We start from the raw sequence: 116,392 nt of genomic DNA on the forward strand, positions 1-116,392 counted from the left end.
AAAAAAAAAGTTCCTTTCTCTGATGTTTGATAGGTCCAAATTTTCACAGGTATTTCTTTTAGTCGTCTGGAATAACTCCTGTGTTTTAATACTTAACCCAAAATTTCAGGAATTTATATAGTTAGAATTGAAATCAGTGGGGAAATATGCATATATTTTTGAAAATGATGCAAACCATCGTTTTGGCAGGGAGAGAGATTCCTATCTCGCTCTAGTTATGAAAGTGGATCCCAAAAGAATATACTTAAAGTAGGAAAATATTTAGTTAATTAATTAATTTGAGGCGGGGGGGAGAGAATGAGTCATGGGGAGAAGCAGGGGGAGAAAGTGGGGGAGAAAGAGACAGACAGACTCCCCGGTGAGCAGAGAGCTGGATGTGGGACTCCATCCCAGGACCCTGGGATCATGATCTGAGCTGAAAGCTGACACTTCACCAAGGGAGCCACCTAGTCGCCCCAAGAAAATATTTTTATCAAGAAAATCTTGATTGAGTCTACAAATCTAGCCCTCTGGATAAATAGAAGGCAGAGATAGATAAATATCTATCCATGGAGAGTCGGCTAGTGTTAAAGTGAAATAAATATGATAAAATATCCTTCATCACATCAATACCATACCTATATACTATTGCTCCATCTTAGATTGTCATCAGTAGCATACAATTACCTAACTTTTTTACTCTTCATAAAAGTTTCACAAAGTTTTTGGCTATATTTGATTTTCTTTACTGGGACTCAGGTATAACTCAAAGGAAGATTTTTATCTGAATAAAAAGGGCCCATTGTTGAAGTAAATAAGAGTATAATCTAGAGATTTATAAACACCGATCATTGCCAATATAAATACTAATTTATATTACATGTGGGCATCACAGAAGACAATAAAAAGAGAAGTGTAACGGAGATACGGAGAAAATACAAAAGCAAATAATGAGGGATTCAGGTCTCTTTTTCCCAACATAAAATCAGGTGCTCCATCTACTATATGTAAGTAGCTGTAAAATCTCTTTATAAACCAAACATCCACAGGGCTCCCTCTGGCCCTCGTGCATCACCGGATATGGTACTCCCTGAAGCACTTGGCGTGGACACCCTTCTGGCATTTTTCACAGCGCGTGTTGGTCTGTGAGTGGCAGAGGGCACACCGGGTCCTCTTGTCCTGGTGGACGATCCAGTGCCCAATCATGTCAAAGCGGCTCTCAGTTTCTAGCCGCCTGCTTCGCCTCCCTTGGGAGGACACGTTAGCATTGCTCTCTAGGTACACACAGGCCACATATCTCCGGAAGGCCAGGAGGTCCACCTGGGCATCATGGCTGCAGATCCTGTGCAGCTGCCAGGCATTATTCAGGGCGGCATCGATGACATAGCCAATGAAGCTTGAATACCACTTCATGCCCCGGATCTTCACCTTGTACTTGGCAATGTTCTGGTCCATCCGACTGACACCGCCCCCCTTCTCCTGGTACAGCTTCACCAAAGAGGGCTGATGGACCTGGGTCCGTGTTTTGGCTGCTCCTGAAGGATGGCTGGTCAGCCCTACCGGCTCTATGCCCACAGCATTGGAGCAGAAGTTGACTACACTGCCATCATGCCAGCGGCACACGATAATCTCCTCGCTCTCATCGACTTTATAATCAAATGAACCTCTCTTCATTTTCTTAAGTTCTTTGGGATCTTTGAGGGGACATCGCTCAGTCCTATACTCATGAACAGTTCCTGTGGCCTTGACCCCCTTTTTCTTCAAAATGGACAGGAGTTTGACACTTGTAAAAACCTTGTCGAAAAATATGTGGTAAGGCCGACAGCCACGCTCCTGAAGCGCATCCACAAACTTCACCACCATACTGCCTCCTAGGTCCAGACCCCTGTCTGATTTGGTGAACAGCGTGCCCTGTGAGGGCTCAAACCACACCAGGTAGCCCCTACTGGTTGTCCCACACCAGATCTTGTAGCCCAGCTGCATGGGCCTCCCTGCAGGCAGATGCTTGGATCCCCGGTGCCCAAAGTACTCACACATGGACTCTCCAAAGCTGTAGAACTCTTCCAAGGGTGCGTGCTTCTGGAAATTGCAATTCATCCGGATGATGAGAGGCCTGACTTTGGCAAACCTATCACTTTCATCCAGCTCATTGTTATCTGCAAAATGCAGGTAGGAGAAGATCACTTCGAACCTGTCCCTTCTGATTGCATCAGCCACAAGATGATGATGGGAATCAGGAGAGGTTTCCCAAAACATCCTTCTCCTTGGATAGGATATATACCCACTTAAAATCAAAATGCCCAGAACACACTTTAATTCCTGGGCTGTGAGCCCCAGGTTGACATTTTTCTGCCAAGCATAACGATTGGTTTCATTAACAATGAAATTAATTGTTCCTTCATCAAAAAACAACTCAAAGAGGCCGACAGGACTCAGTTCCTGGCTCTTGAGATCCTCTATGTGAGGATCGGATGCAGTCCAGCTGCAGAAGTCAGCTTGGATATCTCTCTTGGTCCAAATACGCCGAGGCTCCACCACTGCCCTCTGTCTCTTCAGGGCCGGCTGCAACAGCTGCTCCTCCTCCTCCTCCTCCTCCTCCTCCTCCTCCTCCTCCTCCGCGCCAGAGTCCTCAGACGAGTCCTCAGGCACCACGGAGGCATGCAGGACGCTGCCCGGCAGGTGGAAGCCTCGTCGGCCACCTTCGTCCCCTGAGTCCTCGTCAGTGAAGTCCCCTGAGGCACTGTCAGGTGGCGCAATGAAGATCTCCTGCCTGCTGTGGCTGCGCTCCTCCTCCTCCTCCAGTGCATTCAGAACCTCGAGCAGCTTCGCAGACTTTGCCTTTGAACTGGCACCTCTCCCAACAGTGAAGCTGCTGCAATGACAGGAACCAAGGGGGAGAGAGGCCACAAGGAGACAGTGTTTCAGCAGGAAACTCTGTTAAAGCATTGCCTGGAGAAGAGGGCTCCCACCACAGAGCACCTGGGCCCCAACAGCACGTCAGACCCAGCACCATCAGGCTCCAGGCCGCGTGACTGAGTTTCAGGCCAGCACATGTTACACTTTCAAGTGCAGGAGTATTTTAGTGGAAGGACCTCCAGGGACACATTCCATTCTTCTCTCTTTCTTAAAGTGTTTTGAAGAGAAGATCGCCTCTAGTGATAAGTCCAGGTGGCACTGTCATCCCCAGGGAGGAACCACCACCAGGGAGCCTGAGCTGCTGAAGTAACACCAGTGATGTCCTCTGACTCAGTGGCCTCAGCAGCCCTACTTTCATCCCTGTCTTACCTGGGTCTTCCCTTTCCCTTACGAATTGAGCAATTGTAAGTTTCGTCTTTCCCAAATTTCCAAACTCTCCCTATTTGAAGACTTACTACCCCAAATTCAGGACCTGAACAGATTCAGACAGGTTTTCAGGTGGTTCCCTCAATATTAGACATCTTACTACGTAGCAGCCGCAATTCAGAAGCCAGATAGACTCACAAAACATGGAAACCCCTGCCTTCCTAACTCTTCCTGCGCATGTGGGAACTAACTGGATGTCAAGAGATACTTGTGTTTAATGAGCACCGACTGTGATGAGGTGCTTCTCAGGGCCTGGCGGTGGACGTGCTCTACCCCTGATCTGCCCTGGAGGAGAAGGATGACAGTTCAACAGACAAGGAGCTCTGTGGGACGGCACCAGGTTCAGAGAATACAGCAAAACACTAGGACTGGGGCTGCTATTTCCGATAGATGATGGGTGAAGGCTCACCACACAGGTGACCTGAGAAAGAGAGTGGGCCTTACAGAGAGCTGGAGATGGGGTGTCCCTGGCACAGGAAGAGAGCTGCAGGTACAAGTCCCTGAACCCAAAAGGACAGGCTATCTGCAAGCAAGGAGGCTTCAGATATAGTAACAGGGGAGCAAGGAGCCCAGGACACCCAGACCAGGGCCCCAGGGGTCTAGAGGCCCCATCAGGACATTCAGGTGTGTTCAGCTGTCACAGGAAGCCCTCTGTAGTGGGACAGAGGAGGGCCACCAGGGTGTGAGAAAGGACAGGGTGGGGAAGGTGGGCACTACTGATGTCCTACACCACTTAAAAGAATTTCAAACCCAAGGGAGGAAACAGACTTTACACAGAGGCAAGGTCTCTGAACACCTGCCCTTGGACTCTTAAGTTCAGACTCACTTCGTGATGCTGACTTCATCAGCCTTTGTGCTAGAACCAAGGCCCGGGAGGTCGACCTCAGGGAACTAAGGTACTTCTTATGCTCTGTGTGGGCCAGGAAGGGAACCTAGTTTTCAAGGATACAAAAGCCCTTCCCATGGACCTCAGACCAAGCGCTTCTCTGGGATCAGTAGCCATCTTCACAAGTGTCCCTGCCTTGGTTTGCAGCAGCAGATCCAGGCCAGGACAGCCAGGGCTTCCACCATTCTCACTACCTCACTCTAAACACCTTCTGCGCATGGCTGTTCAGACTGCTGGACAAGGGGAGGAGGAATTAAGAGGAAGGAGTAGGAGGGCAACCCTAGGCTTGCCTCATCCCATGACCACAGCTAGAGAAATACCAAATCGTTCTGAACACCCAAGAAACTGATCTGAGGATGGAGAGCAAAGCGCAGAACTTGGAGAAAAGGGGCTATAGCCTGGAAGGTAGGTCTGGGGGAGACAGGATCTGGGGGAGGTGAAGGGGGAGGGGGCCCTGGTCAGGGAGAGAGGAGAGTGCGTGTGGGAGAGGACATGCGTGGGGCACAAGAGAAACATTTCCCCAAAGCCATTGAGGGGAGAAAGCGATAGGGGCTGATTATAGAGAGTTCTTGGAAGCAGGGGAGCTCAGAGTCTGGAATCTCAGAACTCCACGCCATCCCCATGGGTGGAGCCTGGCCAGCTCTGAAGTGCTCCTGGGGTGGGGGGGGCGGGGGGGCAGAGGTCCAGCAGCAGACAGCGTGTCTGAGGATCCCCTGGGGCCCACTGGAGTGCATCTGGGAGAGGTGGCACTGCCACTCAGGGACAAAACAGGCAGCAGACAGCATTGAACTACCCCACGCATTACCATAGGAGCAGAGGCAGCTGCTGAGGGCAGCTAACCTGGATACTGGCTTTTTCGCTGTGCTTCACCATAAACTCCAAGCCCCGGTGTGTTCATGTGATGGCCCTTTAGGGACATAGTCGCACCGGCCACAATGGGCAGACCCTCCCAGAGGATTAGTGTGGCTCCATGCCACACTGGGTCCCTAAAATTTGGAGTTTTGAAACCCAGCCAACATGCATGAGATAAAACAGGAGCACTGAGCCACTGGGGGTCAGACAGCTCAGACACAGACAGGGGGAAGGCAGGAATCTGAGGGAAGCCTGGGGCCAATGAGGGAACATGGTTCCCTCTTCTATGATGGCTTCCTGAATAGCTGTGGGTGTGAACACTGAGTGCATGATGCCATTTTCATCCGCTCCTAGTCAACACTGAGGACTTCAGGCAGCAGTACAGAGAACAAAGTGGGAGCTTGAGAAACTTACACCGATCCCCATCCCCTTATGCTCTGCAGGTGCTTTCTTCAAAGAGCAAGTGTACCTGAGAGCCAGAAAGGCAGCTGGGCCTCTCCCTCCCCAGACAACCAGCACCCACTCCCCACACCCAAGACTACAGACCATGGAGTGATACAACACCAGCTGTAGTGGATACTGGGTCTAGCCTTTCTACCAAGATGACCACCGCACACCTAGGTAAAATTCACCACACACTGGACAAGGGCACACTGCAGGCAGGCGGAAACACTGCACAGGTGACCTAAGGGAAAGAGCTGCCAAAACACAGCAACAGAGTACACAGCATACTCCAGACACTTCCTGAAGCCCAGGCCCTGCCTGGTCAGCATACAACCTCTTCTTAATACAGTCATCACCCCTATGACAAGGAAACATAAAGGTTTTCCTAACACCTAGAAGACAGAGACTTAGGCAAAATGCCAAGAGGGAAGACTTCATCCCAAAAGAGAGAACAAAAAAGGTCATAGCCAGGGATCTATTCCAACAGATATAAGTAATATGCCTGACCCAGAATTTAAAACAACATCTAAGGGCAGCCCTGGTGGCGCAGCAGTTTAGCACCACCTGCAGCCCGGGATGTGATCCTGGAGACCTGGGATTGAGTCCCACGTCGGGCTCCCTGCATGAAGCCTGCTCCTCCCTCTGCCTGTGTCTCTGCTTCTCTCTCTCAATCTCTCTCTCTGTGTGTCTCTCATGAATAAATAAATAAAATCTTAAAAAAAATGAATGAATAAAAATAAAACAACATCTAAGGATACTCTCTGGGCTTAAGAAAAGCATAAGAGACACCAGAGAGTCCCTTACCACAGAGATAAAAGATCTAAACACTCGTCAGTCTGAAATAAAAAATCCTGTAATCGAGATGCAAAATCCACCAGATACAATGAGCGCAAGGATAGAAGAAGCAGAAGAATGAATACGTGATTTAAAAAAATTAAATTATGAGAAGTAATGAAGCTGAAAAGTCAAAGGAAAGAAAAAGATCACGAATATTGACTTAAAGAACTGGGTGACCTCATAAAGCATAATAACAGGCAGAGCATATTGACTTAAAGAACTGGGTGACCTCATAAAGCATAATAACAGGCAGAGCATAGGAGTTCCAGGGAAATGGGCCAGACAGCTTACTCTAGGAAGTTATACTGAAGGCCTCCCTAATCTGCTGAAGGAAGGTGACATCCAAATCCAGGGGGCACAGAGAACTCTGGCCAGAATCAACAAAAGCAGGCCAACACCAAGACATATTAGAGTAGAATTTGCAAAATATAGAGATGAGGAAAACATCCTGAGAGCAGCAATGGAAAAGAAATCCCTAAATTAAATTACTGGGTCACAAATCAGGTCTTAACCAATACCAAAAGATTGGGATTGTCCCCTGCATAATTATAGTGGAAGAGAAATAAGGTTAGCAGCAGATCTCTCCACAGAAACCTAACAGATCAGAAGGGAGAAGCATGATATACTCAACGTGCTGAATGGGAATAATATGCAGCCAAAAATACTTTTCCAGCAAGGCTGTCATTCAGAATAGAAGGGGAGAAAAAGAGTTTCCCAGACAGACAAAAACAATAGGAGTTCATGACCACTACATTACCCCTGCAAGAAATATTAAAGGGAACTTTTCAAGAGGTAAAGAAAGATCAAAAGCCACAAAGACTACAGAGGAGAGAAAATCTACAGGAACAGCAACCTCACAAGTAACACAATGGCACTAAATTCATATCTATCAACACTCACTCTGAAGGGAAACAGACTAACTGCTCCCACCAACAGACATAGGATATCAGAATGGATAAAAAACGAGGCCCATCTCTATGCTGCCTACAAGAAACTCACTTTAGACTTAAAGACACTTGTTGATTCAAAGTGAGCGGATGGAGAACCATGTACCATGCAAATGGACATCAAGAGAAAGTCAGCAGCCACACTTACATCAGACAAACTAGACTTTAAACTAAAGACTGTAAGAAAACATGAAGAAGGGCACTATAATATAATAAAAGGATCTATCCAACAAGAACATCTAACAGTTGTACATATTTATGCCCCCCAAACTGGAGCACCCAAACCTAAAAATCAATTAAATACAAACTTAAAGTCACTGAAATAATATTAGGAGACTTTAACACCCCACTTAGAGCAACAGGCAGATCATCTACCTGAAAATCAACAAGGAAAAAATGGTTTAAATAACAAACCGGACTGGATGATCTTAACAGATATATTCCAAACATTTTGTCTGAAAGCACCAGAATACACATTCTTCTTGAACGCACATGGAACATTCTCCAGAATAGATCGCACACTGGGTTGCCTATCGGGCCACAACAAATACAAAAAGACTGAGATCATATCATGCATAATGGCTCACCACAATGCTATGAAACCTAAAGTCAATCACAAGGAAAAATTTGGAAAAACCACAAATGCATGGAGGTTAAAGAAGACCATACTAAAGAATAAATGGGTTAATCAGAAAATTAAAAAGGAAATAAAAAATACATGGAAGCAAATGAAAATGAAAACAAGACAGTCTCAAACTTTTGCTGACCTTGGAGGAAAAGCTCTATCTGTCTATAAGTGGTTCTAAGAGGAAAGTATACTGCAATACAGGCCTACCTCAAGATGCAAGAATAGGTGCAAATACACAACCTAGCCTTACCCTAAGGGAGCTAGGAAAGGTACAGTAAGTAATGCCTAAAGGCAAAAGGAGAGAAATAATCATGATTGAGCAGAAATAAATGATAAACAAAAAAAGCAGTAGACCAGATCAGTGAAACTAGGAGCTGGAGGAAAGGGATAAATTCCTAGAAACATATAAACTACCAAGAGTGAATCAGGAAGAAACAAAAAATGTGAACAGACCCATTACCAGCAAATAAATTACATCAGTAATTAAAAATTTCCCAACGAAAAATCAGAGAGGGTGACAAAGCAGAGAGACTCCTAACTCTGGGAAACAAACAAGGGGTAGTAGAAGGGGAGGCGGGCGGGGGGATGGGGTGACAGGGTGACTGGGTGATGGGCACGGAGGAGGGCATTTGACAGGTTGAGCACTGGGTGTTATACTGTATGTTGACAAATCGACCTCCAATAAAAAAAATACAAAAAAATACAAAAAAAAAAAAAATCTCCCAACAAATAAAAGTCAGGGTCACATGGTTTCTCGGGAACTTTTACCAAACATTTAAGGAAAAGCTACTACATATTCTTTTCAAATTGCTCCAAAAAGTAGAAATGGAAAAAACCCTCCAAATTCATTTTTTATGAAGCCAGCATTACCTTGACTCCAAAACCAGACAAAGACCCCAACGAGGCCAAAATCCCTCATGAACGTGCATGCAAAAATTCCAAACAAGATACTAGGAAATCAAATCCACTACTAGACTAAAAGAATCATTCAGCACAATCAAGTGAGATCTATTCTGGGCTACAAGGGGGATTCGACATCCACAAGTCAATCAATATCATATACCACATTAATGAAAGAAAGGTAAGAACCACATGATCCTCTCCATAGATGCAGAGAAAACATCTGAAAAGCACAACATCCATTCTTGATAAGAACCCTCCACAAAGTCTGGATAGAGGGAACATAGCTCAACATCATAAAGGCTATGGATGAAAGACCCACAGCTAATATCGTCCTCAATGGGGGCAAATAGAGCTTTTCCTCCAAGGTCAGCAACAAAACCGGGATGTCCACTCTCACCGTTGTTATTTAAAATAATACCAGAAGTCCATTCGAACCAGCAAATAAGTCAAACTTACACTATTTGCAGACAACATGATACTCTATTTAGAAAACCCAACAGAATCCAGCAAAAAATTGCTAGAACTGATAACGCAAATTGAGGAAAGTTGCAGGATACAAAATCAATGTAGAAATCTCTCATATTTCTATACACCAATTATGAAGCAGCAGAAAAAGAAATCAAGGAATTGATCTCATTTAAATGCACCAAAACAATTGGATACCTAGGAATAAACCTAGCCAAAGAGGTAAAGGATCTGTCCTCTGAAAACTACAGAACATTTGTGAAAGAAACTGAGGAAGACACAAAGAAATGGAAAAACATTCTATGTTCATGGATTGGGAGAATATTGTGAAAACGTCTATCCTACCCAGAGGGATCTAGACATTCGTGGAATCCCTATCAAAATACCACAAGTATTTTTCACAGAGCTGGAACACACAACACTAAAATTTATATGGAACCACACAGACCCTAAAAAGCCAGAGGAATGTTGAAAAAGAAAACCAAAGCTGGGGCATCACAATGCTGACTTCAAGCTGCATTACAAAGCTGTGGTCATCAAGACAGTGTGGTACTGGCACAAAAACAGACACATAGATCAGTGGAACAGAATAGAGAACCCAGAAATGGACCCTCAATTCTATGGTCAACTAATCTTTAGCAAAGCAGGAAAGAATAGCCACTGGAAAAAACACAGTCTATTCAATAAGTGGTGTTGTGAAAATTGGACAGCCACATGCAGAAAATTGAAACTGGACCGTTCTCTTACACCACACAATAAGACAAACTCAAAAGGGTTGAAAGATCTAAATGTGAGACAAGAATCCATCAAAATCCTAGAGGAGAACACAGGCAACACCCTTTTTAAACTTGGCCACAGTAACTTCTTGCAAGATACATCCACGAAGGCAAAAGAAAAAAAAGCAATAATGAACTACTGGGACTTAATCAAGATGAAAAGCTTCTGCACAGCAAAGGAAACAATCAACAAAACTAAAAGGCAACCTATGGAATGGGAGAAGATGTTTGCAAATGACCTATCAGATAAAGAGCTCTTATCCAAAATCTACAAAGAACTTATCAAACTCAACACCCAAAAACCAAATATTCCATTTAAGAAATGGGCCGGTGATAGAATAGACATTCTTCCCAAGAAGACCTACAAATGGCCAACAGGCACATGGGAAGATGCTCAACATCACTCATCATCAGGGAAATACAAACCAAAATCATGATGACATCCCTTCTCACACCTGTCAGAATGTCTAAAATTAACAACACAGAAAACAACAGATGTTGGCAAGGTTACAGAGAAAGGGGAACCCTCTTACACTCTTGGGGGAATGCAAACTGGTGCAGCCGCTCTGGAAAACAGTATGGAGGTTCCTCAAGAAGTTAAAAATAAAACTACCCTATGTGTGACCTAGCAATAGCACTATTAAGTATTTACCCAGAGGATACAAGAATATTCTCTGAAGGGGCACATGCACCCTAATATTTACAGCAGCATTAACAACATTAGACAAACTATGAAAAGAGCCCAAATGTCCATGGACTGATGAACAGGCAAAGAAGATGTCATACGTAGACAGATAGATAGACAGACAGACAATGGAATATTACTCAGTTATCAAAAGATGATATTCTCTTTTGCAATGCTATGGAAGGAACTAGAGTGTATTATGTATGTTAAGCAAAGTCAATCAGTAAGAGAAAGTACCAGATGATTTCACTCATATGTGGAATTTAAAAAAAAAACAAACAGACGAATATAGGGGAAGGAAGGGAAAGAGTGGGAGGTATACCATAAGAGATTCTTTAGTATTGAGAACAAACAGGCTTGCTGGAGGGAAGGTGGGCAGGGGATTGGCATGGTGATTGGCACTGAGGAGGGCACTTGTGATGTGCACTCTGGGTGTTATAGGTAAGTGAAGAATTCTAGTCTTGAACCAATATTACAGTACATGTTAACTAACTGGAATTTAAGTAAAAACTTGAAAAAAATAAAGAAAGAAGACTCATGGAATGGTAAAGCTCGCAAGGACCATGGTAGTCCAGTAGCAAGCACCTTGTGCGTTAAAAGATGAGGAAAGGGAGCCTGGAGGGCACAGTTATGTGACCAACTGTTGGTTTCAGCTTGGATCCTGATCTCAGAGTCATGAGGTCGAGTCCCAAATGGGGCTTCGTGCTCAATCTGGAGCGTGTTCTCCCTCTCTCTCTAACCCTCCCACTTGTGCTCTTTCTCTCTCTCTCTCTCTCTCTCAATAAAAAAATAAAGCTTACAAAAAAAAAAAAAAAAAAAGATGAGAAAAATAAATCACATTTTCAGACACAGTGTAGACCCTGGAGCTACAAAGCCTCACCCATACCATATACACTACCCTGCCTGCCTCATCTTTCCTCAATCTCCCTTTTCTGCTCTCTCTTCCACCTTTCTCTTTCCTAGACACCATATGCTTAGTGAGGCCAGCAGGACCAAGAGCTAAAAATGTCCTGGGCATGGCCTTTCATAAAGGCTTTCATCAAAGGCACTTACCTTGAAGTTGAAGCCATGATGAGCCAGGAACAGAGACTTGTCTATATGTGCAGAGTCAAAGAATCTGTAAGACAGAAGAGGTCGATTTTTAAAAATTGTATGCTAATTAGCAAGGCAATAGAACCTTCTCCACCATTTAAGTGAAAAAACATGTTTAGCTTAATGTTCACCAGCGGTAAGCAGAGGATGGATTGAGTACACACAGCAGAGGGGGTCTAGTCAACTGGCCCATCAGAGGGAAAAATAAGGAGCTCTCCACCTCACACCAAAACATATTATAGGGCAAAGGTTTTCACCGTCAAAATTACTGGCATGTGGGCCGGATGAGTCTCTGTTGGGAGCTGTCCTGTGAATTACGGGATTTTAACAGCTTTCCAGAACTCTACCCACTAGATGCCAGTAAAACACTGGCACTACTTTTCCACTACTTGTGAAATCAAACATGTTTCCAGACATTGCCATTACGTCCCATGGGGAACAAAACTACACCTGGTTGACAACTCTTATTCTATATCAAGACTACCAATAGATCCTACTGTAAAAAGGAAATACTGTCTACTAGTGCTACCCAATATGGTATGTGGTTATTACATATCTGATATGTATGGCTAGTGTGATTGAGAAACTGAATTTTTAATTTTATATAATTTTACTTAAATTTAATGTAAATTGTCACATGTGCCTGGCCAGTGACCACTGTATTCGTGAAGTCCCAGATGTATAAAGAACTACTTTTTTTTTTTAATTTTCATTTATTTATGATAGTCACACAGAGAGAGAGAGAGAGAGGCAGAGACACAGGCAGAGGGAGAAGCAGGCTCCATGCACCGGGAGCCCGACGTGGGACTCGATCCCGGGTCTCCAGGATCACGTCCTGGGCCAAAGGCAGGCGCTAAACCACTGCGCCACCCAGGAATCCCCTAAAGGACTACTTATGGAACAACATTCTCTTAACAACCAACAGGTCAAAGAAGAAAAAATTCTTTCATAGAATAACTTAAGGGGGAAATTAAAAAGTATCTTGAGGCCATCTGGGTGGCTCTTGGTTAAGCATTCGACTCCTGATTTGGCTCAGATCATGATCTCAGGATCTTGAGATCGAGCCCTGTGTGGGGATCTGCAGTGAGTGTGAAGCCTGCTTAAGATTCTCCCTCTCCTTTCCCCCTGCCCCAACCCACTTCTGGGTTTTCTTTCTTACATAAATACTTAGTATCTTGAAACAAATGAAACAAGGAAACACAATATACCAAAACATTTAGGATGCAGCAAAAGATTTCTAGGAGAGCTTAATGCTATAAACACATACAGAAAAAAAAAATATATATATATATATATAAATATCTCAAGGAACTCTAGAAAGAATAGATGAATGGATAAAGAAGAAGTGGTACATATGCGATGGAGTATTATTCAGCCATACAAAAGAATGAAATCTCGTCATTTGGAATGACGTACATGGAGCTAAGAGTAATGCTAAGTGAAATAAGTGAGTCAGAGAAGCACAAATGCCATATGATTTCATTCCTAAGTGTAATTTAAGAAATAAAAAAATGTGCAAAGGGGGGCAAATGTGCAAAACTGATCTTGGTTCAGTTGGTGAAGCATCTGCCTTTGGCTCAGGTCATGATCCCAGGATCCTGGGATCGAGTTCCACATTGGACTCCCTGCTCAGCGGAAGTATGCTTCTCCCTCTTCCCTCCCTGCTGCTTGTGCTCACTCTCTCTCTCACAGAAATAAATAAAAATTTTAAAATGAGCTAAGGAAGAGAGGAAGAGAGAGAAACCAGGAAATTACTCTTAACTATAGAGAACAAATTGATGGTTACCAGAGGGGAGTGGGGAATGGGTAAAATAGGTCATGGGATTAAGGACTGCACTTGTGATAGGCACCAGGTGACATATGGAAGTGCTGAATCACTATATTGTATACCTGAAACTAACATAACATTCTATATTAACTAAATTGGAATTTAAAATTAAATTAAAATTTAAAATTATTTATTTATTTATTTATTATTTATTTATTTATTTATGATAGTCACACAGAGAGAGAGAGGCAGAGACACAGGCAGAGGGAGAAGCAGGTTCCATGCACCGGGAGCCCGACATGGGATTCGATCCCGGGTCTCCAGGATCGCGCCCTGGGCCAAAGCAGGTGCTAAACCGCTGCGCCACCCAGGGATCCCAAAAAAAATTTTTTTTAAAAGAATAACTGGTTCAGTGGTTGAACCTGCCTTTGGCTCAGGTCAAGATCCCGGGGTCCTGACACTGAGTATCACAATGGGCTCCCTACAGGGAGCCTGCTTCTCCCTCTGCCTATGTCTCTCTTTCTCTCTGTGTGTCTCTCTCATGAATAAATAAATAAAATCTTAAAAAAAAAAAAGAATAACCTAAGCCCAAAGTTATCAGAAGAAAGGAAATAAAAGATTAGAGCCAAAATAATTAAAATAGAGAACATAAAAATAATAGGAGAGATGAACAAACTAAGAACTAGCTTTTTGAAAAGATGAACAAAATTGATAAACTCCTAGCTACAGTATCCTAGAAATAAAGAGAACCCAAATCAACAAAAATACATCTCACAGAGGAGAGACTAAAACTGATACCACAGAAACAAAAGATCATAGAGGCTACTACAAATTGATTATTGATTATATGCCAACAAACTGCACAACTTAGGAACGGCTGAAATTCTCAGAAACACACAATCTATCAAGACTGAGCCAGGAGAAACAGATCATTGAAACAGTCCAATTAAGTAGGAGAAAGACTGAAACAGTCCAATTAAGTAGGAGAAAGACGAATCTCCCAACCAAAAAACAAACGAACAAACCAAAAATAAACAAAAACCCAAATGTACACACTGGTGAATTTTACCCAACACATAAAGAACAATTAATGCCAGCTCTTCTCAAACTCTTCCAAACACACACACACACACACACACACACACACACAGAAACCAACCCAAACTCATAAGAGGAGCATTACCACAATACAAGCATTTGAGAAGGACATTATAAGAAAAGAATGGAATATGAGGACAATTCAAAAGACAAATATAGAGGATGTGATGTCAGCAGATGGTAGACTTCAAAGCTCTAGGCCCTTATTACCCATGGAAATACAAGTTAAAAACAAAGATGAACCCGAATATCTTTGTGAGAACTCTAGAGCCCACTTGAAATGGTGTACAACCCAGGCCAACAGAAAAGTAAGATGGGATTCCCTTTAAAAGCGTGGGAGATTTCATGGCATTTTGTGCACAGATGGATCTCTCCCCACTCAGATCAGTAAGGCACAGCCAGGGTAAATACAGTGACTCGACCCTGGAGTGGAAATCAGAGTAGACTATCAGTCCAACACCCTGGCTTATCTGGGGGCTCCCTGGGTGATATAGATTTTATGCCTCATCAGACATGGAGCATTGATGGGAATGGGAGCAGTTTGGAGGTTACTGAAAATATAAGCAAGTGCCACAGCACACCAGAGCTGCAGAAATTCTGTAGTTTTACATGCCAATGCCAGGGAGAGAAAAATTATACATTTCTAAGAAGAAATTAGGGACACACTGTTTGTGGAACTTGAGACCATTAAAATTAAAAGTACACACTCAGGTCCAGAGAATGCATCACCAGGAGATGTTGGTGAAGTTCCAAACTTCTAGATTCTAGGGTTGACTGGAAGTATTCCCCTGAACAAAGCCAGTCCATAAAGACTGAGAAGAGGCTGTTTTTTCCCAAATGGCCATATCTCAACAGCAGATCACGAGCATACAAAGAAACTGGGAAACATGGCTCAGTCACAGAAACAAAATAAGATTCCAGATATGAATCCTAAAGAAAGACAGACTGTTGAGTTTCTTGGTGAAGAACTGAAAGCCATTTGTTAAATATATTCAAAGAGCTAAAAGACAACAAGAGAAACAATGAGACAAAATCAGGAAATGGATGACAAAATGAGAATATTGACGTAAAGATAGAAATCATAGAAAAGATCCAAAAAGACACTCTGGAGCAGAAAAATACAGTAACTAAGCCAGCATTACCCTGATATTGGAGCCAAACAGATACTACAAGAAAGCTAACGATCAATACCCTTGATGAATATTGATCCTCAAGAAAATATTATAAACAAAGTAAATTCAATAGCACATTGAAAGGATTATATACCCCAACAAAGGGAGATTTCTTGAATGCAAGGATAGTTCAACATGAGAAAACAATCAGTGAACAGAATGAGAGACAAAAAGCGTATGTTCACTGATGGATTATTTTAACTCTACATCTGAAAATAATGATGTACTTAGTATATGTTGTATAGTATACTATACAACATATAGTATACTTTGTATAGTATACTAAGTATACTTAGTATAATTTAATTAAATTTAAATTGAAAAAAACATTTAAAAAACCAAATATTTATAGCAAATAATGAAAAAAAAATCCACTTCACAAGATTTAATACTCTTTCATGAAAAGAACTCTTACTAAACTAGGAGTAAAAGTAAACCAACTAAACATAATAAAGACCAAATATTTTTAAAAATCCCAACTGATGTACAAAATAGCAAAAGACTCAAACTTTTCCTCTAAAAACAGGATCAAGATAAAGTTGTTTACTCTGGCCTTTCTATCAAATATAGTACTAGAAATCTTAGCCAGAGCAATTCGGCAAGAAAAAGAAACAAAAGACATCCAAGTTGGAAAGGAAGAAGAATTATATTTGCAGAAAACATGATCTAATATGTAGAAATTGTAAGGATTAAAAAAAAAATTAGAAGTAGTAAACAAATTGAAAAAGGTTGCAGAAATGAAAACCAGCACACCAAAAATCAGTTGCATCTCTATATGTTAACAATGAACAATTTGAAGTGGACATTAAGAACACAACATTTACCACAACACTGAAAAAAGTAAGATATTCAGGAATAAGACTAATGAAAGAAGTGAAAGAATCACATGCTGAAAATGAGAAAACATATATCAGAGTAATATTTTAAAAAAACACACAAAAATAGATATCTTCGTTCATAAGTTGATAGACCTAATATTGCTAAAATGTCAATGCTGCCCAAAGTACTTCAAAGGTTCAAGGCAATCTCTATCAAAATCCCGATACCATTTTTTCCCCCAGAAATCGAAAAATCCGTCCTAAAATTATTTGGAATCAAGGGAAGCCAAATAGCCCAGATAACTTTGGAAAAAAGGAACAAAGTTGGAAAATTCACATGTCCTCATTTCAATATATTGCCCGGCTAAAGAAGTCAAAATAGCATGGCCCTGGTATAAAGGGCCTGATATACAGACCAGTGAAGTGTAACAGAACCAGAAATAAACCCTCATGTATATGGTCAGGTAATCTTCAAAAAGGACGTAAAAACTACTCAATAGGGAAAAGATAGTCTCTTTAACAAATGGTGTTGAAAAAAACTGAATATCGGGGATCCCTGGTGGCTCAGCGTTTGGCCCAGGGCGGCAGTCCTGGAGTCCCGGGATCAAGTCCCACGTCGGGCTCCCGGCATGGAGCTTGCTTCTCCCTCCTCCTGTGCCTCTGCCTCTCTCTCTCTCTCTCTCTCTCTCTCTCTGTGTCTATCATGAATAAATGAATAAATAAATCTTAAAAAAAAGAAAAAATGGAGTATCTACATGCAAAACAATAAAGTGGGCTCTTGTCTGACATCATCTACAAAGGCTTAACTCAAAATGTATCAAAGAAATAAACGTAAAAGTTAAAATTATAAAACACTTGAAAGAAAACATAGGGAAAAGGTTCACAATACAACATCTGCCAATGATTTCTCTCTTTTTTTAAAATAGGCTCCGTACCCAGTGTGGAGCCTAATATGGTGCCTGAACTCACAACCCTGAGATCAAGACCTGAGCTGAGATTGAGGCATATGCTTACTGACTGAGCCACCCAGGATCCACGGACCTGGCAGTGATTTCCTGACTACGATACCAAAGCACCAGCAAAAAAGTACACATAGACGAATGGGGTATATAAAACTTCAAAATGCATCAAAGGACACAATCCAGAGAGTGAAGAGACAACGAATAGAATGGGAAAAATATTTGCAAATCATGTATTTGACAATAAGTTAATATACAAATAACTCCTATGAATTTCGTAGCAAGGCAACAAGTAACCTAATGAAAAAAAGGACGGAGAACTTGTATAGACATTTCTCAAAAGAAGATGTATTAATGGCCAATAAACGTATGAAATGATGCTCAACATCACTAACCATTAAAAAATGCAAATCACGGGATCCCTGGGTGGCGCAGCGGTTTGGCGCCTGCCTTTGGCTCAGGGCGCGATCCTGGAGACCCGGGATCGAATCCCACGTCGGGCTCCCGGTGCATGGAGCCTGCTTCTCTCTCTGCCTGTGTCTCTGCCTCTCTCTCTCTCTCTCTCTGTGACTATCGTAAATAAATAAATAAAATTTTTTAAAAAATGCAAATCACAACCACGATGAGGCTCACCTCATACCCATTAGGATGACCAGTATATATATAAAAAAAAAATGTTGGCAAGGATATGGAGAAATTAGAACACTTGTGCATTGCTGATAGGAAAATGTAAAACGGTGCAACCACTATGTAAACAGAATGAGAGTTCCTCAAAAAAATTAAAAATAGTATTACCATATAATCCAGCAATCCTACTTCTGGGCATGTAGTCCAAAGAATTGAGGCAGGGTCTCCAAGAGACCTCCATCTTCATAGAAGCATTCTTTATCATAGCCAAGGGGTGGGAGCAACTCAAAGGTCCATCAAAGATAAATGGGTAAAGAAAATGTGGTATATACTTACAATGGAATACTATTCAGCCTTACAAAGGAAGGAAATCTTGTCACATGTTGCAGCATGGATGAAACTTAAGACATTCAGCTAAATGAAAGAAAACAGTCATGAAAAGACAAATACTGTACGGATCTATTTAGATGAGCTATGGACAGTACTTAAATTCATAAAAACAGAAAGTAGAATGGTGGTTACCAGTAGAGGGAGGAGGGGCAAATGGGAAGATGATGTTTAATGGGCAAAGGTTTCAATGTTGGAAGATAAAAATGTCCTGAAGATTGGCGCACAGCAATTTGAGCATGCTTAACACTACTGAAGAGTGGTTAACGTAGTAAATTTTATTTTTTGCTAACTTTTAGAATTAAAAATAAACAGAAGCATTATCAGAGAAAAAGATTACTGCCCAGGGAAAGGATGTATCACTCACTAGGTTATAATCATTTTAAACTTCATGCATTTAGTAACCACTTCACAATACAAATGAACTGTCGAAACTGAAAAATCCATCACAATAACGGCAGATCTCAACACATCTCTTTCAGTGGTTAATGATCTACAGACAAAATTACTGAGACTTGAACAGCAGAAGTGACCTGTGATCCATCCTGAACAACCAGGCGTGATTTCAGTGAGACGGCACAACAGAAACCGCCCCGCTTCTGTCTCCCTATACAATGATAAGCCAGCCAACTACAGAAAAAGTGCTCTGGCAGGAGCTTTGGGATCCAGGTAGGAGGCTTCAAAACCTGGGTGAACCCCAAGACTAAGGAGTGCTTCTCTGCAAAGACATATGAGCACGCTGGTGGCAAGCTCCATGAAGGTTTGGCCAAGCAGGAACCCAAGGGGGAGGGTAGAGGAAGAGGCTGGACCAGCCATTTCAGGGCCCTGAGGGCGCCATTAAGAAGACGAACCTTATCGTACAGCACAGGGAAATTTTATTTATTTATTTTTGCATCTTCTTTAAATATTGAGTTTTTGTTTTAACCCTAGTTAGTTAACACACAGTGTTATATTAGTAGGCATATAATCTAGTGATTCAATACTTCCATGTATCTCCTGGTGGTCATCACAAGTGCTCTCCTTAATTCCTGCCACCTATTTCACCGACTTTCTCTCTCTCTCTCTTTTTTTAAAGATGTTTATTTATTTATGAGAGACAGAGAGAGAGAGAGAAGCAGAGACACAGGCAGAGGGAGAAGCAGGCTCCAGGCAGAGAGCCCGACACAGGACTCCATCCCGGGACTCCAGAATCAGGCCCTGGGCCAAAAGCAGGCACTAAACTGCTGAGCCACCCAGTGTTCCCTGACCATCAGTTTGTAATGGTCTGTATCTTAATTTGTCTTTCTCTCTCTCTCTCTCTTTATAGTAAAGACAAATTTTAAAACAATACAATCAGAGTATGACACAATCACTTGTACATGTTAATTAGCTTAGTCTGGGACCCCCCAGGTGACTCAGCGGTTGAGCGTCTGCCTTCAGCCCAGGGCCTGATCCTGGGATCCGGGATCAAGTCCCCCATCAGGCTTCCTGCATGGAGCCTGCTTCTCCCTCTGCCTATGTCTCTGCCTCTCTCACTCTCTGTCACTCCCATGAATAAATAAATAAAAATCTTTAACTAAAAACAAACAAACAAAATAAAATAATTAGCTTAGTCTGACTCTGGTGTGGACAACTGAGTGAGGGCATAGAGCAAGCACAGGGGGACAAAAGGCAGGATGGTGGTTCCCAGGGAGAAAAGTGGGCCAGCCCCGGGAGGATTCAAAAAGGAAACCAAGTCTGGATTGACTGGGGGTCAGGGGTAGAGCTGGTCAGGGAGGTCTACCCGAGGATGGGCTGAGTGGCGAGGGTACGGTGGTTGCATTCACAGATCTGGGGGCACAAGAGGAGACCAGATGTGAGTTCAGGCTGAGATATGCTTATACTGAGACAGAAATGCTTTGAGATAACCCTTCAAGGTATCATGCAGGCCACAGGTTCTGTAAGTCAGGAACAGAGAAATGACCTGGGCTGCAACCACAGATGAGGGAGTTCTCTGAGGACATAGGGTAGGCTCAAACCCACAAGAATCCTTGGAGCCACAAGAGATCACCCAGGGGAAATGCTCCCACTGAAAGAGAAGACGGCCAAGGCCGGCATCTTCAGAGATACCAGGACAGAAGCAGGTAGGCCTGAGAAGCAGGAGGAGAATCCGCACAGGCTGAAAGGCCAGGACTAGATGGGTCAAGGCAGATGGTGACAAGTGCCAAAGCTGCCCACAGGCCCTGCTGGACGTTCTCTATGGGGCCGGCACGGAGGAAGAAAAGACCCTCTCATCTGAGACCTGCTGCTTCCAAGGCCACTCTGAAGGGTCCTGGGGGTTAAGAGGCCCTCCATTGTTTAAGTAAATGCAACTAAATCCTGACTTGGATCCTCTGCCACGGAAAGGAAATGGGGGAGACCAGCAGGCCAGTCTGAATAAACCCTGTAGATGTTAGGGCTTTCGTTTTCCTGTTCTGTTCCATTAGATGTCCATTACACCTGGGGAGTCTAAGTGCACAGAACGTGACAATCAATACTTTGTACCAGTTTCTGAACTTTTTTCATCCTTACATTATTTCAAAAATATTTTTTTAAATATGACATTTGATAACTGTAAATGCCTCGAAGTTGAGCCATTTGCACAATGGCTCTGGGGCGGGGGATAAGAGCCCTGGTGAGACCCGGAACCCCACCCCCCCACCTCCCACATCACAACATCAAGGTGATAGAAGGCAGAGAAAAACGTCCACAATCACAGAAGCAGGCAGAGGCGCCAGAGGTGCACCGCACCCTGCCCGCCCCACACCCCCCCCTCCATGAGCCCGCGTGGACGCGACGTGCCCCGCAGCAGGCCTCACCGCAGCCCCGCCGCCTCCGGGTGCAGGTCCGACCACTCCTCCCCTCGCATCCCAGCACCCTGGCTGCCCCGAGGGTCTCTGCCCGCCTCCCCCCCTCCCTGTGGCGGCGCCTCCCGCGGCCCCAGAAGCCCCCCGTCCCCGTCCCCGTCCCCGTCCCCGTCCCCGTCCCTCCCGCGCAGCCTCCGCGCCACAGCGAGGACCAACGCCTCGAGCACCGTTGAGAAAACGCAACGCCAGGCCCGGCCTCTCGCACAGCCAAACCGGCCTGTCCCCGCTCGGGGGCCCACACGTACCTGCGCGCCGGGCCGAGGTCTGCGGGGCCGGCTGCGAGGAGCCCGAGCGCCCGGAAGCCCCGGCCTGAAGCGTCGCGGCCACGCAACGTCCGGCACCAATGGGCTCCCCGCGCCTGGGCTCCTTCTGCGGCCCCGCCCCGCCCGCCCCGGCCCGCCCCGGCCCCAGCGACCACCGAGAGGCCCGGCCTCCGCGGAGCCTAGAGGGACCCGCGAGGGCCTCCGCCCGCCGTGCGCACGCCGGGCGCCGCGGCACTGCACCCCGGCTCAGCCCCGAGGAGCGGAGCGCGGACGCCCGTGGCTCCTGCTGCCCGGGGCGCGAAGCCTCTCCCCGCCCCACGGCGGGGGCTCGGGCAAGAGGCGGCCTTCGCCTTCCCAGCACAGGGACAGTCGTCGCGGGCCCCCGGGCACCTGGGAAAGAGGCGAGAACCGCGGCGCGGGCAGCTGCGCCCTCAGCTGCGGGCCCAGCACCCGGGCAGGCCCCGCGGCCCCTGCCCGCCCCGAGCTCGCCCTCGGGCAAAGCCGGCTGGGAACCCGCAGGGCCTGGCCGCCGGGCCGGGGTCGCGGTCGTGGGCGCCTGAGACCTCCAGATAAAATACACGCGGACCTGTTCTCCTCGATGTTCAGGCAAACCACGGGGCCAGCTTCACATTCGTACGTGCCTGGGAGCTCCGTGTTTTGTCTGGAGACGCACCCCCGTGCACCCACGGCGCTAAATAAAACATTCAGCTGCGCTTCAAGATCTCCCTGACCTTTGTGCACTGGCAGCATCGGACGTAGCCAAGGAGTTTATCCGAGGCGCGAGTATCGCGAAAGATCTAACCGACTTTATTAAACGATTCACAAATCAGGTCACATCCCATCTAGCAAATAGAAGAAGCTGCGAGGAATGGTACTACCTGGAAGGTGCTGACAGCCGGACGCTGGGGCAAGCAACTCGTTAGCAAACGGAAAGGATTGTTCCGGGAAAGACCACTTTGCCTTGGGGGAGAGGCAAGCGGTCTTATCTGCTCGGGACTCCCTCCCTGCCCAAGGGGAAGACTGGCACTAACAACAACAGCAACAAAAAGCCTGACTACTGGTAAAGACTACTTTTCTGGAGAAATTCGAAATTGCAATTATTTGTTTAATATTTTTGCTTACAATTTCTTTTTTTTACACATTTTATTTTTTTAAGTAAACTCCACACCCAGTGTGGGGCTGGAACCCACAACCATAAGATCAAGAGTTACACACTTTACTCAGCTAGCCAGGTGCCCCTAAATTGGAATTAGATTAATATTAATCCACAATTTAGGAACTCAATGGAATTGATATCATTCTCGGGGTCTATGGTTTTCTTTTTAACACTGGGGCAGCAAAATCCCCCCTCCACCCCAACCCACCCTTACTGTCATACCTTGAGAATCACTGCTTTATAAGATACATGGGACAGCAGACTTCACTGAAGAAGATGACTTGGCCTCTAAACACAAATACTCCTGGGAACAAACTGTCAAGCATTCAAGAGAGCCAAGTAGCAAAGGTTTTGTATTTTGCTTCTCTACCCTGGCAATTCTCCACAAGGTGTTTGTTTATTTTTGTCACTGTTCATTGTTTTGAGATTTTATGTAGATGAATTTATTTATTTACCTTTTAAAGATTTTATTTGACACAGAAAGAGACAGAGAGAGCACCAGGTGGGGGAGTGGGAGAGGGAGAAGCAGGCTTGCCCACTGAGCAGGGATCCTGTTGCAGGGCTCCATCCAGGACCCAGGGATCATAGAGCCCAGGGATCATGACCTGAGCCCGAAGACAGGTGCTTCACCACCTGAGCCCCCCAGGTGCCTCAATGTTTTTGTCACCGTTGTTAAAATCACAGCCTGAAAATGATGTCACTTAGGTTAAGGCCTCAAGTCAGTAAAGCAGCACTTAATGCTTCACCTAACTGCATCAGCCCCACAGAAATGTAGCCTTCAACTAGTCAACATGGAGATTTCCTGGTCAGCACTAGGAAGCTGACTAATAGACCCCTTCATCCCTCTTAGAAGGGAAACCTAGCCTAAAACAATGGGTTCTTGGCTAATCGTTTCCTTTCTTCCACTGCTTCTTCATGTTTAAAAACACTTCCTTTTCTGTAGCCCTTTGATGCTTCCCTCTACTTGCTAGATGGGATCCTGCCTGACTCATGAATCAGTTAATAAAGCCAATAGGATTTTTAAAATTTACATTGTTGACTTTTTGTTATTTAACAGGCTTGGGACAGTGTTGGGGTTTGAAGCAGAACTTCTGGCAGCATTCAATAAGAAAACTGGGCATGCTCTCATGATCCCTTCGAAATCACCGTCTTTCTCACATTTCCAAGGCTATAGGTAAGTTCTTCTGAGTGCCACTATTTTTGTGCTTGAGCTCCCAATCGAATTGGCATTATTTATAGGGCACATCTACTTGAGCGGGCAGACAGATATTCCATGAGCCATTGAGCTTGTATAGTCACCTGGAGCCCAGCTGCGCTGGCAGAGGGTTAGCCCAGGGCCAAGCCTCTAGCTTTTCAGCCCACAATTCCCTGGATGGAAAACCGCAGCAGGTTCCACAGGAATTGGTGATGCCATGCACTCAAGGCCTTCTTGTGGCCAGGAGAGACTAACATCTCAGTGAGACTCTCAGTACATTAATATCCCCATGTTTGTCCTGTTTTAGGTGGATAACGGCTACTGCTAGTGAGGATCTCAGAAGCCAAACGGCTGCAAAAATTGGTGGGTGTGGGCCAAGCACTTAAAGGCTATTAGAACACTTGCCACCTCAGGAAGACTCCCATGATAGGGTAGGTTGGTCATGAAATGGGTTAGATGGACACTAGGCCACCCACCAGCATCAAGAAAACTGCTATGCAGCAGGGTACACTGTAAAACACGCATAATCCTCAAGCCTGTGGCCCAACCTTTTCAGGTACTAGTTCAGCTCCGAGAAACCCAAAGACTTAGCTAATGGGATCCTTAAATTCTAGAGTCAAGCATGCTACCCTCTAGCACATCTGCTTGTTTTATGTTCAAGAACTATAGTCCTGAAAGATGTAGATATCTAGCAAAAACAGAAAAATCTTACTAAGCTTAAGTCCTTAGGAATTTGGGATAACTATCAGGTAAGTTCCCCCAAATAAGGCAGGACATAAGTGAGTTGCAAAATGAACAAACCTTTTAGAATCTCTAAAAGGAAGAAAGAAAGTTTTATTTGAGCCTCAATTAGGACAGCTGACCAAGAAACAGGATCTTCACAAAGGGAGTGCTCTGGAAAATGAACAGTTCTTATAGGGTTAAATACATTTCATATATTGCAAAAAAATCAAGAGACTAAATATTAACAAATAGGCAGGATAACGAGTTGTAACATCAAGGAATGCAGGGATTAGAATCATTGTCTTAAGGACCAGATAGTTCCCCTATTCATTTACCAAGGAGATATATAATGCATGCTTGGATGACTGGAGGTCAACCCCACCCCAGATATGTAACCTTTAACCAGTCACCATGGGGATTTCCTGGTCAGCATTAGGATAATTAATGATAGACACCCTCTAATCTTCTTAGGAGGGCAACCTTGCCTAGAACAATGGATTCTTTGGTAGTTTCCTTTTTTTTTTTACTCCTCTGTCTTTAAAAACTTTTTCTGCAGCCTTTTGGAGCGTATAGAACAGGTTTATATGGCAGTACATGTGCTGGAGACTGTGACTCTTCATGAATGAGCTCAAATTGAGGATGGAAGAATCTGAGAATGAGAGACTAATACTTTTCCAGAATAAATCAGCACACCAACCAACAGAAACATCAGGGCCCTAGTGCGGTCTCTTCCAGATTATAGAGATATGGAGTAGGGAGAGTCTAGGATAAAGGGAGAAATAGGTATGAATCAAAAACAGAAAGAGACATGATAGTCTTGGAAAGATGGACTGTGGTGAAGAGAAGGAAGAGGGCAATGGTAGAGTGATGGGTTCCAGGTTCCCCCAGGTAAACCCATCTAGTGGATCCGGTGTACGCTCTTTGAGCTGTTTCCTTAGACGGCCTTGAGGAGTTTTCTTTTTAATATAAAGAAATTTTTGCATTGCTTGTGGTACTGAAGGTCTTAAAAATCCCTTAGCGGGTGCATGGTGCCACCTCAAAACATACATTTACCCAGAACCTCAGAATTTAATCTTTGAAATAAGAGTCTTTTCAGATGTTATGAAAGTAAAGATTGAGGTGAGTTACATCCTTGATTACCATGACCCCTAAACTGACCCCAGTGTTGGATGTCTTAGTTTCCTTGGCTTCCTGCTGCGTTATGCCAATCTTTACCTCTGTCTTCACGTGGCCTTCTCACTGTGTCTTTGTGTATCTTCTCATTTTCTCTTACAAAGGCATCCACAATGATCTTGCTTCGAGTTTTAAGTTTCTTGGCCAAAAATAAATAAATAAGAATAAATGATTCCATTAGGTCTAGCTTAGGGCATAGAGTAGTGGGGTTCTAGGTATCTGGTATTTTAAATCAGCTTATTTTTACTTTATTTATTATTATTGACTTTTATAGCTTATTTTTACTTTGCTTTTACTTTAACTGGAGCTTTTTACAACTTTGGTTAAAATTTAACTTTAGGCCACTGCAGTTGTGTGGCACTGGTCCCCTAAGAGGGCTCCCTCTGTGCTGAGTGTCAGGGGCTTGGGGAGCCAGGTGGGTTGGGGACTCCCATTCGTGGGGGTGCCGGCACCAGCAGGTGGCTGTGGGAGCACCAGGGAGGCCTCCTGGGCCCCTTCTCCTTGCTGCTGCTGCTGCTGCTGACGCATAATCCCTTCAATGCCTGCCTCTTCACCGGCAGCCTCTACCTCTTGCTGTGCCTCTTCAGCTTTGAGCCTGGGTCCTCCCGCAGGGCCCTGCAGGTGCTCAAGCCAGGGGGCTACGTTTCCACCATCGCCCCACAAAGCCCCCCCCCCCCCCCCCCCCCGAGAACACGCTGGCAGGCTTTTGGCAGGCAGCTAAGAATGGAGCAACGGGTGTGCAGTTGGACCTTGAGTTTACTTCTGATGGGATTCCCAACCTAATGCATGATAATACAGTCGATAGGACTACTGATGGCACCAGTCGATTGTGTGATTTGACATTTGAACAAATTAGGAAGCTTAATCCTACAGCTTAATCCTACAGCAACCTACAATCACAGGTTAAGGAATGATTTCCCTGATGAAAAGATCCCTACCCTGAGACAAGCCTTGCAGAGTGGAGTGCCTAAATTACAACCTCACAATCTTTGGTGTCAAGGGCCATGGGCAAACATGGCTACTGATGCTCTAAAGAAAATATATCTGGAGTTTCCTCAACTATACAATAATAGTATCGTCTGTTCTTTCTTGCCAGAAGTTATCTATAAGATGAGACAAACAGATCAGAATGCAGTAACAGCGTTAACTCAAAGACCTTGGAGCCTTAGCCATACAGGAGATGGGAAGCCACGCTATGATACTTTCTGGAAACAGTCCATGTTTGTGGTAATGGACATTTTGCTCGACTGGAGCATGCATAATATCTTGTGGTACCTGTGTGGAATTTCAGTTTTCCTCCTACAGAAGGATTTTATATCCCCGGACTATTTGAAGAAGTGGTCAGCCAAAGGCATTCAGGTTGTTGGTTGGACTGTTAATATCTTTGATGAAAAAAGTTACTATGAATCCCATCTTGGTTCCAGCTATATAACTGACAGCATGTTGGAAGACTGTGCATCTCAGTTCTAGAATTTTCCCCCAGGGAGGAAATGTGGGTACAGATATGGCCTGTTGGCCTTATGCAGGGATATCCAAATACCCTTTGTGCTAGCCCAAGCCCTGGGGGATCAGGTGGTTCACACAAGCAATAGTCGGTATTTGCATTTTTACCTGAACCAGAGCAAAACCTGGTTTTGCTTTTCTTGCTCCATGGAATGCCTGAGTTCAACACTGTTGCTCTTGAAAATCTGGGTCTGCAAAAAGGCACAACAGCTCCTGCCCCAACCTAGCTGGGGCATACACGAAGACCCAGTGAGGATAGCATAGATTGAGTTGTACAATTTGGGGATGCAGATGCAAATGCATGGGAAATGCATGATCATTCAAACTTGACATTTTAAAACTCGACACATTTATGTAATATACTTATTTAAAATATTTGTATTCAGCTACATAATCAATGTACTATAGACATCAAACTTGTGACCATACCAATAAAATCATTAAAAAGAGCAAAAAAAAATTTTTTTTTTTACTTTAAAGATATAGATGCAGTGAAACAGCAGGACACTTGCACCCCAATGTTTATAGCAGCAATGTTCACAATAGCCAAACTGTGGAAGGAGCTTCAGTATCCATCGACAGATGAATGGATAAAGAAGCTGTGGTCTCTGTATACAATGGAATATTCCTCAGCCATTAGAAGCGACAAATACCCATCGGTTGCTTCGATGTGGAGGGACCTGGAGGGTATTATGCTGGGTGAATTAAGTCAGTCAGAGAAGGACAAACATTATATGGTCTCATTCATTTGGGGAATATAAAAAATAGTGAAAGGGAATAAAGGGGAAAGGAGAGAAAATGAGTGGGAAATATCAGTGAGGGAGACAGAACATGAGAGACACCTAACTCTGGGAAACAAACCAGGGGTAATGGAAGGGAAGGTGGGCGGGGGGATGGGGTGACTGGATGACAGGCACTGAGGAGGGCATTTGATGGGATGAGCACTGGGTGTTATGCTATATGTTGGCAAATCGAACTCAAAAAAGTACATACAAAACAAAGTACATACATTAGACATCAAATCTTTTATGCATCAAGGAGCATTATCATGAGAGCAAAAAGACAACATACAGAAGGGGGAAATATTTCCAAATCATATATCTCAGAACCTCTATATCCAGAATAGATTTAAAAATAAAACCCTCTTATAATGCAACAAGAAAACAAAACAACACAGTTTAAAAATGGATGGAGGAATGGAAGTTTTGAATCACTATATTGTACACCTGAAGCTAATATTACACTGTATGTTAAAAAAAACATAATTTAAATAAAAACTTTTGAAAAAATGGGCAAAGAACTTGAGCAGACATTTCTCCAAAGAAGAGGTACAAATGGTCAATAAGCATATGAAAAGATGCTCGACATTACTAATCATTAGAGAAATGGAAATCAAAACACAATGAGTTTCCACTTCATGCCTTTGAGGGTGGCTGTAATAAACAAATAAACCATAAGAAATGGAGACTAATAAGTATCGATGAGGACCTGGAGAAACTGGAAAACATATATCTGTTGGCAATGTGAAATGGTTAAGCTGCTATGGAAAATAGCTTGGCAATCTCAAAATGTTAAACATAAAATTGCTCTATGGCCCAGCAATTCCACTCCTAGGTATATAATACCCCAAAGAACTGAAAACAGGGGCTCAAACAAATACTTGTATACAACTATTCATAGCACCACTATTTACAATAGCCTGAACGTAAATACAATTCAAAAGTAAAATAATGATTGAATTGATGAACATATAGTTATGTGTGTGTGAAAATATATTAGTCATGAAAAAGAATGAAATACTGATACATGTTACCACTGATACATGTGAATGAACGTTGAAAACATTATGTCAAGTGAGAGAAACCAAATACAAAAAAAAAAGGCAAAATATTGTATGATTCCATTTGTATGCAATATGGAGAATAGGTAAATCCATAAAACTAGAATGCATATTGGTGGTTACCAAAGCAAAGGGCATGGAGGTAGGGCCAGGAGCTGGAAATAAGGAGAAACTGCTTAATAGCTGTGGGGTTTTACTTTGGAGTGGGGAAAATGTTTTGGAATTAGATAGTGGTGGTGGTTGAAGGATATTGTAATTGTACTAGATGCCGCTGAATTGTTCACTTTAAAATGGATGATTTTAGGGGCATTTGGGTGGCTCAGTGGTTGAGCATCTGCCTTTGGCTTGGGTCGTGGCATTGGGGTCTTGGGATCGAGTCCCACATCGGGCTCCCTGCAAGGAGCCTGCTTCTCCTTCTGCCTATGGCTCTGCCTCTCTCTGTGTGTCTCTCATGAATAAATAAATAAAATCCTTTTAAAAATAAAATAAATGATTTTATGTAATGTGAACTTCACCTTAACAGAATTTGTAAAAACAAGCAAAATATGTGGTATGTTCATCATAAGTCTGCAAAATAAAATAAAGCAGAAAAGGATGATAGGAAGATGGGAGAGGGCTCTACTTCAAATTAAAGGGGACTAATATAACACTGTGTGTTAACAACTAGAATGAAAATTAAAAATGAAAAGGAATAAAAACAAATATTTATTTATTAGATGAAATTCAAATTTAATTGGAGCTCTGCAATTCATAGTATGTAGCACCCTTATCTTTAGTAAAGACATGAAGGAGATGAGATTTGCAGATGCTGTGTTGACAGTTAGACAAAGGGGGCACAGCAGATTCAGGGAGAGAAGGAAAGGCTGGGAGACTACTGAGTTTTCCAGACAGGAGATGAGAGTGAGTGGGAACAGAATGGGAGCAGTGAAGTTGCTACAAAATGGTGGCTTATATTTGAAGGTAGAGTGGATGGAATTTGCTAATGTGAGTGCAAAAGAGGAGTCTGGGCTGACTCCCCCAGGTTTTGTGTTGAATTGCTAGAAGTGAGGAAGTATCATTATTAAGACCAGAAATATGGCAGTGGGAGGAGCAGTGAAGGTCTGGGGTGGACAGAGATAAGAGGTTCACCTGTTCTATGTCAGGTGCCTGTTACACACCTGCCATTCAAAGGGGAGATCCTGGATGGAGAGAGAAATTGGCTAGAGAGTATAAATGATATTTAAAGCTACAAGTCTGGGTGAAAACATTAGTCATGAGGGTGAGTGAATTGGGATGCTGGGTGGAAGCAGGGTCCCTTCCAGGGCCACCCATCCTCCTGACCAGGGAAGCTGAGCTGGGTAAGCTTGGATCGCTAAGCCAGTCTCAATGCTTGCCCATGCACACAGGCAAGATCTCCACTGCAAGTGGAAAAGAAAGGACACTGGCCTCCCAGACCTGGTCAGGAGGCCCAGCAGATTTAGACAAATCCCAAGGAAGGAGCATAGGTTTCTGTTTCAGTTATGTGGAGATAAAACAGAGATTTTAGGTTGAATTCTTCTTGAAATGTATTTATCTGCTCACAGATGGTGACCATCACTAAGTCACTCTCAAATCAGTCACTTTATTCTTTTTTTTTTTAATTTTTTTTCAATTTTTATTTATTTATGATAGTCAGAGAGAGAGAGAGAGAGAGAGAGAGAGAGAGAGAGGCAGAGACATAGGCAGAGGGAGAAGCAGGCTCCATGCACCGGGAGCCCGATGTGGGATTCGATTCCGGGTTTCCAGGATCGCGCCCTGGGCCAAAGGCAGGCGCCAAACCGCTGTGCCACCCAGGGATCCCAGTCACTTTATTCTTTCATCAAATCATTCACTGTAAATAAAATGGGGCCCCTGAACTTGAACCTCCGCAGTGGGAGTGGAAGCCAGGATGTCTCAGACTGCAGTTCCCTATTCCCTAAATGAACCCATTTCCCTCTACTTTAACTACCTCTCTTCCAAAGCAATATCAGAAAAGCAGTTCTCCAATTCAATAAGGGTTCCAGTAGTGAGGTTCTGAAAGAAAAAAACCTTGACTTTGTTTCTCCTGGTCCACCAAGGCACATGGGAACCTTTCCTCACTCGTGACCATGCTCCTGCCTCCCCCTCAGCTGCTTTCTCAGAGGCAGAGTCACTCAGTCACAGTGTTCTCAAAGGCAGTGCTGCCACAAGCTCACTTTGTTGAGCAGAAGACCCCTCACTGCCCACACCCTCAGCACCCCTGTGTGTGTCCAGACTTCTTGGGGATCCTTAACATCACCCTCAGGTTCGTAGAAGGACTCAAAGAACTGAGAAAAGCTGTTATATTCATGGTTGTGGTTTATTCAGTGAAAGAATATGGATTAAAGTTGGCAAAGATAAAACATACAGGGTCCAGGAAATACCAGGTGCAGGCTTGTAGTTATCTGCTTCTGGTAGAGACATGCAGACAGCCTTTAGTTCTCCCAGCAATGATGTATGACAGCAGATACAGAGTACTGTCAACCAGAGAAGCCTACTTGAGCCTTGGTGATTTTACTGGGAGTTAGTCACATATGACTGACTGCCTGGGGGGCTGAATTTAGTCTCCATCCTCTCCCAAAAGTCAAGTTGATACTATATGGCTCAAGGCCCCCAATAGAAGTCAAGTTCTTGGCATAGACTTCCTTGGACTACCCAAGCCCCATTAAACGAAGACATTTTATCAAGCAGGATATTCCAAGAGCTTATAGATTACTTCTCAGGAGCCACAGAGGCCTTCTTTGGAATGTACAAGGTTTAGACACTTCTGGGTCAACTCTTTACTGCGAAGAGTTTTCATTTTATTGCTCTTTGCAGAAAAGTACAAATTAGTTATATAGACTTTGGTTACCAGTGGCTGGACTCTCCTTTAAAACATTTTTTAAAAGCATTTTAAACCATTATCTTATGACTCTCCTTTGGTTTTCTGTTTTGTTTTGTTTTGTTTTGTTGTTTTGTTTTTGTTTTTTCCATTTAACATATCCAAAAAGATTTATTATTTTACATTAACATTGTGGCAGTTAAAGAAAATAATCAAGTTATCTCATGGACTGGAAGGGGGCTTTTTTTTTTTTTTTTTTTTTTGGAAGGTGACTTATTAATTCCCTCTCATTTCCAAACCTCATCAAGCATTCACTACATTTATGAGGTAAGTCAACTGAATGCTTGAAATCTAGATGAATTTTAAGATCTTCAATTTGTCCTGTTGAATATTCACAGTATTGACATAAATAAATCCCTTCAGATAAATGTGAATTTAAATGTTTGCAATATTCTAGCATACTTGAAAAGCCTTTCCCACAGTCATCACAAACATAGGAAAAATTTTTTTTTTTTTTTAATTTTTATTTATTTATGATAGTCACAGAGAGAGAGAGAGAGAGAGAGAGAGAGGCAGAGACATAGGCAGAGGGAGAAGCAGGCTCCATGCACCGGGAGCCCGATGTGGGATTCAATCCCAGGTCTCCAGGATCGCGCCCTGGGCCAAAGGCAGGCGCCAAACCGCTGCGCCACCCAGGGATCCCAGGAAAAATTTTAGTATGTTCAATAGCAACATACCTGTTAACATTTGTATGAAGTCTACTCCGAAAACCACATACTTGACATACAAAGAAGTTTTTACATTTGTCAAAGGTAATTTTGCTTAGCAGGCTGTACTGTCCATGTGCTCTATTGTTATACTTATCACTTAACTCAATTAATTTACATGCCTGTTCATTTACCACATGGCTATGCAAGTCTTCTGGATCATTCATTTCATGTTCACAAAACTGACACAAGTACTGTTCATCACAGCTGAGCTCCTGGAAATGTAGGTAGAGTTCACTGCTTGATGAGAACTGTACATCACACTGCTCACACCAGTAGAGGTGGTCACTAAAATGGGTGTCTGCAATGTGCTGGCTGAGGTTCTCAAAAATTACTGTTTTATAATCACAGTATTTACAAATGTAGGGATCCTCTTCATGCAGTTTGGCATGTTTGATCAAAAGCATGTTGGTAGAGAAACTCTCCTCGCATACTCGACACACATTTGAATCAGTACGCTTATGCTTCAGGATCATATGCTGCTTTAAATCAGAAAAAATATTTGCTGTTGAACTCACAAAGTTCACACTTATAGAGGCCACTGCTATTAGCTCTCAGTAAAGGCCATTTTTGTTGGGCAGTCACATTCAAAGCCTGGCTCTTATCTAGAATTTTGCAAAGTTTAGCTGGTGGCTCTTCATCAGTTTGGTCTTGGAGACTCTCCAAGGAATTGTTTTCGGTCTCTAGATCATAATCTTTAGAAATTGCATGCACTTCTGCAGCAATTGGAACATCTTCAGCAGTGTGAACTTCTATAGGACTCTCCTCTTGAGCTTGTTGGTTGGCTGACTCAGGTAAGTCACATTCTTCATCACAAATTTCAATATCAGCAGATTTTTCTGTAGAAAAGGCAGTGTGGTCTAGAATTCTAAGTACAGGGTTGGGAACCAGGTAGTTCTGATTTCTACTTCTGGCCTTGATCCCATCTGTAAATTTTGGCAAGTCATTTGATGTTTCTGTATCAGAATCATCATCTTTGTTGTCAAAATATTTTAAGTCTGGTTGTCTCATAGAACAAACACTATAACAATGATCAGAAAAAATTCCATTGAATCAATCTGCAAACCTGCTTATTCCAGAGGAATCTGAGTAATGAGAAGGGTGTAATGTCTTCCCTTTTCTTTTTTTAGGATATTCATTCCTATCTTTTTAATATGGTATAATTCTTAATACTGGAGGGAGAAGAAATGAATTACAAGGAAGTTTTCACAGATGGTAAAAAATGCCTCTTTGCAATGAGATGAACTGGTTCAAACTACTCACGTCCCTAGGTTGTATGGGACCGCGGGGCCACCCGGCCAGCCCAGGCGCAGCTCCCAGGCAGCGCCGTGGCCCTCGCACTCCCAGGCTCCTCTTGCCCTGCCCGCCAGGCCCTATGACTCTTCTTTGAAGTACATATTTCTTGTTGAATAAAAGAGATAAATCACTGAATCAAGCATCTTCAAAATTTTCATGGGAAAGGTCAAAAAGTGTAACCCATATTCCACACTCATAATTAAAGATTTTATCAAAAATTCCTGCAGCACAACCAGTGCACTCTGTCTTCACCTCTGGGTTCCACTGCTATCTAGCCCTGTGTTTTAACACACAGAAGAAATGATCATGTTGGCATCTCTCAAGCAAATGGGCTACAAGCAGGGTTTTCCCACCTTTATAGAATCATTAATGAAATTGGCAAAGTGCATCATTTTAAAAAATGAAATAGAGACAAAATTTCAGAGCATCACACCTGGTAGAGATAAATCTACACAAATTTTATTTCAGTTATGACTGTATGAGTGTGTGTAATTGTGTTTATGTATGTGATAGTGTGTGGTTCGCATGTGGTGGGGGGGCATTGTGTATGTGTATGGTGTGTATAGAGTGTGCATGTGTGTGTGGTGCATGTGATATGTGGGAAGGGGTATGTGTGGAGTGGGTGTGTGCATGTGATATGCATAATGCATCTAATGTGTGCTGGGTGTGTGGTGTGTGTGATATATGCTGTATGCATGAGTGACCTGGGTCCATGGAAACAGCATGATGTGTGGTGAAGGGTCACCCCTGAGAACTTGGAGGCCTGAACTTGAACCTTGGCAAGCCTCTTAGGAGTTTCTTGATCATGTTGGATGTCATTTTTTTTAAATCTAAGAATTATAAACATAATGATAGTACCTATCCCATGATGTCATAAAAATTAAATGGAAAATATCAAATATAAAACATTTAGTCCTGTACCTCACTCAGTAAGTGTCATTTGTTTTGTTATTTTCATCATTCCTGTTATTGTTATTACTATGGGACATGGTCAAATGTGTTTGGGAAACAGTCACATAGAGGACAGGATTAATGAAGCCAAGGCCCATGCCTTCCATCAAGCCAGCCATATTTTTTAGCCCTTGAAGAAGGGATGGTGGTTTTGCACAGGCCAGGCCTGTACTCCTCTTAGAGTACAAGTTCCCCTACTGGCAGTGAGTGGACTGACTTCCCAAAGCAATAGCTGACTGCTCACCTAGTCTGAGACAGTCTGCTTGCTGTGGCACTTGTGTTTTCCCTCCACCATCTCCCAACTAAAAACCTTTCTTTGCTATTTAAGGTTACATTATCACTAACGAGACAGGTTGACATCAGGTATCCCCTGCTATGGAAACAATAGCCCTCCTGTGGCATTCTTGCCAAAAATCCATGACATCTATCAAATAATGAGAAAACAGCCAACAAACAAAAGTAAGCTGAGAGTCACTCAGCAAGATAAGTGAGCAGTAATCTTACCATGTGTCAAAGTTAGAAAAGACAGAGGAGTGCTCAAAGATGGAAAGATACTAAGAGCAGATGTCAATCACATGAAATACAAGATCCTGGTTAGACACTAGTGAAAAGGCTTGTGAAATGTGAATAAGGCCAACAGTTAGATTAACCTCCTGGTTTTGATAACAGTGTTATGCTTACATAAAATGTTAGCATTAGGAGAAAATATTTTTAAAATAAATATAAATGTATATACAACATACACATGTACATAATGCACGTAAACATATAGAAATATGATCTATCTCCAGTGTATTGGCTACAAGAAGCAACCGCATTTTGCCCTCCTGAGGTTTTTTTATTAGCCTGCTCTTTGAAAAATTTTGATTCTTCTACTATAATTCCCTGTTGATTGCTTTCATTATCACAGAAAAGTAAGCATCATTTTTTTTTAAAGTTTCCTATTGCCTACTCCAGGGAAAGATCTCAAGTGGCATAGATTAATGAGGATTTATTATGATGATCATTTGTTTTCTTCCAACAACACTCCTTTTCCCCAAAAGGCCAGACTTGGGCCACACAGCCACACACACCGCCCTCCCCCTTGAGGAAGCAAGAAAGCAAGTGGCAAGAGTCTAGTATGGGCTTGCAAAAAGCTGAAACTTTTTAACTATAAATATACTTTCCCAAAATGTAAATCAAACCTTCCAAACATTATCTCCCATCGCAACCACCTAGGAAGACATTTTTCCTCTTCAGTTGTGCCATTTGTTCAATACCTAAGTCTGTATAATCTAAATAAAAGATCAAACTTTTAGATGGAGCAAAAATTATTCCTAATGGAATCCTGACAGTAATGAATCCCTTGGTACCAAATCACTCTCATTGCTTAGCACAAGGAGTAATTGGTACTTAGGTGAGAGCTCATTTAGGGGATCACATTGGGATTAATATAAACAACTATGTTTCTTTGTGTAATGGAAGTACATTCAAGTATCAGGCTGGTAATAATTCAATAATTCATATATGCACATTATTGACAATGCTATCCTCTATCTCTTTGCTAATAAAACACAGAGTATAACACAGTGCTCATCCCATCAAGTGCCCTCCTCAGTGCCTGTCACCCAATACCTCATCCTTCCACCCGCCTCCCCTTTCACTACACTTTGTTCGTTTCTCAGTTAGGAGTCTCTTATGTTTTCACCCTGTCTAATTTTCCCACTCATTTTCCCTCCTTTCCCTTATATCCCTTTCACTATTTCTCATATTCCACGTTTGAGTGAAACCATATGATTGTCCTTCTCCAATTGACTAACTTCACTCAGCATAATACCCTCCAGTTCCATTCACGTCGAAGCAAATGGTGGGTATTCATCCTTTCTAACGGCTGAGTAATATTCCATGTATATAGACCACATCTTCTTTATCCATTCATCAGTCTAAAGACACCGAGGCTCCTTTCACCGTGTGGCTGTTGTGGACATTGCTGCTATAGACATTGCGCTGCAGGTGTCCTGCCGTTTCACTGCATCTGTATCTCATTGTAGCTGTGATTTGTATTTCCCTGATGGAAAGTGATGTGGAGCATTTTTTTTATGTGCTTGTTGGCCATGTGTATGTCTTTTTTGGACAAATATCTATTCATGTCATCTGACATTTCATGACTGGATTACTTGTTCTTTGGGTGTGGAGGCTGATAAATTCTTTATAGATCTTGGATACTAGACCTTAATCTGATGTTATTTACAGACATCTTCTCCCATTCCCTAGGTTGTCTTTTATTTTTGTTAACCGTTTCTTTTGCTGTGCAGAACCTTTTCATCTTGATTAAGTCTCAATAGTTCATTTTTGCTGTGTTTCCCTTGGCTTCATAGATGTATCTTGCAAGAAGTTACTGTGGCCAAGTTAAAAAAGGTTGCTGCCTGTGTTCTCTTCTAAGATTTTGATGGATTCTTGTCTCACATTTAGATGCTGGCCTCAGAATGAGCTTGGAAGTATTCCCTCCCTTTCTATCCTTTGAAACAGCTTTAGTAGAATAGATATTATTTCCTCTTTAAATGTTTGATAGAATTCCCCTGGAAAGCCATCTGGCCCTGGACTTTTGTGTCTTGAGAGATTTTTGATGATTGCTTCAATTTCCTCACTGGTTATTGGCCTGTCAGGTTTTCCATTTCTTCCTGTTCCAGTTTTGGCAGTTTGTGGGATTCCAGAAATGCATCCACATCTTCTAGATTGCCTAATTTGTTGGCATATATTTGCTTATAATATGTTTTTAAAATCATTTGTATTTCCTGAGTGTTGCTTGTGATCTCTTTTGTTCGTGATTTTATTAATTTCAGTCTTTTTTCTTTTTAATAAGGATGGCTAGGGATTTTTCTACCTTATTGACTCTTTCAAAGAATGAGCTCCTGATTTTGTTGATCTGTTCTACAGTTCTTCTCATCTCTATTTCATTGAGCTCCATTCTGATCTTTATTATCTCTCTTCTTCTGCTTGGTTTAGGCTTTATTTGCTCTTCTTTCTTCAGTTCCTTTAGGTGCAAGGTCAGCTTGTGTATTTGAGTTTTTTCCAATTTTTTGAGGGAGGATTGTATTGTGATGTATTTCCCTGTTAGGACTGTCTTCGCTGTATCCCAAAAATTTTGAACAGTTGTATTTTCATTTTTATTAGTTTCCATGAATCTTTTAAATTCTTCTCTAATTTCCTGGTTGACCCTTTCATCTTTTAGCAGGATGCTCTTTAATCTCCACGTGTTTGAGTTTCTTCCAAATTTCTTCTTGTGATTGAGTTCTAGTTCCAAAGCATCATGATCTGAAAATATGCAGGTGAAAATCCCAGTCTTTTGGTATCAGTTGAGACCTGATTTGTGACTCAGTACGTGATCTTTTCTGGAGAAAGTTCCATGTGCACTTGAGAAAAACGTGTATTCACTGGCATTAGGATGTAATGTTCTGTATCTATCTGTGAAATCTATTTGGTCCAGTGTATCATTCAAGGCCCTTGTTTCTTTGTTGATGTTCTACTTATAAGATTTGTCTTTTGCTGAGAGTGCTGTGGTGAAGTCTCCTACTATTAAGGTATTATTATCTAGGTGTCTCTTTACTTTGGTTATTAATTGATTGATATACTTGGAAGCTCCCACATTAGGGGTGTAACTATTCATGATTGTTAGGTCCGCTTGTTGGATAGACCCTTTAAGTATGATGCAGTGTCCCTCTTCATCTCTTACTAAAGTCTTTGGGATAAACTTTAATTTATCTGCTATGAGGATTGCTACCCCTGCTTTCGTTTGAGGACCATTTGAATGGTAAATGGTTCTCCAACCTTTCATTTTGAGGCTGTAGGTGTCCTTAGGTCTAAAATAAGTCTCTTGTAGATAGCGTATAGATGGTTCTTTCTTTTTTATCCAGTCTGGTACCCTGCATTTTTTGATGTGATCATTAAGCCCATTCATATTGAAAGTAACTATTGAAAGATATGAATGTAGTGTCATAGTATTACCTACACAGTCCCTATTTTGTGGATTGATTCTTTGGGCTCCCTGTTTCTCTTACAGGGTCCCCCTTAATATTTCTTGCAGAGTTGGTCAGGTGGTCACATATTTTTTCAGTTTTTGTCTATCCTGGAAACTCTATCTCTCCTTCTATTCTGAATGAGAGCCTTGCTGGACAAAGTATTCTTGGCTGCATGTTCTTCTCATTTAGTGCCCTTCATATATCCTGCTGGCAGTTTCTGGCCTGCCAGGTCTCTGTGGAGAGGTCTGCTGCTAATCTGATATTTCTCCCCAGATAAGTTAAGAATCTCTTGTTTCAAGCTGCTTTATGAATTTTCTCTTTATCTTTGACATTCGCAAGTTTCACTATTAAATGTGAGGTGTTAGGATGCCTGGGTGGCTTAGTGTCTGAGCGTCTGCCTTTGGTTCAGTGTGTGATTCCAGTGTCCCAGGATCAAGTCCCGTATCAGGCTCCCTGCATGGAACCTGCTTCTTCTTCTGCCTATGTCTCTGCTTCTCTCTCTCTCTCTCTCTCTCTCTCTCTCTCTCTCTGTCTCTCATGAATAAATAAATAAAATCATTTATTTATAAATAAATAAATAAATAAATAAATAAATAAATAAATAAGATGTGTCAAATGGTTTTTGTTGATTTTTTAGGGCGTCCTCTCTGTCTCTTCTATCTGAATGCCTCTTTCCTTCCCTGGATTAGGGAAGTTCTCCGCTATGATTTGTTCAAATATACTTTGTGGTCCTCTCTCTCTCTCAGCCTCTTCTGGAATCCCAATAAGATGAATATTCTTCCTTCTCAAGCTATCAGTTATTTCCCCAAGCCTTTCCTTATGGGTTTTAATTATTTTTCTCTTTTTCTTCAGCTTCCTTCCTTTCCATCCACTTGTCTTCTATGTCATCACTCTTTCCCACCTCATTAACCCGAGTAGTTAGAGCAGTTTGGACTGCATCTCAGTTAAAGTATTTTTAATTTTGGCCTGATTAGATCTCAATTCTGCAGTAAGAGGGTCTCTAGAGTCCTTTATGCTTTTTTCCAGAGCCACCAGTAACTTTATAATTGTACTTCTGAATTGAATTTCTGACATCGTATTGAAATCTACATTCAGCATTTCTGTGGCAGAGAGTATTGCTTCCGTTTCTTTCTTTTGTAGTGAATTCTTCCATCTAGTCATTTTGTCCAGTGCAGAGTAGCTATATGAGCGAGCAGAGTCACAAATATCAACCACAACCTAAGTAAAATACACTCTAGATGATTCAGAAGATGTCAGATACCAGAAAATAAAAGAAAAAGCAGAAGAGAACAAAATAAAACAAAAGGACTACTACAGTGAAAAACAGATTTTAAAACAAATAGTAAGTATAAAGAAAAACAAATACCAAAAAGAAGAAGAAGAAGAAGAAGAAGAAGAAGAAGAAGAAGAAGAAGAAGAAAATAATAAAGGGAGTGGTGGTGAGAAAGTGGTGGTAGAAAGACAATATATTCTCCCCAAGGGGACCTAGAGGATGATCCTCTTGATTATGAATGTCTTTTGTTCTGTATGTTAGAAGATGCTCAATTCCAAATTGATACAAAACAGTAAAATTTATACAAAGCCTCCACATTGACCAGAAAAACATAAATGAGATAAAAGAAGGGGGCCAAATAGGAAGGAAGAGAGAATATAGTCTCACAGAATGAACCAACACGGTGTTCTACTTGGTTCTGGGTGTATTTTGATCTATGTACTAGATGGTACTAACTTTCACCATTATAAAACAAAACAAGACAGAAGAAACAAAAAACCAAAAAGCAAAAACCCATAACTCATATGTCTAACGAAATTAAATTGAGTATGTTGAAGGGAATCCAAAAATGAAGAATATATCTAAGACATGTCATTGTAGAAATATGAAAGTCAAAAAAGAAAAAGCTTAAAAATGAAGAGTTGGTAAAATATTGTAGTTAAGACAGGAAAAGAGAAAAAATATTGGAAATCTTGCCATTTGCAATGATGTGGATGGAGCTAGAGAGTATAATCAGTCAAAAAAAGATAATATCATCTGATTTTACTCTTATGTGGAATTTAGGAAACAAAACAAACAAGCAAAGGGGAAAAAAGAGAGACAGACAATCAAGAAACAGACTCTTAGTTATGGAGAACAAACTGATGGATACCAGAGGGGAGGTTGGTGGGGAGTTAGGTTAAACAGGTGGGGATTAAGGAGTGCAATTTGTGTGATGAGCACAGGGTGATGTATGGAATAGTTAAATCATTATATTGTACACCTGAAACTAATATATACTAATATTGAGTACTCAGTTTCAGATGTAGTGTGCAATGATTTATCAGTTGCATGCAATACCCAGTGCCCATCACATCATGAGACCTCCTTATGCCCATCACCCAATTAACCCATCATCCCACCCACCTTCCCTTCAATTACCCTCAGTTTGTTTCCTAGAGTTAAGAGTCTCTCTTGATGCCTTCCCTTTCGTTTTTCCTACCCTTACTCTATATTCCTTGGTACTGTTTCTTATATTCCACATATGAGTGAAACCATATGATAATTGACTTTCTCTCACTGACTATTTCATTCAGCATAATGCCCTCCAGTTCCATCCACATTGATGTAATGGTATTTGTCCTTTCTGATGGAGTAATATTCTATTGTATATATGCCCCATATCTTCTTTATCCATTCATCTGTCAATGGACATCTGGGCTCTTTCTACATTGGGATGCAAGTGTCCTACTGTTTCACTGCATCTGTACCCTTGGTAGTAAATACCAAGTAGTGTAATTGCTGGGTGGCAGGGTAGCTCTATTTTTAACTTCTTGAGAAGCAACATACTATTTTTGAGAGTGTCTGTACCAGTTTGCATTCCCATATGTCATTTGCAAACATCTTCTCCCATTCCCTAGGTTGTCTTTTAGTTTTGTTGACTGTTTCCTTTGCTGTGTACAAGCTTTTCATCTTGATTAAGTCCCAATAGTTCATTTTTGCCTTTGGTTCCTTTGCTTTTGGAGACGTGTCTAGAAAGAAGTTGCTGCAGCTGAGGTCACAAAGGTTGCTGCCTGTGTTTTCCTCTAGGATTTTGATGGCTTCCTATCCCATGTTTAAGTCTTTCATTCATTTTGAGTTTATTTTTATGTATGGTGTAAGAAAATGGTCCAGTTTCATTCTTCTGCATGTGGCTGTCCAATTTGCCCAGCACCATTTCTTGAAGAGACTGTCCTTTTTCCATCGGATATTCTTTTCTGTTTTGTCAAAGAGTAGTTGACCATAGAATTGAAGGTCCATTTCTGGTTGTTCTATTCTACTCCACTCATCTATGTGTATGTTTTTGTGCCAGTATCATACTGTCTTGATGAGTACAGTTTTGTAATATAATTGATATCTGGAAACATAATATCTCCAGATCTTTCTTTCTTTCTTTCTTTCTTTCTTTCTTTCTTTCTTTCTTTCTTTCTTTCTTTCTTTCTTTCTTTCTTTCTTTCTTTCTTTCTTTCTTTCTTTCTTCTCTTTCTCTTTCTTTCCTTTCTTCTTTCTTTCAGAGAGAGAGAGAGAAAGGGGAGTGGGGAGGGAAAGGGAGAGAGAGAGAATCTTAAGTAGGCTCCACGTGCAGCATGGAGCCTGACTTGGGGCTCAATCTCAGGATCCTGAGATCATGACCTGAACTGAAATCAAGAATCAGACACTTAACCAATGGAGCCACCCAGAGACCCTTGCAATCTTTTTCAAGATTGCTTTGGTATTCAGAGATTTGTGGTTCTATACAAATTTTAGGATTGTTTGTTTTAGTTCTGTGAAAAATGATGGTGGTATTTTGATAGGAATTGCATGAAATATGTAGATTGCTTTCAGCAGTATAACTATCTTAAGTTCTTTTTAACTTTTTTATTTCTGTGGTAAAAGCCTCTCTGAAGTCTACCGTTCTTTTCTGAAGCCCAGTTAGTGTCTTCATGATTGCTGTTTTAAATTCTCCATTAGGCATATTACTTACATCTCTTTTGCTTAGATCTCTGTCCATGACCTGAACTTGTTCTTACGTTTGGGACGAATCCTCCGTTTTAGCATTTCATTCACTCTCTCTCTCTCTCTCTGTCTTTCTTTCTTGGCTGAATATATTCCATGTCTTCTTTATCCATCCATCAATCAATAGACATCTTGGGTGCCTGGGTGGCTCAGTTAGTTAAGAGTCTGCCTCAGGCTCAGGCCATGATCGCAGTGTCCTAGGATTGAGTCCCTCTGTAGGGACCCTGCTTGTCCCTCTGCCAAACTTGTGCTCTCTTTCTCTCTCTCAAATGAATAAATAAAATCTTTTTTAAGAAGTCAATGGACGTGTGTGTTGCTTCTCGGCTATTGTAAATAATGCTGCTATAAACATAAGGTTACATGTATCCCTTTGAATTAGTGTTTTTTTTGTATCCTTTGGGTAAATAACCAGTAGTGCAATTGGTAGTACTATTTTTAACTAATTGAAGATCCTCTATGCTGTTTTACAGAGTGGCTGCACCAGTTTGCATCCCACAAACAGTGCAAGAAGGTTCCTGTTGCTCCATATCCTCTCAATATCTACTGTTTCTTGTGTTGTTGATTTTAGCCATTCCAGAAGCTGTGAGCTGATGTCTCCCTTTTTAAATGTTTTATTTATATTTTAATTATTTAACATATAGGGAGTGAGGAAGTAGGGGGCAGGGAGGTGGGGAGGACCCTCACAAGCCCTGAGTGCCACCCAGGAAAGCACATGGTAACAAAATGGCCCTCCACTCTCTGAGGCTTGGAGGTAAGTAGCACTGACCAAATGAGAAATCCGTGAAGCTGCAGGAGGGCCAGCCACGGAACACACAGCAACTAGAATTGCCAGAGTTTGGGAGCTTCTGTTGATATAGTCTCGTGAGTCAACATGTTAGTGCTCCAGCTCTCCACATCTGCAGGTCCTCCGTTCTTCGCTCCCTTCTTCCTGCAGAACCACAGGAATCCCAAGAGTTCTGTGACTGGCAACCACTCACCCTGAAGAGTTAGTTTCCAAAAGCTTCAACACGGGATCCCTGGGTGGCGCAGCGGTTTGGCGCCTGCCTTTGGCCCAGGGCGCGATCCTGGAGACCCGGGATCGAGTCCCACGTCGGGCTCTGGTGCATGGAGCCTGCTTCTCCCTCTGCCTTTGTCTCTGCCTCTCTCTCTCTCTGTGTGTGACTATCATAAATAAATAAAAAAAATTTAAAAAAAAAAAAAAAAACAAAAGCTTCAACACAAGCAGCATTGTGCTTTTTGTCTGCCCAATTGTGGAAATATTAGTCTGATGCTCGTTACAGGGATCTCTAGCAGGGAGAAGAAAATATACAAGACATTTAGGGACCCCACACATGCTTGACTGGTGGAAGTGTGGTGTGTCCTGAGCACTCTGGCTGACTCTGGACCATGGGCCCCAGGGTGCCACCTCCTCTCCTATGTGGGGAGTCCAACAACATGCAGTGACCAGGAGCCAGGCTCTGCTGTTTCCACCATTTCTAGGTATGTGGTGTGATCTCTTAGGTTACTTAGTGTTTTTGAGTCTTGCTCTCATAACTGTAAAACGGAGGCAATGGTGCTCTACAGTTAAATGAATTATGCATGTAAAGTACAGAACCTGGCTCGGAAGAAGTGCCCAACCACTGTTGACTGTTGTACCCCAGGGACACTGTGGCCTGGACACCAGGGTCAGAGAGTGTTTTCTGCACAGCTGGGAGCTGGGATTCTGCCTCTCTCCCCTCCTTTGCCACCCAGCACTGCCCCACTCTGGTAGCTAAGCCTGTTGCGGCAGGTTTTGGCCCACAAGGCTCCCAGCACACAGAAGGGGCAATGGGCTTACCCTCAAAGAGAACCGGGGGGGAGGGAGGAGAGGTGTTATGATCTGAAGTGATCCATTCTCTCCCAAATTCATATTTCAGCCCTAGTTTCCAAAGGCATGGTGTTTGGAGATGGGGGGCTTCTTGCAGGCAGTTGGATTCAAATGAGGTGGGAGGTAATTAATTATTTAATTAAAAAGGTGGGAGGTGGGGGTGGGTGAACTGGATAAAGAGGGTTAAGAGGTACAAACTTCCAGTTATAAAATAAATGTCTCTTGCCATTTGCATCGACATGAATGGAGGTAGAGCGTGTTATGCTAAGCAAAATAAATCAGGCAGAGAAAGAGAAATACTGTGTGATCTCACCCATATGTGGAATTTAAGAAGGAAAACAGATGAGCATATGAGAAGGGGCAAAAAGGAGAGAGGGAAATAAATCATAAGACACAACTCTAAAGAACGAACTGAGGGTTGATGGAGGGAGGTGGTGGGGGATGGGCTAGATGGGGGATGGATATTAAGGTGGGCACTTGTTATGAGCATGGGATATTGTGGATGAATCACAAAATTCTACTCCAGAAACGAGTATTGCACCATATATTAACTAATTAAAATTTAAATAATCAATAAATAAAAAGTGATAGGGGTTTAATATAGAGCATGGTAACTATCGTTAATAATTTAATTATTGTTAAATAATATTTAATATACAGCATGGTAACTACTGTTAATATTTGAAAGTTATTAATGAGTAGATTTTAAAAGTTCTCACCACAAGAAATAATTGTAACTCTGTGAGGTGATGGATGTGAATTAAATTTCATTGTGGTGATCATTTTGGATTATTTACATATATCAAATCATTTTATTTTGCTCACCTGAAACTAACACAACATTATATGTCAATTACATCTCAATTTAAAAGGAACATTCTGAGTGTGTCTGTGGGAGTGTTTCTGGATGAGACAAATGAAATAATTAAATTAATAAAATAAAATAAAATAAAAGGTACATCATGACCCTTCAAATTGATTGTAAAACTGAATGGTACTGTTGCAATGTTTTACAAGCCTCATCTAAATCATTTTGTCCAAGAGACAATAAACAAGTCACATAGTTTTCACCTTTTTATCTTTGTGTATCAATTTTAAGTATAACATACCTGCAAACTATATGATGAGAGAGAGCAGCCGTGGTAAGAGACTCTCCTCCTTGGCCTACAGTTCACTGTGGACCAGGGGATGATCTCTGGAGCTCAAAATTCAGTGGGCACTTCCCACACCTGTGTACACCTGTGTATGTCACATTACCCATATACAGACTTAGAGATTAAAGGAAGACATGAGCCAGGAGGTGTTGGCACATATAATGACCTCCACATTGCCCCACAGATGCACACACACACCCTCACATGGACAAATGGCTGCGTATACCTGCCATTTCTCTGTTCTACACAAAATATATGACAGTTACCTCCACTGATTTCAATTTTCCCCTGCTCACCCTGGAGAGCACACTCACCACACCACTCTACTCACCAGCCACATTCAGCCAAACCAAGCTGCTGGTCAAGAACTGGAGGTGCTCGAGTGCCTGGGCTTGAAAGGGGGCAGGAGGAGCTTGTGTGTCGAATCCCTTGTGTTCTGGGAATTCCAGGCAGGTACTAGAAGCCTGGCCAGGGGTGGAAGGCCAAGCTGAGCAATTTCGGTGCAGCGTCCTTCTGGAGGAGAGTCTCTGTACTCTGCCAGAATTCAGGTGTATTTCAGAGTAACTCAGTGAAGAGGTTTGAATGGGTGGTCGAGCGGTTGAGTTGTTATTCAGTACAGCTATTTTCTATTTGCACATAGGAACTTCTTTTTTTTTTTTTAATTTTATTTATTCATGATAGGCACACAGTGAGAGAGAGAGAGGCAGAGACATAGGCAGAGGGAGAAGCAGGCTCCATGCACCGGGAGCCCGACGTGGGATTCGATCCCGGGTCTCCAGAATCGCGCCCTGGGCCAAAGGCAGGCGCTAAACCGCTGCGCCACCCAGGATTCCCTGCACATAGGAACTTCTTGAAGGTAAAGACTTTTTCTTATTCTTTTCAGTGACTTAATAAACACTATTATATGTCTACTCTTTAACTGATCTGCATGTCCAAGTTTGGAAAGTACTTGGCATTCATTTGGTCATGTGTTCCCTCCCTCCCTCTTACCACCTCTTTCCCTCCCCCGCCCTTTCCTTCCTCTTGGTCTCTTTTCTTCCTTCTTCTCCCTTTTCTTCAACAGCACCTTGGTCCAAGAGGCATTTAAGGTAACACAGAACCTGGCACTTGGTTGATGATTTGCTCAATCAATCTTTCACTGTGAATGGAGGAAGGAGGGAGGGAATAGGGAAGGCCCAACAAAGATGACAGGGCCTCCTTCGAACTCCCTCAGGGTAGGTTTCCAGCCCACCATTTAGACAGACAAATACTTTTCCTGTCTTCCCTATTTTAACCAGTCCTTTAAGTGCTCCAGAGGAGGGCATCTGAAGTCAGAGTCAGGTAAGATGGAGAAATGGGAAGCTGTCTTCCTAATGGCCCTAAAGAGCATGAGTCAGAGTCCCTGTCTTCCTTCCAAGTTCTCTATTCCCAGCACCTGTCTGGGTAGGGAGACCCCAGATCTCTAGGCACACCAATGTTACCTCCAGGGAAAAGCCCCACAGGCCCCCAAGGCCCCAGCTCTCTGGACTGCCCCTTCTGAGACTTCACTGTAATTTTGTCATTTCTAGAATGATAAATAAAAGGAATCATACAGTACATGACCTTTTGAGATTGAGAGTGATCCTTTGCATAATTATCTGAGCTCTACCAAAGTTCGTTGCCTTTATCGATAATTCATATGTTTTTACTGCTATGTAGAATTCTCTGGTATTCTATGGTGCTATTCTATGAATCCTATTCTCCAGTTTGTTTAACCGTTCACCTACCAACGGGCATTTCAATTGTTCCCTGGCTCTGGCTGTTACAAATAAATATGCCATGAATATTTGTATATAGGTTTTTTTATGAACATAAGTTTTCATTTCTCTATTTATCTATCCTGAGGCCTTTATCTCAGGAATATAATTGCTGGGTTGTAATGTAAGTGCATATTTAGTATTGTAAAAAATTGCCAGACTCTTTCCAGAGTGGCTGTACCATTTTACATCCTGACCAGCAATGAATAAGTGATACAGTTTTTCTTCATCTTCACTAGCATTTGGTGTTATCACTACTTTTTATTCTAGTCATTCTGCATCTCATTGTGGTGGTGATGGTGGCATCTCATTGTGATTTTCATTCCTACTTCAATAAAATAAACATGAATGTCTTTTCATGTCTTTGGCTTATTTTTTAAATTGGATTGTTTATTGTTTTACCACTGAGTTTTAAGAGTTCTCTATGTATCCGGTGTCAGATACGTGGTTTATAGATTTCTTTTTCTGTCTATACCTTGTCTTGTCATCCTCCTAAGATCTGCAGAATAAATGTTTAATTCTTGCAAGTTTTGATTTAATGATGTTTTCTTTTATGGATTATACTTTTATTGTTATCTAAGAACTCTTCACTAAGCCTGAAGTCCTAAGAATTTTCTCCTACATTTTTTTCCTAAAATGTTATAGTTTTGAATGTAATTTTTATTTTTATTTTTTTTTTTAAAGATTTTATTTATTTATTCATGATAGTCACAGAGAGAGAGAGAGAGAGAGAGAGAGAGAGAGAGAGAGAGAGGCAGAGACACAGGCAGAGGGAGAAGCAGGCTCCATGCACCGGGAGCCCGACGTGGGATCTGATCCCGGGTCTCCAGGATCGCGCCCTGGGCCAAAGGCAGGCGCCAAACCGCTGCGCCACCCAGGGATCCCGAATGTAATTTTTAAATCTGTGATTCATTTTGAGCTGATTTTTGTGTAAAATATGAGTAATTTTTCAAGTAAAGTGTATTCATCTACTAATAAATTATATATACCCATGGTAGGAAAATTAGCATATGCATAAAATTACAGAGTTACAGAAAATTAAGGATTTTCATAATCCTAGCACTTACAGAAAATCATTTAAGAAATCATAAAAGTTACATTTAGATGTTTGTCCTTTCAACTTTCTTTTTCTTTTGTTCTTACATGTATTTGGATCCCTTCCAATTCCTTTTGAAGATGGAGAGAAGTTTTGAAAATTAAACTTAGAGGTTAAATAGAATTTTATTCTCTTTCTTTTTCATCCTTTGGTCAGTTTTGCTGGTTAGAAAACTAAGTTTTAGAGAGGATAAGCAACTTGCCTTCAGCTGGAAAGACACAGTCGGAACTTACTCATCTCAGCCTGACCACTTACCTAGCCATCCATCATTCACTGCACCTTGCTCCATACTGGACTAAATTACAACAAACAACAAGGACAACAGCAACTGCTAGAGCACAGCAAAACAGAAGCAAAGTTCTTTGTGCCAGATTTGCGACTGTCTGGGAAAGCAGGATCTAACCCATAGTGAGGTAGTGTGTACCCTAGCTCAGTCTTGGCCTGGAGGTCTAGAAAAGGTGCCCAAGGAGAAATGAATACTTTGAAAAACAACAAATTAGGTATAGAGGCTCAGATTATACAAATGTTAAGAAAATAGAATTTAAATGTGGTCTAACTGTTCTTATTATCACAATATATTGTTTTCTACAGGCATTACAATAGGAAAATGAACAGTGAAAATTCCTAGAAAAAAAAGCTTTTTAAAAAGAAGCTATAAAAGATACTTGGGGAACAATTGGGAGAAATCTGAATGTGAACTGGCATCTGATGTGTTAACTTGAATAGCGCAATGAGCTCTGCAATTGTCACACGGGTGGCAGGCTGGGGATGCAAGAGAGAGAGAAATGTGGCAAAATATTAACCAGGGTTGTATCTAGGTAGAGAGAATATCTGTGTCTTTTGTGTCATTTTTAAAAATTTTTAAAAATTTATTCATAAGAGACAGAGGCAGAGACATAGGCTGAGGAAGAAGCAAGCTCCCTGCAAGGAGCCCAATGTGGGGCTCAATCTCAGGACCCCAGGATCACAACCTGAGCCTAAGGCAGACATGCAACCGCTGAGCCACCCAAACGTCCCTTGTGCCATTAGTTGAATTATTTAACATATCTTCAAAATAATAAGGTAGATGTTGGGATGAGGGAGATTTACCAGACTTCCCTAGATCCACAATTGCCTGCGTCACTGTGAGCAGCTAAGATCCAGGTGACCCGTCCAGGTTCGGGGCAGCCCGGGGGCGGCGCCTTGCCTCGGTTAGCGCTGCCTCCAGCCGGCGCATAAGACCTTGCCAGACGCACCGTTCACTTATCATAACGCCTTTCTGCCAAAACAGAAAAGCTACGGGGTGTATTTCGAAGGTGGAAAGAAAACATCCTTTCCCTGACCGGGAATCGAACCCGGGCCGCGGCGGTGAGAGCGCCGAATCCTAACCACTAGACCACCAGGGAAGGCACGCTCACGCCGCTCCCGAGGTGCTAGACCAAACATGTAGCGATGACGCGGTCGGAGGGGAAGTGCGCTTGGAGGACTTTGGGTGCCTCCCCAGGCCCTCGCCTCCGCACGCCCGCAGAAAGGGCTGCGGGAGGACTTCGGCGACCTCAGGGTCTCTCGGGGGCAAAAAGAATCGCCAGCAGTCCCTGGGATGGTGTGGGGGGTCCTTCAGGAGACGCACACAAAAGGTCTGTGTCAGAAGTGGGATTCGAACCCACGCCTCTATTCAGAGACCAGAACACCCGCGGGGAAGGTGAGCACCTTGAGTCTGGCGCCTTAGACCACTCGGCCATCCTGACACCCGGCGGGGAGGCCGGCTGCGCTGCACCCGCTTCCTGGGCGACCGCCGCCTCCGCCGCGCAGGCCGCCCGCCCTGCACTTCCGAGGACCGCGCGGCCGCTCGGCGCCCGGCGGCCCGGCCGGGTCTTCCCGCAGGGAGTCCAGCGAGCCGCTCCGGCCCGGCGCCCTGGGTCCCCGGCACCGGAGGGCTCCGACCGCGGCCGGCGTGCACCCCGCGGGGGCAAGAACCCGGCTGCGCTGCCCCCCGCTCCCGCCGCCCTGCGCTCCCGGCTGGGCCTCTGCGGGTGGAGCACGGGAGACACGCGGGACGTCCTCGCGGCGGGGAGCGCGGGCGAGTCCGTGGTGACCCCGCACACCCCGCGCCCCCGGCCCGCGCCCGCTCGCACCGCCGGCGCCGCAGATGATGCGGAGACACTATTAAAGAAAGCGATGACTGTAACCATCCGAGAAAAGGAGTCCTCACGCGTGACCCCTGTTGAAACTCTATCAGGAAGGCTTTTTCTTTTCTTTTTTTTTTTTTAATTTTATTTATTTATGATTGAGAGAGGCAGAGAGCCTGGCGCGGGACTCGATCCGGGGGCCCCGGGATCACAGCCTAGGCCGAAGGCAGGCGCTGAGCCCCTGAGCCGCCCAGGCATCCCCCGTCAGGGAGGCTTTAAGGGCGGCCGTCGTGACAGGTGTAGGGACCACTGCAACGGGGGCTGGCCCCGGCAGGGACAGAAGTCGGACTCCATTCGGAATACAACAAAGAAAAGTGAAGTTTTCTAGCTAAGGAACCGGGGGGGGGGGGGGGGGGGGTGTCAGTGGATGGCAAAGGAGGCAGAGAAAACATCATCCAGGGTTAGGATTCTGGTTGCTGGATCTGACTCGGCCTGACACGATTCTTGCTGAAGGCAGCCCTGGATGATAAAGAGCACTTTGGGGAAGGGGGGGTGAGGAACCCCATTGGATATCCAGGATGATCAGATATCAAGGATGGGAGATTCTGGCTAAATTTATTTAGCAGGAATCCTGCCAAAATTGGACAATGCAGAGACAAACATGGAAGTCCAAAAGTCAGGCCTAGTAGAAGAAAAAAAAATCCAGGGAACACTTAAAGGAGTGCAAAGACAGCTAGTGTGCTTTAGCGGCCAGTGGGGAGGCCCCACTCCCCTGCTCCAGACTGCATCCCATTCAGTCCTTCATTCATTCACTGAGTCTTTACTGAGGGTCCCCTGAAAATACAGCAGTGAACGAACACAGAAGCCCTTGCCCTGGAAAACTGCTAGTGGGGGGAACAATCTGCACAAACAAATATATATGCTGGAGGAACAAGAGTAGGGTAGTGGGATAGCAGGTTGTATTTTTACACCGCCTTGGTCAAGTGAGTCCTGCTGAGGTGATTTGCTAAAATAATTTCATTTTAAAGATTTATTTATTTACGATAGACATAGAGAGAGAGGCAGAGACACAGGAGGAGGGAGAAGCAGGCTCCATGCCGGGAGCCTGAGGCGGACTTGATTCCAGGACTCCAGGATCGCGCCTTGGGCCAAAGGCAAGTGCCAAACCGCTGAGCCACCCAGGGATCCCTAAAATAATTTTAAAAAGCAAAACAGGGACGCCTGGGTGGCTCAGCGGTTGAGCGTCTGCCTTCAGCCCAGGGCGTGATCCTGGGATCCCGGGATTGAGTCCCACGTCGGGCTCCCTGCATGGAGTCTGCTTCTCTCTCTGCCTGTGTTTCTGTGTCTCTCATGAAAAAATAAATAAAATCTTAAAAAAATAAAATAAAAAGCAAAACAGGTGACTCTCACGCAAATATATGATGCACCCCTGTCAAGAGTTTATTCAGTTCATTTATGAGGGACCCCGAATGTTGTTGCAATAACCAATTCAAATGAGATATTCAAGAGATTTTTTTTTTAATAATCAGTCAACCAAAAGAATGTTGAAAAAAGATTGCTAACAGATGGAAGGGAGGTTAATATCCTAAAGATAGGTAATAAACTATGATACTTAAAGTTATGATTTCTACTTTGGGGTAATTTTTATTTTTTACTTATTTATTTTTTACCAGACAGAAATCAGGGGCATCTCTTGACATGTTTTATTTGTATTGCTATAAACAGGACTCTCTGGCCTTGCTCTCACACAGAAACCGTATACATTGCGATCAGTTTCCCACAAATTAACCTCTATACCTGCAGAATTATAAAATAGCCAACTCAGTCAAAGGTGCCCATGGAATCAGTTCACCCCCAAAAGGTCTGCTAGGCAATGCTAAGCACTCCACTGTTAGGACACCTAGCATCCAAAAGGACAAGAGCTGGACAGAAGTTAAGCCGTACAAACAGATTTTATTCAGGAACTATTGCAGTAGGGGATAGGAAACCTCATCTAGAACTGGGCTCGATTCCAAATATAGCAAGGACAAGCAAGGATTTATAGTCAAGGAACAGAATGAGAGTCAGTGGATGGAAAATGAGAAGAGAGGAGAAGGGAGACTTGCTATACTGAGCTAACAGGGTTTCTGCTAAAGGCAGGCCAGCCATGAGATAGCACCTGGAGGATGGTGGGGGATGAGGAATTTGATGAGATAGGGAGGGTGATTAGATATCAAGGATGGAGGGATTCTCGATAAACTGACCTAGCAGAATTGTTAAAATTAGACTCTGTGGCTATGGGCAAACTAAGGTTCTGTGGCCCCAGTTTTCCTGTTCCCCACCCAGTCTGGACAACCAGGCAGCTAGCTACCTTTTGCCTTACAATAGCCTTGCAGTGAGTGTGGCTTCTAGCTCCGGCCCAGTGCCCATCTTGCCCCAAAGCACCAATTCTAGGAACTCTTCAATGCCTGAGATTTATGGTTCTAAAGAAAATTATGCACCCTTGCAAATATCAGCTGCTGAGAACCTCACATGGAGACCATCTCTCCTTTTCCTTCCTCCATGGATTTGCTTATTCAGGCCAGCCCTGATTCTTTCTAGTAAAACTGGTGAATCACTACCCACTTCTGTAGAGAGCACAGTGAAGAAGGAAGTTATGGCCCAAGGCAAGAAAGAGAAGATGTTCTCTCAGACCCAGCTATATGTACTCAATGACAGATTTCAGAGACAGAAATACCTCAGTTTCCAGCAGATGGGAGAACTTTCTAGCCTCCTGAACTTAGCTATAAGCAGGTGAAGACCTGGTTCCAGAACCAGAGGATGAAATGACGGTGGTAGCAGAAAAACAACAACGTAAGAGTCGCAGGATAGAACGGTGTGTCTCGTAATAGCTCAGCGACTACAGAACACCCAGGCTTCTACTCCTATCACCGGGGATTCCTGATGCAGACTTCTGGAAACCTTCCAGTATGGAGCAAGCAGGCCTGTAATAACCCAGGTGGGAGCAACCAGACCTGGAAAAGCCAGTCCTGGAGCAACTGTTCCTGGAATAGTCAGATCTGGTGCTCCCAAGCCTGGAACAACCAACTGTGGAGAAGAATCCCTGCTGTCCCAGATCCAGTTCCAGCAAGATTTTGTCAGCCATGTGGAGTCCATCTTAGAAAGCTGCTGGGGAAAGCCATAAGAGAGCAAACTGCCAAGTATTCTAGTACACAGCAGATGGTGGATCTTTCTCAAAGTACTCTGTGACTATACAGCCTGAAGATGTGTGACAATGAATCTATGAATCAGTCTCAATTGGTGCTGTGTTACTTCTCTGAAGATTTGTCTTTTAGGTCCTGGATCTCTGCCTTGATGTTCCGTTTCCCTTTATGCTCATTGTGTCCACTGCGGGTGGGGGGGGAGGGTTGGGGGGTTGGGGCTTGCTTAGAGTCTAATCAGAGAGGTTTCAGTAGATCGGCTACTGTGCACAACATGATAAAAGATGTTTCTGGCTGTAGATAACTAGATAGGATACTAGCTTGAATATCTTTGGGTTCTAGAATCTAACTTCAAGAATAGGAAGTATAAGTGATGAATCACTAAATTCCACTCCTGAAACCAATACTCACTATATGTTAATTAACTTGAATAAAAAATAGAATAGGAAGTAAAAGCACAGAGATGTATGATGGATTATCCTTGTTTTCTGAGATTGAGAGGTTTTACTTGTTGATGACCTCAGTTGTTCCAGTGCTGTTTTTACTACAACTCCTAATTTGAAAACAAAAACAAAAACAAAACAAAACAAAAAACCCTCCTAATTTGTTCATTATTCTAGTCTTTGTAGAAAGAGGCTTTATATTTCAATGCATCATGATAATAATACCAGTTGACTGGTTGGTTTATAGGTTTAAGTACAAATAAATAAAATACCCACTTTACCTTTATTTTTATTTTTTTAAAGATTTTATTTATTTGAGGGAGAGAGATCACGAGCAGGGGGAAGGGCAAAGGGAGAAGCAGACTCTCTGCTGAGCAGGGAGCCCAATGCAGGGTTCCATCTCAGGACTCTGGGATCATGACCTGAGCCAAAGGCACTGCACCATTCAGGCGTCCTCTCCACTTTACCTTAAAAAATAATTAGACTCTGCTAGAATAGACATGGAAGCCCAAGGTCAAGGCCTGCCTGAAAAAAGGGCTCGAAGTGTTACTGAACCAAAGTGGGCCTGCCCCCCCAGTTAGTTACAGATAGAGATTACAGCAGGTGAAGTTGCCTTACGAGGCCATCTTTACTTGTACAGATAAGGAGATCACAGGGAATAATTTCCAAAGCTGTGTCTCGGGAAACCAGGGAACACAGGCTCCTTTAGGGTTGGGATGAATATGCAGAAGGGAATTTTAACTTTATAATGAGGCTGAAGAGATTGTTGGTCCCTCCTCCGGTACTTTCTGATTCATCTGGGCAGGCTCTCCCTCAAATGTTTCTTTCTCTGTTCCTGTAGTTTGTTACCTTGTCTCTGAAGCTAAGACTGACAGCTAGATAGAAGCTTCTAGTGGTTTAGTTTCTAAAAGGAAGATTGGCACTTCAACAAAAGCTCCTACTAGAAATTTCCTGAGTTCAGGGGGTCGGGCTTTAATGAGAGGAGCCTAAGTAAGTTAAGTCAGGGAGAGTGTTTATCAGTAGTTATCTATGTTGTCTATTTACAAGTTTTGGAGAATCATTTCTTATCACACTGATAAGACTGACTGAAGGGAAGACATGAGTGTGAGGACACAGGGAATGGTGTTTTCAATAATGCTTATGATACTATCCAACTTCTGTGGTGGCCGCTTGGCCTTCATGACCTTTAGGCCAGCTTGACCCCACTTCGCAGTCTCCCATGTGCCCCAGGGAGCTAACCGCCTTTCCTTAACATGTTCAATCTGCCTTCATTCCCACTGCCATGGCCAGAGAAAGCCCTGCTCTACCTGGGCACCTGCATGCAGCAGAGAAGCTTACATTCCAGTAGAGAAAGACCTAGAATAAACAAGATAAATATGGGAGTGATAAATATATGACAAAAAACTAAAGCAGAGAAAGAAAGGTAGAGAGAGATGCAGGTGATGAGGAAGGCCTCTCAGGATGTGCCTTTTGAACAGAAATTTGAAGACAGTCAAGGAGCAACCAGATGAAGTATCTGGGGCCAGAGGGCTTCCGGGAAATGGAAGAACAAATAGAAAGGCCAACAAAGGAGACACAAAAGTACAGCTGGAACTGGGTGAGAGGGACTGGTGCCACCTGTAGAATGACTTCATTGAGCAAAGAGGACAGTTTTGAGCCAAGCTGCAGTAAGGTATGGCCTGCTTTCTGATGATGCCTTGGCTACTGCACAGGGAATAGACATTTGGGTGCAAGCAAATGTGAAGCAGAGAGAGCAACTGAGAGGCCACTACAGGGCTCCGTGACTAAACAGTGCGGCAGCGAGCCAAGCAGTGACAGGAGAGTGGACTTCTGGATACATTTTGTTTGTTTTGTTTTGTTTTGTTTTTCTTAAGATTTTATTTATTTATTCATAGAGACAGAGAGAGAGAGAGAGAGAGAGAGAGAGAGAGAGGCAGAGACACAGGCAGAGGGAGAAGCAGGCCCCATGCAGGGAACCCGATGTGGGACTCAATCCTGGGTCTCCAGGATCACACCCCAGGGCTGCCAGCGGTGCTAAACCGCTGCGCCACCAGGGCTGCCCTTCTGGATACATTTTGAAGGCCAACAGCATTTTTGATGTTGTCAACACAAAATGAACAAATTTTGTGGAATTTCTAATTAAGAAAAAAAAGAAAGGAAGAGGCTTATTTGAGCCCAAGTTAGGACAGCTGCTCAGGGTGTGTGGTCTTCACAAAGAAGAGAGAGCCCTGGGGGAAAATATTAGGAGCAGAGCTGTACATGTTTTAACACAAAGAGTTACAAATCGGGGGCTTGGGAAGATGGCAGAGTAAGAGGACCCTGAGCTCACCCAATCCCACGTTCACAGCTAGATATCATCCACATCCAACTCACTAAACCTGGAAGTGATCCAAAGACTGATAGAACAAACTCCACCACTAAATATAGAGAAGCTGCATCTGATACGAAGGTTACGAAGGTCAGAAAAGTGGAGGGAGACTGTCCCCAGGAGGGAGGAGCTGCACACATGGAGAGGGCAGAGAAATGGGCTTTCACCCCAGGAAGCTCACATGGGGAAGACTAATCCCCATAACATTTTGGCTTTAAAAACCAGAGGGGGCTGGGATGCCTGGGTGACTCAGCAGTTGAGCATCTGCCAGCTCAGGGTATGATCTGGGGGTCCGGGATCAAGTCCTGCATTGGGCTCCCTGCAAGAAGCCTGCTTCTCCCTCTGCCTATGTCTCTGCCTCTGTGTGTGTGTGTGTGTGTGTGTGTGTGTGTGTGTGTGTCATGAATAAATAAAATCTTTTAAAAAAGAAAAATTTGGAAAGACTACAAATATATGGAAGTTAAACTAGATGCTACTAAACAATGAATGGGTCAATTAGGATATCAAAGAAGAAAAAAAGTACATGGAAACAAATGAAAATAAAAATACAATGCTCAAACCCTTTGAGATGCAGCAAAAGAGGTTCTAAGAAGGAAGTTTATAGCAATACAGGCTTACCTTAATAAGCAAGAAACACCTCAAATAACCTAACCTTACACTTAAAGGAGCTAGAAAAAGAACAACAAACAAAACCTAAAACCAGCAAAAGGAAGGAAATAATAAATATTGGGGCACAAATAAATGATAGAGAAACTAAAAAAAAAAAAATTTGAACATCCATATGCCAACAAATTGGACAATGTAGAACAAATAGGTAAATTCCTAGGAACATATATACTACCCACACTGAAACATGAAGAAATAGAAAATTTAGACAGACTGATTAACCAGCAAAGAAATTGAGTCAGTGATCAAAAACTCCCAACAAAAGTCATCAAAGATGACACGAAGAAGTGAAAAAACATTCCATGCTCATGGGTCAGAAGAACAAATATTGTTAAAATGTCTAAACTACCCAAATTAGTGTATGTATTTCATGAAACCTCTACCAAAATACCACTAGTTTTTTTCACAGAGCTACAACAAACAATCCTAAAGTTTGTGTGGAACCAAACTTTAGGACTCTTTAGAGTCCTAAAGACTCTAAAGAGCCAAAGCCATCTTCGAAAAAGAAAGTCAAGCTGGAGGTATCACAATTCCAGACTTCAAGCTGTATTGTAAAGCTATATTCATCAATATAGTATGGTACTGGCACAAAAGTAGACACATGGATCAATAGAATAGGATAGAAAACTCAGAATAAACACACAACTATGTGGATAATTAATATTTCACAAAGCAGGCAAGAATATCCAACAGGGAAAAGATAGTCTCTTTTCTAAATGGTGGTGGGAAAATTGGACAGCCACATGCAGAAGAATGAAACTGGGTCTCTTTCTTACAGCATACACAAAAATAAATTAGAAATGGATTAAAAACCTAAAGGTGAGACCTAAAACCATCAAAATCCTAGAAGAGAGTCCAGGGAGTAACCTTTCGGACGTTAGCTGTAGCAACTTCTTTCTAGATATATCTCCTGAAGGAAAGGGAAACAAAAGCAAAAATAAACTATTGGGACTCCATCAAGATAAAAAATTATCTGCACAATGAAGGAAACCTCAACAAAACTAACAGGCAATCTACAGAATGGGAAAAGATATTTTCAAAGGACATATCCAATAAAGGTCTGATATCCAAAACGTATAAAGAACTTACAAAACTCAACACTCAACAAACAAATAAGCCAATTCAAAAATAGGCAGAAGACATGAACAGACATTTCTCCAAAGGAGACACCCGGTTGAACAATAGACACATGAAAAAATGATCATCATCACTTATCACCAGGATGATGCAAATCAAAGCTACAATGAGTTATCACTTTACATCTATCAAAAGGGCTAAAATTAGCAACACAAGAAACAATAGTATTGGAAGGGATATGGAAAAAAAGGAAGCCTCGTGCAGGATTGATGGTGATGCTAACGGTGCAGCCATTGTCGAAAACAGTATGGAGATTTCTCAAAAACTTAAAAATAGAAATACCTAAGATCCAGCAATTGACTACTATTTACCCAAAGAGTAAAAAACACCACTGATTCAAGGTGATATATGCACCCTTATGCTTATAGCAGCATTGTTTACAATAGTCAAGCTATGGGAGCAGCCCAAGTGTCCATCGATAAATGAATGGATAAAGAATATATAGCATAGGGACGCCTGGGTGCCTTAGCAGTTGAACGTCTGCCTTTGGCTGGGGGCGGGGGGTGATCCTGGGGTTCCGAGATCGAGTCCCACATTGGGCTCCCTGCAGGGACCCTGCTTCTCCCTCTGCCTGTGTCTCTGCCTCTCTCTCTCTGTGTGTCTCTCATAATAAATAAATAAAATATTTTTAAAAAGAATATATAGTATATATATATGTATATATATATATACACACACACACAATGGAATATTACTCATCCATAAAAAGAATAAGATCTTGCAATTTGCAATGATGTGGATGGAGCTAGAGATTACAATGCTAAGTAAAGAGAATGACAAATTTCATATGATTATACTTATATGTGGGATATAAGAAACCAAACAAGCAAATGGAAAAAAATAAGAGAGAGGAGGACAAAAGAAGAATAGATTCTCAAATACAGAGAACAAACTGATGGTTACCAGAGGGGAGGGGTGGGGAATTGGTAAAATACGTGATGGGAATTAAAGAATGCACTTTTGGTGATGAGCACAGGGTGATGTGGAAATGTTGAATTACTTTGCTGTACACCTGAAACTTCTATAATACTGTATGCTAACTAATTGGAATTATTTTTTTTCTTTTTTTTTTTTTTTACTAATTGGAATTAAAATAAGAACCTAAAAGCATCTTAATTATTTGTTTAACCAAAGTGGCCATAAGAGATTCTATTGAAAGTTGTATAGTTGTTAGGAAAACTTAGCTCCATGAATATTGAGAAGTTTTCGTTTTCTTAATTAAGAACCTGATAAAAACAAATACATAAACCTTGTATTTCTGGGCATATTGGAAAAAATTGTTTATAATTTTTTATCAAAAGCACACCTATAATCCAAGAAGACTTAGTTTTTTACAGAGCAAAAAGGCAAATTTTAATTTTATACCATCGTACTTTTAAAACTCACTTATTACAATCTTAGTCCTGACTGGATATAAAATTCTTTTTCAAAAATGCCCCTTTATAAATCTTTTATAAGTTTTTCTTTCATTTAGATTTTATCCTAAGTTTTCCTCACTAAATAACTAGTCACATTTCAGGACAAAATTATTTTTTTCCGTAAGGAAAAATGGATTTTCATTCTCTATATGTTTTTGACATATCTCTTGGTTTATCATTTTCCAGAAGTCTCAATTACATTGGCAGACTTTTAAATCTTAGAAATCTTAGTCTCCAGTGAAAACTAAATAGTGACCTATAATAGTGACTGTCTATTTTTTTAATAGTTTCACAGGTAGAATTTAGTGATTCATCAGTTGTACATAACACCAAATGTTCATAACATCAAGTGCCCTCCTTAATGCCCATCACCCAATCATTTACCACCCCCACTTTCCCTCCAGCAACCCTCAGTTTGTTTCCTAGAGTTCAACCTCTCTTATGGTTTGCCCCCTTCTCAATTTTCATCTTATTTTTGTTTTCCTTCCCTTCCCCTATGTTCATCTGTTTTGTTTCTTAAGTTCCACATATGAGTGAAATCATATGGTATTTGTCTTTTTTTTTTTAATTTTTATTTATTTATGATAGTCACAGAGAGAGAGAGAGAGAGAGGCAGAGACACAGGCAGAGGGAGAAGCAGGCTCCATGCACCGGGAGCCTGATGTGGGATTCGATCCCGGGTCTCCAGGATCGCGCCTCGGGCCAAAGGCAGGTGCCAAACCGCTGCGCCACCCAGGGATCCCGGTATTTGTCTTTTTCTTACTGACTTATTTCAGTTAGCATAATACCTTCTGATTTCATCCACATTGTTGCAAATTGTAAGATTTCATTCTTTTTAATGGGAGAGTAATAGTCCATTATATATATGTCTCACCTATTCTTTATACATTTATCTATCAGGGAACATCTGGGCTCTTTCCATATTTTAGCTCTTATGGACATTGCTGCTATAAACCTTGGGGTGCATGTGCACATTTGAATCATGATGTTTGTATCCTTTGGATAAATTCCTAGTAGTGCAGTTGCTAGGTTGTAGAGTAGCTCTATTTTTCATTTTTTGAGGAAAACCCATACTGTGTTTCAGAGTGGCTACACCAGTTTGTATTCCCACCAAGATCATAAGAGCCTCATTCTCCACATCCTTGATACCATCTGTTGTTTCCTGTATTGTTAATTTTAGTCATTCTGACTGGCATGAGGGGATATCTGTGGGTTTGATTTGTATTTCCCTGACGATGATTTATGTTGACCATTTTCTCATGTTTTTGGTGGCCATTTGCGTGTCTTCTTTGGAAAAAAATGTCCTAACATGGCTTCTGCCCATTTTGCAATTGGATTCTTGGTTATTTGGGTGTTGAGTTTGAATAAGTCCTTCGTAGATTTCCATACCAATCCTTTATCAGATAGATCATTTGCAAATGTGATCTGTCATTTGCAAACATCTTCTCTCATTCAATAGGTTGCCTTTTTGTTTTGTTGACCATTTCCTTTGCTCTGCAAGTGCTTTTTATCTTGACAAAGTCACAGTAGTTTATTTTTGGTTTTGTCTTCCTTGCCTTTGGAGATGTGTCTAGCAAGAAGGTGCTGCGGCTGAGGTCACACTGGGGCCTAGACTTGCTATTTTCAGCTGGCTTCCCCACTCTGATGCCTGGGAGCTTTGCCATATTCAGGCTCTCCTGTTCTTCCTGTGACCCCAGGGACCCTGAGATCATGCTGCCACACCTGGGATTCCTGCCCCACATTGCCACCTGAGCACCTTTAAGCCTGGGACATCCCCCACCATTGCAGACATCTAAAAGTTCGGATTTCATGTTCCACTGCTTATAATACTTGGTGGTAGCCTCCTTAGGCTGGGTCCCTCCCCTCCCCAGATCCTCTGATATATGGCTCCTGATTCACATCTCTGCACCTTCAAACTCCCAAGAAGTGGTTGCTTTTCTACATGTAGAGTTGTAGCATTTCTTTTCTCAGATCTCCAATTGGTTTTGCAGGTGTTCAGAATGATTTGATAACTATCTAGCTGAATTCCAAGGACCAGATGAACTTAGGGTCCCCTACTTCTCTACCATGTTAACCTTAAAGCATAACCTATTTGTCTTAACAATTCCCCTGGAATGATGTGGAGGGGAGGGAGCCCTGATCACAACGAGAGGAGTGAGAGGGAAAGAAAGAGAGCAGCTTGTGCAGGGGATTTGCTCAAGAAAAACTCTCCCCCAAAACCATTCACTGGGAAAGGACTACCAAAAGTTGTTATCAACAGCATAGGTTAAAGTCTGAAGTTTTAAAAGTCTGCACCATCACCGGAGTCCTTGCTGATGGGCTTAGTGGTCCTTCTGTGGGCAAGGAAGACAGAGGCCCAGGTGCAGATGGCATGGTCTGAGCATCCCCTGGGTTGATGCAAAGAAACAGTTCTCCTTCTTGGAGTGCATTTGGGAAGAGTGGCATGGCCTCTTCAGGGACAAAATAGATGGCCATCACCAATGTACTTCCCTATTCTTTAGCATAGGAACAGAGACACCTGCTGAGGGTGGCAAATCTTGGTGTCAGCTTTTGATGTGCTTTACCATAAACTCTGAAGTGCTGCATGATCATGGGACCGCTTTTCTGGGACAAATTAGCACTAGCTACAGCATGGTGAGACCCTCTTCCAGAAGATCAGTGTAGGTGCATAACACACTGGGTCCCTCACATTTGGACTTTTGACACCTAACCACGCACCTAAGATAAAACACAGGAGAACTGTGCTGCTTGGCAGGCAGACAGCTTGGACACGGATAGGGTGATGGCAGGGATATGATGGAAACTAGGGACACAGGAAGGGAGATTCTTCACTCTACTGTGAGGGCTCACTTAAGAGTGGTGGGCGGTGGGTGAGAATTCTCTGCTTTGGGGAAAAAGAGTAGAGCAATACCATTCCTCCCACTCCCCACCCCACCCCCCATTAGCACTTGACAGACTTCAGTGAACCACACAGCGCCTCCAGTGGAGACTGCAGCCACTTAAACCGCATGCTGACACTGTGTGCCCTGCAGGAGCATCTTTATGTGGGCAAGTGTGCCTGAGAATTAGTACAGCAGGGTCCCTCCCCGAGAAGACCAGCACAAACCCCTCACATGCACTAAATCTACTGTTCATAGAGTGCTGCAAAGCTTCAGCTCTAGGGGAAATAGGATCTAGCATCTTTTAACAAGCCAACCAAAACACACCTAGTTAAATCTTGCCACACAGAAGATCCAAACACTCCCTACTGCAGGAGAAACTCTGCAGAGGACAACCCTGAGAGAAAGAGCAGCCAAAACACGACAGCAGAGTGCACATTCTGAAACACCTCCTGAAGCACCAGACCTAAGGCAGTATAGGACTTCCTTTTAATATAGTCATCACTCTCAGCAGTGGGAATATAACAGGCCTTTCTAACACACACACACACACACACACACACACACACACAACACCTTAGCAAAATGACAAGACAGAGGAATTCATGACAAAAGAAAGAACAGAAAGAGGTCATAGCCAGGAATCTAATCAAAACAAATAATATGCCTGAATCAGAATTTAAAATAATAATCATAAAGATATTACGGGCTTAAGAAAAGTAGAGAAGACACCAGAGAATCCCTCACTGTGAAGATACAGGAACTAAAACCCAGTCAGGCCAAAAAAAAACAAAAACAAAAACAAAAAAACAAAAAAAACTATAACCAAGATGCAAAACTGACTGCATTCTATGACAACAGGATGGAGGAAGCAGAGGAGTGAATCAGTGTATAGAAGAGAAAAGAGAAGGGATCCAAATACCTGAAATCACAAATGAAAAAGGAGGAGATATCACAACCAACACCACAGAAATATAAATAATTATCAGAGACTATTATGAGCAATTATATACCAACATTTTTGGCAACCTGGAAGAAATGGATACATTCTTAGAAACATATATTCTACCAAAACTGAAACAGTAGGAAATAGAATATTTGAACAGACCCACAATCAACAAAGAAATTGAATCAGTAATCAAAAATCTCCCAACGAACAAAATTCCCAGGACAGGTGTCTTCTCAGAGGAATTCTACAAGACATTTAAAGATGACTGTTCTTCTCAAACTGTCCTAAGAAATAGGAAGAGGAAGGAAAGCTTCCAAACTCATTCTTCAAGGCCAGTATTACCTTGATTCCAAAACCAGACAAAAACTCCCCTAAAAAGGAGAATTACAGGCCAATATCGCTGATGAACATCATGCAAAAATTCTCAACAAGCTACTAGCAAATCAAAAGCAACAGTACATTAAAAGTATTATTCACCACGATCAAGTGGGATTTATTCCTGGTCTGAAAGGGTGATTCAATATTCACAAATCAATCAATGCAATAAACCACATTAATAAAAGAAAGGATAAGAATCATATGATCTTCAGGGTGCCTGGATGGCTCAGTTGGTTAAGCATCTGCTTTCAGCTCAGGTCATGATCTCAGGGTCCTGGGAGAGAGTCATGTGTCTGGCTCCCTGCTTGGCAGGGAGCTAGCTTCTTCCTTTCCCTTCATGCTCTCTCTCTCTCAAATAAATAAAAAAATAAATAAATAAATAAATAAATAAAATCTTTTTTAAAAAATGATTCCCACAATAGATGCAGAAAAAACACTTCAGAAAATACAGCATTCATTCTTGATAAAAACCTTCATCAAAAAAAAAAAAAAAAAACCTTCATCAGAGTAGGGACAGAAGGAACATACCTCAACATTATAAAGGCCATATATGAAAGACCCACAGCTAATATTGTCCTCAATGGGGAAAACTGAGAGCTTCTCCCTTAAGGTCAGGAACAAAACAGGGATGTCCACTCTCCTCATTGTTATTTAACATAGTCCTGGAAGTCTTAGCCTCAGCAATCAGACAACAAAGAGAGATACAAGGCAACCAAATAAGCCAGGAAGAAATCAAACTGTCACTATTTGCAAATGACATGATGCTCTCTGCAGAAAACCTGAAAGACTCCATCAAAAACTTGCTAGATGTGATACATGTATTTAACCAAGTCTCAGGATATAAAATCAATGTTCAGAAATCTGTTACATTTCTATAAACCAATAATCAAGCAGCAGAAAGACAAATGAAGGAATTGATCCTATTTACAATTGCACCAAAAATCATAAGATACCTAGGAATAAACCTAACCAAAGAGGTTAAAGATCTGTACGCTGAAAACTATAGAACACTCATGAAAGAACAAATATTGCTAAAATGTCTATACTAAGCAAAACAATCTACACATTTAATGCAATCCTTATCAAAATAGCATTTTTCAGCAGAGCTAGAACAAACAATCCTAGCATTTGTTTGGACCACAAAAGATCCCGAATAACAAAGGAACCTCAAAAAGGAAAGTAAAGCTGGATGCATGACAATTCCAGACTTGAAGTTGTGTTACAAAGCTGTAGTCATCAAGATAGTACGGTACTGGGATCCCTGGGTGGCGCAGCGGTTTAGCGCCTGCCTTTGGCCCAGGGCGCGATCCTGGAGACCCGGGATCGAATCCCACATTGGGCTGTTGGTGCGTGGAGCCTGCTTCTCCCTCTGCCTGTGTCTCTGCCTCTCTCTCTCTCTCTCTCTCTCTCTCTCTCTCTGTGACTATCATAAATAAATAAAAATTACAAAAAATATAGTATGGTACTGACTGTGAAGCAGACACATAGATCAATGAGACTGAATAGAAAATCCAGAAATGGACCCACAACTATATGATCAACTAATCTTTGACAAAGCAGGGAAGAATATCTGATGGAAAAATGACAGTCTCTTCAACAAATGTTGCTGGGAAAAGAATGAGTGAAGGAGTGAAGCTGGACATTTCTTACACCGTACACAAAAATAAGCTCAAAATGGATGGAAGATCTAAATGTGGGACAGGAAACGCTCAGAATTCTAGAGAACACAGGGACCAACCTCCTTGACCTACGCAGTAGCAACTTCTTAGTATAGACCTCTCCAGAGGCAAGAGAAACAAAAGTAAAAATGAACTATTGAAACTAACAAGATAAGAAGCTTCTGCAAAGGAAACAGTCAACAAAACTAAAAGGCAGCCTATGGAATGGGAGAAGATATTTGAAAATGACATATCTGACAAAGAGTTACTGTCAAAATTACATGAAGAACTTACTAAACTCAATACCCAAAAAACAAATAATCCAGTTAAGTAATGGGCAGAAGACATGAATAGACTCCCCCTCCCCCCAAAAAAAGACATCCAGGTGGCTAACATTGAAAAGATGCTCAACGATCAACATCACTCATCATCAGGGAAATACAAATCAAAATGATGCGATACCACCTCACCCAGTCATAATGGCTAAAATTAACAACTCAGGAAACAACAAACATTGATGAGGAGGTGGAGAAAGGGAAACCTTCTTTCACTGTTGATGGGAATTTAAACTTGTGCGGCCACTCTGGAAAACAGTATGGAGGATCCTCAAAAAGTGAAAATAGTAATACCAAAAAAAAAAAAAAAAAGAAAAAGAAAAAAGTAATACCGTATGCCCTAGCAATTGCACTCCTGGGTATTTACTCAAAAGATACAAAAACAGTGATTTGAAGGGGTACATGTACTCCAATGTTTATACCAGAAATGTTCACAATAGCCAAATTTTGGAAAGAGCCCAAATGTTCATATGTTCATCAACTAAGGAATGGGTAAAGATGTGTCATATATGTATATGTTATATACACATATATGATATTATCTAAAAGAATGAAACTTGCCATTTCAAATAACACGGATGAAGCTAGAGTATATTATGCCAAGTGAACTGAGTCAGTCAGAGAAAGACAAATACCACATGATTTCACTCATATGTGGACTTTAAGAAACCTAACAAGTAGGGAGGGAAAAAAAGGAGTGAGGGAAAGCAGACTCTTTTAAAAAATTAATTAATTAATTAATTAATTAATTAATGAGAGAGAGAGAGAGAGAGAGGGCACGATTGGCGTGAGGACAAAGAGAGAAGCAGACTCCTTGCCTGGGGTGGGGGCAGTGGCTTGATTCCAGTACTAGGAGATCATGACCTGAGCCAAGGTTGATGCCTAACTAAGCCACCCAGGTGCCCCCCACCCCCCAAACTAACTCTTAACTACAGAGAACAAATGAGGGCTGCTGAAGGGCAGTGGGGTGGGGGATGGGTTAAATGAGTGATGGGTATGGAGCAGGGCACAGGTTGTGATGAGCACTGGGCGTTGTATGTAAGTGAGGAATCACCAAATCTTACACCTAAAATTAATATTACTTTGTATGTTAACTAACTGCAAGTTATATAAAAAACTTGGAAGAAAAAAAAAAATCCCTGGGACGGTTAGCTCACTCAAGAACAGAAGAGAGGATATTTGGTCTAGTTCTAATTCAGGAGGACACTGTATTTGGGTGGTACAGTGGTGGAGGATCCAACAAAAGAAAGGGGGAGCCAACGACGCAGGAAGAAAACCGGAAAGAATGCAGACACAGCAGCACTGGGGTTTGGGATAGAGGAGGGCAGAGGGGAAGATCCCGCAGGGTCAGATGCTCTGAAGGCGGAGAAGCGCTGTTCCAGCGGCTTGATGGAGAGGAAATCTCCGCGGGAGGCATCCCAAGAGGAACTGGGAAGTGACTGAGTCCGCAGCGAAGCCAGGCAACTTTTCAGAGGACTCTCGATGCCTCAGAGGGAGTGGGCCGTGGCCAGATGTGCCTTTGAGGCCTAGACAGGGGTCTAGGTGGTTAGGGCGGCTGATGCTGCAGGTGTTCGCATGTAGGTGGCAACGGAGAGGGAGAAACTGCAGGTGAAGCGCACAGGGCAGGGTCAGGCTCGCTACGTTTCCGCACCAGGCGGAGGCGCACCAGGCGGCGGCACCCCCGGCGGACGCCAGGCCTGCATCCCTCGGAAGCTCCGCGGCGCTCGGGCGATTCCTACGGGAACTACAGCTCCCGGCAGGCGGTGCGCTCGCCGGCCATTGCGCAGGCGCCGCCAGTCCCCTCCCAGTCCCCCTCCCGGCCGCCCCGGCCCCAGTTCCGCGTTGGAGCCGCGGACGCCTAGGGGGCGGCTTCCTCTTAAAGGAGAAACGGCGGCGGAGCGCGCGAGGTGGGCCCTCATCCTCCCGCCGCTCTCCGGGCCTGCGCCGAGGAGGGGGAGGCGCAGGCGCAGTCGGGCCGAGGGCGGGTGGGGGCGCGCAGGTAAGACCCGGCGGGGGTGGACCGCGGCGGGCACTCCGGGGGCCCGGCCTGCGCTCAGTGGGCGTTAAGTGGGGCGGCCCGACGCGGGGTGGGAGCGCCCCCGCCCCGGCCACATTCACTCCGCCATGAAGAGCGCTCCCCAGACACCCCCCCCTCAGCAGTCCGGGCTGGAGGGGCCTGTGCCGTCTTCAAGGTGAAACTGTCACCTCCCCGTCGCCCAGCCCCCGTTGAAACTTGGCCGGAGCCTGGCGCCTCCCCAGGGCGCGGGGCCGGGCCGCTGGCTTCCCTCCCCCCCGCACAGCGCTGCTCTACGCGCCCAGTAACGCAAGCCGGGCGGTGCGGCCCCGGCGGCGGCTGCGGGGAGGACCTGGGCCGGCCGATCTCGACCGCCGGGGGCCCTGAGGGCGCCCCGGGTCAGGCCGCCCGTGCGCGTGTCTCCTCCACCCGTAGGTCCTGGTGCCCATGGCTTCCTCCCCGGTGGACGCATCGCGCAGGCGGCAGGAGAAGCGGCGGCAGCTGGACGCGCGCCGCAGCAAGTGCCGCATTCGCCTGGGCGGCCACATGGAGCAGTGGTGCCTCCTCAAGGAGCGGCTGGGCTTCTCCCTGCACTCGCAGCTCGCGAAGTTCCTGTTGGACCGGTTAGGAGCCGGGCCGGGCCGGGCCGGGCCGGGGCTGCGCGGGAGGGCGCCCGGGGTGCGACGCCCAGTCCCCTACGTGGTCGGGGCCGGCCGCCAGCTCGTCACCGCCCGCAGATTTCTCATTTCAGCAGAACAGCCTGTGTGACTTGGGGCCTCTCTGGGTCCTGTCCCCCCGCTGTTGGTTTCCAGCGAATAGGGGCCCTAGGGTCTGGTCCCTTCAAAGTGTGGGAGTGCAGAGAGCTGAGGCCAGCTGGCCCGGATCCCTCCCTAAACCGCCTCTCTTCCCCCTCCCCCTGGCAGGTACACTTCTTCACGCTGTGTGCTCTGTGCAGGTGGGTAGGGAGTAGCTAGAGGTCCGGGGCCAGGAGCCAGGGAGGGCGGAGGGGCAACAGGGAACCCCCTCTGGAGGGAACTGGATCAGAGGGGACCCTGAGCGGGTTGGGGAAAGGTGGGGAGTTGGGGAGCCCAAGGTAGTTTGATGGGAGCAGGCTGTGGAAGAGAGCAATGTCTAGGGACCTTGGGGGGTTCTGGGCTCTGAAGGATGATAAACTAAGGTAGGGACTGGCTTTGCCCAGGGAGGGTGTGGTCCCAGCGTGAGAGTAGGAGGCTTGCCAACTCGCCCTGACTGTTGCCTTCACCACCTCAGGTCCTGAGCCTTTGCCCCCCAAGGGTCTGCAGTATCTGGTGCTCCTGTCGCATGCCCACAGCCGGGAATGCAGCCTGGTGCCTGGGCTCCGAGGCCCCGAGGGCCAAGATGGGGGGCTTGTGTGGGAGTGCTCTGCAGGCCACACCTTCTCCTGGGGCCCGTCTTCAGGCCTCACATCTCCAGAGGAGCCTAAGCCAGCTTCCTGTCCAAATACTGCCCGGAGAAGCTGGTGCCCAGAGGCCAGGAATGGTCAGGAGCCTGCAGGTAGGCGGGGGGGGGGGGGGGGGGGGGGGGGGGGCAGGAAGAGCTGTGAATGTGCAGCGGTCTGGCGCCTGCCTTTGGCCCAGGGCACAATCCTGGAGACCCAGGATTGAATCCCTCGTCCGCTCCCGGTGCATGGAGCCTGCTTCTCCCTCTGCCTGTGTCTCTGCCTCTCTCTCTCCCTGTGTGACTATCATAAATAAATAAAAATTAAAAAAAAAAAAAAAAAGAAGAGCTGTGAAGAAAACGGAGGGAAAATGGTTCCCGTCTCTGTAGCTTAGAACCCCCTTTGTTAAAAATTATCCTTTCTTAATGGAAAAACAAGGAAATATATCCCCAAATATATTTTTAGGTATAAAAAGCAAAATACAGAATGAGACGTATGTTGTGTTACCATTGGTGGAAAAACCAGGGGAGGAAGAATATATATATATGTACTTACGAATGTATCAAATACGTCTGGAAGGGCATGAGGGAAACCCGGTTCTCTGTGGGAAGAACTAGGTGAAGAGGGGGTAGTATTGGTAAGGAGACTTTTCCAAGCGTACCTTTTTATACTTTTACCTTTTGAACCATGTGATTGTATCATCTCCAGAGTAAAGCACCCCTTCCTGCTGTACCCTCCTCCATCCCAGGAGACCTTAAAAGTACACCTGTCCTCATTCCTCCAGCCCAGAGATCCTTCCCCTTTGACCCTACCTGTACCAACAGGTTTGGCATCTGAGCACGATGAGAGGACTCAGGAGGCCAGGTTGCCCAGGTGAGGTTTGGGGGGAAGGGAAAGGAGAGACTTGGGTGAACAGTGCAGGCGAGGGAGTGGGAGCCTGAGGCTTGCCTTCCTTGGTCCAGCAGGGAAGTAGGACCCTTACTGGAGACCTTCCCAACCCCAGGAGAAGAGGGGGAGGAGGAAGATGAGGATGAAGAGGAAATGCTCAGTGATGCCAGCCCATGGACCTACAGCTCCTCCCCAGATGAGCAAGTTGGGGTTGTGGGAGGATGTTGAAGTGAGCAGGAGGGAGGGAGTAGCTGGCCAAGGACCCGAAAGCTTTGCAGACTTGAGGGAAAGGCTTGTTGGTGGGGAAGGTGGAAAGAACTGGAGGCTTTGAATCAGGAAAATCAGGGTTGAAGTTCGGCTCTAGAGGAGAATGAAAGCTGAAAACAGATGTGAATAGAGATCCTAGGGTAGGGTAGGGTGGTTCCAAGTTGGGGATCTTTGCAGTTTAGGGGCGGGTGTTGGGTTGAAGGCTAGCTGAGAGCCCAGGGAGATAATGCTCTTCTCTTCTCTTTTCAGCAGTGATCAAGATGCCCCCAGACTATTACCTTCCCCTGTCACCCATGCACTTAAGGAGGGAGAGACACCCCCACCCCCAGAAGCTCCCCTCAATCCTCTTGCTGTACTGTCCTCATCAACATCATCATTGGGTTCTGGAGCTCTTCTGCCTACGGAAGTTGGGGTACAGCCAGACATCAGAGGGACCCCTCAAGCAGCCCAGCAGACTGAGCCCTTGGCCAGGTAACCTGATGGCTGAGACAGAGGGCAGGGGCATCCTGGGACGTGGCCCTCCCTCGAGGCCCTTTGCTCCCTCTTTGCTGCCCATAGCCCTGAGAGTCAGGCCCAGTCTGCTCTGACCTTGGCCTGGGAGGAGGACACGGCACAGATTGGCCCCAAGAGAATTAGGTAGGACTGGGGGGGGGGGGAGTCTTTGGGGACGGGACTGAGAGGAGGGGGCTGAGGAGAGCCTGTGGGAGTCCTTAAGCTCTCCCATCGTCCTTTCCCAGGAAAGCTGCCAAAAGAGAGCTGCTGCCTTGTGACTTTCCTGGCTGTGGAAGGATCTTCTCCAACCGGCAGTACCTGAATGTGAGGACATGAGGGACACACATTGGGTCCTTTGTGATCTCAGAGGTGTATGAGGACGGCTTAAGGAGATGCTGAGGTGAAGGAGAAGCTGAAGCAAAGAAGCTTGGAGTGTGGGTAGATTTGGAGATAGGAAGAGAAGTGTTAGGGTGGACCTGCAGAGCTTACCTACAGTTAATAATCCCTCAACCAGAAACTGGTAGGTAAAAGCAGAAAACCAAGCCTCAAGCACATAGCTGCTGCCCACCATTGCTGGTTGCATGGGTCCTCCAGGCCATCTGCCTTCAAGGGGAAGGCAGATAACCATGGCATTCCTCAGGCTCTTGAAGTGCTAGCAACTGTTCTAAGCATTTGCTGTGGGTCAAGTCTTTTGATCCCTAGGGAGTAGGTAGGTGCTGATCCTGTTCCTCCCGCAGAATGGCACACAAAGGCTAAGTAATGGCCCAGGCTCCTTAGTGTGTGGTAGGGCTGGGGCTCCTGAGTCCACACTCAGCCACTTGGCGCTGCTGGCTGGGGTGGGTGGTTCTAGTGTTGGGGGTTGGTAGGTGCAGCCTAACTGCCAGCGAGATTTGAGGCACATAGAGGGGTGGCCTACAGCCCCCACCCTATCCAGAGCCCTCCCCAACCATGTCCTACAGTTGAGGGAGAGTCCAGACCAGAGGGATGGTGACACGAGGGTAGATGGGATTTGGGAGAGGGAATGGGCAGGTGCCCAGTGGCAGGAAAGCTCTGGGATGAGAAGTTTAGCAAGGCTAGTCAAACACATTAGAGCCTGTTAATGAAGAAGACTGAAGCAGCCTCGAGCAGTGGCTTAACTATAGGAAACTGGGACTATAGAAAAGGGGAAAGCCCATGCAGTTTACTGAGCCAGGATGTAAAGTTAGGTTGGACAGGGAATTATTTTCCAGACATACTCATGGAGTTAAGTACAAATTACCTCTACAGGTATTCCAGGTTGAAAGCATGCCCATGTGTGTGTTTCCAAAGCAGATTTAGGAAAACATCATATAAGACATGCCCACAATGAGCTATTGATAAAGTAGGCAATCTGGGCAGTACTGTTTTTTATTGATGTTGTTGTTATTATTATTGTTATTGTTATTGTTATTATTATTATTATTATTTAAGGTTATTTGTTTATTCATGAGAGAGACAGAGAGAGAGGCAGAGACACAGGAGAGGGAGCAGGTGCCCTGCGGGGTGCTCCATGCGGAACTTGATCCCAGAACCCCAGCATCACGACCTGAGCCGAAGGCAGACACTCAACCACTGAGCCACCCAGGCATCCCTGTACATCGATGTTAAAGAGGATAGCCATACCTTCCCCAGATTGTGTTCTCATCCCAGTAGACAGCAGCTCCATGGTTAGGGAATCAAGACAGTCACCAGAATGGCACTTGGTTCAAGGGCTGGGCATTGCTAAGGAAAGTTGTGACAAAAATGTGAGATAATGCAAGTCCAGGACAGAAGACGATGAGGGCACAGTGTGGTGTCAGGATGGGATGGGTGCTGGCATTCAGAGGAGGACTGGCCAGGATGATGTGAGCTGGTGGTGCTAGAACTGTTGGTAGAGCTGGGACAGAGAAGCCTGCCTGCTGGACCAGGTCTGGCGGTCTCCCTGAGACCACCTGTTTCATTTCCCAGCACCACAAGAAGTACCAGCACATCCATCAAAAGTCCTTTTCCTGCCCAGAGCCAGCCTGTGGGAAGTCCTTCAACTTTAAGAAACACCTAAAGGAACATGTTAAACTGCATAGTGGTGAGTGGCGGAAATGCCTCCTCATTTCCCTCCTGTGGGTCCTGTCACCTCCCCTGTGCATCACTTCACCTCCCCTTTGGGTCCCATTACCTATCCCCCAGGGACCCTTCACCTCTCCCAAGGGTCCCTTCATCTCCCCTGTGGGGCACATCATCTCCTCCTGAGGGGCCCATCACCCCCCCTGAGGGGCCCATCACTTCCCCTGAGGGGCCCTTCATCTCCCCTGTGGGACCCGTCATCTCCTATCTGCAGGTCCCATCATACCCCTCTGTAGAATCACTCTCACACTCGTTCTCTGTGTGTTGAGCACCTGCCTGCTTGAGACTGTTCTAGGTGCTGAGATACAAAAGTGAACGAAGAGGGCAATCCTTAGGATGCCCACTCTAGTGATAACAGGGGAACAAAGGGATCTGAAAGCTCAGAAGAGAGGAGAGCATGAGGGAGGAGTCTCTCTTGTAGAAAGGGAAGGTGCTTTGAGCAAAGACTGAAGTGGAGGGAGGATTGGAGGCTTGTCCATGTCTGTGGGCAGCACTGGGAAGGCCTTCACCTGGCATCTGCATGGCATGTTCCAAGAATGGAGAGGAGGCCAGGAAGTTGGAGAGGAAGGAAAAGAGATCAGATAGGCGGTTGGGGCCTCTTCGACTACCATCAGCATGGCTTGACTTCCGGCCAGATGAGCTGGGCAGCTCAGGGACAGAACTGCCTTTACAGGGAGCAGAGTGACTGCCATGTGGACAAATGGGACTGTAGGAATGTGCTGTGATAGCCTTGACGTGCTGGTACAGTTGAGTTGGTGAGAAGTGGCTGGAGGCTGCTGTGAGGACAGAGTGGCCACAGGTGGGTGGGCAGGAGGGCATCTGGGCTGACTTGAAGGATTCCAGCCTCGGCAACTGGGCAGAGGTGATGTGATTTCCTGAAGGTGAGGGAAAGGCAGGCTTTGGGAAGGTGACATTTTATTTATTCACGTTCCAGAAGATGTGAATCTAGAGTTCAGAGATGTTGGGGAAGAAAAAACTGTGTTCATCACAAGCATGCCGTGGTATTTGGAGCTGCAGGTGGAATGTACCCACGTGGCATGAGTGTAGGTAGAGAAGCATTCTGCGGCTCCTGGGGTGGGGGGTAGTGCCGGTGCTACAGGACTGAGTATAATGAGGATGGGCCGCTGGACTAGATGACAAGGTGGCGGGAGACAAGGGAGGACAGCCAGAATGGAATGAGCTAAAGAAGTAGAGATAGTGAGGATGGGCCACTCTCTGGGGTGTTATGACGACAGGTAGAGAAATGGGAGCTTAGCTGGAAGGCTGTGAGCTTGGGGGTACAAAGATGGGAATGACCCCCCCCCGCCCCCCCCGAGAAAAGGCTTACTGATGTCTAGGTGGCATGGGGAACCTCTGGTCAGGGAGAAGCAGAGTTATGCAGCAGAGCAAGGAGTGTTCACATTACATGGCACAGAGGTTGACTGATGGATCAGGTTGGGGGAAGATATGGTTATTCTCTTGGCTTCTCTCTTCTTGCTGACTTGAAAAATGAGATCACTGCTGAATGAGCTAGCACAGAGAAGACTCCTCTAAGAGTGGGAGAGGGAACCGACCAAGAAAGTGCAGAAGCATATCGTTGGGGATGAAAAGGAGAGGCTGGGGGCTGGGCAAACAGATGGTGGGCTGTGTTTCTGCTCCCCTTAGCACACCTGTGCATTCCTAGAGCGGGCCAAGAGTTGTGTTAATCCTGAGTGGGATTTTAACCAAACAGGTCCAATTGTCCAGGGAGAGAGTGGTCAGTGATTTCATAGTGTGAGTGAAGGCAGGCTACAAAGACGCCCTGGAAAGGGATCTGGGTGAGGAGGGTGGAGGGGCACAGGGGTGGGTGGTGGGCTGCTGGACTGGTAGCGGGAAGTCACAGGAAGTCCAGTGATGGGACGTGACCTGGGAATGGTGGCTGAGAAGGATGGGAGACCAGGAACAGAAATGTGGAGTGCTGGACATGTAGAAAACAAAACAGTAGCACAAGTAATGGGGGAGGAGAGGGCCTGGAGCCAGAGATTTGTGGAGTGTGCTGGAGAAACGGGGAAGAAGGCTGCAGGTGGACACGTGTGGTGTGACAGTGGGGGATCCAAGTGGTGGTGAGGCAGAGGTCTAAAGGATGTCACAAGAAGCAGGGATATTCCTGTGGAGCCTGCCCTGAGACCTGGGGAGAAAAAACCACAGGCCTGTGAGAGCTCCTGGAGAAGCGCAAAGGGCAGGTGCTTAGTGCTGGTAGGGAAAAAGGAGCAGGATGGCAGCTGACAGCCACAGGGCGCTGTCGGGCTGGGAGGATAAGCAGGTTGCTTGGGGGCAGTCGTCCTGTAAGGGTTGGCAGGTGGGCTGGGTTGAGGAAGGGCCGTGGCTTGGGGATGGATGCTGGGGTGACCCCTGTGAACCCGCAGACACCCGGGACTACATCTGTGAGTTCTGTGCCCGGTCTTTCCGCACCAGCAGCAACCTCGTCATCCACCGGCGCATCCACACTGGAGAGAAACCCCTGCAGTGAGTGTGGGGGAGTATGGGTGGGAAGGTAGGGCTGCCAGGGGTGCCAGCAAGACACTGGGAAGCTAAAGGCAGGAAGAACCCTTGGGGAAGTCAAGATGGGCTGAAGCCCTGTCCTTCCCTCCACTGTCCCTGGCTCAGGTGTGAGATCTGCGGGTTCACCTGCCGCCAGAAGGCCTCCCTGAACTGGCACCGGCGCAAGCATGCAGAGACCGCTGCCACTCTGCGCTTCCCCTGTGAGTTCTGTGGCAAGCGATTCGAGAAGCCGGACAGCGTTGCAGCTCACTGTAGCAAAAGCCATCCAGCCTTGTTACCAGCCCTACAAGAGTCACCTGGCCCACTGGAGCCCTGTCCCAGCATCTCTGCCTCTGTGACCCTGAGGTCTGGTGACAAGTCCAGGCCTTCGGGTTCCTCAGACTCTGACTGTACTCCCTCAGCAGTGAGCATCCCTGGGCTCTGAGGAGCCAGACCCCAGGGACTGGAGAGAAGTGCCAGGGAGTGCAGGGTGGGGGCAAAGAAACCAGCCAGGCTACTTTAGTCTTCCTAAAGGACAGAATAAACCCTTATTTTACATGGACACGTGTGGGCAGAGTATTTTGGCACCTGCAATGCAGGAATCCTGATTCCTTTAGAAGCAGGCTGCTAGAATATGCCTGAGTACACCATCAGTTGGGCCCTGTTCCTCTCTGCAGGCCCCCACCTCAAGGAGCCAGCTGTCTTTCCCAGTTTGCTTTGGCATTTTGCAGTTCTTTTCTGTGGGGTATCATCATACATACCCATTCTTGCACTCAAGCAGGGCAGGCTGGGACACTAGAGAGGAATGAAGGTATGTGAGCAGGAATGGAGGTATGTGAGCCTAAGCCATATTCGTACACTGCGTTATCTGGGAGAACCAAATGTGTATGCCTGAGTAGTCTTGACTTTACACGCAAAATCAAGGGGGCTGTACGTGCAAGATCACTGAGCTACCTTGAATACCTTAGGATCACTCCTAAGTGTGCCAAGACAGCGGCCTCAGCTTTGATAAAGGAGGATCTTGGCATCTGGAACCCAAACAATCTTTATTTCTCCAGGCATAAGCAAAAAAAAAAAAAAAAAAAAAAAAAATCGCTGGTCAATTCAGACTTTCTGCACTGTTGGCTCCATGTAGCTCAGTTCCCCATGGCTCCAAGTTTGATTTGGAAAGCCCACTCTGAAAGCTCCACTTGGCAATACTCTGCTTTATGGACCCCATGGGGTCTCAGTTCAGGTCCCAAAGTTAATGTCCCTAGCTGCAGAATATTGCCCGGAGAGGCACTCTGATCTGGACACCGTGATCATGTCTGACCCATGGGGCAGGTGGGTACTTTGCTGAGGGCTCCTGTCTACTGTCATGGTAGGTAGGCTTTCTCCCACAGGCTGCATACTTCTGGCATGAGATCTTTCACTGAAATGAGTGATCCCATCATCTGCCTACAAATCCCATCCCTCAGAGCCCAGGGAGAAAGCAGCAAAGAGACTGTCAAGTAGAACCAAGAGGCAAGATGACCACAAGGTGGGTGGGCTGTTGCTGTAGCCACATCTGTGGTCACTACCTGAAGAGGTAGGACAAAAGTCCTCAGGAAGAAGAGCGAGAGGAGGCCCAGGCTGGAAAAAGGGGCTGGGACAAGAGAAGATCCAGCACAGGTGGGAAGAGAGGAAAGAAACATCTGAGGGCACAGTGGCGGCAGCCGGCTTCTACGGGCCCTGGCTCTCTTCCCAAGCTCCCTGCATCCACAGCTGGGGGGGGGGCGGGGAGGGGAGCAGGAAGGATGTGGGCAGGAAGAGCTGGCAAGGCAAAGAGCGGGGGTACTGTGGCAGGGTTACCAGCGGGGGCGTGGGAAGGCCGCGGGCAGCCACGGTGACCTCGCGCGGACCTCCGCCTGCCGGGTGCCCCACTATCGCTGTGCCAGTGCTTCAGTCCCTGCCCAGCCGCCTCCCAAGACGCTTCTCAGCAGGTGTCCCTCAACTAGGACACCAGAGGCCAGGCTTTTCCTGCTCTGCCTGCCTGGCGAAGAGGACTGCGGCTCGCAGCGCCGGTGGCTTGTGCCCGGGCGTGGGCCCGCTGGTGCTGGGACAGCGAACGGCTGTGGCTGAAACACTTGCCACACTCGGCGCACTCGGCCGGCCGCTCACCCAGGTGGGTCTTGCGGTGCAGTGCCAGCTTGGAGCCCACGCTGAAGGCCTTGCCGCACTCAGGGCACTTGTGGGGCTTGTGGCCGGCGTGGTTGCGCCGGTGCACGTTGAGGTTGGACACGCATGTGAATCGTCTGCCGCACAGCTCACAACGGTAGGGCCTCTCGCCCGTGTGCGTGCGCCGGTGCTTGGTGAGGTCGGAGCGGTCGCTGAAGCGGCGGCCGCACTCGGCACACGGGAAGGGCCTCTCGCCCGTGTGGATGCGCTGGTGCACCGCGAGGTCGGAGCGCTGCCCAAAGCCCTTGCCGCACGTGGGGCACGCGTGCGGCCGCTCTCCCTGGTGGCTGCGCTGGTGGCGCACCAGGGTGGAGCTTTCGCTGAAGCGGCGCCCGCAGTCCCCGCACGCGAACGGCTTCTCCCCCGTGTGCGTCCGCTGGTGGCGCACCAGCGTGGCGCTCTCCTGGAAGCCCTTTCCGCACTCGGGGCACGCGAAGGGCCTCTCCCCCGAGTGCGTGTGCAGGTGCCGCGCTAGTGTGGAGCTCTTGCCGAAGCTCTTCCCGCACACACCGCACTGGTGCGTGGCCGGCGCGGGCGGAGGCCCTGCGGACTCGCTGGGGCTCAGGGCCGCGCGGCCGCGGCTCCGTGGCTCCGTGTGGCTGCCGAAGGCCCGTGGGCCCTGCGCGCCGCGGAGGGGCGGGGGGCCGGGCACGGCGGGCGGGGCCCACGGGTGCGCCCGCGCCTGGTGGGACCGCAGCGCGCTCTGCCGGAAGGCGCGGGCGCACAGGGGACAGCGGCGCGGCCGCTCGGGGGGGTGCCGGCGGCGCCGGTGCAGCAGCAGAGCCGGGCGGTGTGGGAAGCGGCGGCCGCAGGCGCGGCAAGCGCGGGAGCTGCGCCGCCGGTGCGCGCCCTGGTGCAGGTCGAGGCGGCCGCTGTGGCGGAAGCTCTGGCCGCACTCACCGCAGACCTAGAGTGTCTGGCCTGCGTGGGCGCGCCGGTGGGCGCGCAGGTCGGCCGCCGAGGCACAGCGCTCGCCGCAGTCGAGGCAGCGGTAGCAGCCGTCGCCGCCGTGGGCGCGCTCGTGGCGCAGCAACACCGAGCTGTAGCGGAAGCTCTTGCCGCACCCACTGCACATGTAGGGCCTTCCTGCCGCCGCCGCCTCTGATCCCGCGAGCATGGCGAGGTCTGGGCCGGGGCGCCCTCGGGATGCAGGCTGGGGCCAGGCTGGCCGGGAAAGGTGCCTCTCCCACTCCGGGGTCCACCTCCTCCAACTGCGTGTTACTCGGTTTTCTGAAAGCCTGCAAAGGGGGTGGCAGAGGGAGGAACGGGAGGCCTGGGAAGCTGGCTGGCAGACACCAGGTTCCTTCTCTTGTGGGCAGGCTCTGCAGCTTTTTCTCGGGTGGGCTGCAGCCAGCTTCACCCTTCACTCAGAGCCCTACAGGGAGAAAGTCGCTGTCAGCCACAGTAACAGCTGCAACAGCTACACCTTGGGGAATGGAGAGACCCCAGGGTCCCTGTCTCTTGTAACTTCCTTGGCCAGGCCATCTCCCGGATTGCATTCTCCGAGAGGAGACAAAGCCATAGGACTCCTAGAATATGGGGAGGGCTCGGGCACTCATGCAACCAGGAAGGGCAAGAGGGATTCAGAGAGAGAGGGAGGGGATGAGGAATAGCCAGCCTGTTTTGTGTCAGTAGATCGGAGGTCGCGGCCTGGAGATGCACTAGGAAACACCAATGGGGGAGGGGCAATGAGAAGGCCCTTGGGGGATCCCTGGGTGGCGCAGCGGTTAGGTGCCTGCCTTTGGCCCAAGGCGCGATCCTGGAGACCCGGGATCGAATCCCACATCAGGCTCCGGTGCATGGAGCCTGCTTCTCCCTCTGCCTGTGTCTCTGCCCCGCCCCCGCCCCCCCCCCCCCCCCCCCGACTACCATAAATATTAAAAAAAAAAAAAAAAAGAAGGCCATTGGGCCTACATGATAGCAACACTTTCCTCTGTGATTCTGGTTTCCTAAGTCCCCAGTGTGAACCCAGCCAGGCCTGGGCTGGAAGGACAAGGAGGGTACCTGTGCAGAAGCAGCAGTCTGGGCAAAAGTCTCAGAGAGGACTGGGGCCCGGGTAAGGGATGGTTATCTGAGAAACCCCAAAGTACTGCACCTTTGCTTTGGACAGCACCTGATAAATAAGCACTCCACGTCAAAGTTCCCTGGCTTTGCCTTGAGAAAGCAACTCAGGACTCAGGAAAGAGGCAGAAAGGAACATGAATCATCCACAAAGAACAATATTGAAAGTTAATGGCATTATCCTAGGAGCGCTTTTCCCATCTTCAGGAAACATGGGGAGAAGGAAGGAGCATTCCTTCCTAATTCTCAGGTCATCCCAGTTGTTTATAAACATTCTCCAGTCTTTTTTCAATGCCCAGCAATCGGAGAATCCAGACTAGCAGAGAAGCTCCATTATGGAGACGGACTCTGATCTGCTGCCCTGTTTATCTCTGATGTTATCCCTATAGCTTTCTGACAGGTTGGTCCAGGTAGCTGTCTGGGGGCAGGCTCAGCCTTTCTGTACAGAACCTCCCGCAGGCCCCATCACTGACTGTTCTCCTCGAGGCCCATGGGTTGGTCCCAGCTAAATTCAGTGAAGATTAGGTATAGCTTCTATAAAATATATATATAGGCTGTGTCACTCAACAGTTCAGGGAGAGGAAGCAAACAAAATGGTCAGCATTTTCTTATTGGCAGATAGAAACATCCTAAATACTCAGCTCTGCTTAAAACACCCCATAAATGGGATCCATTGAAAAAAGCCTTGAAAGCCACAAACCTCAGCTCTGCAGTTTCTGCTCCCTCCACGATGGGCAGGAGTGGCCACTACAGGATGTTCTCTTCTCATGCCTTTGTAACAGGATGTTCTGTACACTGCAGAGATGAAGTAAGAGGGACAACATGAATTTATTTTGAGCAAAGGGGACAGAGGCAGGGAGAGATAGAAGAGGGGAGTATTTCCTGGAGGGAAAAGGGTATTGCCTTAAAGGACATTTTCAAATATAAAAAACTAAAGAATATCATGAATCACCCCCTCACCTAAGCATCTACCTACATTTTGTTATTGTTTCATCTGTCACACTCCTCCTCTCCCACACTCCCTCTCTCTCTTTTTTTTTTTTTTTTGGTCTGCAGTGTTTTAAATCCTAGACACCTTATTCACAGATACGAGATTAAGCAAAAGCTACAAGCAGGGGAACGAGTCCCTCTGCAGACCCAAAAGCAGTCTTTAAAGGGAGCCCATCCTTCCAGAGGGAACTTTCGGCCCAGACACTGATTCTAGACTGTCAGTTCAAAAGAGTGGTTGCCCTCCTGTGAATAAAACCTTCCCTCAGGATTCAAGTGTTTGATCCAAATGCTAAAGAGAGCAATGTGCATACTAGTGAGGGGTCCACATCACTTGGGGGTCTCCAGGGACCATGGAGACCTCTCAGGCCAAGTTTCTGGGAACCCACCCTCTGTCTCCCAGGGCACATGCCCAAGGAAGATAAGACAAATGCACAAACAAAAACATGCCTACAAAAATGGCATTTACACAAAAATACAATTTCCCCCCATTACAAATGTTAGGGAAGACAGACCCTGATCTAGGGGCAGATTTGGTAACTGAGTGCCAGAGTACAGCCCTCAGGTCTCTCTTGTGTACCTCACTCCATGATGTAGTTTGCCCTGGAAGCAAAAGGGTCTGTGAATGGGAGGAAATCTGAAAGAAAAAAAAAAAAAATATATATATATATATATATTATGGTACAAAAAAATTCTAGACTATCCTAGACACTTTCCCAACTGAGAGTCTTCAAGCTGTTATATATTCATTTTAAGTAAAAAAGTAAGTACAGAAGGAAACAATAAGTACCAGGGCTTGGAAAGAGGGAAGAAGGTAATTATGAGTGAGTTGGTAAAAAGTCCTAATAGTTCAATACTTTAAAATATTTTAGAAAAAATATAATATTTTAGTACTTTTCAAGCATTTAATACTTACAAATATTTGCAAATATTACATGTGTAATTAATAAACAGGTACTAAGATAAGCTAATGAAAAAATTAACATTCACAATTGATTAAAAATAAACTTCTGAATTTTATATATCACTTTATTTTTTTGGTTATTTCTTAATAGATGTTGCAGGTATTTCATGCCATATCTAACATATTAAAGATTAGAGATGTGTTATAATTCATCCGGATTTAGTACATTATCTAACAATCTACTATGAGAACATCTTAGTTCTTTTCCTTCTGAGTTGTATCCTTCGGTTAATACAAAGATTTTCTTCTCTGGTTATCTGTTCTGCTGGGCCAATATTTCTGGGGCAGGATGAAGAGACAAGCGATCCTCCTTCTTGAAGCCAGAGCTGGGTAAAACTGGTACAGGAGTGGGGCTGAGGGCTGTCCCAGCTGTACTGTCCACTACAGAAGCCATGAGCCATATGTGACTGAGCGCTTGAAATGTGGCTGGTCCAAATTGAGATGTGCTGTAAGGATTACATACACTCCTGATTCCAAAGATTTAGTATGAAAAAAGAATGCAAACTACCTCGTGAATATTGTTTAATGTTGTATGTTGAAATGATAATATTTTGGATATATTGGGTTAAATGAAATGTATTAGTAAAATTAACTGCCTACTTTGGGACTGTTCCACTTCTAGTTCCACTTGTAAAGCCCCTTTCTCTCTTTATCCAGGGCTCTGCTACAGTCACCCCTCCTCACAGAAGCTCTGCTGAGCAACTCCATAACCCACAGCCCCATCCCCTTACTTTGCCTTTATTCTGAATAATCAATGAAAGTAACAAGAAAGTGATTCTCATACATCCTAGGAAGGTTTCAGCCCCTTTTCTAGGTAGGGAGGATGGAATCTAGAGCACCAGAATGGCTACTCCTTGCTTTCTCTTCTTCCATAACAGAAACAAGGTCCAGTACTTCAAAAGAAGTTGCCCCTTTCAGCTTCAGATTCAGTCCGACAAGTTTTCGGAAGTGCTGCTTCCCATCCCAAGTGCCCAAGCCTGATCATGATCCAGATACACTCTTTTGGAAGTTTTGCCTTCACAGAGCTTTTCCTGTGCACTGGAAAGTGTGAAGAAGATAGGGATCTTCGGCAGGGATAGAACATACATAGTAGGATAGTCTATTCCCTAGGTTCCTTTGACACTTGCCCAAAACTGCAACCCACAGAGGGCAAAGCATCGCAGAACTGGGATGTGGGAAGGCGTTTTACACCTTTTCTGGGCCTAGCAAGAAGTTGGGCACATGGATGGCACTCAGTGCTTTTAAAAAATACGTTAATTTGGAAATAATTCTTTCAAAAGTTAGGTTACAGGAGGAGGAGGCCTCTCTCCAGTCATCGTATCCTCCCTAGCCCTATCTGATACTGCACATACCGCAAGTAGTCTGCTTTGGTTTACTGAAATGGAACTGCCAACATCCATGAAAGAACCACAGAGGCAGTTCGTCCTTACTAGCTGTGTGACCTTGGACAGGGGACTTCAGGTGCCTGGGAAAACTCAGGAAAGGAAGCTATCCTAACGTTTCATATGAAAATAAGGTTTAGGAGCGCCTGGGCGGCTCAGTCGTTAAGCCTCTGCTTTCTGCTCAGGTCATGATCCCAGGGTCCTGGGATGGAGCCCCGCATCCGGCTCCCTGTTCAGCGGGAAGGCTGCTCCTCCCCTGCTTGTGCGCTATCGCCCCAGCGCTGTCTGTGTCAAATAAAATAAGAAAGAAAGAAGAAAGAAAGAAGAAAGAAGAAAGGAAGAAAGGAAGAAAGGAAGAAAGGAAGAAAGAAAAGAAAAGAAAAGAAAAGAAAGGAAAGGAAAGGAAAGGAAAGGAAAGGAAAGGAAAGGAAAGGAGGTTAAAATAGGAGTTTTTAGGTTTTGCCCTGCTCAAGACAGTTCCTCTGATGAGGGACCCTGAATACGAGTTCTGACTCCTACACCCCGCCCCCCCCCCCCCCCCCCCCCGGCCAAGGATTCTAAACGTTCTGCAAGAGTTTTGAAGTCCTTCCCCGACCCCCAAGGAACCCTTCTCCGCACGGTTGGAGAGCGTGGGCATTCCGTAGCCGCAGGCCACACCCCGGGAGCTGTCGGAGCCAGCGTGGAAGCTGATTACTCAGTTTCAGGCTAGTCGGTGGGGACTTAACCCGCAAGTGCACAAAGCGGCTCACCGAAGGAGGAACGCCGCACCTGGGTAGGTCGCGGCGCAGCCAATCCCGGGCGCCTCGGTCTACTTTCGTCACGAGTTGCTAGGCGGGTTCTCCTTGGGCGAAACTTGCAGCCCGGGGTCCTCCCGCAGCTCCTCGCCCCAGGCGCCGGCCTACCCTGGGGGCTGGACAGGGCAGCAAAAACGTAGCGAGGAGCGGGGGCGCCGACGGAGCCTGGTGCTGACACTGCCCTCCGGATCCGCCTCGGCCTGGCCAGGTCCGCGTCGCCGGGCCGCCGGCCCCGAAGGTCACCGGGAGAGGCCGGCAAGGCCGGGCGGCCGCGGGCGCAGCAGACCAATGGCGCGTGCCGCACACCCGCCGTCACTCGTTGCCGGGGCCGCGCTCCCGACAGCGGCAGACGCCAGCCGCCCGTAGCGAGGGGACACGACGACAGTTGGGGGTCGCCGCCCCGCGCCAACCCTGCTCCCCCAGCCCCTTGGTCCCCTCACCGGTCGCCGACTGGCTCCTTGGACACCGCGCAGCCCCCACTCAGCCGGCTCGCCGCCCCCGCCTCCCGGATCGCGGGACTGGGGCGTCGGAGGAAGGCGCAGGCGGAGCGCGCGGCCGCCGAGTGGGGCAGCTGGGAGGCGCCTCGAGATAGGGAGTCCCGCGTCCCCGGCTGACCAGTCGTCGGCCTCCTGCGGGCGGCGTCACCGGTTGCAGGGACGTCTATCTAGAAGGCCTCAGAGCCCCCAGCCCCGGGCGGAATCCCAGCGAGGGGACGGGGCTAGCCCTGGGAGCCAAGCTCCGCCTCCCTCCCCGACAAGGCTCCGCCTTCTTCCCACGCTTAGCCAATCTCTGCCTTCCCTTCCGTCCGCCCGCCCCCCGGGCTGCTCCCGTCCAATCAGAGGAAGAGGCGCGCAGTGTGGTTCGGCAGGCGAGGAGTGCGGGTTCCCGGGCTGCTCGCGCCCCGGGTCCTCGCTCCTGCTGCCCCCCTCCACCCTGGGTATCGGGTTCCTGGCGTGGAGTAGCCGCGGGGTCCGCCCGACCAAATCGTCCCAGTGTAAGTTAGTGACTTTTCGTACCGCGAGGCCACACTCGGCACCCATTATCGCGCTTAATGCTCGCCACAGCCCTGCCAAGGAGGCTCCCACCAATTAATGACCCACCCAGGGGCGCACTGCCAGAGTGGAGGAGGGGAGGTCCTGCGCTGCTTTGCAGCCGCCTCTTCAACAACTGCTCGGCAGAGCTCCCCGTCCAAATGTCGAGGCTTCAGTGTCTTCCACTGCGAGATGCAAGTGCTGAGCGCTGCTTTCCGGAGATACGGTTGGTACCCTACTGATCATCTGGAACAGACTCCACAGGATGGCTCTCGGGATCATTCTTCACCTGCTCTAATCTTCCTTCCGAGGACACTTAGCACTGCCATGCTGCTACCTATCGAGAGCGTCTGTCCCTCTGCTCAGGAGTCCCCTAAATCACCGTCCATTCAGACTCCTCAAGTCCTACCCCGTGACTCAGCATGGAATGCTCCTCTGCTTTCAACTCTAACTTAAAAAAAAAAAAAAAAAGTTTAGTCAGGTGCCATTTCCACCAATCTATGCTGGAATGCAGCTTTCCACCCTCACTGTGGAACCCTCTACACGTGGTGCAGTCAGAGGATGGCTGTCACCTCTGCAGTTAAAGGACAGGGCTTGTCTTACTCATAAGCCATGCCTGAAGCCTGAGCACCACACATCACAGGTGCTCAATGAGTGTTTGCTGGTCCACCTGTGAATATGATGTAAGGAGTTCAGGGGTGGCAGCAGCAGGCAAGGAACCAAAAAACGGACCCAGGATGCAGGCCTGGGGTGATGATGGCCTGAACCAGGAAGGGATGGATTTGGAGAAGTAGAAAAGGAAAACATGCTTGTAAAGTTCCATATACAGATAAGGTAATGCTATGCAGGATCATTCCAAAGCCCTTCAGGCCTGAAGAATGGATTAATTAGGACATCTCTGGACTCACTGTTCAGCATTGATATGTGACACGTAGGCCAATTCCAGAGGAGTGATTAGGATACTGATAAATACATTATATAATTGAAAGGGCTGGGAAACATGTTCATGATGACTGTACACAAAATTTGACAGACTGTCATGTGAAAGAGGTCTGGATTAGACAACTTTTTTTCTTTAAGATTTTATTTGAGAGAGAGCATGAGCACGAGTGTGGGGGAGGGGCAGAAGGAGAGGGAGAAGTAGACTCCCTAAGTGGGGCTCCCTATGTGGAGGCTCCATCCCAGGACCCTAGGATCATGTCCTAAGCTGAAGGCACTTAACTGACTGAGCCACCCAGGTGCCCTGACAACTTTTTTTTTTTTTTTTAAGATTTTATTTATTTATGAGAGAGAGAGAGAGAGGGGCACAAAGACACAGGCAGAGGGAGAAGCAGGCTCCATGCAGGAAGCCCAATGTGGGACTCGATCCCAGGACTCCAGGATCACGCCCTGGGCTGAAGGCAGGCGCTAAACTGCTGAGCTACACAGGGATCCCAACTTTTTTTTTTTTTTTAATTTTTTTTTTATTTATTTATGATAGGCACACAGTGAAAGAGAGAGAGGCAGAGACACAGGCAGAGGGAGAAGCAGGCTCCATGCACCGGGAGCCCGATGTGGGATTCGATCCCGGGTCTCCAGGATCGCGCCCTGGGCCAAAGGCAGGCGCCAAACCGCTGCGCCACCCAGGGATCCCCCAACTTTTTTTTTTAAACAACTTTCTTTTGTGTGGCTATGGAGGAAAGAACTCAATGGAGAGAAAATGCAGGGAGGTGGATTTTTGTTCCCTGTGGGAGTCATTACAGAGGGGGATAATAATTGGAGCATGAATACTGAGCTTAGTGAAATAAAGAAGGTCAAGATGAAGTTATGTGCGTATTTGTCAGTTTGAAAATATTTGATCTAGATGGTTGCCTTTCACTACAAATCTCCATCATTAAATGACAACTCCCAGTATGGTCTTGTAAATATTCAAGATATTTATGGAGGATCTACTATATGCCAAGTAATCTTCCAGTCATTGGGGGATACATCTCTGAAGTGCCAGATGAATCTCCCTAAAGTAAGCTCTGAGTGTGTCATCCTACCACTCAAAAACTGTTAAATTCTATATTACCCATCAAATGAAGTCTACTCTTCTAGTGTAACATCAAGATCTTTTCCCTCCTGTTCCAACCTGTCTTTTTAGCCTGTTCTCTTCAAGCCTCCACTAAACAAGATCACTGCTCACCTACCTACATTTCTCTCAGCCTGGAATATACTCTTACTCCTCCACCTTTCTTTATCTGCCAAAGTTCTGCTTATCCTTCACAACTCTCTTTAAATGCCAATCCACTTCAAAGTGAAAAACATATTTCTGGGGATCCCTGGATGGCTTAGCGGTTTGGCGTCTTCCTTTGGCCCAGGGCGTGATCCTGGAGTCCTGGGGTCGAGTCCCACATCGGGCTCCTTGCATGGAGCCTGCTTCTGCCTTCTGCCTCTCTCTCTCTCTCTCTCTTTCTGCCTCTCATGAATAAGTGAATAAAATCTTAAAGAAAAAAGAAAAACATATTTCCTTTCTGACCACTAGAATTGTTCATCTAGAAATTCTGTAAGTATTTATCTGAAAATGTGTTGCCTTTCAGGCCACAAGACATATGAATACCTTCTGTATTTAATATCATTTACCATATACTTCAAAACTGTGTCTGTGTCTCATCTCCCCTACTAAACCGTAAGCTTAAGGGCATTCTTACTGAATGCACTTTCCAAATGCTTGCTTATGTTCAAGGAAGTGAGTTGTTGAGTATTAGAGACAAAACAGAAACGGAGTCTTTGAGGAGTGTTGTGGGAAGACAGACCTCCATAGACTATACCTTCCCACGATATATCAGGTGTAAAGTGGTATAAAGCTAGAACAGGAAGAGTGGGACAATTCTGCTATAGGTCATCAGAAAATTTCATAGATTAAACATGTAGCCAAGATTTTGTATCAGGATGGTGATGACAATTATTTCCATGTCCTGGGAGCTTTCTGCCAAGGTAGAGATACTGGGATTTGGTTGGGCAGAGAGATGGGATAAGCACGAAAGTAGTTTCCATACTCTTGCTCTAGACTGAGGACAAAATATTAGTATATGCAGATCAGAATTCTCTGGAGGATGCTGAGTGGGGCAGGACAGGAGTTCTAGAAAATGGAGATGTTGAGAAAGGAAACTCAAAGAAATTTGGTTAATTTGAAGAATCTCTCTCTTCCACACATGTCTTTTTTTTTTTTTTTAAAGATTTTACTTTTTATTCATGAAACAAAGAGAGAGAGAGGCAGACACACAGGAAGAGGGAGAAGTAGGCTTCCTGCAGGGTGCCGGATGTGGGACACGATCCCAGGACCAGGATCATGCCCTGAGCTGAAGGCAGATGCTCAACCGCTGAGCCACCCAGGGGTCCCTCCCTTCCATGAATCTTTATTGAGGACACACTGAGTTTCACCTGCCTAGGCAGGTGAAATGTGCCCATAGCATGCCCTTACAGTGTGGTTAGAAGAATCTATGCCACAGTCAAGAGTTTAGGCTTCTGTCACTGGGCAGGGGAGGAGCCATGGGGCATCAGGTTTTTTAAAAACTTGGAAGTTAGGCGATCCCTGGGTGGCTCAGCGGTTTGGCGCCTGCCTTTGGCCCAGGGCGGATCCTGGAGTCCAGGGATTGAGCTCCCGGCATGGAGCCTGCTTCTCCCTCCTCCTTGTCTCTGCCTCTTTCTCTCTCTCTCTCTCTCTCTCTCTCTCTCTCATAAATAAATAAATACATCTTTTAAAAAAAAAGACTAGGAAGTTAGAGGTGAAAAGGTGAAGCTATGAGAGTGGATGACATTTCCCAAAGAGGCTGTGGGTGGGTAAGAAGGGAACTAAAGGTAGAACCCTGGAGCCCTAGCCTCTAAAAGGAGGCAGCTGTAGAAGGGGCAATCAGTAAGGACTTTTAGAAAAGTGACTGCTGGGCAGTCCCAGTGGCTCAGCGGTTTAGCGCTGCCTGCAGCCCGGGGTGTGATCCTGGAGTCCGCGGATTGAGTCCCGCATTGGGCTCTGTGTCTCTATGAATAAAATCTAAAAAAAAAAAAAAAAAAAAGGGACAATCAAGACAGGGTGAGTTTTTTTGTTTTTGTTTTTTTTTTTTAAGATTTATTTATCTATTTTAGAGGCACACATAGACACATAGAAGGAAAGAGAGAATCCCAAGCAGACTCTGCCCTGAGCACAGAGCCTGACATGGTGCTTGATCCCAGGACCCCAAGATCAGACCTGAGCTGAAACCAAGGGTCAGACAAAACTGACTGAGCCACCCATGAGCCTCTAGACAGGGTGAGGTTTTGGATCCCATGTGAGAAAACGGTGGTCCATGCCTAATGCTTGCATAAGCCCCGTAATGTCATAACAATGTCAGTCCATTGAGTTTGACCAGAGGGCACTCTTAGTGGTTTAAAAGGAGAGATAGGGACAGAAAAGGGGAGTAAAAGTACTGAATATTTATTCATTGTGGGCATGTGGAATATAGTACATGCTTTACATTGCAGCTGAGAGGTGAATGAAAGGTAAATAAACAGAGTTAAGGGTATAGACCACTATTTCAATCCCTTGTTTGAAATGTGATCCTGATCAAATGAAATTTGGAAAGCTTGCTGTTACAGTGATATAAAGCCTGAGAACAGTTTCAATTTCATTTTGTTCCTGTATTACTAAATACAATTAAGTATTCCAATTTCAGTCCCATTTACAATAAAAACATTGGCCTCTAGAACATGATAGCTTCTTTTGCTTCTCAAATAACGCCACAGATGTCAACTGGCAGTTTTCCAATAGTGGAAAGAACCAAGTACAGTAAAGTGAAATCTAACAATCTAGAATGAGAACAGAAAGAACAGACAACCTAATAAAATTCTGAATTGCAGATTTTATTGTTTTAAGAATGAGGGTTTTTATTAATTTCAAGTTGCAAGCATATTGTAAAGTCAGGTCAAAATGGTTTTCAGGAAATAATAGCTTACAAATTACATCAATAACAAATTAATTTTAATGACATGACATAGAGTATTTTTTTTTGACATAGAGTATTAAATGTCCTTTCATTATTTTCCTTCAAATTTTTATTTAAATTCCAGTTAACATATAATATTGGTTTCAGGAGAATTTAGTGATTTATCATTTGCATATAACACCCAGTGCCTGTCATAACAAGTGTTCTCCTCTAGGATTTTGATGTTTCCTCATGTAGGTCTTTCATCCATTTAGGATTTATTTTTGTGTATGGTATAAGAAAGTGGTCCAGTTTTCCCAAAACCATTTGTTTAAGAGATTGTCTTTTTTTGCATTTGATATTCTTTCCTGCTTTTTTTTTTTTAAGTTCTGATTTATTTATTCATGAGAGAAACACACAGAGAGAGAGAGGCAGAGACATAGTCTGAGAGAGAAGCAAGCTCCATGAAGGGAACCCAATGTGGGACTCTATCCTGGGACTCCAGGATCATGCCCTGAGCCGAAGGCAGAGGCTCAACTGCTGAGCCACCCAGGTGTCCCTTTCCTGCTTTGTTGAAGATTAGTTGACCGTATGGTTGTGGGTCCATTTCAGGGTTTTCTGTTCTGTTCCACTGACCTACGTGTTGTGGTGCCTACACCCTACTATCCTGATGACTACAGCTTTATAATACAGCTTGAAGTCTGGAATGATCTTGCATTCACCTTTGCTTTCCTTTTTCAAGATTGTTTTGGTATTCAGGGTCTTTCGTGGTCCTCTACAAATTTTAGGATTGTTTCTTCTAGCTCAGTGAAAAATGTTGATGGTATTTTGAGAGGGATTGCATTAAATGTGTAGTTTGCTTTTGGGTAGTATTAATTTTTTGTCTTAATTTAAAGAGCATGCTTAGAGGGAAGCAAGTCATAGGAGAGTCTTAACTATAGAGAACAAACTGAAGGTTTGGAGGAGAGGTGGGCTGGGGATGGGTATTAAGGAAGGCACTTGTGTTGATCACTGAGTGTTTATATGTAAGTAATGAATCACTAAATTCTGCTCCTGAAACCAGTATTACATCATATTTTAATTAATTAGAATTTATTTTTAAAAATAACTTATTTATTTATTCATGAGAGACACAGAGAGAGACAGAGACATAGGCAGAGGAAGAAGCAGGCTCCCCACAAGAAGCCTGATCCTGGGCAGCCCCAGTGGCTCAGCGGTTTAGAGCTGCCTTCGGCCCAGGGCAGGATCTTGGAGACCCAGGATTGAATCCCACGTCAGGCTCCCTGCATGGAGCCTGCTTCTCCCTCTGCCTATCTCTACGTTCTCAAGAATAAATAAATAAAAAATCTTAAAAAAAAAAAAAAGCCTGATCCCTTGGATCTGGACTTGGATCAAGTCCTGGCTTGATCCTGGCTCAACTGTTGAGCCATCCAGGCATCTCACTAATTAGAATTTAAATACAATTTTAATTAATTTCTATTTCTATTAATTAATTTTTAATAGAAAATTATTGGAGGTTGTGCAGCTTTAAGTGTGCAGCCAACTTCAAAGTCTCAGGCACTGATTCAATCAGAGACTGCTACTTATTTTTACATTTATGCAGGTAAACTAATTGTAAAAGCTCTAGTAAACTAGATACAGATAAACCGGATAAACTTGGTGTAACACAAAACTGGAATATTAGTTGAGAGGATAAAAATCAACTTTATTTAAAAAAGAAGCTCTTTGGGATCCCTGAGCCTGCCTTTGGCTCAGGGCGCGATCCTGGAGACCCGGGATCGAATCCCACATCGGGCTCCCGGTGCATGGAGCCTGTTTCTCCCTCTGCCTGTGTCTCTGCCTCTCTCTCTCTCTCTCTCTCTCTCTGTGTGACTATCATGAATAAATAAATTAAAAAAAAAAGAAGCTCTTTGGCTGAATACTTACCATTTACATCAACATGGATAGAACTGGAGGGTATGATGAGTTGTGAAAAAAGTCAATCAGAGAAAGACAATTATCATATAGTTTCATTAATATGTGGAATATAAGAAACAGCATAGAGGAGCATAGGGGAAGTGAGAGAAATTGAATGGGAAGTCATTAGAGAGGGAGAAAAACCATGAGAGACTCTTAACTCTAGGAAACAAACAGGGTTGCTGGAGGGATGGGGAAGGGGGAATGAGGTAACTGCGTGAGGGGCATTAAGGAGGGCACATGATGACATGAGCACTGGGTGTTATACACAACTGATAAATTATTGAACACTACATCTGAAACTAATGATGTACTATATGTTTGCTAATTGAATTTAAATTAAAAAACACAAGCTTTTTCCTATTCTTTAATGATGTTTAAGTCCTTAATGGTGAAATTTCTTAGTCTTCTTTTCCTCCACCACTCGAAATTTCTTAGTCCTAATGCTAGCTTTTTTTAAAGTTATGTCAGACAGATGAAAAAAATGCTCAACATCACACTAGGCATCAGGGAAATACAAATCAAAACCACAATGAGATACCACCTCACACTAGTCAGAATGGCTAAAATTAGCAACTCAGGAAACAGCAGATGTTGGCAAGGATGTGGAGAAAGGAGAAGCTCTCTTACACTCTTGGTGGGAATGCAAGCTGGCACAGCCACTCTGGAAAACGGTATGGAGATTCCTCAGGAAGTTAAAAATAGAACTACTCTATGACAAAGCAATTGCAATTCTAGGTATTTATTCAAAGGATACAAAAAAATAGTGGTTCAAAGGGTCACATGCACCCCAATGTTTATAGCAGCAATGTCCTCTGTAGCTAAAACATGGGAAGATCCCAGATGTCCATCAACAGATGGATAAAGATGAAGTGGTGTATATATACAATGGAATATTACTCAGCCATCAAAAGAATGAAATCATGCCATTTGCAACAACATGGATAGAACTAGAGGGTATTATACTATATGAAATCAGAGAAAGACAAATATCATGATTTCATTCATATGTGGAATTTAAGAAACAAAACATGAACATTGGGAAGGGAAGGAAAAATAAAATAAGGTGAAAATAGGGAGGCAAATCATAAGAGGCAGTAAACTTTAGGAAACAAACAAGGTTGCTGGAAGGCCATGTGTAGGGGGAAGGGATAATCGGGTGATGGGCATTAAGGAGGACACTTGATGTAATGAGGGTGTTATATAAAAATGTTGATCACTAAATTCTACTCCTAAAACTAACAATACAGTATATGTTAACAAAATTGAATTTAAATAAATTAAAAAAAAGAAATAAAAGTTCTACCAGATAAAAATTATGTTCAATGGGCAGCCCGGGTAGCTCAGTGGTTTAGCACTGCCTTCAGCCCAGGGTGTGGTCCTGGAGACGCAGGATGGAGTCCCAGGTCGGGCTCCCTTCATGGAGCCTGCTTCTCCCTCTGCCTGTGTCTTTGCCTCTCTCTCTCTCTCTCTCTCTGTGTCTCTCCTGGATTAATAAGTCAAATCTTTTTTTAAAAATTATGTTTGGGCAGCCCTGGTGGCTCAGCAGTTTAGAGCCGCCTACAGCCCAGGGCCTGATCCTGGAGACCGGGGATCAAATCCTATGTCAGGCTCCTTGCATGGAGCCTGCTTCTCCTTCTGCCTGTCTCTGCCTCTCTCTGTCTCTCTCCTCTCTGTGTATTCTCATGAATAAACAAATAAAATCTTAAAAAAAAAAAATTTAAAAAAATAAAAATAAAAAATATGTTCAAAACTGACATGTAGGAATCACTGGTTCACAAAATATTTGGAAAATGAGCTTAAAATATGAGATATAACTTTTAGGGGAGAATTAAAGTAAAATACATGGTAAGAATAAAATCACTATGATTGAAATCACTTTTTTAAAAAATTAAATTCAATTAACCAACATACATACATCAGTAGTTTCAGATGTAGAGTTCAATAATTCATCATTTGCATAGCACATCACGTGCTCTTCTTAATGCCCATCACCCAGTTACTCCATCCCCACATCCACCTCCCCTCTAGCAACCTTCAGTGTATTTCCTGTCATTAAGTTTCTCATGGTTTTTCTCTGATAACTTCCCATTCAGTTTTCTCTCCCTTCCCCTATGATCCTCTGCACTGTTTCTTATATTCCACATACGAGCAAAAATGTATAATTGTCTTTCTCTGACTTATTTTGCTCAACATAATAATCGAAACCACTTTCAAGGCATTTTAGGAGCAGTAGTGTAAATAATACTGGTATCACGTGCAAACTTGTAGCATCTTTAGAAAATCTTTTGATTTTGGTTCCTTTCACAGCTTTTGAGGCATTTAAAATTAAAGTAGGTACATTTAAACTAAACATATGATGTCACTAAAAATATTTTAAATAATGTTAAATACTTTTCTGTATAAAGCTTAGTTGAGGCCCTAGACTGACTTCATGACTGGTGCTGTCACTTACCAGCAGTATCACCGTGGGCAAGCTATTTAACCTCTAGTTCTTCAATTTCCTCAGTTGCAAAGTGGAGGTACAGTATACTCCAGTTAGTTGTCATGAGGAAAAATGATAGATACAAACTCACGCAGAACAGTTCCTGGTAGAGAGTTAACACCGCATATGTGTTCACTGTTTTTATGATTCAATAAGATGACAAGCTAAGGGGAAAATAATTTATTTCTCAAAAATCTAGCAGGTTTAACAAGAGTAGAAATAATTCAGGTATTTTAAATAATATAGGTTGTCCCTTTAATTAACATTTATTAGCAAACTTTACATCATATATTTCTCAGAGCAAGTTTCCAACCAATTTTTTAAAAAAGCTTATTGAAGTATAATTGACATACAGAATCTCTATATTGAAATGTACAGTTTGGACAGGTGCCTGATAGTTCACCGTGATCCTACAGTGGTTAATACTCTGTGCTGATATGTACAATTTGAAAAGTCCTAACATATGTATATACAGATCATATCCTCATTACAATCAAGATAGAGAACACATCCACTACCTGCAAGTCTGCGTTATCAGTCTGTCCTCTCTCCTTCCTTTCCCCTGGCAACCACTGATCTACCTTCTGTCACTATACATTAGTAATCAATTATGTTTCATTACCAGACGGTGGTATATATTAAAATATTTGACTCAAGGTAGGGAAAAAAAAAAAGACCATAGAAAGGTAGTTTTGTTGGTAGGAAAAAAAACAAACTACAAGAAGAGTTTTTAAAGATGAAGGTAATTTAGAGTATTTCTGTGAAGAAATTAAAAAAAAAAGTTACCAATAAAAGCTTGATGGGGGGATCCCTGGGTGGCGCAGCAGTTTAGCGCCTGCCTTTGGCCCAGGGCGCGATCCTGGAGACCCGGGATCGAATCCCACGTGGGGCTCCCGGTGCATGGAGCCTGCTTCTCCCTCTGCCTATGTCTCTGCCTCTCTCTCTCTCTCTCTCTCTGTGACTATCATAAATAAATAAAAAATTAAAAAAAACCCAAAATTTCTTTAAAAAAAAATAAAAGCTTGATGGGGTGCTTGGGTGGCTCAGTTGGTTAAACTTCCTACTCTTGATTTTGGCTCAAGCAATGATCTCAGGGTCATGAGATGGAGCCCTGCATGGGGCTCCACATTGGGTGTGGAGCCTGCTTGAGATTCTATCTCCCTCTGCCCCTCCCCACCCCAGCTTGCACTCTTTCTAAAAAATAAAATAAAAATAAAAACTTGAGAAAAATTTTACTTCACTGATGAAGAGTTGACTTGTCACTAACACTGTCAATTTACTAGATAGTATCACATCTTTATGTGGCTTTCATATTTTTACATCTCATTTATTAACTCAGTCAACAGGGTTGATAGGTTGTTTATCTGTCAGGGCTTGGAAGAAGGCACACTTGTGGCAAAGAGATCATGTATACTGTGCTGTCCAATGCATTAGCCTCTAACAACATATGGCTATTTATTATTTTTTAAGGATTTTATGTTTTAAATAATCTCTACACCCAACATGGGGCTTGAACTCACAACCCAGAGATAGAGTTGCACACTACCCTGACTGAGCCAGCCAGGCGCCCCCACATATGGCTACTTAAACTTAATTTAAAATTTAGTTGAGTTGCAGTAGCCACACTTTAAAGTTCTGAGTGTCCCACCCATGGCTAGTGAACACCATATTGGACATTGCAGATACAGAAATTTCTATCACTGCTGAAAGTTCTAGTGGACAGAGTTGATTAAGAAGCCTCTTGAGGTACATGATCTACAAAGGAGGTGGGGAGGGTCTCAACTGGAGCAATGGAAATGTAATGGAGAGGAGGGATCTCTTAAGATACTTAATGTACTGCAGAGTGAAGATAGGGGGATTCATTTAGGAGGTCTTCTAGGTTTTTCCCTATGTAAATGGGTGGATGGTAGAACCATTCACCAAGAAAAGAAATATAGAAGAAGTAGGATTGGGAAGTGGAAATCAGATCTAAACTCAGGGAGAGGCAACCCTTGCACAGGCCAGAGGTCTGAGAAGCTGCTGGATCTCAGAATGTGATCTGAGGGGAGTTTGAGTGGAGGTAGGGGTCATGCACTTTGGCAAGAGCTCTCACAGAAAGTAGGCTGCATGACATATAAGGTGGTCATAGTGTAGCATCAGAGCCTGAGAAGTCCAGGCATGCAGGGTAAGGTTTTCAAACATGAGCGGGTAATGAAATCAATGGTCTCCACCAGTATATATATATAGAAAGCAAGAGTATGCTTTGCATAGAATTTGAGTAAAAATCTTTTCCTTAAAAAAAAAATCTTTTCCTTAAACTTTTGTATTTTTACACAAATATATGTACACTTGTTACAAGGTAAAACATTTTTGGGTTGTGGTCCTATATGTTTGAATGTCAACTGATTTATAAAGTGAGTACTGCACACTATAAGCTACATGCAAACTGGAACAAGTGTCTTTTTCCTCATTACCTAAAATTGTGGCACATAGTAGCTCAGTAAAGACATAATGCATGAAGGAATGAGTCAATAGGCCAGAGAAGTAAGGGAAACCCAGGACAAGGGTGACTCAAAAGGTAAAGAAGGAAGAGAGAGAATAAATAGCCCAATATCAGGTGTCAGTCATTTGGTGATATTCAGAGCATGGATGACACCTCATATCTGCAATTTCTGTGGATTGACAGAAGCTAGACTGCAGAAGTAAATGGGAAGGGAGTAGAAAGGACACATAGGACAATGGAGTAACTGGTTTTGTACTGAAATTGTGAAAGTTCAGTATGTCTCTGAAAGAGATATAGGAAAGGCAAGCTGTAGAATTGCACTGCCCAATAATGGAATCATTTGCCAAAGGTGGAGATTTAAATTAGCATTACATTTAAAAAAGCTGTTCCTTCAGAATACTAGCTCCATTTCAAGTGCTCCATGGCCACATGCGGCCGGTGGCTACCACTCCTCGGAGCTGACAGAAAATTTCCAACATTGCAGACAGTCTATTGGAGAGTGCAGTTCTAGGAGAAAGTTTTAGTTCATCGTGCCTGTCCTGGCCCCACAGGACAAGCCAGCACTGCTCCCAAACTTCTCCTACCAGAAACATTATCCAACTATAGCAGAGAAACTGCTGGAGCTATTACAATCAATAAATGTAACTTTACGTGTCTCAGTGAAGGTTAACCCTAGAAAAGGCCCGGGGGGGTACCAGGGAGGCTACCGAACTTCAGGATGTGACCCAGGAGGAGTCTGGGCAAAACAGGTCTTCGTGTCATCCCAGCCAACGCAAAACCATGTGACAAGCCTTGCTAACGACTGAATGCACAGGGAATGGAGCTGCGGGACAAGGTGTTGGGGCGGCAGACGAGGCTTCGTGCTGGGGAGTTCGGGCTCGGCGAGACGGAGACGCAGCGTCAAGTGGGGCATCCCTGCAGGGAAATTCCAGGTCTAATAATTAAAGTTACCAGAAGGTAATAGATACTATATCCGGTTTCCGAACGTGGCTCTCTCAGTAACGAGAAGGAATGCGGTGGGAGACAGGTGTCAGCGTCCCTAAGCTCTGTCTACGTAGACGCTTTAAGTCGGACTCCCACTGACTCACTGCAGAAGTCACTAACTTTGTGGACAAAACAACCCCTCAAGTCGTTTTTAAAGGAATATACTTGGCTCAACTTCTTAAAAAAGTTTTTCTTTTTTTTGGTGTGTGTGTGTGTGTGTGTGTGTGTGTGATTATTCCTGTGGTGAGGGAATGGAGGAAATCCAAAGAGAAGAAAGAATATTCAGCGCGTTTGCCTTCCCTGCCTCAGGGTCAACCTTGAGGTGGCGCTCAGTAAGTTAGGTCTTCTGCAAAAATAAAACCTGAATCCTCCTGTCTTCCCCCTAGGCTGTGCCTGTGACACAAGGTGAGGAGCGGGTCGCCGAGGTCAGGTCCTCTCACGGACACGCGTGGCAGCGCGACACACCGAGTTCGGGCGCCTGGGGTTCTGGTCAGTGCTCACCGGGCAACCGGGTCCGGGGGGGGCGGGGGGGGAGAGGCCCGGGTGGGTGAGGGGAGGCCGGGCTGGAGAAGGGCTTGCGGGGCGCCGCGCCGAGGAGCACATTGGCCTGTGAGAACTGTCCGTCTGGACCGCGTTACTAAGGGCATCGCTGGCTTGGCGGAGGGACCGGTGACGGCCGGAAGACGCGCTGACGCCCGACTCCCAGGACGCTGTCCCGAGACTGCGGCCGCCGCTCCTCCTGAGGCGCCGCCCCGGCCTTCCCGCGCGAGGCCGGAAGCGACTTTCCAGCGCCCCGGCGCGCAGAGCAAGATGGCGGCGCTCTCTCCGAGGCGACTGTGCCGAGTTCGTTCTAGTTGGACCCCTTCCCTATGCGCCAGGGACTCCCGACTCGCATCGCCGACCCTGCTTTTCTCAGCAGAACACGCTCATGTCTCAGTTCCACCCAGCGGAGCTGGAGTCCACGCACGGCGGCGCCCAAGAGCGCCGAGCCGCACCGACTAGCACTGACAGGGCAGACCGGCGCGGAGGAAACGTGGGTGCCCAGCCGCGGCCCCGCCTCCCGGAGAGCGCGGGGCGGGGCGAAAGGTCAGGAAGGCGTCGTGTGCGGGAGGCGTATTTCCGCTTCCGCCCGGCCCCGTCGCGTTTTGGTTGGACGGGCTTGTTGTGGGGAGGGAGGGGGGAGATTGTTTGCGGTGGAGGAGCTTAGTGTGCGGGAAGGTAAACTGAGGTAAGGTTCTGTGTCGGGGGGCCCGGGCGTGTGGGAGTCCTGGGGGCAGGCTGTTCAGGACTGAGGGAGGGTGCGGGGTCATCCCCGCGTTTGCAGAGAGAGGTGGGGCGGGGCTGGGGTTAAGGAGTGGATTGCGACGCCCGGGTGGGGGGTGGAGCCCGGGCGGGCGTAGGGAAGGTAGGGGCTCGCGGGGAAGTGCGGAAGGCGCGGCCGGGGCGCGGGCGGTCCCGAAGGGCTGAGGAGAGTGGTTGCGGCGGGGTCTGGTGGACGCGTGGCGGCCGGGAGCGCGGGGCTCGGAGGCCGAGGGGCAGGAAGGGGCCGCCGGCCCGCGTGCGTCCTCATGCTGCCCGTGCGCTGGGCCTTGCTGTCCGTGCAGCTCTCCGGAGACCGTCGTCCGCAGCTTCGGGGGCCAGCCCTATCTCTCCAGCCGCCACCACAGCCTGGAGGCGCCTGCCTCCGCCCTCCCGAATGGTGCTACTCCTCGCAGGCCTCGGCCCGGGATCCACGCCCCCTCTACCCCCTGCCTTGGAGCCGGAGCCCCGGGTCCCTCCTGCCGGACGCCCCGTGACGGGGACGGAGGACCTCTACCGCAGACCGGGCTGCAGCTCCAGGAGCCCCGCCGACCTCGTGAATCTTGGCCTCTAACCCAGCGTCAGGTCATACTTGTGCCCCTTCTCCCGCCGTTTGAGAAGAGAAGCCCTCCTCCTCGCTGGCCGGAGCCCAGGAAGCCCCACGCTGGGGCCCTGGTCCCAAAATGTCAGTCCTCTCTTGTGCATAGGACTGTGCCCCCTCCCCATCAGCATGGCTGAGTTCAGGCCGGCTCCGGGGGGGCGGGAGACCCCGCAGGGGGAGCTTCGGGCTGAGGTTGTAGAGAATGAAGGCCCTCGGAGCCCGGTCTCGGAGGAGCCCCCAAGAAGCGGGAGCGGCAGCACTGAGGCCAAGCTGTCTCCCAGAGAAGAGGAGGAACTGGATCCTCGAATTCAGGTGAGAATAGCAAGAGGGGGACACCTGGGTGGCTCAGCAGCTATTCGTCTTCCTTTGGCCCAGGGCGTGATCCTGGAGTCCTGGGATCGAGTCCCACATCGGGCTCCGGAGTCCCGGGATCAAGTCCTGCATCAGGCTCCTTACATGGAGCCTGCTTCTCCCTCTGCCTGTGTCTCTGCCTCTCTCTCCCTGTGTCTCTCATGAATAAATAAAATCTTAAAAAAAAAAAAAAAAAGACCAAGAGGGAGGGAGACACACAGGGAGCCCAGATTCCGGTTTTCCTGAAGAGCTGTGGGATCAGCGAAGAGTTAGACTTTCTCTCTGTCTGGTGGGCAGGAGCAGGAAGGAAAACCAGCCTGGCGGTGATCATGGCAGCAGTGTAGATCGTGATGCCATGGAGAGAGCCGCCTGCCCCACGCCTGCGCTGTGTTTCTCAAGGCTTCGCAGACAAGTGAAGCAGCAAATTAGCATCAGATGCAGGGCCTCGTTTAGGTCAGTGGAGAGTAGAACTGTCTGTTGTTCTCCTTTCCAAGTAAGGGGCTGTTGGCTGAGAGGTGCCATATGAGAGGATGGGATTTGGAGATTGGGAGGTAGTAGGGAACCTTCCCTTCCTTCTCTCCTCGTCGGTGCCTTCCAGGGATGCACACGTTTCACATCTTGTAAGGACTCAACAGATTGAGGCCTGTAAGGAAATCCCATGTGTTTAGGGAGTTGACCAGCCATGGCCAGTTCTTAATAATACAAGTTCCCAGGTCTGAGGGTGCTGCTTGTATCCAATGAGTGGGAAAGCTGATTTATTATTGCCTTGGAGTATTTACAGGCTAGTAGTTGGTAGGATGGGCAGATCTTGGAAGGCGGCCTCAGAGCAGTGGGTGAGGAGGACAAGCACCATGCGGGTGAGATGCACGGTTGGCCAAGGTGGAGTTTTACTGTTTCCGGGCATTGACTGGGAAAGTTGCTTGGGCAGGTGAGGGCAGGAAGTTGTTGTATGTTGGGGGCTGAGTCTGCCAGAAGGTCTGGCAGTGTCTCCAAGATTCTGACGTTGCGGTGATGCACATAACATCTCTAGGTGAGCAGGAGCATCTCAGGGCTTGCATTCCTGGCCTTCTCTGCCAGCCAACCTTTATTAGATCGGTTCTGTGAGTCAAGAGGAGATCAGGTCTGGTCCGAGTATCCTCTCCACCCTCTTGGTGGAGCTTCCCTGGATGTTGAGGTGGGGGAACTGTGTCCATGCTTATATTGGAGCTGCAGTAAGCCATTCGTTTACTGGCGTGGGTCAGTTTATTTCTTCCACGTGTCATGGGTGTTGCATTGAAAACAGCTGAGTGTCTTCTGCTAATTCCATGGATTTGGATTTGTTATCTACTGAGGAAATAAGTTGTAGTGAAAAAACGCGGTTGGGCTGACATTGAAGCAACCTCCAGCTCCATTGTTGGTGATTTCCATGCAAGTTATGTAATCTCTGAGTTTCACCTTCATCTATAAAATGAGGGGTTGGTCTTGCTGATTTGTGAGCACAACTCCTTGCTGTACTTTGACATAGTCTTATAGTTCTTTCCTATCACAGCTCTTTGGCTTAGCTCTTGGTAAAAGTTTGTAGGTGGTGCTTGGGGAAAGAGTCCCGTATCTGTTCTGTGGTGTGGAGGGCTGTGTGATGCACTTCATACATCTCTTTCCAGTGTTCCTTAGTCTCCTCCAGGTGAGAATCTACCATGGGTGGTTTCTTTGCTCAATCTCTCCTGCTCCTGTGTGTTTTTCCAGTGCCCACACAGGCAAAGGCCATAGTGTGAAGAGTCACACTCTCATGTTGCGTTGTTTGGTAAAGTAGCTGTGAGCCACGTATGGCTACTTAAGTAAAATCAATTAAAAACTAAAAAATTAAAATGCAGTTTTCCAGCTGCTGTTCGTATTGCAGAAGTAGAACACCTCCATCATCATAGTTCTATTGGATGAGCTCTGTGAGGGTCACAGAGTACCAAGCAGGCATAAGATTTGCCTTGAATCCAGGGAGTTTGCAGTGTTATTGGAATGAGAAGAACAAGCAAACCATAGTCACTCTTGTTAAACCAGGAGGCACATTGTGGAGCAGAGTGGGTTATGTAGGGAGGAAGGTCTTGTAGAGGCTTCCCCCTTTGATGGCACACTTGTGGCTGGGCCAGTGCTCTGCCCTTATCAGGGCCTCTGTGTCGTCTTGCCATGTGAGAGAGGTAGCCCGATGTGAGGGGCACCTCTCACAGAGAAAGCTAGTAGGATTCAGCCCTTCTGTGTTTTGGCTCCTCTAGATAAGGAGGAGATGGAGGCATGTGTCATTTGAGCTCCCTGTTGGTGTTGATGATGCATGAGACCATAGTATCCTGATAACTGTGTTTCAGTGCTTTAAAGGGATTTTCAGTATATTTTGTGGGTCTCCGCCAACAGATCCATCATAATCCACCAGCAAGTTTTAAAAACACCCATTCCAGGGAACCCTGGGTGGCGCAGCGGTTTAGTGCCCGCCTTTGGCCCAGGGCGCGATCCTGGAGATCCGGGATCGAATCCCACGTCGGGCTCCCAGTGCATGGAGCCTGCTTCTTCCTCTGCCTATGTCTCTGCCTCTCTCTCTCTCTCTGTGTGACTATCATAAATAAATAAAATTAAAAAAAAATAAATAAAAACACCCATTCCTGAGCCATGCTCAGACATGCGAATTCTGGTCTCCGTGGGGTGAGAAGTGGTTCTAACATGCAGCCCACATGTCTTCACTGAGCCAAGGGTATCCCAAAGGCCAGGGACTGTGTTCAGGTATTTTCTGGAACTCCGAAAAATGGTTGCCCCTAAGGCAAGGCTTGTACTCAATAGGGAAAGGGGGTTTCTTGGCAGGCAATTCATGTCCCTGTTTTCTGGTAGGATGCCTCTGGAAGTTGGTTGGAGGCCAGCTCTAGGCCTACCTGGAGTTTGCTGTCCCCCAGGGAAGGCCATGTCTTAGTCTCCATGTCTTGACCTCAGTATAGTAGTTCTCTGAGGCCTTCAGGCTGGTCTTCAGCTTTCTGACAGGGTCCCAGTGGAGGGAAGAAATGAAGGAGGGTGGTGCTAGGATGGTCCTGGGTCTCCTGCCCTGTGACTTTCTCAGTTCCCTTTGTGATGGGCACATTCATTCTCAGGTGAGTGGATATAGTGCCTTACCTTCTCCCTAGACTCTTCAGAGTGACTTTGCAACCTCTTTGTCCTCATCTGAAGTATCAGTTTAGTTCTCACAGGACAGTCATATTTTCCTTATTCTCAATTCTTGGGCCGTGCATCACCCTGGCCCTGCATCACCATCGGCTTATGTGTTTTAATGGCCTGCACAAGGTGGGCAGGAGCATCTGTCCGCTGAGCACCCATGCCTTTGACTCAGTGGCCTGGCATCTTTGGAATGTGCCCGGTGTGCCCTGGGAAGGTCACCCTCCTTGCTGGTTGCGGGCTCACTGATGGATGATGTATGCTGACTCAGACTTCATCATATTCAAATTCCGTTTCATCCGGGTGCCAGGAGTCCCTGGTAGAGCAGGCCAAATGGAATGTATTGCCAACTTCCCAACACAGAGTCCTGAGTGCTCGTTGACTCCCACTCAGCCTTGTCCTGGGTTTGTCCCAGCCTGATTGTTCACCCTGCCCTCTAGCCTATTCTCTTTCCCAGTATCCTGGTCATGTTAGAAAGAGCTTTGTAGCTTTGTGATCAAAAGATTTTTTTAGGGGGAATCCCTGGGTGGCTCAGTGGTTTGGCCCCTGCCTTCGGCTCAGGGCATGATCCTGGAGACCGGGATCAAGTCCCACATTGGGTTCCCTGTGTGGGGCCTCTCCCTCTGCCTGTGTCTCTGACTCTCTCTCTGTGTCTTTCATGAATAAATAAATAAAATCTTTTTTTTTTTTTTTTTTTTTAAGATTATTTTAATTGCTGGAAGTGCTGTGTGGATGCAAGGTCCCTTATAGAAAGAAGTACCTGCTCCTGCCCTTAGCTGATATCTGGAGCCGTTCACATCCTTTTTCCTGTGGGGAGACTTACGTAGAGCCGTCAGCTCCTGTGATGATCTTGCTAGGATCTGGGAGCACTTTGGGCTGTGGAACTGAGTGGGATCCAGTCTTGAACCTTGGTTTGCCTATGGCAGTGTTGCAGGATGGCCTTTAGTGACCTCCTCTTCTCTAGAATCAGTGTATTGCCTCCTAAGGGGCATGTCCTCTTTCTACCAGGACTGTGGTTTTTCTAGGTGATTGTACTCCTGTCTTCTCTGAGGCATCCATCCAAGGATATGCTTAGTCCTAGGATGGTGGTCACAATAGCAGGAAAGCTGGATTCCACATCAGGTCCTAAATCTAGTTTCAATTCTGCCCCTAACTCGCCACTTCATTGTTTCTTATCTAGCAAATTTGAATGAGCTGAGAAAGAATGTTCTTACAGGAGCTGCTGAAAGTACTGTTACTTCCCCTCCCAGATAGTCTGAAACCCACCACAGGCTTCATCAAGCTGGAGGAGACTAGGTCCACAGTGGGAGAGGTGGTCTCTTATCCTGACAAGAATTCCCTTTTTTGAGGACCCTTGAAGAATTCCATCAACTGAAGGTGATGTCCTAGGTAGGGAGGCACTGTGAAAATCTGAGCTCTGTGTGTCAGGTGGGCAGGCTCTGCCCCTGGGCCTCTTCTGAGGTCCTGTGAACTGTGTCACTTTTTATGGTTCCACAGTGTTTTATTGTGATGAACTGGGATTGTGCTTAATGAAATTGCTTATGTGCACCAACTCCTAGACCCACAGTGTCCAGTATGGGAGCCACATGCCACTGGCCAAGTTGAGATGTGTCCTAAGGGTCAAACACATGAAGATTTCAAAGGCATAGGTTAAAAGGAATGTAAAATTCTTTTATGATTTATGTTGATAAACATGTTAAAATTATAATATTTTGGATATAGTGGATTAAATGGAATGTATCGTTAATAATGTAATCTGTTTGCTTTTGCCTTTTTTTAAATGGTTGCCAAAAACTAAAAGTTCAATATGAGGCTCACAGTTTTGTTGGACGGTTCTGCTCTGTAAACTTTAGAGCCAAATTTATGGTCTTCTTTGGGACAGGGGCTGCATTGTTGTAGGTGTGCATATTTTCATACCCTTGTTCCTGATTCTGTTACATGTTTCTTTCTTTCACTAACATTTGGCCATATAACTTGGCTTCCTGTATTCTTACTTGCTGACTCAAATTTTTTAGGACTTGAGGACAGGTATACAAATAAAAAGACTAAAAGAAAATCATATACTGGGTTGTTAGAAGGGCCAAATGAAGTGTGGGAGCCAGTAATGGCAGCATCACTCACTGCCAAGTGCAGGTCGTGTCTGGGTTATGGGCAGCAGGCAGACACAGGCCGGTTCCACTACCCTGTCCAGGGGCTGTAAGGCTCCTGGGAGAGCATCCCAGAGCTGAGTGTCAGGTATTTCATTCCTCAGGAGTGTCCTTGGCATGGTGGGCTCATGAATTTTCCCTTAGGTTCTCCTTCCCTGCCACAGAATCTGTTGTGTGAAGACCTGGGGTCTCTGTCCATCTACTGCCCAAGCAGGCCTAGAAGCCCTTGAGCCATGTGATCTTCTCCCATCTTGACCTGAATTGTCTACCACACCCTCGTGATTCTGCTGCATCCTGCATTTGTCTGGCATTTGCCCTGTCCTCTCCTACCTGGCATACTGCAGACAGCCTCCACTTTTGTCCCTCAGCCCTTGTAAACTTCCCACATATTGCTCAGATCCGCCTTCCTAAGCCACAGACAAGGTGGTGCCAGGCTCTGAGGGGCTCCCCCTGCCATTGGGGAAAAGTTATGGTATCCTTTCTCTGTGCCCCAGCCTTACTGGCTTCTCACCTGACAAGCTGCCTATCCCAGGCACCTGCTCTCCTGATTCCTAGTCCCCTCCTCACTGGTGCTTTTCTATGTATCCATCAAAGCCCAGCCCAGGAGCAAGTACTGTGGGTGTCCTGAGCTGGCTTTTTCTGCCCAGGTAGGTGACCCTGCTGCCCCCACCATGCCTACCTCTTACAGCTGCTTGCAGTGCTGAGAACTTATTGCTTACTTACTAGGCCATGAGCTCCTACCTCTTTGTTTTCTGAATTCTGGGATCTCAGGTGTGCTGAGCTGTGAAGTGTATGTAGAAAACGTGATGGCCACGTGGTAGTACTGTTAGAAACACAGACTAGCTCTAAGGAGACTCCTCCTGGCTGGAATATGAAGAGAAGGTGGCACTGTCTGATGAAGAGAGGGCAGATTGCTGCCACTGAGCGTGTTTCATTCCCTGAATATTGATTTACTCATTGTTAAAATGGGGGTTTAACAACCTGATGCAGAGGTGGAGTTGGGAGGATTACAGGAGACTATGTTATTAGGTCTCCTACCAGGAGCCATCCACAGAACCTCCTGCATCTCTTCCGTTCTCTAGTCAGGTGGACCTTCCCTCTGTGGGCTGTGCTCCCACTCCACGTTGCTCACATGAGGCTACTTTCTACTGCTCTCATTTTTCGCCCCTCTCTGTGGCAGGAAGAGCTAGAGCATCTGAACCAGGCCAGCGAGGAGATCAACCAGGTGGAGCTGCAGTTGGATGTGAGTGTTATTCCTTTTCTTCACCCCCTTGAGCTGGTCTCTGGAGGTGTCTCCTTCTCTCCCTGTTCAATATGGTGGCAGGGGAAGGGGCATGTATGAAAAACAAGAGGGGCTGGGACCTACACCTATGCCTTCCCTCTGCTCACGTCCCTCTCCCTTTGCCAGGAGGCCAGGACCACCTATCGGAGGATCCTCCAGGAGTCAGCAAGAAAGCTCAACACGCAGGGCTCCCACTTGGGGAGCTGCATTGAGAAGGCTCGGCCTTACTATGAGGCTCGGCGGCTTGCTAAGGAGGTATGGCCAGCTGACATGCATTCCAGGAGGGCCACATGCAGAGCCTGGCCCTGGACTCTTCTATCTCTGTATGAATTGTGTGAGACAAAACACTTTCTCCTTTCTTTTTTCTCTTCTGTCTCTTCCTTTTGGTTCATGTTTCTTTTCTTTGCCCACCCCTCCATTCCTTTACCCCTTTCCTTCCCTTTTTTTTTAAAACATAAATAATATGTGTTCATTATTGGAAGACTGTAATGTAACTATAAATATGAAGCAAGAAGAAAATCAAAATCACCCCAAATCCTACCATGTACATGTTTCATGTTTTTTGTACATAGGATTTGTTTTTTTTTTAAATAATAAATTTATTTTTTTATTGGTGTTCAGTTTGCCAACATACAGAATAACACCCAGTGCTCATCCCGTCAGGTGCCCCCCTCACTGCCCATCACCCACTCACCCCCACCCCCCGCCCTCCTCCCCTTCTACCACCCCTAGTTCGTTTCCCAGAGTTAGGAGTCTTTATGTTCTGTTTCCCTTTCTGATATTTCCCACACATTTCTTCTCCCTTCCCTTATATTCCCTTTCATTATTATTTATTTTTCCCAAATGAATGAGAACATACAATGTTTGTCCTTCTCCAATTGACTTACTTCACTCAGCATAATACCCTCCAGTTCCATCCACGTTGAAGCAAATGGTGGGTATTTGTCATTTCTAATGGCTGAGTAATATTCCATTGTATACATAAACCACATCTTCTTTATCCATCATAGGATTTGTTTTAACCAAATATGGTAAGGTGACAGACACAGAGAGAGCTGCCCTGAAAGGAGACTGTATTACTTAAAATTCCCAAGAAGGAAAGGCATACCACACCATGTAGGGCCACGTGGCGAGGCACCTGGGTCAGTGAGGAGCCAGAAGAACTGAGAGGGAAGCTTGGCTCAGAGCCTTTATTGTGCTTACCATGGGAAGGAGTGGGTAAGGCACTTTGAGTTACCTCAAAGGTAACTTTGAGCAAATTTGGAATTAGCTTGAATATTTGTGAGCTCTGGGTGAGGGGTGGTCTCTATATTTTGGTACCTGGCCCTGGAGTAATGTAGAGCAGGTGTGAGAAATACTGGTGTGGTGTGAGAGTTAGATAAAGGGAGTGGTGGGGATTTGGATTGGTTGGTTTGCATTTGAAAAGTGTGCTCATAGAGGAGTTTACTATCTCTGGGACTTAGCCCAGGAGGGTCATGAGGCCCCCAAGATGTCAAAGCATTGTAAAATACAGAGATTACAATTAATACAGCACAGATAGCCTCTTAGTTTTTTTGTATGTATTTTGCCAAAATGAGATGACATGTGCTATTTTTATTTTTTAATTATGACATAATTCTGTGTTGATAAGTATACATCCTTGCTGTCAATTTTTTTTTTTTAATTTATTTATTCATGAGAGACACAGGCAGAGGGAGAAGCAGGATCCATGCAGGGACCCCAATGTGGGACTTGATCCTAGGACTCCAGGATCGCGCCCTGAGCCAAAGGCAGATGCTCAACCTCTGAGCCACCCAGGCGTCCCACCTTGCTGTCATTTTTAAGAATTGCTTAGTATTTCCTTATTATTACTTTGTTGTTCATTCTGTAACTGAAAAGTTAAAGTTTCCAGTTTTTTGTTTTGTTTTGTTTTGTTTTGTAAGCATGACTGATGAATATTGTTGAGCACTTGTCTTACTTCCGTCAGCTTACCTGCTGAATTGGAATTGATGATCTCAGGGGTGTACTTTCTGTAAGATTTGGTCTGTGTCACTAACCACCTTGCAGCTGAAGTGGTGTGGATTTTTCTTTTTTCCCCTTAGGGCAAAAGGCCAGTGGCCTTTGTAAGTGCTGATTTCACACGCTCTTACCCTCTAGCAGCAGCATTTTCCAATCTTTATTTCTACATTTACTTCTTTTAAGTCATATCCTTACAAAATATTCTTTATAGAATGCTACTTATTTGATATTTATCCTTAGCGCAGTTTGGGAAGCGAAGCTGATGTTGCACTGGCCTTCCTCCTTATCTTGTCCTCATCCAAGATGGGTCTCCATGGGCAGGTGGAGCTCCTTGGGGCTCCCCATCCTGAATAGCCCTCTCTTCCCAGGCCCAGCAAGAGACCCAGAAGGCAGCGCTGAGGTATGAGCGGGCCGTGAGCATGCACAATGCTGCCCGGGAGATGGTTTTTGTGGCTGAGCAGGGTGTCATGGCAGACAAGAACCGGCTGGACCCCACATGGCAGGAGATGCTCAATCACGCCACCTGTAAGGTGAGCCAGTCAGTGCCAACAGGTTCTGCTACTTCCTTTGCTGTGCTTTCATCCCATCATCTTCCTTCCTCCTTCCTCCTTCCTCCTTTCTTCCTCACTCCAACCTTTCCTCAGCTTTGATTCTGTTTCAAGCAAAATCTCTTCCTTCCTCTCTGCCCTGTTTGGCCTCTGTTAGTATACTTTGATTTTTTAAGTGTAATTTGTGTATTGTTTCTCAGCTATTCAAAGGAGAGTAGAGAGTGGGAGGATCCCTGGCATCAGCTCCAGTCTGCCACCTTCACCTTGTAAAGAAGTTAGTCCATTGAAGTTGTTACAACAAAATAACATAGACTGTGTGGTTTAAGAAACAGTTTATTTCTTACAGTTTTGCAGGTTAGGAAGTCCAAGCTCAGGTGCAGGCAGATTTGGGTGTCTGGTGAGGGCCTGGTTCCTGGTTTCTAGATAGCAGGTGGTCTTTTCACTGAGTCCTCATGAGATGGAAGGGGTAAGTGGGAACTCTCTAAGACCTCTTTTATGAGGGTGCTAATCCCATTTAGAGACCTGATCACCTCTCAGAGGGTCCACTTCCAATGCCATCACTTTAGGGGTTAGGATTTCAACATACGAATTTTGGAGGGATACAAACATTTAGTCTCTAGCAACAGATGTCACCTCTTGAAGGATGGTCATTTTTTTTTTTTTGTTTTTTTGTTTTTTTTAAGATTTTATTTATTTATTCATAGAGACACAGCTAGAGAGAGAGAGGCAGAGACACAGGCAGAGGGAGAAGCAGGCACCATGCAGGGAGCCTGATGCGGGACTCGATCCCCGGTCTCCAGGATCACGCCCTGGGCTGCAGGCGGCGCTAAACTGCTGCGCCACCTGGGCTGCCCCAGGATGGTCATGTCTTAAGAGATAAGAGCGTGGGTCCTAGATCAGTGATGTATATGTTCTCTGCCTCATCTGGGCCAGGTGAATGAAGCAGAGGAGGAGCGGCTTCGTGGTGAGCGGGAGCATCAGCGGGTGACTCGGCTGTGCCAGCAGGCTGAAGCTCGGGTCCAGGCCTTGCAGAAGACGCTCCGGCGGGCCATTGGCAAGAGCCGCCCCTACTTTGAACTCAAGGCCCAGTTCAGCCAGATTCTGGAGGTAGGGGAGGGGGAGTGGGAGTGGGAAGGTATGTGAACAGGCAGGAAGGGGGCAGGCATAGAGAGTGAGGGCTGTTAGAGGGGATGCTGGTGCCTCTTTGGGCCATCTCAGAGACCAGTGTGGTGGGACAGGTAGGCAGTACATGTGCTTAGAATGACCCATAGGAGTGGGAGTGCAGCTTGGGGAATAGGTGCTGGCAGAGAATGGAGTTGAAAGGAGGCAAATGAGGAAAATTGGGAATTGGGAAACCAGGGAGATTGGGGATAAGGAACTGGCCAGATAGGGAAAGGGAACAGTGGGACGAGGAGGGGTGGGTGGGATTGAAGACCTGGGTAGAAGGCTTAGGCGAGGAGCAGGGCAGGATTGCTGGGGAAGAGGAGGAGTGGACAGGGGCTGGCTGGGGGTGTAGCGCTGTAGGTATGTGTTGAGTGGGGAGCTGCCCGTGGGTCTGGAAAAGGAGAGACAGGTAGAGTGCTAGTGGGGCTGAAGCGACTCAGCTCCAGAAACACGGAGAGTTGCCCCCTGGGTCACCTCACTCTGTTCCTCACTCTGCAGGAGCACAAGGCCAAGGTGACAGAGCTGGAGCAGCAGGTGGCCCAGGCCAAGACTCGCTATTCAGTTGCCCTGCGCAACCTGGAGCAGATCAGCGAGCAGATTCATGCACGACGCCGGGGCCAGTCCCCTCATGCCCCAGGCCAGCGGCGATCCTCCCCTGTGGGGGCAGAGGCTGGGCCTGATGGTGGGGAGGATGGGGACAGTGGGATCATGGAGGGGGCTGAAGGCGGGGGCCTGGAAGAGGGCAGCAGCCTGGGGCCTGGTCCTGCCCCTGACACAGACACGCTCAGCCTGCTGAGCCTGCGCACCGTGGCCTCAGACCTGCAGAAGTGTGACTCTGTGGAGCACCTGCGGGGCCTCTCTGACCACACCAGTCTGGATGGCCAGGAGCTGGGTCCCCGCAGTGGGGGACGCTGGGGTAGTGATGGTGGGAGCCGTGGGGGCCGCCATCAGCGCAGCATCAGCCTGTAGTCCATGCTCAGGGTGGCTTGTTCCTCTTCACCACCGCTGACCCATGAGGACCAGACAGGCTCCAAGCTCCCTCTCCTCAGGTTCTTGCTTCCCTTGGAGAGGTCAGGTTGGCTCTTGTCTCTGGTGGGTTTCTCCCCGTCCTCGCCTTTCCAGGTCCCTCCTTGCAGGTGGCAGCTCTCTTTGCCTTATCCTTTCAGAAGGCTTTTCTCTGGCTCTCACATTTGCCCTCTCCCTGCTGGCTCCTCATGGTCTGATGCCCTTTGCTGCCCCCTTTCTGCCTTCCTTCCCTCTGTCTGGTTTTCCCCTCAGGGAACTTGGTCTGGAAGGCACAGGGAATCCCATCAGAGAAGGTGGGTGTGGGACCTGAGTCCTGGCAGCTTGGCCCCCTAGCTTGAGGAAGTAGACACGTGTCCCTTCCACTTCCCCATCTCCCGAGGGAGTCTAAGGATGCTGCAGAGGCCTCTGTCCCAGCCTGTCCATGTGGAACCTGTAAAATGCACTGTAGGACTGTGCCTCTGGAAAACACTACCCATTCCTTCAGTGCCCCTTCGTCATGACCCAAGCCACTTTGCTATGTGTGCCGCAGAGCAGGACTTGAAGGGTACCAGTGTCAGAGAAGGTGAAACCCGACCCCCTGTCAACATGGGAGGACACCACCAACTCCACTAGGCTCCCATGTGCATGGTGTTTTCCCCAGCTGGGCTGGGTCATTAACATTGCTGAGGTGCTAGTAAGTCTCTAACAGGGTCCGTGTTGGGGGGTAGATGTGGAATGAGGTCCAGATGGTGGAGGCCCTTGCCTTTCCTGCTGCAGAGTTGGGTTTACTTTTTCTGGGTATAGGATGTTGAGCTGAATCTCAGCATCCTCCTGCAGGGTGGAGTTAGGGAATTTGGTGCTCAGCTGCTGTCCCTCTCTCTTCCCCAAACCAAACAATACCTACTCCAGGATCCCTTGCAGGAGATGCTCAAGTTTGGCTGCAGAGCCTTCTCTGATGCAGGGAGGGGTTGCCCTGGGGTGAGGGAACCCACCCTCCATGGGGAGCAGCTCTGGGTGTTTGGTAGTGTTCCAGGCTCTATGGGGAAGCCACACCTGGATCTGGGTTCCTTGGGAGAACTGGTCCTTTCTCCTTTCCCACCCTAAGAGGTCTGAGAGCTGGACTCTAGGCAGGACAGCTGGTGCCTAGGCCTTTGTGCTGCTGCCATCACCTGGGAGGAGTGGGCTTTCATATGGAGGGTGTCTCCCTTTGCTAAGATGGTCACTATGAGAACCACTGGGTTTGAGGTGGCCATGGGTAGAGGGAGGAGAGGGAGGGAAACATGGGCATGCGTGTGTGCATGTGCTGGGGGTATGTGTGTGTGAGAGAGTGAGTGTGAGAGAAGAGGGTATGCCCCTGATTTTATTTAAATAAAATAGTTTATGTAACAGTTAACGTTTGCTGTCCCTGTTGGGGCGGGGGGGTCTTAATTTTGGTCAGGGCGGGGGAGACCTCCCTCCTACCTGCCAGGCAGGGAGATGAGGACATTGTCAGCCACTGGTATTCCAGAAGGGATGAGGATGCCGACCCTTGATCTGGACATGTGTTGAGGAAAGGGGAGGGACAGTAAGGACATGTGTTGAGGAAAGGGGAGGGACAGATCTCAGGCTGTCTGACTGAAATTTCAGATAATTTTCCCTCCTGCAGTGTTTAGGGCATATTTATACTAAGTTTTTTGTTGCTATCTAAAATTTATTTTTATTTTTATTTTTAAAATTTTTAAAATTTATTTATGATAGTCACACACACACACACACACACAGAGAGAGAGAGAGAGGCAGAGACACAGGCAGAAGGAGAAGCAGGCTCCACGCTATATTATAGCGGATCCCTGGGTGGCGCAGGGGTTTGGCACCTGCCTTTGGCCCAGGGCGCGATCCTGGAGACCCAGGATCGAATCCCACGTCGGGCTCCCGGTGTATGGAGCCTGCTTCTCCCTCTGCCTGTGTCTCTGCCCCTCTCTCTCTCTCTCTCTCTCTCTCTCTGACTATCATAAATAAGTAAAAATTTAAAAATAAATAAAATTAATATAGATGAAAGCTGTCACCCAAGTCGGGACTTAACCTTTTGTGGGGTGGAAAGGATTTGATTGTGCTTGGACCCACAGTCTGTGAAATACTTGGTGGCATTAGGTTGGAGAGAGATGAGAACTTCAGGAGGTGTAGATGTGTAGAGTGAAAGTTTTGGATTGAGCAGCCTCAGCCTCAGCCCCAGAGGTGCGCCTGCATTTCGAGGCAGGTCAGGAGGGATACACCAAGGGATGGAGAAGGCACTGCAAGGGAGGAGGTTAGGAGACCCCCCCTGGAACCTTGATGGGAAGTGGGTGACCTGAAGACCCTCAAGGGGCAGAGGGAAGGCCAGAGTTGGGACAGGACAGCAGTGACCCTGGTGATCTCAGGTGGCATATGGGCCATCTGGAGCCACTGTGTTGTGAGCATGCACTGTGTATCTTTTGACAGGTACTGTCCAGGTATGAGACTGCCTTACTCAAGCTGGCTTTTTATTTATATTTTAAATCTATTTTGTTTATTTATCTTAAAGATTTTTATTTATTCATGAGAGACAGGCAGAGGCAGAGACACAGGTGGAGGGAGAAGCAGGCTCCATTTCCATGCAGGGAGCCCGACGTGGGCCTCGATCCCAGGACCCTGGGATCATGCCCTCGCCAAAGGCAGGCACTAAACCACTGAGCCACCCAGGGATCCCCTGGCTTTCTTTCTTTCTTTTTTTTTTTTAAAGATTTTATTTATTTATTTATGAGAGACACACACAGAGAGAGAGATGCATAGACACAGGCATAGGGAGAAGCAGGCTCCATGCAGGGAGCCCAGCGTGGGACTCGATCCTGGGTCTCCAGGATCACACTCCCGGCGGCAGGTGGCGCTAAACCGCTGCACCACCGGGGCTGCCCGCCCTGGCTTTCTTTTTTTTTTTTTTTTTTTTTTTTCCTGGCTTTCTTTTTAAACAAATTTATCTTTCTCGCAGTTCAGAGGATAAGTCCAAGGTCAAGCTGTCAGTAGGATTAGTTCCTTCTGAGGGTTGAAAGGAAAGGATCTGTCCCAAGTCTCTTTCCTTCATTTGTAGATGTATCTTCTCCCAGTGTCTTCATCATCTTCCTTGTGTACAGGTCTGTGTTCAAATTCCTCTGATAAGGGCACTAGTCATATAGGATCAGGGTTCACTCTCGTGACTTCATTTTACCTAAGTATCCTCTGCAAAGACGCTCTCTCCAAATGTCACATTCTGACTAGGTTATAGCTTCAGCCTATGGATTTTGAGGGAGACACAGTTTAGTCCATAACAGCACAAAAGCAAGTCATCACCATGAACAATGTAAGTGGTATCTGATTCTCTTCTTTCCATTGCAACATCACTGGATTTAATCTACCGTTGCTTATCGGAATGGCCTCTGACCTCTCTTCCTAATTGAGGAGTGAAGTGTGGTAAGGCAGATGGGTGCCAGAATATTCCCTTTATTCCTGGAAAAGTTGTGAGAATGCATGGCTTATGTCCTTGGGCAAGTAGGCTTTCTGCGATGACACTCCAGGGTCCTACTTCCCCACCCAATCATTGCTACAGGACCTGCAAGTCTCTTGGTGTGAAGGAATCCCCAGAAGAAGGGCTGGCTGTGCCCACCCTGTTTCTCTTCACAAAATCACCTCCTAGATAAGGCAAGAGTGGACATCTAATAGAGTTAAGAGCTAATGGTGCTGTTTCCACGTGGAAGAAAATGGCCACAGCAAATATGCCCCCCAACCCTCTCCTAACGGTGTCTTGTATTCATGTGCCAGGTGTATGTATTTGCCGATTTCCACAACAGCCTTATGAGGTGGGTAGCACCATGATTGCCTTTACAAAGATGAGAATTCAGGTGTAGTGGGGATGCTTAGTTTGCCCATAGCCTAGTAGAAGGTAATGGAAGTGTTTGGACTTGAGTGCACAGGAACCATAGGTGAGAAAGTGGAGTGGACGTATTTACCTCTTAGGAAAGTTTCCTGGGGGAGGAGAACTGAGCTAAGAAATAGGAGAGTCAAGGAATTTTGTTCTAAAATGAGCAAGAGGTGGTGAAACAGGGTGAAAGTTCCCCCATTCCTGTGCCATGTCATGTTACCCATGTTACTGAGTGGTAATAAAGTCTTCTGAACTATATCCTCCCCAAGTGAGCAGCTGGGCCTCAGTCTCCCCAACACTTAATACATGTCTGGCACTTAAATGTTTAGGAAACATACTTTTGCATCTCCCTCCTCCCCCCAGTCCAAATCTATGCTAGGTTACT

At 45.7% G+C, this 116,392-nt stretch overlaps 4 protein-coding genes, 1 non-coding gene and 3 pseudogenes across 13 annotated transcripts; 4 read left to right on the plus strand and 4 right to left on the minus strand.

The window, feature by feature from the left end:
- Window positions 1-781: 781 nt before the first annotated feature.
- PGBD2 (piggyBac transposable element derived 2) lies at window positions 782-22,517 on the minus strand. 7 transcript variants are annotated; one of them, XM_077849972.1, is made up of 5 exons: window positions 21,775-21,912; window positions 18,615-18,692; window positions 18,047-18,221; window positions 11,798-11,861; window positions 782-2,848 (listed from the first exon to the last, which is right to left on the minus strand). In XM_077849972.1, exons 4-5 carry the CDS (start codon window positions 11,812-11,814, stop codon window positions 1,051-1,053), a joined length of 1,815 nt encoding a protein of 604 aa, XP_077706098.1. In that variant the 5' UTR covers window positions 11,815-11,861; window positions 18,047-18,221; window positions 18,615-18,692; window positions 21,775-21,912; the 3' UTR covers window positions 782-1,050. The 7 variants fall into 7 exon arrangements, with proteins under 7 accessions (XP_077706098.1, XP_077706094.1, XP_077706097.1 ...); XM_077849968.1 differs by having other exon boundaries at window positions 782-2,851; XM_077849971.1 differs by lacking the exon at window positions 18,047-18,221.
- Window positions 22,518-26,806: 4,289 nt separating this feature from the next.
- On the plus strand, window positions 26,807-29,844 carry LOC144284862 (glycerophosphodiester phosphodiesterase 1 pseudogene; annotated as a pseudogene).
- Window positions 29,845-32,435: 2,591 nt separating this feature from the next.
- LOC144284179 (zinc finger protein 639 pseudogene) lies at window positions 32,436-49,396 on the minus strand (annotated as a pseudogene).
- Window positions 49,397-50,420: 1,024 nt separating this feature from the next.
- Window positions 50,421-50,492, minus strand: TRNAE-CUC (transfer RNA glutamic acid (anticodon CUC)). The gene has a single exon. It is a non-coding gene; the product is annotated as a tRNA-Glu (tRNA).
- Window positions 50,493-50,538: 46 nt separating this feature from the next.
- LOC144284180 (uncharacterized) lies at window positions 50,539-55,123 on the plus strand (annotated as a pseudogene).
- Window positions 55,124-68,493: 13,370 nt separating this feature from the next.
- ZNF692 (zinc finger protein 692) lies at window positions 68,494-76,882 on the plus strand. Its single transcript, XM_077849976.1, is given in 12 exon segments — window positions 68,494-68,624; window positions 69,075-69,262; window positions 69,563-69,594; window positions 69,909-70,172; window positions 70,881-70,929; window positions 71,461-71,682; window positions 71,770-71,847; window positions 71,949-72,027; window positions 73,669-73,783; window positions 76,206-76,305; window positions 76,447-76,713; window positions 76,715-76,882. Coding segments are annotated over 11 exon segments (1,416 nt in total). The 5' UTR covers window positions 68,494-68,624; window positions 69,075-69,086; the 3' UTR covers window positions 76,749-76,882.
- Window positions 76,883-77,347: 465 nt separating this feature from the next.
- Window positions 77,348-85,483, minus strand: ZNF672 (zinc finger protein 672). Its single transcript, XM_077849977.1, is given in 4 exon segments — window positions 77,348-79,754; window positions 81,278-81,372; window positions 82,145-82,167; window positions 85,145-85,483. A coding segment is annotated over 1 exon segment (1,341 nt). The 5' UTR covers window positions 79,634-79,754; window positions 81,278-81,372; window positions 82,145-82,167; window positions 85,145-85,483; the 3' UTR covers window positions 77,348-78,292.
- Window positions 85,484-99,363: 13,880 nt separating this feature from the next.
- SH3BP5L (SH3 binding domain protein 5 like) lies at window positions 99,364-113,511 on the plus strand. Of its 3 annotated transcripts, none has more exons than XM_077849979.1 (7): window positions 99,364-99,647; window positions 100,166-100,773; window positions 107,302-107,364; window positions 107,530-107,658; window positions 109,770-109,931; window positions 110,883-111,056; window positions 111,612-113,511. In XM_077849979.1, the coding sequence occupies exons 2-7, from the start codon at window positions 100,591-100,593 to the stop codon at window positions 112,080-112,082; spliced, it is 1,182 nt and encodes a 393-aa protein (XP_077706105.1). In that variant the 5' UTR covers window positions 99,364-99,647; window positions 100,166-100,590; the 3' UTR covers window positions 112,083-113,511. The 3 variants fall into 3 exon arrangements, with proteins under 3 accessions (XP_077706105.1, XP_077706104.1, XP_077706106.1); XM_077849978.1 differs by lacking the exon at window positions 99,364-99,647 and adding an exon at window positions 99,648-99,789; XM_077849980.1 differs by lacking the exon at window positions 99,364-99,647 and adding an exon at window positions 99,945-99,966.
- The last annotated feature ends 2,881 nt before the right edge of the window (window positions 113,512-116,392 follow it).

The sequence above is a fragment of the Canis aureus genome, chromosome 15 (assembly GCF_053574225.1).
Source record: "Canis aureus isolate CA01 chromosome 15, VMU_Caureus_v.1.0, whole genome shotgun sequence".
Lineage (NCBI taxonomy): Eukaryota > Metazoa > Chordata > Mammalia > Carnivora > Canidae > Canis > Canis aureus.

Coding starts and splice junctions, on each gene's coding strand:
- SH3BP5L (XM_077849979.1), top strand. CDS start 100,591: ATGGCTGAGTTCAGGCCGGCTCCGGGGGGGCGGGAGACCCCGCAGGGG. Junction 100,774..107,301: donor AACTGGATCCTCGAATTCAG/GTGAGAATAGCA, acceptor TCTCTGTGGCAG/GAAGAGCTAGAGCATCTGAA. Junction 109,932..110,882: donor TCAATCACGCCACCTGTAAG/GTGAGCCAGTCA, acceptor CATCTGGGCCAG/GTGAATGAAGCAGAGGAGGA.